At 47.9% G+C, this 144,179-nt stretch overlaps 1 protein-coding gene across 1 annotated transcript; it reads right to left on the reverse strand.

Annotated features, from left to right (window-relative positions):
- Positions 1 to 33,238: 33,238 nt before the first annotated feature.
- Positions 33,239 to 115,826, reverse strand: PTCH2 (patched 2). The gene is made up of 24 exons (XM_069642354.1): positions 115,172 to 115,826; positions 108,382 to 108,574; positions 80,567 to 80,756; positions 80,034 to 80,103; positions 78,917 to 79,008; positions 72,031 to 72,226; positions 71,602 to 71,723; positions 65,715 to 65,862; positions 63,398 to 63,529; positions 62,158 to 62,313; positions 61,962 to 62,054; positions 61,158 to 61,283; positions 60,607 to 60,725; positions 59,134 to 59,530; positions 57,924 to 58,236; positions 55,452 to 55,594; positions 53,715 to 53,895; positions 53,320 to 53,600; positions 52,934 to 53,071; positions 50,718 to 50,860; positions 40,766 to 40,865; positions 40,131 to 40,415; positions 38,769 to 39,323; positions 33,239 to 35,717 (listed from the first exon to the last, which is right to left on the reverse strand). Exons 1-23 carry the CDS (start codon positions 115,325 to 115,327, stop codon positions 38,769 to 38,771), a joined length of 4,329 nt encoding a protein of 1,442 aa, XP_069498455.1. The 5' UTR covers positions 115,328 to 115,826; the 3' UTR covers positions 33,239 to 35,717.
- Positions 115,827 to 144,179: the final 28,353 nt, after the last annotated feature.

Genomic DNA, 144,179 nt, shown 5'->3' on the forward strand with positions numbered 1-144,179 from the left:
AACGGACAGATTTCAATGCAAAAACATAGGGAAGTGCAACTGTGCACCCACATCAAGGATGTGGAAGAAGAGTTCCCTAATAACAAGCACATATGAGTATAGGAGATTGGTGAGACAGATAACTCAAGTTAGTGCTGCCCAAGGCTGCTATTCAGTCCGGGTGTGTTTTAAACAAAAACGGTGTATACAACACTATATAGCAACAGATAACAAAGTGTATTGTGTCACAAGTTATCGACACTGTAGTGTTTCAGCCACAATGGCTTGGTATGAGCTTGTAGTTGTGGTGGCCTTCATCAGGAGAGACTTGTTGGGTGAGTCTGTCCGTGGGTGTTATCTGTGGGGAGGAGGAGAGCTGTGAGGATCTCAATGGGTAAGTATTAATTTAGAAGTTATCAAATAACGGCTGATTAGTGCCTGAAGAATACACCCTTGGTGTATGGAAGAGCGCAGCTTACCGTCCAGCCGGAGTGAGGCGGTGTTGCTGTGCTGTCAACAATCCTAGGAGCTGCCCTAGGGATGGTGGTGTAGTAGATACACCGATGAGTGCAGATCTGCTGTGTCGGGGTCAACCGACTCAGGCGGCACTGGGCTTGTGATTAGCCATCGATCTACGGGAGGGAAGAAGGTATCCCTGTCAAGGCATAGTGGTAAGTGGAGACACTTTATGTGTGGTGGCGTGTCTCCGGTCACATCAAAATTGTGCTATGGCGTGAGAGAGCATGGCAAGGTGGAGGTGCCTCTGAACCCGGCTGTGGAGCTATGTGGCTACAAGGGACTGTAGTGCTACATTGCTAGTGCCGGAGGATTATTAGGGTAGGACTGGCTGCGTAAATCCAGGTGTTTTAAAACAAGGACCTGGTGGTGAGACCAGGGTGAAGGAGTGGTCTGTTGTGCCACAAGGGAGAGGCGTCCAATAGGTGGACCTCGTCATGAGTCCAGGAGGTGAATACGTGCAGCAGTCTAAATGCCGGTGATGCATGATGCAATATAAGTGTCAGTTGGGCATGAGGAGGACAATCATTTGATCCAGGCTATTGGAAAGTGCTGCGCGGAAGAACAGCGTCGCTATGCTGCGTGATAGTGACTGCTGGGCATGTGTCCAGGTGGCAGGTATTGGAGGTGTCCGGACCGTTGCCAAGGGGAGGTGATTAGATGGTGTAGCGATCACCGTGAGGAATCGTAGGTGCATCCACAAAATGGGCAAGCCGTGTCGGAGTTCAGAGATCTTGCTCCGAAAACAAGAGACATGAGGGTCTGGGGTGGGCGGGGACGAGTCTTACCGGCTTAGAATTCCCAGAGTTCTTGCTGTGTTCTCGGCGGCGCTGGAAATGGCTGCCAGCGGTGAATCAGCAAGAATGACTGGAATGGCGGACACGCCCCCTGGATTCTAAGCCAATCCCAGCGGGGGGGTGTGAGTGACATGTGATAGTGTCACCTCTACGTTGCCATGCTCTCTCACGTCATAGCACATTTTTGATGTTACCGGAGACACGCCTCCACACATGAAGTGTCTCCACTTACCACTATGCCTTGACATGGATACCTTCCTCCCTCCTGTAGATCGATGGCTAATCACAAGCCCAGTGCCGTCTGAGTCGGTTGACCCCGACACGGCAGATCTGCACTCATCGGTTTATCTACTACACCACCATCCGTAGGACTGCTCCTAGGATTGTTGACAGCACAGCAACACCGCCTCACTCCGGCTGGACGGTAAGCTGCGCTCTTCCATACACCAAGGGTGTATTCTTCAGGCACTAATCAGCCGTTATTTGATAACTTCTAAATTAATACTTACCCATTGAGATCCTCACAGCTCTCCTCCACCCCACAGATAACACCCACGGACAGACTCACCCAACAAGTCTCTCCTGATGAAGGCCACCACAACTACAAGCTCCTACCAAGCCATTGTGGTGAAACACTACAGTGTCGATTACTTGTGACATAACTGTGAAAATACTCTTTGTTGTATGTTTCTATATAGTGTTGTGTACACCGTTTTTGTTTAAAACACACCCGGACTGAATAGCAGCCTTGGGCAGCACTCACTTGAGTTATCTGTCTCACCAATCTCCTATACTCATATGTGCTTGTTATTAGGGAACTCTTCTTCCACATCCTTGACGTGGGTGCACAGTTGCACTTCCCTATGTTTTTGTATCGAAATCTGTCTGTTGTCTCTTTCGTGCTTAGCGAAAGCCGTGTAATAATTAAAGATACTGGTTTTTGAGATTGAAATAAAAATGGCCAGAAACTGTGGAATTTTTTGAGGATCTTGCATCCTGATTACTTTTGTTATTAATATATGTACCCCCCTGTGCATATCAGGACTCCGCGTGGCTCCCTTTATTTAGACCCCGAAGTAGGGAATCACCCTTGCCCTCCATGTGATCGGGCACATCTGGATCAATGTCTCCCGCTCCTCTGAGGAGAGGCCCACCCCCAGGGCCACTGATTTATTGAAGTTGATAGAAAAGCCAGTGACCTCCACGTAGTTAGTTATTTCAGCCAAGGCATGTTTTTGTGAGGAGTGGGCCTCCAAGATTGTGAGCAGCACGTCATCTGCGTACAGGGTGATTTTATGTTGGGATGGGTATATGGTCATTCAGTCGGATTTTCTGGGCGAAGGGCTCTATGATGAGTGCAAATAGCAGCAGGGACAACGGGTAGCCCTGTCTGGTACTGCTGGTCAGGGGAATTGGGGGCGGATAGCGAGCCATTGATCCTCAGGAAGGTTTTAGGTGATCTATAATTGGCCAGGATCATCGCTCGGAACGCCCGGCCAAACCCAAAGGCCTCCAGAGTGAGGCTCATGAAGCACCAATCCACCCTGTCGAATGCCTTGGTGGCATCTAGGGCCATTAACACCAGTCCCTTAGAGCCCCTGGAGGCGATGTCCACCAGATCCAGGGTTCTGCGGATATTATCTCCCAGCGATCTGTTCATAATAAAGCCTGCTTGCTCAGGGTGGATTACATCGGGTAATATGCGTGCCAGGCAGTTAGCGAGGATTTTGGAATACATGTTCGCATCAATGTTCAGCAAGGTTATTGGCCTGTAGGAGGCCGGATCTCTGGTCTTTCCCTGGCTTGGGTAGGAGAACTGAGGTCGATTCCTGCATTGAGGGAGTCACTGTACCTGTTTCCCTAAAGGAGTTGAAAAGCATTGCCAGGGGAGGGGGGGACCAATTAGGGTTTGAAGATTTTATAGAATCTGGAGGAGAATTCGTCCAGGCCCGGGATTTAAGGGATTTAATATTTAATGGAAAGATTATCAAAAAAGGAAGTAGATAAATATTGGGAAATCAAATCTCTAAAAAATTACATCACGAAGAAACAGATCCCTAGAGGATTGAGAATACTGATCTTCCCAGATATTACAAAAGACGAGGGATAAAGACCGAGCAGAATCTTGGGAACACAACTTGAACTAAAGTTCCAATACGATGTTAGAACTCCTAATAGAACATGCTTCCAGGGAGCATAAACGGATAACAAATCAAAATGAGGAGGTCAAAAAGGAAATACAGGAAGCAAAAGCACTAGATGTGACAAAAGAGAAAAACTATCAAAAAATGTTCGAGATCTTGAAGGAATACCAAGACGAAATTAAACTTAGAAAGATGAGAAAATTCTTCAGAGACAACAGGGATTATGAAGATGACAAGGTGTACACTTTCCAGGACAAATACAAACAATTAAGTAAACCCACTTCAAAGGAAAGCACACAAAATACTTCCCCAGGTAGTTCGGATGCAGATTCTGAATGAGACCAAGATAAAAACGCACCAAATACCAACGAGACCCAAGAAGGACAAGGTTTTTTAAATCAAATAAGAAGGGAAACAGCCTCACCTACCAAAATCAGAAACAAGTGCGTTTTTTATTGCCACAACAGGCAACCCAACAACAACCGCCCACAGGAGGAGGGGGAAACGTGGAAATAGTAGATACAGGAAATCCAGAGGTGTTAGAAGAGTACAGAAGACTAACCAGAGCAAGAGCCAGAGAGGCAGTGAAAAAGAGCAAGTGAAAGACCTGGTTCTGAACATATCCAATCACCAACCCAAACCTGAGGAAACATCACTATTAAATAAAAGATTTACCTTTGCACCAACCACAAACTTCAATAATACAGAAGTACATATAGATTTATTTAAATTTGTGAGGAAGCTGAAACTGAAGAAGTATTTTGACACCCAAATTAAGTTACACCATACCAAGGAACCACCGGTACAGGAAAGTGAGATAACTATTGAAGATTTGGCCAACATAAATGCACTTAGATCTTTACAAGAAACAGAAGAAAGACCAATCCATGAGACATTACATGAACTTCAAATACAACAAACCAGCCTTTGCGCTAAGGACTCCAAACCCAAATCTAAGTTTACGCCACAACTCATGCCAGACAATTTAGTTGACACCTTTTACAAAACAGTCACAAAGGATTTAAATGACTACAATGATGCTAAAACTGCAAACAGATTTAAATTGAAATACCAATATGACAACTTAACAAGGATGGAAAGAAAAGCACTTTTTCAACTAAAAAAAGATCACAATCTGGTAATCAAAGGAGCTGATAAAGGAGGAAAAATACTAGTAATGGACAGAGTGGATTATGTAGAGATAGCAATGACTCATTTGAATACACCAAATTGTTATGTCAAACTGAAAACGAATCCTAAATTGAAGATACTAATAGAACTGAAAGAAGCGATTACAACATGGCACAGACAAGGACTCATCACCGATGATGAAAAGTACTTTTTGGAAATAAAACAACCCATATTACCAACAGTATATTTTTTACCCAAAATTCACAAAGAATATACAAAGATTCCAGAAGGAAGACCCATTCTAAGTGGAACAGGCTGGGCAACCATGAACTTGGCACAGTACATAGATAACATCTTAAGACCCATTGCGATCAAAACCAAATCTTATTTGAGAGATACGACTGAGACAATCAACAAATTAGCAATGATAGAATGGCAGCAAGGCTACCGTTTGGTTACTTGGGACGTACGTTCCCTATATACATCAATCAGACATGACACCGCCATAGAAACTATAGACTATACATTTTCAAAGGAAACTGCATCTAATTACCAATCTGTAAGTATGTTGAAAGAAATGCTCTTATTGACATTACAAAACAATGTATTCATCTTCAATGGCCAATTTTTCAAGCAGACACAAGGAGTGGCTATGGGGATCAAGTATGCCCCAGCCCATGCCAATCTGACGATGGCAATGTACGAAGACAAATACATCTACACAGACAAAGAATATGATGCAAAGGTAATACTATGGACACGGTACATAGATGATGTACTTATCATTTGGAAAGGGGAGGAGGGACGCCTGGAGGATTTCAGACGGAGAGCAAATAAGAACATGATAGGGATAGAATTCACAGGAACTGCCAGCACCAACGAAATTAACTTCTTAGATCTGAACATTTATGTAGAAGACAACCATCTCAAAACTAAAACTTTCAGGAAAAGCACTGAGGCTAATTCCACCTTATTCTCCACAAGTTGTCATGTAAATTCTGTGATCAAGAACATACCAAAGGGAGAATTTATCAGAACTCGGAGGAACTGCTCTGAACAAAGAAGTTTTGAAGATGAATGCAAACTACTAACAAGGAGATTTAAAACAAGAGGCTATGGAAACAAAATAATGACACAAGCGAGGGATAAGGCCTCCAAAGTTGATAGGGCAAGTACCCTAAAGGCAACAAGATCCACACAAGATAAAAGACAAGAAATCAGCTTTATTACCAGTTACTGTGCAGATAACAAAGTATTGAGAAAGATTTTAAGGCGAAAGTACATATGAGACAATCCTACATTAATGGAAATGGGCATGAGCCGTGAGTGGGCCCGCTGCATTGATTATGAATGTTCTTAACTTGGGTCAGGATCAGTGAAGTTTCTTCGAGCTTGGGCTGGGGGGTCTATAAGGACACAGGGACAAAAGCCGCCGGCTGTGGTCCAGCCCCAGCCTACCTTCTTCTGTTGCATCTTGGCACCTTTGACCAGGAGGAACGTCTGGGTTTCGGGAGGGAGGCAGCTCTCACGTTCGGGGCATCCTCGGGGCTTGGCGAGGTAGATTCCTCTGGCGAAGATGGATGCATAATTTTGTTAGCATCTATGAGGTGGCTGATTTTGTGCAGGGTGCCATTATATGAGAACTGTAGGGCGGTCGGGAATAGCCATCTGTATCGGATTTGATGTTCCTGCAAGAAGAGGGTCAGAGGCCGGAGAGATTTCCTCTTCTGAAGTGTAAGCAGTGAGAGGTCCTGATAGATCTGGAGAGGCGAACCCTGGAAGGAGAGCTCATCTTGAGAGAGGCTGATTGCTGATATGGCCTCCTTTGTGGTGTAAAAATGTACTCTAGTTATGACGTCAGGGGGGGTGGGCACAATCTGTGGGTGCGGTCCAAGACGAGTTGGGATTTGTCCAGTAGTGGGAGGAGGGATTGGAAGAAGTCCCCAACATATTCTGCCAGGTTTTTGTCCGGGACAGAGGTTGGGATCCCCCGAATTCGGAGGTTGTTGCGCTTGTTTTCAAGATCCTCTTGTTTGAATTCGAGGATTTCGCACCTGTCCTGCAGGGTTCTAATCGAGTGTTGGACTTCCCCCAGTGTGGTAGCATGGTCAGGGGAGCGGTCGTCCACCTCTCCCAACCTCTGTTCCATCACAGTCACTCTTTGATCAGTCTGTTCCAGCTTGGTTGTGAGCTCTGTCATGCAAGATCTAAATTAAGATTTAATATCGGCCATAAAAGCCTGTATGTCCTCTTTGGTGGCAAGGGCTTCTCTCTCCTCTTGGGATTTCTGTGGGGTAAGCTTGGGAGGGTCGTGCTTCTTCCCCTTGTCAGTCGACATAAACATAGTGCCGATGTCAGAGTTTTTGATAGCTTTTAGTTGCTTTGCCATTGCGCTAAGTGGGGTTTTAGGGCAGGTGGGCCAGTAATCACTCGGGAAGGGAAAGTGGGGGACACTGTTAATTGAGGCCAGGGCATACAGGTTATTTAGGGGGGCTCTCACTTCCTTGATCAATCCCTGCGGGGGTTGAGGTTTCTGTAGTTTGAGGCCTCCCAGAGCGAAGTGCAGAGGGGTTTTGGCTCTCCCAGTGCAGCGTGAGATTGTAGTGTTGTCTCTGGCTTCCTAATGCTGGGTTAGGGGGAGGGGAATCGCAGATTGGGCCGGGGCACCCCAGGAAAGAAGTGGAGGAGGTCGAGCAAAGCCAAACAGTCACAGGTGCACTCCCATTCAGTGCGGCCTCAGGGCGGAGTGTGGGCGCCCAGTTCTAGGTGAGCGCTGGTTGCAGTAAGGATCCTTTACAAAGACCCCATCTTGTGGTAGCTTACATGTGAGGCTGGAGGCGCTGGAGGGGCTGGATGCCCTGTATGGGAGCTGGGGTCCGCTGCAGCAATGAGCCGGTGCTGGGTAGTTGTCGAGGTGGGGAAATGCTGGTTAAATCAGTTGTGAGGTTGCCAGGGGCTTTAGCCCCGTGTGTAGCACCCGGGCCCACACCAGCAGCCCTGGAGCGTCAGCAGCGGTCCGAGCCCAGGATGAGCCCCCTTCACATGGGCGGTGGGAATTAAGCGTTGCTGTATTAGTCCAGCGGCCCGTGGGGGGGGGGCGTGAGGGGAGCAGAATGCCACTGCTCCCCATGGCCCGTGGAGTGAGGCGGGTTGTTGGAGCATGAGGCGGGGGGCAACGGGGCCACACCACGCCGTCCCGGGGTTTTGACGTGCCCCCAGTGATCCACGTACCTGGGGTTACCGCAAGGGTCCCTCTCCGTTATGTGGCGTCGGCACCAGGGCTGGGGCTCTCCTCTCCGCCCTTGTCATGTGTTGCACTGGGTCCAGAGCTGGAGGGCCTGGGGTGGCTATTGTGTCCTGGGGCCGCCGGGGTTCCCAACAGGGGTTGCGGCTCCACCACAAGCTTGCAACGCTTCGGTATGGGTTCTGCTTGCTCAGTCCGCCATTTTGGAAGGAGGCGGCGGAGAGGCCGCGAAGTTCAGATTGTCGTTGTGCGGCTTCCCGGCGGTCGCCAGCCGCCGATTTTCATCTCTTTATGAGGCGCTGGGCTTCCGACCTCCCAGGCAGGATTTTGGCTGCATGCTAGGTGGTGGAACTTCACTAAACCGCTGAAGCAGCGGGCCCGTCACTGAGGCCTCTAAGAGAGCGTCCGCATTGCCGGAGCTCCAGGCAACGCCCCCTCCTGTTTCTCTTATTAGACCTATTCTTCCTGCTTTCGCCCAAACTTTGTCTCACCTCTTAAATCTTTCTTTATCCTTAGGCTACTTCCCACTCCCATTCTAATTTCCGCCATGTCTCTCACCCTCCCTATCTAGCCAAGCTGATCGAGCTACTCATCCATTCTCAGCTCTGTTCCTATCTTAATGTGTTTAATTTATCATCCAGGTCGAGTTCCGTCCTATGGAAAAGACCCTACTTTCTGTCAAAACTCAATGTTAAAAGCCTGTCATTTCAAGCAATCATCCATTCTTGTCTTTCTCGATCTCAGTGCTGCTTTTGACATTGTGGATCATCTCACTCTCCTTTCGTCACTTTCCTCTCTAAAATGTCATGACACTGCCCTCCAGCTGTTCTCTTCTTACCTATCTAACGTCCTTTTGCCATAGGATCTACTTCTCAGTTACATCTTCTTCCTGGGTCTCCCATGGTCCCCTACAGTCTCTTGCTGATCTCAATTCATCTGCTGTTGCCCCACTGTTTCCCTGCGGTCCGTTTGGGGTTCGGTGGGGTGGGTGTTCGGTTTTCCAGACAGCATGGGAAGCAGAAACACTAGTACAGTGCCATTTTGGCAACGCCTCAGTTCCTCCAGCTCTAGGCTGAGTTTTGTCACTTGCGCCCAGGTGCATTCTAGTCATGATAGTTTGTATTACACTTCAGCTGTTAATTCTTTCCTGGCCCCATGCTTATTGACAGGCTCATGAGGGCTCAGGTGCTTACTGCAGTTCACGTGCTGTGAAACAAAAGAAAAACAAAGCTGGCCCTGGGCACAGGCTGATAGGCATAAGGACGGGGACAGTGGTACCAATAGCCCTGCATGCGTTCAGGCACTCTGGGTAGCTAGGAATTGAGATCTCTCTCAACTCCCAGACACCACCCTTGGGTCCATGCACTCCCTGACATGCTGCGCGACTCACAATGGCTGCTCACTCTCACGCCCACCTAACACTCAAGCAGACTTCTGAAATCCATTTGACATATTTATCAAATGAAAGAAACGACTCAACCTAATCCAAGCAAGGAAGTAAAATTGGTGTTCATGGAAAATCATCAGAGTGTCTAAGCTACATTTGTCAGAGACTACCAGCCAAAGGGGACATTTACATTTGTCCTGTGTTCTACCATATGCTACAACGTGACCGTATCGTTTACCTATTTGTAATTCCATAGAAAGTGGCTGGCATTTGCAAATGAAACATATTGAAGGCAGAAGAAGAGCAAAACAACCTGAAATGTTTTCATGTGCATTATCATTTTGGAATCATTTCACGGTGGTACACTGGATTGGACAACCAGAACAGAGGGTGGCTCTGCAGTCCCATGGGTAGTTACAATCCGGGCACAATGGAAATGAGAACCGTACATTCGAGCTTCTGAGGAGACATAATCGCACATATTCTGCAAGATTTACTTTATGATATTCTAAACAGGAAATATATGATGCAGCAAAATCTTGTATATTTAGCTTGTAGAATTCTCGAATCTTGTCTCATCCAATACACATGTATTCCTTGTGCTGGACAAAAAGTCAAAGATCAGAACCAAAGAATATATTGACAGATCAATGAGCGCTGAACTTTCTAACAACGTCAGAAGCCCCAGGAGAATTGACGCTATAACTAAACATATACGGCAATTGGGAAACTCTTAACCCAACATCGCCCTGAGGGAAGGAACCTAGTCGGAAGGATTTGTAAACGACTTCTGTGAACAAACCAAAGGGAATGTCAATGGATATCCCAGGTAGCACCAAAAGTGAAGGTACAACAGCTCAGATTGGAAAATAAACGATCGTAAATCAGTGGATAATTCCTAACAATCCTTAGGTTGCCGCGAGGATAGCTCAGGGGCAACACGCTCACCTTGGAAACAAGACGACACAGAGCAACACAGCTTCGATCCCAGGGTCCGCATTCGATCCCAGGGTCCCGCTAAGAAACCTCTGGGTTCTCAGCGCGTTATAAATAACCAATTACAATTACAAAGCTCAAAAAGTAATTAAATGAACAGATCGAATATTGAAGTGTGGATACTGGTTCGGCAACCTTACACTGGCTACAGCTGGTTAGATGTCATTTCACCATCAATACAAGGCTGATCATGGTGGTTTAAAATAAGACGATCAACACACATCATGTGTTTGTCTTGGCTCATTTATTGGCAGCACTTTATCCAAGTGTTTTCGTTCTTCAATACTCCGCCAGAAGTACTGGGGGAAAAAAGCACATTTCCCAAAAATCATTTATACGAGCAATCTCATGAAGGCTCATGTCTGCGGGTACAATACTGATTTCCATTCTTCTTCATGTCTTGGGGAAAGAGCGCTGGAAGTCTTCAAAACACATATCCTTTTGATTGGTTGATTCAAGGAGCAACTTCAATTGGAAATTGTTCTAAAGATGGAGTTGGCTAACCGGTCTAGGGGGCATTCTGTTAACATCAGAAGGTGTCTGTCTTGTAAACTATTATAAATCAAATCGCTAGATGGAAGCATGTTTTATCTATGACGGGGTATAGTAGCACAAATATCAGTAAGGATAAGGATCATCAACCCCTGGAGTATTTCACATGTTACCCTTCCGTTGAAAGACTATTGTTGGAGCATTGGAATTTTCCGACTGATTCAATAGAATGACTTCATCCATCTGAAGAGCTTGTTGATGACTTTGCCCAAGGCCACCTGCCTGTGAGTGAAATTGCTGTCTTTTCTTTTTTTAACACAGGTCTTAGACTCCAATAAGGCTGTGTACGCCCCTCCTTCCCTGCTCCCCCCCGCCCCAGCTTCTCTGCTATCTCTGCCGTCTACTTGTCACCCCTGCGGGCGGGTCCCCTATGTCCAGCGCTCCAAGTCTTCCCAGCTCGGCGTGCGCTTTATAAATACCATACATACATATACACCCGATACATTTGTACAGAAATAAATGTATGTTCATTGTGGGAACACGTTTTCCTTTCAATAAATAAATATATGAATGAACATTTGGCAAAAAAAGAATGAGAAGGAGGTTTTCTGTTGCAGAAGGGATTGGGAACTGTCCCATATGAACAGCGGTGATAAACTTGCCCCGCTTCTATGATAACATGCAACCTCACGTTCCTAGTTCTTCATTTGTAGCAGGTTTTTTTTAGGTTTCATGTTTGCCTGTTGGCTGAAGCCAATGTAGGCCAAAGGACACATACGCAGAGGTTAAAACCAGTAAGCTTCTTCCCCTCCGGGGTTACTAGAGCAGACCTGCACGTTTAAACCCAGCTGGAACATCCAGACTAAACAGGAATAAACAATGGACAGTTGTCAGAAAGTGGAAATCGTCACAAGGGTGGAGGACTTGCATCCCTCGGTTTATGCGGCAGGGCTGGACGGACTCCACCAAAAATTCCCTTCCCTCTGTCGGGTCACACTCCACTGGAGTACGGTGGTAAACGTTACTTCCATTCATGAACATTTTAGTAGGACTTGTATTTCTAGACAGAGTTTTCACAAGCCTTCTGAGAACAGATGGGCATAGCGCTATAAAGGTAACGGGTCTCGAAGGCAGGTCAGGTTTGTTAGATGCTTTTTGTTATGGCTAGATGCTCCACTCTTCCTCTTGCAAGCCAATGAATAACTCACCTCTGTTTCCAATCAACCCAAATTCAAGGGTAAGCCTGGTTTTCTCTGACTGGTGACCGCGACTTGCATCAGTCGCGCAACGCGGATGCACCACCGAGCCTGTGGATGGCCTCCTCTCAAATGCCTCACGTAAATAAAGAGGAAAGGAATCCTAGTTGAAAGCTGCAAGGGGTAGCTAGGAGGAGGCCAGTCTTAATGCATGGGCCACTCAGGAAGCCTAGAGTTTACATGATAGCTAAATTAAATATTGATTTTTTCAGGGGTATGAAGCTGCCTTACCAATCTATTCACAGATTGCTGCTGGCAGATGCTGGCAGATGCTTTTTAAAGTCCAGTATTACATACTGTGTCATTTATTTCCATTCATGGGGGTCCCCTGAGCCGGCCCTCTAGCCAGTCCTTTCATCCTGATGAGAAGAGGCCGAGCCGCCCTGGGCTGCCCATTCTGCACGACTGCCAACGGCATCCTGTGGCTGTGGTCTTTCTTGAGGGAGTTGGAGTAGAAGTCTTTCTTGTAAAGCACAAGACGGTTATGGACTTCTTTGAAAGCAACTGGAACAATGTATTGGGTTCAACTCAGATGCCAAAAGAAGGAGTGCCCGAGTAGGGCGACAGTGACTGCACATAACTATATACAACCTTGCTTGTCCAGAGGAGCTAGTACAATATGTAATGTTTTATAGACATATGCTTGCACATACAATACATGATCTTTAGAAAGTACGGTGTGCATGAATTCAAGAACCTGCTCCCTATATAAGGACGACAAATAATATACGTAGCTCCTCAAGTTTTAAACAGGTGGGCACACAACTTCTACTCCAACTCCCTCAATTCCCCTCACTCGTGCTTTCATATTCCTCATAACGATCTCTCTTATTCGCTCCTAAATGCAACTGGCAAGGTACTTTCCGGTGTCATCATTTGGCTTTACTGCTTATTTAATGCAACTCTATTTTCATTATTGGTGGCAACGAGTAGACATGCCTTGAGTCTGGTTCTGCAAAATAAGTATTTAGCCATGTGATGATGTTTTTTTTTTAAAGAACAAAAGGAATGTTATCACTTTCTCAAGCGTTTACACAAAACATAACATGCAACAGACACATTAATCCTCCATAAGTATAATTTTCTGTAAAGTCGTGAATTGACGCTATTCACGGATGATGGTTTGAGGGCACTTTTTTGGAGGCGATAGGTGGGCCACTTTTCTGAGGCGAGGTGTGGGCCACTTTTTGTGGATGTCCTGGTCTATTTCTTGTCCCAGTCCAACCCTGTTTGCCTGGCCTATATTCATGACTCCGGACGTTGTATATTTGTTATGTTCTGATATAGACTTGGCGAAATAGTTCTAGGATAGTTAGGGCTGGTTGGTCTTCTGGTGTATTATAGGTTTAGGTATGGTAAATGTTTGTAGATCCCAAACTATTTCTGGTATTCTTGTATAATTAGTTATTGATAGCAAGGTAAATATCAAAGCAATTAGGTAATGGGAAAGATAATGCCCGATTAAATAGGGAAAGCTGGGGCAAGCACAGTATGAGTGAACTATAAACCCTTTCAGGACCACTCAGCGGAATCTCAGTAAGTTCCTCGCTCTTCTCAGGACCGCATATGAGTGAGCCAAAATGCGAGTGGTACAGGGGCGAGTGAAGCCGAGTGATTGGTACTAAAACGAGGAACAGACAATGGGCAAGGGCAAATTAAATGGGAGGAAGCCCCACCTAATTTCAAACCTGCTCACTTTATGTATGCCAGTTCTTCGAGGTTTGGCACCTGTTGGCACAAGATGACCGGCATACCCAGTTTCCAATAGAAGGTGTACTTTTAACCTGATACGCTGGTAGCTTTAATGCTGGCGTTAGAGATGCAAAAGCTAGTGAAAGTGGGGGGCATTTGCAATGGGACCTGCATACCTTGTCTTGGCCATTTCACCACATTTGCTGAAACAGCCGATTTGCTGCATTTTCTTAGGTGTTTTTAGGGCAGCAGGCTTTTTGGGTAGTGGGGGAGTGTGGAAGAGTATGGGGTTGGGAGAGGCTGTGGGAGCCTACACCTCATTAAAAAAATCCACGAAAAATGCAAAACGGTCAATCTGATAAAATGTCTTGGGGTATTGTGATTCTCTCCGGTACCCCAAAATTATAATTCAACGCAAGAAGAAAGAAACAGTATTTAAACAAAACTGTGTGCTAGAACCCTAGTCACTAGTCCACCCTGCCAAAGACCTCAACTGTCCCTTCTTCATGCCAACTCCCCCTAGTTTGCAGTAATGGACCACCTATCTAAGGAAAAGAAAGTGAGAGAAAACTGTCCCTGGTCCACGTTCTGGCACTGATGTATAGACAGGGGATGTCTAGAGTGTTACTTGAAATATATTAAAAAAGGGTATCAGGATGCATGCTCTGACTTTTTATTCTGCACATATCTGTTTGCCTATAGTAAAAAAAAGTGAAAATACCAAATTAAATCAATGGTCGATGCTCCCAGCATAAACCTTATGCCGAAACTAAAAGAGGATACTTACACCTGTATCCTCTAATTCGCTAACTTTACATAGCATGGGTATTATTTTCCCATGTCAGGCTAGTGTGTTGACCGATTTCAGCTGTATTGTATTGGATTCTGTGTTATGCTTTCTTTGTGAATCATTTACAATTATATACAAGAGTTAACAAAATCAAGCCTTTACAATGGGCTCAAGAAGCTGAAGAGGCTTTCCTTAAAATAAAATAAAAATTGGTTGAAGCACCTGCTTTGGGTTTACCTGATTATAAGACAAAGTTCACCTTATATTGTCACAAGAAGAGCGGGTTCGCTCTTGCTGTGCTAACACAGATAGATGGGTCTCATCAAAAATGATTGCATAATACAGCAAATAACTTGATCTAGTAGCTGCTGCCATGCCACCTTGCTTGCGATCAGTAGCAACAGCAACAATAACAGTACAACAATGTGAAATTATTGTTAGTCTCGCCTCTATGGGGTCTTTGTTATTGAAATCAAAAACACAACACATTTCTGTGTGCCGGGCAAACAAATATGAAGTTTTGTTATTGAACTCCTATAATATCACCCTGACCCGATGCCCATTGTTGAACCCATCATCTCTGCTCCCCACCACCCAGGATGGGGAACCACACAACACAATGATGCACAAATGGCTGGATTGGTTTGTCCAGTCTGCTGGAAGGACCTGTGTGGGAACCCCCACTGAATGCTACTGAAATTCGTCTGATTGTATATTGGTATTCGTGAATAAATCTTGACAAACTCGCTAGATCTCGATGGGTCAGAACTCCATAAAAATACATACTTTTCACCATTCAGATTTTCTAACATTAACTACCATATGAGGAGCACATCTGACAAATAATGGCTATCAAAGGTGAAACTGCTTGAGTGGACAGAAACTTGGGAATTTTTTCCATAAGAAAGGATACTTATATAAGGCCAAAGATTTAAAGAACCATGAATACAGGTACATTTATGAACAGTTTTTGTACTATAAACACTGAATAATGCATACAATGAATGTTTGATTTACTTCTAAACTATTATATTGATGGTTACTACATTATCATTTTCTACTTTTATTGTTTCATTAACAACAGTCCCTGAAGAAGGTCTTGAATAGACCGAAATGCATTGGACTATACAATTCTGGCAAAAAGCCTACTAGAAAGCACAATTAAAAAATAAACATACTTATATTGGAATCTATCGAGTTTGTCAAGATTTTTTCACGAATACTAATATACAATCAGACGAATTTAAGTAGCATTCAGTGGGGGTGCCCACACAGGCCCTCAGCAGACTGGACAAACCAATCCAGCCATTTGTGCATCATTATTTCTCACCACCCCTCGCAAACGGGGAGGCATCTGGCGACAGGACTAAATAACTTTGTCTTAGAACATTAGTATTTCAACACAAGACTAAAGAAAATTGGTTGTGCCCACTCATTCCCTCCTTTGGACGCAACCACACAAAACAACCCTTGCAACATTGTTGCTATTACTGATTCTCTTTTAACACACAGTGATTATTTCAGTGACACTCTTTTGCAGAATGCAGACCTCATTTCAATTGTGGGTGGGCTGTGTTATCGAGATCAAAATGGTAAATTGGTGGCAGGGCATGCGGTTTGTGCCCTGGGAAAGTTGGGTAAAGTGGGAAACTATCACTCGTTACTTAAGCGCAAGTGGAAGAGCTTTTAGCACTCAATAGTGCCTGCGCGTGCAAAATGGCAGCGCAGCAAACTGTAAACATATACACTGACTCCTGACATGCCTTCGCAGTGGCCAGTGTCTTTGGACAGTTATGGAAGTAACATGGATTTCAGTCCCCTTCAGGCTTGCCCATCAAAAATCATTGATATTTCAGAGACCTTTAGAGGCCATAATGCTCCCCAAACAGATAGCCATAATACAATGTGCAGCTCACTAGCCTCTAGTCACTGAGGTGAGTTGTGGTAATGTGTTTTCTGATTCCACTGCTCATCTAGCAGCTATAGCTTATCTCCCGTATGAATGTATGCTCCCTATGAGAAAAGTTCTGGTACCCCAAAATTATAATTCAACACAAAAAGAGAGAAACAGTATTCCAGAAAACTGTATGCTGGAAGCCTAGCCACTAGCTCACCCTGACAAAGAACTCAACTGTCCCTTCTTCATGAGAAAACTGTCCCTGATCCACTTTCTGGCACTGATGTATATAAAATGATATGATATGGCATTTATAACGCGCCTATACACAAGTGTTTCAAAGAGCATCTAGGCAAGGGAGGGGGAACAGAGGGAAGACAGAGACAACAATCTTACTAGGCCAGGTGACATTGAGATCGCGCAAGTGCAGGGTTGGGGGGAATGGGAAAGTGCGGGTTGGGGTAGGGGGCAGTGCAATACATAGGATCAACAGTAAAAAATAAATAGAATACATAAAAACAGTAGGTAAAAGTGCGGCCAGCTAGTGGCGAGTACTGCAGTAAGTGCAGACAACAAGTGTCAAAAGCTGGTGGGGACTGTAGGGATACAGAAAGAGCCCCCAAGTGCAGGGGTTGCCTGGGAGACAGTGCAGGTGTGCATCTGGCAGGTCAGGGCACCTGGGCCCGAGATCAGAGGGTAGCCAGGTGACCAGTGTAGTTTCATTCAGGGGTTCAGCAGGGGAGAAGATGAGAGAAAGCAGAAGCAAAGAGGAAGGTCTTGAGGTGCTTCCGTAACTGTAGATGGTTCTCCTCAAGTTTCAAGGAGGCAGGGAGGCTGTTCCAGAGGGAGGCCCCACCCAAAGAAAGAGATCTACCACCAACTCATTGCTTGGTAGAAGCGACTGACCCTAAGGGAGTTTGAGGCGGATGAGCGAAGAGCTTGAGAAGGAAGATATTTAGGAAGAGAGAGTTGGAGGTATTGAGGACCCAGGCTCCAGAAGGCCTTGCGGACAATGCTGAGGGTTTCGATCTTGATCCTTGCAGCCACTGGGAACCAGTGCAGAGATTTCAGTCCTGGAGAGATACGATCCCTGGGCTTGAGGCCAAGGACAAGTCTTGCAGTGCTGTTCTGGATGACACAGCATGTCTAGAGTATTACTTGAAATATATTAAAAAAAGGATACCAGGATGCGTGCTCTGACACTTTATTCTGCACACACTTGTGTGCTTACAGTTAAAAAAAGGAAAGAAAAGATTAAATGAATGGTCGATGCTCCCAGCATAAACCTCATGCCGAAACTTAAAGAGGATACGTGCACCTGTATCCTCCAATTCGCTAACTTTCCCCATAGCATGGGTATTATTTTCCAATAAGCCGCCTCCTTTTAAGATTCTTGAACAACTAGCCTGGATACAAGAACATGCTCCACCTAGTGAGAAAGACTATTGGGCACGTAAAGGGTGTAATCTCAATGACATTCCCTTTGGAGAGATGATCAGGGTTGTTTAGTGGCCCCGAAAATATGTCTTTCACACTTAGTCAGATTATACCACGGACATGCAAACGTAGGGAAGAGTGGAAAGAGCTCCACTTTGGGAAGATATTGATTTGCCATGGTGTTTGCGGCTTTGGCTCAAGACTTTTGTAAGAGTTGTGTCATGTGCCTACAAAATAATGTGGGAAAAATTGTCCCAGCCTCTCCAGACGTGCACCCTCCTCCCTGCGGCCCGTTTGTGCACCTCCATGTGGATTTTCTCAAGCTGCCCCTCTCCTGCAATTTTCGATAGGTATTAGTCATCCTTGATGTCTTCTCTGATTGGGTTGACTCATGCAGACAAGCAAATGCCTTTATTGTTGCAGAAATTCTCATCAAATGCTTTATACCGAGGTTTGGAGTCCTAGTTACCATAAACAGCAAACCATTTTGGATATCCAGATTTCCATAATTAAATATAGGGAATAGGTTGCTCAAACTATGTCAAGAGACTGGATTGAAATGGCAGAAAATGCTCTCTTTATTTTTGCTCACCAATTGTAGTACCCAAATCAAAGAACAGGGATGAGTCTGCACAAGGTTCCCTTTGAAAGACTGATTATACCTTTATCTCCCCTCATTTAATTTATGTTATGTTAAAAGATATTTATACCGTACACTATCACCACCATAGTGGTTCACTGGCGCTCTGGCAGATCTGAAAAGGAAAGAGGGTGGGATGGGTTAGTAAGGTTGAGAGGGATAAAGAGCGAGAGAGCTGTGATGTGCCGTTGGCAGCCCCAGTTCGGTTAACACTGTTCGCTGAGCTTAGGTGTGCTTTTCGTTCAGTAGCTGTCATGTGTTGTTGTGCAAGGCAATGTATGTTATGTTTTGTTGTTGCGATGTAGTGAAGTGCGTGGGGTTTGTAGTGTTTTGGAGGTGTGGTTGTGTATGTGTAGAGTGTGAGAGGTGTATGCAGAGGGGTGAGGATGTTTGGTGTGATTGGTTAGTGGCATCGCTATTTAGATGCGAAGCATGCTAATCTTCATAATCCTGTCCCGACGTGGCACAATGCTAATCTTTACAATTCTATCTAGATGCAACACAGGTTGACATTCACAGTTCTGTCTAGATGTGACGCAAGCTAATCTTTACAGTTATATCTGGATGTGACGAAAGCTGGTATTACAATTCTGTCTAGATGTGAAGCAATGCTGATTGTCACAATTCTGTATAGATGTGACACAAGCTAATATTACAATTCTGTCTAGATGTGAAGCAATGGGAGTCTTCACAGTTCTATCTGAATCTTCGCAATTTTGTCTAGACGTGTTGCAGTGCTAATTTTCACAATTCTGTTTTGATGCGACAAAATGTTAATCTTCACAATTGTGTCTAGATTCGATGCAATGCCAATCGTCACAATTCTGTCCAGATGTGACCCAATGCTAATCTTTACAATTCAGTCTAGATGCAATGTAATACTAGCCTTCAAAATTCTGTTTAGATGTGACGCAAACTAGTATTACAACTCATTCTAGATGTGATGTAGGTTAAACTTCATAATTCAGTCTGGGTATGGCGCAGGCTAGTATTACATTTCTGTCTAGATATGACGCAGTGCTAATCTTCACAGTTCTGTCTAGATGTGGTGCAAGCTGACATTCACAAATCAGTCTAGATGTGACACAAGCTAATCTTTACAGTCCTGTTCAGGTGTGGTGCAAGCTGACATTCACAATTCTGTCTGGGTGTGACGCAAGCAGACATTCACAGTTGTCTAGATATGACTAAAGCTAGTGTTACATCTCTGTCTATATATGACGCTGGCTAATATCACAATTCTGTCTGGATATGACGCAAGCTAGAGTGACAGTTAGGTCAAGATATGACACAAGCTAATCTTCACAATTTTGTCTAGATAGGACGCAAGCTAGTATTATTGTTCTTTCCAGATGTGATACAGGCTAATGCGTAAGAGTGTTCTGTCAGCATCATCTCCCTTTTTTCCCTCTCATGTCGGGTGTTAGTGTTTACAGCTCCTTCATCTCTAGCAACGGTCCCTGTCCCTGGATTAGCCTAGCAAGGGTGCTTGGCTTGGAGGTCCTGGATTCATTCCAGTTCTGTGGCAAACAGGCAGGTTTTGAGTAGTTTCCTGAATTTTAGGTGGTCCTTTGTATTTCAAATGTCTTTCGGGAGGGAGTTCCAAGTTTTTGCTGACAGGTGAGAGAAGGGGGATCCTCCTAGCTTTTTTATTGTGTAAGGTTTTGGTTCAAGGCGGATGTCGTTGCATGATCTGAGTGTTCCGGTCAGGCGGCAAATCATTATTTTCTTTTGTATGAATTCTGCTACTTGGCCGTGGATAGCTCTGTGCGTTATGCACATTGTTTTGAACGTGATTCGTTGTTTGATTGGAAGCCAATGTGACATTTTTAGCACTGCAGTAATGTGTTCTCTTCATGATAGCTTGAGTAGGAGTCTGGCCGCTGCGTTTTGGATATGTTGCAGTTTATTCAGTAGCTGATCTGGCATTCCGAGGTAGAGTAGTCAATTCTTGATATGATGAGGGCGATGATTGTCAGTGTCTTATGGGTGAAGGACAGGAATGATAGGATTCTTTTTACCATTTGTAGGAGCAAAAACATTTCTTGATTATTGAATTTACTTGTGGGAATAATGTTAGCGCGTTGTCCATTAGGATTCCCAGGTTTTTGACTATTTTCCATGGTAAGGGTGCTCTTCCTAGTTCTGTGGGCCATGGGACATAGGTGTTATCTTCCAGGTTTTTGAATACAATAATGCTTTCTTTCTTGCCTGGGTTGAGTTTTAGGCTATTTGTGTTCATCCACTCGTAGAGCTCTTTGAAACGTTCTCCCAGAATTGTGTTCTCTTCCTATATTTCTTCGATTTTATAGATGATTTGTGTGTCGTCTGCGTAGTTGTAGCACGTAAGGTTGTGTTTATTGATGATCTTGATAAGCAGTGTCATGTAGATGTTGAAGAATAGTGGGAATAGGGATGATCCTTGTGGTACTCCACAGTTGGTGTCCTGTGGAGCGGATTTGAAGGGTTTTATCCAGACAGTTTCTGTTCTATTTGCTAGGAATGATTGTACCCAGAGCAAGGTTCAGTCTGTTATTCCTATTTCTTCTAATCTTTTGATGAGGATGTCATGGTTGACTGTGTCGAAAGCTGCATATGCTGTTTGCATATAGTAACATTCACTTATCTGATGATGTCATGATTGACTATGTTAAGACCCTAATTCACTCCACCAGTTCCATCCATGCAAGTGAATGAGTCCCTTCCGAAGAAGCCTGCCATTCTCTGGAGCCTGGCGAACTTGACATGTTGAGAATTTACCAACAGAAATTGGCATTGGCACCAAGGTGGCTGGGACCTATCCAGGTATTCCTGACAACTAATACCACTCTTAAAGTCTGTGAGATTCCCACTTTAAGTTTAAGCATGCATTGGCACCACAGTAATAATGAACTTGAGGAAGAATTGCCCATTAACTGTGACTACCTGCTGTTGGTTTATTATGTCAAGCAGCTCCCTTTGCAAAGATTTGCAAACTGTACCAATGCAAACCAGCCATGGACAGAAATATAAACTGTCTCATGTAGTGACAACTGTCAAGGTTGAATCATGCTTGGTATCTTCTCAGATAAGACAAATATTACTTACCGGTAATCATTTTTCTGAAGATGGTATCTGCTTAGAGTCACATGCTTTGCATAGTCCGGCATCTAGTGGCTGGCTCAGAGTTTAATATTTGTTTTTTCAAAATTGTAAAAGGGGGTGTTGACGGCGGCATTCCTGTCACACTATCCCTATCCTACCTGTACAGGTATCCATGACCCTCAGGCGTCAATGTCCTCAGTTTGTTTCTTTTTCTGGCCTGTCACTTGTGAAGGTTGTGTCTGTAATTATTTGTTTATTGTTTTCTCTTTCCCTTCATCCTGCAGGGAGGCTGGGTAGGCGCATGTGATTCCAAGTAGATACAAGCAGAAAGATGATTCATGGTAAGTAATATTTGTCTTGTGGAGCTGGTGAATCTACTTAGATTCACATGCTTTGCATAGATTAGCAAGCAGTACCTGAAGCAGGAGGTGGGTGATTTGGGACAGTTGAAAATAGATATTTAAGTACTACTTGAGTGAGTCTGACCTCGCCAGTGTGTCTACACTGTAGTGTACATTTCCTCCAGTGGTACATTGACTATAAAATCGAGAGCAGCCCCTGTGCAGAGTGTGTAGAGTGTCTTTTGGGTTTAATGGGTAGTGTTTTATCTGCTAGTGAGTAGGAGAGTTCTATACACTTGATAATCCACCTGGAGATGGTGGCCTTTGAAACAGGGGTACCCTCCTATCAGTAGCAAAAGACACCAAGTATTATCTTGTTTTTGCGTAAGTCTTTTGTTGGAAGAACATGACAGGTCTGCTTACGTAGTGTGTGGACTGCTTTTCCCCCTCTAGTTTGTGGATTTGGCAAAACAGATGGAAGTTCGACAGATTGGTTAACATATTTTGAAATGTACATTGTTCAAAAATGTGAGTGCGTGCCAAGCACAGATTTCATTTTGTGTATAGTAACAAAAGGTTCTGTTACTATTGCATGTAGTTCGCTGACTGTTCATATAGAAGTAACCGCTATAAGGAAAGCCTCCTTGTAAGAGATCCCTAACGTGATTCTATGTATGGGCTCAAAAGGTGCACCCATGAGTCTCTGAAGCATGATGTTTAAATCCCAACCTGGGAGTGGATGAAGCACAGGAGGATGCAATCTTTTTACTCCTTCCATGAAGACCTTAACCACTTGCAATTTCCACCAGATTACCTTCTGTTGTGAAGTGGTATGAGCGGCTAGTGCTGCTAGGTGTACCTTTAGTGAATTATATCTACCCTGAGTCTAGTAAGTAAATTTGGCAAGTCACAATGTGTGTTGGCGTGCATTCAATGGGGTTAATATTGTCCTTCTTGCACCACACTACAAAACGTCTCCACATGTTGTAATAACAGTGTCTTGTTGGTTTTCATGCCTCCTTAAGTGTTTCCATACACCTTGGCGGTAATTGTAAATGACCGTACTTTATGACCTCTAGAGCCATGCTGCTAAATTCAATGTTTTAGGGCTAGGGTGAATTAGCTTGTTTTGTTGTATGAGTAGATTGTGTACTGAGTTTAGATTAAATGGAGGCTGCCTCACCATTCTTAGAAGGAGACGGTACCAGTTATGTCTTGCCCATATTGGCGCAATTAGTAGCACTGTTGCGCTCTCGTATAATAGTTTGTGAATCACCTTGCATAAGAGTGGGGTTGGGGAAAGCATAAGCAAATATCCTAACCAATTCATCAATAGGGCATTCCCCAGTGATCCCTCTTGCGGGTCCTTAGATGTGAAGCTTTGGTATTTTTTGCTTTGAACTGTTACAAACCAATCTACTGTTGGTTGGCCACACATCTTGAAAATCTGTGTCTGTGTGTTTACTTCCCACTCGTGGTTTTGCTGAGAAACTCTGCCTAGACTGTCCACCAGGTGGTTCTCTTCCCCTGTGGCATGTTGTGCTTGTATATGAATTCCATTGCTCATGCACCACTGCCATATCTCCTGTGCTTTAATTGAAAGTGTTTGAGAATGTGTCCTTCCTGTTTATGTATGCCATAGCTGTGGGGTTGTCTGTCCTGGTGAACCCACTCTTATTGAATAGACATGTCTGGCAAGATAACAGTGCCATCTTTATTGCCAGGAGCTCTAGGATATCTATGTGCTGTGTAGTTTGTGTGTCCATGTGGCTTGTTCCATACATTCTTTGTAACTTGCATTCCAACCTACCATTGAGGCCTCCGTTGTTATTGTTGGCATTTTGATGGGCCTGTCTTTTAAGAGGTTGTCTTTTATCCATCCTGTAGAGCATTTACGACCTCTTTGAAAACTACCACTAGTACGTCCCATTGGCCCGAAACCTGAGACCATTGTCTTGATAGCCATTGTTGTATTTTGCTCATGTTTAGTCGTGCATTTGTACTATTTAGGTGCATGATGCCATTGTACCGAGCACTTTCATGACCTTTCTTACCGTTACCTAGTATTCTGTTTTGAAGCAAGGGATTAAGAAAAGAAAGGCTTGTACCCTTTCTGGGGTTTGATAAGCGATAGCTTGCTTAAGTCTGAGTGCTCCCAGGAATTGTCTCTTCTGGGATGGTACCAGACTTGATTTAATTTCGTTTATGATGAATCCTAATTTGAAAAGCAAGTCTACTGTTTTCTGGGTGTTCTTTAGGCATTCTGCCTGACATTCGCTTGTTACTAGCTAGTCGTCCAGGTAAAGGTAGGCAGGGATGTTCTCCCCGCATAGGTGAGCTGCTATCACCGTAAGCACCTTTGTGACTACCCATAGTGCTGATGCTATTCTAAAAGGTAGTACCTTGAACTGATAGTGTATCTTTCCTACATTGAACGTCAGGAATGTTCTGTGACGGGGAACATGGAAATATGAATGTTTGCATCTTTCATGTCTAGTGTCGTCATAAATATTCCCTTTTTAGAAGAGGGGTGACTTCTTGTAAGCTTGTCATGCTGCGCTTTTGAGGCTTTACATATTTCTTTGCTGGACTCAAGTTCAATACTGGTCTCATTATTGTGTCTTTCTTTCCTGCTAGTCAACAAAGGGAATAAATGCCCTTGTTTATTTGTTCAGACTTGACTCTATCGATGGGTCCTTTCTGAAGAAGAGTCTCAACTTCCTTTTCTAGAAGGTCCTGCTGTTCCTGTGGCAGCTTTCTGTTGTGTGGTGACATATTTTGGGGACCCTGTGAGCGCCATGCAGTACCCCCTCTGTAATGTGTCTAGCACCCACAGATCGGATGTAATCCCTTCACATGTGTGGTCGAATGAAGTTACACAACTCCCCACGGGGGTTGCATGAAAGGGGAAATGGATGCTGGAATCATTTCTTTTAGGTGGAACACGTGCCTCTAAAGGCTTACTGTCTCCCCGGGTTTACCTCTACGTTGCTGTCTAGAGGTGGATGGGTGAGAATGTTGCTGTTCGTTTCCTGAAAAACAACTGGTAATCTGATTTTATGTTAACTGGCCTTGCGGCTGATAAAAAGTGTTGGGGCGAAAGCACCATTGGCTTGTTTGTCCCCCACTAGAGTGGAAAGACATGCCTGGTATTTGACGCAGTATTTCAAGTGAGTCATGGTCCTTCCTTCTTTGCTCTTTCTAAAGTCTTGTCTTGTTTACCATAATGACACGCCTCCTCTGTGGGCTTGCCTAGTAATGTAGCTTGAGTCTCTGGCTTGAAACCTGGGACACCAAGGCATGCATAGCATTTTAACACTGTCGCCTCTGCAATTTGTTGTCCCACTGTGTCCGCTGCATCAAGAGTGTTTTCCATTATAGCAGTTGTTGACTTCTTCTCTTCCTCGATAGTTTTCCTGAAAGTAGCCTGTCCGTCTGCAGGGACATGTTCAAGCAAGTCCTCCATGTCATCCCACAGTGCCTTGTTGTAATATCTGGACATCAGTCTTGCTGCGTTGACTATCATAAGGTTGTAAGCTGCATTTGTTGCTACCTTTCTTCCAAAATTATATATTTACCTGCTTGCTTTGTCTGGGGGATATTCTATATTTGTCATGGGCGTGTTTGTTCTGCTGTAGTGGTAGTTTAATTTTCTTTGTCTCATCTTTACGTCTCTTCATAATCTTGCTCCTCCCTTTCTCTCCTTTCTTTCTTGGTATTCCCCAGCTCTATCTCTCCTCTCACAGTCCATCAGTGCCCCACCCACCTGGTGCTCACTCACGTTTCTACTCTTTCTCTCTGTTGGCTCCTCTTCACTGGAGCATACTTCCCTTCTCTCTCTCTGCTATCTTTCCTCTTATTCTCTCTTTCGCTCTGGTCGTAAGGCCCATTTGCTTTGTCTATAATAGTTTTTTCGGATTGTTTTATCATTATTATTGTACAGCCTCTGATTTCATTGCTAGGCGCTTTTCTGCAAAGTGTTCTATGAATCAAAATAAAATACAAAAAGAATACAAATATGACCACTAAAGAGTCGTGTTCCAGTTGACCTTTGATGTACATGGGGTCTGAATAAAAGGGATTGTGTTTTTCTCCACCATTGGGTTAACGGTTTTATGGCGACAGGTTTAATTAGCAATGGGTTCACCCTCTTTTTAATGTAAGATAGTAGTGGAATGAAATTAAAGGAAAATTGAACATGAAAGTTTCCCTTCTAAAAAATCCTGTATGCAGTCCTTATCTTCATAGGACATGTCTGTGAAAATACCAAAAGTTCAGCAGCTCTTTGTAAGAGGTCTGAATATTCAAAATGATCCTCTGTTGGAGAGGTAGAAACTGGAGGTCTGCCTTGTAGGGGAATGCTTTAAATATTCCTCAGGATCTAAATCCTGAAACTCCTGATGAGAATCAGTATCTGCAATATCTTCAAATGTTTCCTGTTCTGTGAAATGTTCAGACTGAGTGTCCCCTATGGCATAACCCTTAGGGTTTTTTTGCGAGTGGTTCCACCGCTGACACAAGCAATTTTTTTCTTGTGTGTTTCCTGCCTTTCCTTGAAAACCATTATTTTACGCTTCATGTCTTACATTTCTTGCATGGGGCATTATTTTTGTTGTTTTGGTGGTGGTTCTGAGGCGGTAGAACTCTGGATCGCAGTTGATCCTAAAATGGCGGCATCAACATCACGGCCGTTGACCATATTTTCCTCTTGTACTTCCAACTTCTCTGAGATATCTCTGAGTGTTTCGCCTTTCAACATCTCTGCAAGCATTTTATCCACTGGCGTCGATTGAATGTGTGTAGTGGTTGGTGCCATCTGTTCTGATAAACTCTTTGGCTTGGGAAACTGTTGCATTCCACTTTTATCTTTAACGGTATGTGCTGTCTCCTTTGTTTTATGTGTCAATGTCAAAGACTCATTGCTTTTACTGTGCTTGTGGCCGTGTTTATGTCTGTGTGCCTTTGCGGTCACTAAATCGACAGGGGATTTCTCCATAACTTGCCCTGAGGCCGAGCCGTCGGAGCTGGGGATCTGCTGTGGTGCTTTCTGCTCTGTTTGGCTGCAGAGGGCCGAACTTGATACCTGGGGCTGAATCCCTGACCTAGAGTTCTGTTGCGTGAGTGCTGGACTCAGCCGTCTCCAAAACTGCTTGCATGCTGTAAAAGGCCCAGCTGGTTGAACAGTGGACCCGAAGAGTTTTCGCTTTAAATTGTTGGCAGTGGTTTTCGGCGTGATCCCTCAGGAGAAAGTCGTTACACACCCTGTGTGTGTCTCTCCATGGCAATTTGGAGTTACACCCTCAGCAGAAATTAAATGGTGTGTTCTCCATCAGAGCCTCGGGGGACGAACGCTAGGCTATGTCGTGTGAAGTAATGGGGCAAAGACATTCTCTAGGGCTCGATTTAAATCAAAGTATATATATATATGGAATGAGAATATTGCCATTTGGCTTCGATTTATCAATGATTTATTTTTAATTTGGCATGGAAGTATGAATGATCTGCAATCGTTCCACAGGTTTCTGAATGACAATGACCTGAATTTAAATGTTGTCATGTCTCTGAGTACTGCTAACATCGATTTTTTGGGATTTGAGGATTTTTATAAGTTATGGATTGATCTAAACCAAATGTTTCGGAAGCCTACTGTGGGTAATTCTATTCCTACAGGCAAAACCCTATCACCCCAAGCACCATCAACATTCCATATGCAGAATGTCTCATGGCTAAGAGGAATTGCTCCCTTAACTCTAACTTTGAGACTGTTTGCAGAGATAAGAGTACTAGGTTCCTTAATAAATGCTACTCTAAGGACATCAGTGTGCAATCAAAGAAAACGTCAACCTATGCACTGTGCAAGGTTTATTGAAATCTAAAAACGGGAATATTGTCTGAATTAGAGAACATCAGGCTAATTCCCTCCTATGGTCTCCAAGTCAAACATTTGCATTTGTTGTGCAAAGATGTTGATTTAGAATCATCACTCAATCAGAAGGTACAAGTTACCTATAGTCGGAGTAAAATTATTGGAGATATAATCACCAGTAGTCATCTAGCAACCCCCAAACAAGACAATTGGTTCGAGCAAATGGGATGTTTCCCATGTGAGTCTTGTAGTGTTTCTTTGCAGATAATTAAGGGCAATAGTGTCAATGTCAATGGTACTGATTGGCTCATTATGTAACTTCTCGCATTCACTGTTACCCAGACTATGTGGTTTCTGTCCTGAGGTGCCCATGTAAAAAAAGTATACATTGGAAGCACCAAGAAAAAAGTGAAAATACGGATTTTAGAGCATTTGAGGACCATCAGACTGAGTAATGATAACTATCCAGTGGCGACTCATTTCGCAGAATTTCATTATAGGGATAAATCCCTTCCGAGACGGACGGGACTAGCTGTGGTTAGACCTCATTGCCGCAGAGAATTAGCCACAATCATGTAAGGACTAAGCTGCACTGATGATCCCTAATAAGGGTAAAACCAGGTATGTAGTTGTCCTGACAGCCTAGTAAAATGTCTGTCTTGGGTTGATTAAGATATGTATAAATTAGCACTGCCCTCCCAGACAAAGACATTTTTTTGGATAAAAAGGTTTGCATTTGAGTTCATTTGCATACCCACAATGCCTTGCTGTTGTAGAGGTGAACTTCCAGCAATGGCTGCTAAGTGGCATTGTGGAATGTGTGACTTGGTTCAAATGAACTTTCCTACTTTCATATTTCATGTGAAAGTTTTTGTTTTTCAAACCCTTTAAAATCTTTTTAGCAACGCGTTTGTCTCGGAAGCAAGACAACGCAGCGCAGGTTTGAATCCCGATCCCACGCTTAGAAACCCGTCGTTGGTATTAAGCATGTTATAAATTAACAATTAATAATTATTAATTATTATTATTATATATGCCTGTGAATCGACTCTCTCTTCAGTTTGCCTACCATACGCCTTGACATGTGGCAGAAGAAAACTATCTGAGGACGTCGATGCGTATGGGATCATGGATAGCTGTACACGTAGGATAGGGATAGTGTAACAGGAACACCCCTGTCGACACTCCTCTTTTTAGAATTCGAAAAAACAAATGTTATACTCCGAGCCAACCACTAGATGGTGGACTATGCAAAGCATGTGAATCTAAGCAGATTCACAAGCTCCAGAAATCGTGTTATACGAGATGGTATTTGTGACCTCAACGGAAGCTGGGAGTGTGGTATCGATCTTTATTTAGGAAACAGACCTAAACCAGCCCAATTTCAACCTGGTTTTATCCCATGCTCATGTGAGGCACTCTCTAACTGGCTCTCGAATGAAAGCTATGCCTGAGTCCTAGGTGCAGACCACCATCCTTAACTGCAAGTCCAGTTGTGCAAAATGACACTGGACTTAATGATGTAAAGCCTACTGACGAAACTGTTGCTTTATCTGAGTTGACCCACATTTCTGATCTAATGCACTATTGTTTCTCTGTTTTACATTTTAGAAGAGGGGCACAGGAAATGCAGAGGACTGTCTAATTGTACGATCAGCAGTGAGGGAAACCGAACCGAGAGTAAGCTCTGAGCATGATAATTAAACAATTGACATAACAGTAGGTTTCCACATGGTGGCTTTACTGGGAAAGTGCAGTATAGATGGACATGAAAGTGAGCCAAGAGAAGGAATTAGGCTGTGCTCTATGATTCAATATATGGATGCACATGCTTTTGTGGTGACAGACCTTTTCAATCATACCAGGGTTGGCTCACAGTCCTTGTGGCACAAACTGTTAAAGAGATATGTCTGGGTTTTAATATGTCACTGTAAACGCTTCACTAGGTTCCATTATTTCTTCAATTACTTTATCTGCATTCCAGGCCACAAGGCAGATCTCCAATTGTACTGAGGGGGATGCAATCAGGTTGCAACAGCAGTCTGAGGAGAGATGTACTAGAAGGGATAAGAGGGAAGGGATGGAGCAGGTCTGAGGTGTTGCGAATACATTCCTTGCAGTTTGGGGAATCTACGAGGGGTAAAAGTTAAATGGCCTTTTGGTTCAATTAGAAAGTGCAACATGGCGTATCACTGGGGTGCAGCTGACCAACACAAAATACGGATATCAGGGAATTGCATTTGATCTGAACTCACAGGACAATAATTCGGGAAGTACTCATTCAACTGATTAAACGGGTCGTATCATGAGGGAGGATGATGGAATGGGGCGCTGCTTGTGAGGAAGTACAAGACTACTTAAACATCAGCTTCTGATCATCAAAGAAGATGTGTTGCACAATAGCTGGCCAGGAATCCTCGGTAATGACTCTGGAATTCCAGAAAACCTGTGGCCCTGGATGGACCGGTGGAAGTACAATGGATGCAGTTGTGACCTCATGGCATGCAAATTCAAGGCAAACAGCCCAATGAAAGGAGTTTGGGCACCTTCTAGCAAAAATTTCCCCGTTCCATGGAAAGTTGCATTTGGGACTGGGTCACCCACAGAGACGTGTGAGAAGTGCAACCTACTGCATTTCCTGCACAACCTTGGACTTATGGATAGGTATTGGTTATAGTTGTAAATTGTGGGCTGTACAACATTCGCAGCTGCAAGGTCTTAGTACGTTAGTAAGAGGAGGGGTTATTCTGGTGGAGAATAAAGTGAGCTGAGATGGGGTGACGACCATTATTACATTGCCTGGTAAGCTTTTATTTCGGAAAAAGAAATACTGTGTATAAACACTGTGTAGTTAGTATCTGTGCCCACTGTAGATGTCCAGAGTCTGTGCACAAGAATATCAATCTGCAAAATCACATGGAAATGCTCTGTAAAATGCTTATAATTTGTGAAGTAACCGTTTACTAAGAACTGATTGATGGCAAAATAACTGTGGCTAGTAAAACAGACTTTTGTCTTAATAACAAGTGCCTCGATTGTGTAAACTATTCATTCAAAATAGTGACTAGATAGAGTTTAACGACCGAACTGAGAAGTCCCCCATTATTGACACAAAACTACAGAACAGTCTCCTACAGTCCTGCTGTGTAGATCCTTTAGTGCCTTGATTGTGTAAACGCCTTAATTAAGCCTGAGACAGGGAGAAACATTTGCAGGTGCCACCATCAGGTCAATGTTGGCTCAGAAATAGGGTTCTAATAAGGCCTAACTGTTACATAAGACTAAAATACAATACCAAATGACTCTAGATGGACATTGAATAAGTCTATTTTTAGCAAATATCGTGTTTTGACCATCTATATTCCTGGCGCAGTGCTTCACTTCTCGACCTACCTAACTCACTATAGAGTGGCGCACAGGCACACTATTCTCTTCATCTTCCGAAACACTGTAGATATCCATTTGGTTTTGCAGACACAGTGTCGGCAGTTTGATGTTTCTGGCCCGCAGAGGAAAAGATGTTGCTAGGCTTGCACATTGAATATCCTTAGAGATGGTCTAAGGTTGTACCTAGAAGGAATGACAATGTGTTCCTTTTGTTACCAGAAGTAAGGAAGATAACAGATGTAAAAACGTTTTCAGGTGGAAGTGTTTCTCTAATTTAGAGAAACAGGCCTTTGAGATAGCCCATCGAATAGCCACCTTGTGTACACCATAAGATGTTATTTGTTTAATTGCTAATGAAATCTCTAAACAGCCTTAGCGCTGTGTGCCCGATACTATTCTTTGTATTTTTAATAGGGATAATCCTCTCTTGTCACCGATGCAGCTATAAAGAAAGTGGGGTTCTGATCTTGAATGGTCCTTCCAGGCCTGCACCAAAAATAAAACATGAGTATCCCAAGTATAATGCTGAAGCAGTTGTGGGGAGAGTCTATTCAATTGTAGATTGAGATGCAAAAATGAATTCCGATTCAAATAGAATAAATGTTTTAACTTAGATTGTAATTTAGAGAAGAGCTAAAGGCTGGTCTGCACTGACCCGGTTTCCACAAATGCTCCTTGTGTTACAAAACAAGCAAATTGAGTAAAAAAGATGATTGCACTGAAAGTGCATAAGGGTGGACTATGGGAACACGTTTTCTTTTTCAATAAACATATGAATGCAGATATGGGGAAAATGATGAGGGCGGCGGTTTTATATTGCAGGAGGGATTTCAAACTGTCCCATATGACCGGTTGCGATAAACGCACCCTTCTCTTATGATATCATGCCCCCTCATGTGCCTAGCTCGGTATGTTAGCAGTCTTTTATTAGGTTTCCTTTTCCTGTGTTTGCTAAAGCCAATGCAGGCTAAAGGACACATGCGCAAAGTCCGAAGACGCCAGCCAATCCTCGGGGGTTACTGGAGATAGCCGCAGCCCTGTGCCCAGCGGATCCGTCAAGTCTAAATTGGAATAAACAATGGAAAGATGTCACAAAGGAGGACTCATCACAGAGGTGGAGGGATGAGGCAGGGCCGGAAGGACTCCAGTGAAAGGGATCCCAGCCCTCCACTGGATGCACGGAGGTAAAATCCACTTCCGTGTATGAACATTGCAGTAGAGCCTCTATTTCATATGAATGGATCTAGTGTGTGGCTGAGGTGGCTTCAATGTGCCCTATGGCTTATGCAGAGGTTTCCTCAAACCTTCCGAGGTGAGGCGACCACAGGTCTATAAAGGTCATGGGTCTGGAATGCAGGTCAAGTTATTTAGATGGGTTTTGTTATGGGCAGGATGCTGTGCTCCTTGACTTGCAAGCCAATGAATACATTACCTCTGTTTTCCTTCAAGCTAAATGGAAGTGTGAGCCTGGTTTTCTCGGACATAATTAACTTCCATAGCACTCGTGTGTAGCAGGGGCATGACAGTTGGATTTTGAAAGACCGCTCTGAGCGGTCTCAGAGCGGTCTTTCTAAATCGGTCTATTTACTTGTCGTGAAAATGAAACAGATTATTTCACTTAGTACCCAGTGCCTCTGATCCGGGAACGCACCACCCAATGTCCCCATTCACTCACCCCTGTACTTTCCAACTTCTCGTCTAGAACCCATGTGCACCTGGGGAAGTGGTAACTATGGTGAAAACACAATACAGCATACTTCACACACACACACACTTTCCAGACAGATATCACTCACGGTAAAGGCATTAACACCCACTACAAAGACTGTTTTCTCTCTCTCTCTCTCTCTCTCTCTCTCTCTCTCTCTCTCTCTCTCTCTCTCTCTCTCTTACACACACACACACACAAATCTATGTGCAAACACAAGTCACTATCTCTTACAGTGTTTACTGTCATAAACACGGCAATGTACCTGGCAGTCCTCTGCATTCACACTACTATGCACGTACGGTATGCATGCATCACCAACCCCTGCTGCACATCAGATGAGGTCAGTTGTATCATAATAGGGTAAGCACACAGTTGACATGCATCTCAGCTCAAAGCGCCCATGTGTACATATACTTGAGAAAATGAAGAATAAACAATACGACAGCCGGTGTATAGGTATATATATAATATATATTTACTCTTTAAAAATAAAACTCCAGTCAAATGGCTAACGTCTGTACAACTACAAAAATAAAACTTTGTTCTTTTAATATAAATAATTTATATGCCATTACAACAATTTGTCTTAAGCTATAACCACTAAACAGACAGAGGATAACAATCTGTACCAATGACATGTGTGTTTAGTAGCCGTTGAAACATACATATCTATACATACAAAACATATAGATCTCTCATGTATAGCCCCATTTACTTTAGCAGTAGCAGTGATGTAACAGTTGTATCGTTTTCCCTTTAAAATACAGATTTCAGGATTGACTGAAGGGGTTTTGTGCATCTGTGTTTTAAACCAGAGTCTAGCTTAAAAATACTCTGCAAGACTTTAACAATGAGCTGCCATTTTAAGAAGCAAACACATAAAAGACAATAAAACATATGTTTAAAAAAAAGAAATGACTCAGACTTTTAACATTGCTACGGTTTTGTCCAAATGGCAGTGATGTGACCTGTGCTGAAGTATTTTCACCCATGGACGCAAAAAGAAATGGCGCCTGGGACCAATCCTGAGACTGCAGCGCAAATAGCTGGGCGCAGAGGCGAACAGAGAGGGAGGCTTCTGGTGGGTAAAGGAGTACAGGATTAGGGATAAACCAGCCCCACAGAACTGAGCACAATTGTCTAGGCTTGACTTGATTCCCGGTATAATGAATAGTGGAGATCCCAACCGCAGCAAGGATGCTTGCTATTTGCGGCCCTCGCCCCGAGGAAGATCAACATTAAGACTATGCCCCCTGCCCTGTGGTGGCTTTTCAGCTAAGAACCTACCTCCAAGGGCTGGTCTGTACCCCTAACTAGTTCTCCATTAGACACCCGACCAATGACAGTGGAAAAGGTGCTTAGCTTATTTCTGATTACACCCTACGCATTTTTAGGGTGGCGGGGCTAGCGGAAAGCCCAAGGGTATCAGTGGATTAGACTGATGGAATCTACACGAGCCTCTTACTACAGAGTGCGATCTAGATGTGCATTTACACTTGCCGGGTCACATTCCTGTTTTGTAACATCCCCGCACCCCACAGGACCCAGGAGAAGGATCTTTCTGGAGTGCTGCAGTGTCTGGCAATAGAATATGTGTAATAATCCTGTGGTTGGTAGGTGGTGAGGGGCAGAAATGTGCACCATGTATTAGAAATGCTTTCAAAAGAACACAATCAGAAATTATAGAAATACCATTACCAAAGCATGTTTTGCATAGATATGTAGGAATTCAGCATATTTTTGTTACAAAAACAAGCGTTGAAGGCGATGTTCCCTTGTAGGAGTAAGATGATGGCTGTCCAGAATCCCGCATAGAGGAGAAGACTGCTTCTTTTGAGTAAGACTGAGCACATTGAGTGCCAGGCTGTTACACAGCAGCCTCACTGAAGTAACCAGGCCTTGAGTCATGGATTTCAAGAGAGCACCAGACCTCCAGGGGGGACTAGACTGCCCATTGGTTTCCGCCTTTACACCCAATGTGCCAATGGTACGAGCAGACATGGCTTCTGTTCTGGCTGCCCACCTGCACGCCACCGCGTGAGTGCAGGTGGGGACGGGCCCGGTTTCTTTCCATAATTACATTTTGTTGATCTCTGGGCCGTGGCATTTCATATCCGAAAGCACATAATACATTGGAAGATTAACAATATTAATAATTGGCGTTCCCAGTCTTCATTACACCAAGCCACTTGTGGTCTGCTATGCTGTCAGTGCTTTACAGACACAGATGGAAAGGTTGCTTCTCTGTAGCAGTCGTTCCCCTGCTTGTGTGCCATTATCAGGGCCACTTGTGATCCGCCGCTGTCCTGAGTCCTACGATGGCAATCTACCGGACGGCTAGCGCTAGAGCTCAGCACCTGTCCACTGTAGGGTGGGGCAAGGATTCCTATGCTGGGGAAATTTGCTTCCACCGGTAGTTGCTTTAGCCTTCGTCTGCCATTGGTTTTGTAACAAAAATAATGCCAAACCTTTACAGAAGACTTCAAAAACGATACAAAAGGTGGATGTCAGACAGTCTCTTTTGTAATCGAAGGATAGCAGCACGAAATTGTAGAACATTGCCTTTCATCCTACATTCCTTTTTTCTGTCCATGTCGCAGCAACTCTGTCTTATACGAGAGGGCCCGGTGCCGCCCCCGCATACTGGCCAGGCGCTGCCACATGAAAACACACACGGAGTTATACAGTACACTTTTAAATAACTTTTAGTATTAAAATATATCTTAAAACATGGTCTCTAATACTTTATCGTGTTTTATTTATTATTACTAATAATATTAATATTATGTTCTCTCTGGCGAAGTTCGGGGTTTATTTACAAGGAGTGGAAGAGGGAGAAGTTCTTGCAGCGCCCAGCAGGAGAATTAGCTGAAGCTGGGAGGGAGCCGTGATGCTCTGATGTGCGGTGTTAACCATCCCTTCACAGGAACCTGTAGGACACAAAGAAAATGCAGTGTTATTGATAAGAAACAGAATGCATTCTATGTCCACAGCAGAGCAGAGATTACGCGTGATATTTATTTATTTATTTTAATTTTTATAATGCTCCAACATGCCCGCTGGCCTCAGGGCGTACACAGAACAAAACAAAGACGAAGACAAAGAAGCATAAGAGGCAGAAAGAGCAAAGAGTCACAGGGTTATTCGAGGTTGAAGAAGTGGGTCTTTATGGCACTTTTGAACACTGTATAGCTCTGGATCTGCCGTATCCTGGCTGGAAGTGTGTTCCAAAGAAGGGGAACCTGAGCATCAAGAGTAGTACCTCCAAATTTGGCTGTACTGAATTTAGGATGTTTGAGAGTGATCGCAGAGGAAGAGCAAAGGTTCCTCACATTAGGTTTGATGCTAATACGGGATGACAGATAGGTGGGACTGCTTAAACTGAGGCATTTGTGGGTCGTGGTGAGCATTTTATGTGTTATGCGGTTTTTGACGGGAAGCCAGTGGAGTTTTTTCCTAAAGGTAGGGAAGTGTGTACGACGGGACTGATTGAAAATGTTGTGCACGGCATTGTTCTGCGCCACTTGTAAAAGATTGGATATTAGAGGCAGTGGTGCCCGCCAGGAGGCTGTTACAATAGTCCAATCGTGAATTTATCAGTGCAGTGGACAAGAGAGCACAGTTCTCTTCAGATATGAATGGTCGAATATATCTTATTCTCTTGTTTATAAGACCGCAGCTAGATTTAATGCTGGAAACATGGGATTTCATGGAGAGTTCTTCATCAAGAACTACTCCTAAGGTCTTGACTTTCTTTTGAACGATAATGGTATTGTTGGCTATATAGAAACTGGCGTAGTTAGAATCAAGTTTCGCCCGAGTGTTTTTGGATGCTACGATAAGGAGTTTTTTTTTATCGTTCAGGGTAAGAGAATTGCAGACCATCCAATCTTATATGGCTTTATATATTTTGTTGATGGTTTCCGTGTCACTGCTATATGAGCCACTCAACTGTATAACAACCTGAGTGTCATCAGCGTAATTTGTGTATTGTACTACTAACTTGTTCAAGAAGTCAAGAAGGGGCCGGATGTAAAGATTGAAGAGCAGCGGCGATAGAGAGGAGCCCTGAGGAACTCTGCATGTCTGAGAGATTGGAGAAGATTGATTATCACCAACGCAGACCCTTACCATTCTAGGACCCAGAAAGGAAGCAATCCATTTGGATGCAATCACAGAGCAATTGGCGACCTCTCCGAGCCTTGACAATAGTAAGCTGTGATCAACTAGGTCAAAGGCTGCGGAGAGATCCAATAGCATGAGCAGAACAGCTTGGTTTTTGTCTGCTATGCTAGCTAGTGTTGATTTGAGATCCAGCATAGCTGTCTGAGTCCTGTGACGAGCTCTATATCCCGACTCAGGGATCCCGACTGACGGGTACCCAAGATGTTGTGTTTTTCAACATGGGCCTGTAGCTGTAAGTAGGCAAGTTTGTCAAGTATCTTGAGGACATAGGGCACGTTGGTTATGGGCCTGTAATTGTTGTTGTTGGCCGGATCAAGGTTTTCCTTTTTCAGTAGAGGAGTGATCCATGCCGACTTTAACAGGTCCGGCACCAGACCCTCATCCAAGGAGAGGTTAACCAGTTTGGTGATCCCTGGAACCAAGGTATCTAAGGACACCTTAAGAATGTCAGTGGGGCAGTCATCAGCAGGACAAGACGTAGATATAGTTGTATATAACCCAGCATTGCCTAGAAAGGGTCCCGTGGTCTGGTAATCACAATGCTACGGCTCTAAAGAGCTTCCACAGAGGGGGAACACTGCTCTGTAGGAGCGGTGCTTCACAGCCAATTACTTACTGGTGAATTCATGTCTGTGCCTGAGTAAGTCTTTCTGTTTGTGGAATGCAAAAAAGACAAATCTTCCTGTGGCTTTACCTCCAAATCTAAGACTTTCATTTACACATGCTACTCCTGGAACAGCAGCCTATGTAACCTCCATGCTGTCAACTCTGGGCTCCATTATATCAGAGGAAGGGTTCATGCAGTCCTGATGGTGCTTTGCAGGGCCATGAAATAAAGGACGCCAATTCTTTTTAAGACTGCCGTGCGTCAAGGATCTGCAAGAGCGCATCCCACAGCCACACACTACTTCTAGTAGAGCCTGTGTATCCCTCCAAAACTGCCCTTGTGTAAATATTTTCTCCTTCAGACAGCTTAGAATTGACCCTCCTAATTGCCTCAATCATGATCTACGATGTACTTTGGCTGGATGAAAATGCTTGCAAACTATCATCAACAGTATCCTATCATAACAGTACCTATCCCATTCTTGTTGGAACCCATCTTTTTATTTTCTCTGTACCCTCCTTCACCCACCATTTCATCTCCTCCCGTTTCCTTTCCTCCTCAGACTATGATCTGAATGCCCCCGGGGCAGCACACCAGGCCAATTTCCACAAGCGCCTCATTTGGCACTGTGTTACCGCTTCCTATGTCCCACAGTTGTTCGGACATACTTCCACTTTGCCCATCCTGTTCCCATGTCTTTTTCCATCCCCCTACTTACCCCTGGAATGTGGCACAACATACCCCACTACAGACAAGCTTCAGCACGGTACGGTCACGATGGTGGTGAATGGTGCAGTAACATGGCATAACATTGAAACACTGCCAGGTCATTCTCTTTGTCCTTGGTGCCAATGTTCATGAGTATGCAAAATATGCCAGCATGGACCAGGTGGGGCAAGGCACTTGCACCATAGATTGCACATGCGGGGGGAGGTGTATGTCAAAGCTACCAGTGCATGGTCTGAAAGGCATAGCTTTAAGAAGGTACATGTGTGATGATGCGCTGTACATGGCCTTATGTTGTTCTATGTCTTTTTCTCTACAGAACTTTGCAATAAACTGCAAAGAAAGTGTAAAAGAACAATAGCGTTGGCCAATCCTACATCGACTATTATCACAAACTACAAACAAACTTTCTTCAAAATGGCTGCATCCCTGAAAGGACAGGGAGAAGCGCAGGAATACTGACCTAGTGCCTTGTAGAAGCTTCTTCCCGTCTCCGGCTTTGCTCCAGGTCTTGCAGTTCTAACTCTTCGAGTTGCTGTTTCCCGTTCCTACGGTTCTTGCGCATTACGTCACAAGGGGGGGCAGAGTCTCTAAAACAGTCTGGCTCATTGTCCTCAAACCCCTCGTGTGCATAACCCAGGACAGACCCTGGCAATCCAGGATGCACAGCCACGGTCACTGAGGCGGTGGCCGTCACTGTGGTGTATCCACTGCTGGGGCCCTGCACCGTTGTGCTGTAGGCTGGCAGTGCAGTCCTAGGGTGGTGGTAAGAGGTGTGACTAGGTGGGGCATGCGGCTGAGTCCTCGGGTCCCCATTGATAGGCCTCCCCGGCCTGTGCAGTCTGTGGCTGGGGGGCTGCGGCCTCCTCTCGCCGAGCTCCAGCTGCTGAAAATGTTTCAAGTCCTGGCAGACGATCTGGGAAGCAAAGGTGTTCACAGTGGGCTGGGAGAGCTGCCTGCCGCATGTAGGATCCTTTTTGGGGGGCATGTCCTCATTTTCATTGCAAGATTTCACAACCTGGTGGGGAAACAAAGATACAGGTGTCATATAATGAGAAGCAAGCTTAACTTCTTCACACCTGCAGAAGAGCTGGGGAGTTATCAGAGCATTTATCTGTATGCAGACAGGCTCTCAAGTGCCTGCCTGTTCATTCATGCTTCCACCATTTTAAATCAAGGCGTAACATCAGGAGAGACATGAGGCTGATAGTCAAAGTGGCACATTCCTGTCTAAAGGACAGGATTAGGAAGAAATATGATGGGTCTAACAAGTCAGGCTTCTAAGGAGCAAACAACGTTAAATAACTGGAGACAAAAGAAAAATCTTTCAACCTCACGCTGCCCTGCCACATACAATCATCCACCAGCGGGGAAACAAGACTAGACTAAAGCTGCAGGCTGAATAGGAAAATAGGCCAAGTGGAGGGGGTGGCCATTCTTATAAGCCACCAAACTCAACATCTCAAGGAGGCCCGCCACAGGGACCTCAAGTGGATGTGGAGCAGTGGCGACTTACACATGAGAACCTAGCGTGTACTTCTTGTTTATCGCGAGTATAACAACGTCCTGTGTAGCTTGACATACGCCTATGCTGAGTTTGCACTGTGTCAGAGATGCACATTTTACAAACATGCAGACATATATGTTAAAAAAAACTCTGTTAGGAAGATGCATGCAACTGACACAGAAACATAATCCCAAATCCAGATATATATGCAGGTATACACATACCTTTACCAATGCACTACACACTTAGAGACACGTGACCGGTAGGTAGTAATATATACATAGAAGCACACTTTAACACATCCTGATGGGTACTTACCGTGATTTTGGGAAAGCTGGGGTCTTTGCTGTTCTCCAGCAGTATGTGGGAGGGAGGTGGCGGGATGATATATGGGCTGCGCTGCTCGTACAGGTGTAGGTCCTCATCTCCAAGGCCAGAGGTAGCTGTGGTGGTGGTCTCCGAGTAGTACTCGGAGTCAGAGTCCATGAAGGAGCTGTGCCTGGCCGGAGGCCGCTGCATATAGAGACCATGGTGGTTGATGGGAGGCGGGATGGGCTCTGGCGAAGGCGGTGGTAAGTGGGTGGCATGGTCTGCTGGGACCACCTGCAAAGGCATAAGAGGAACAAACAATGAGCTCCAGGGCACAACCTATTAACGGCGGACAAGACCAAAGGGACAGAATGATACAAACCTTGAGGCACACCTTGGATGTGGACTAGCAATGCAAGCAGTAGAGCGATGCTACATACAAACTCTAGGAATATACGGACACTGGCTTCCTTTTCAAGGGGGGTTGTGGGGATAGGTTTAGGGGAACATGCTGTATGGTAAGCTTAGCAACTCAGGCCAAGGGCAGTCATTGCTTGCAGAATGAATCAAAATGCACTTCTGTGCCGACTTCTCCGAAAAGGGCTTCAGAAATGAAATAACGCTTCTGGGACATGGCGGCTTACCTCTGCAGGAGGCCCGATGACAGAGAGAACCACTGGGAGGAGCACCAGGCCGTTCAGGAGCCCCAGGATAGTGAGGATAGTCAGAACAGCAAAGAAGTACCTGGAAAGAGAGAGCGCAACTGATGAGTCCTCTACCCTCCACAAGCCGACCCAACATAAGGACTTCAATGGGGCACACTCTCTCGAGGCCTTCACCCACACCACCTGTCCTCCTCACTCACTCCAGCTCTCAGGCTGGCTTTTAGACCAATAGACTTCCCATTAGCCAGTTAAATATTTGGCTTGACCCCAGGGATATTTCCCTAAAGGCATACAGGAACTCCATTACTCTGGTGAATCTACAGTGCCACTACCATGGCTGCGATGAGTGGCTCTGCCCAGGGCTTGCTGCCCAAGAGCGTGGGGTCTTCATCACCTCAGACCACTCTTCACAAAGGTGTCCTCCAACAGAGAAACTGTTTATGTTCATTAAAATGTGTATTGATTTTTCTTTGAATACATAACAATTCAGTATGCAACATAGTTCATAAAGCACACACACCTGCGTATCCCCCGTCCCCAATCTCCCATATAGAGTTTCTGATCGTTGAAACCTCAGTAGGGGAGCACCTATTTGGTACAGGCAGCCCCTCTATGGAATTCTCTTCTTCGAGACATCAAAGGGTATTGAAAGCAAAGAACACCACCTCTTCCAAGTAGTATAACCAGTTGGGTATCTTTCAGGCGTCTGGCGGTTACTTAGGGCTAGGAGGCCTTAGTAATACAGACAACTTAACAACACCCAAACCCCCCCGCCCCCAAGCCCCCCTGCCGGAAACAGCATCGAACAATGCCCACTCCACCTTCCTTAGAGAAGGCCCAGCTGTATCCTAGATTCCAGCAGCAGCAAGTACTGGCCTGTGAGCATGGCTTCGTGGTCATACTGGAACTCTAGGTTGAGTTTAAGGCACCTCAGAAGTCCTCCCGGGCCTTTCTACCTTTCTACTCGTGTGCTCAATTTTACATTCTACCTTAAAAGGGAACATTGTCGTCTTTTGCTGATTTCCCCTCATTTTTACTGGCCTTCCCATGCAAACATCAAGCATGTTAGTAAAATATTAGCCAGGTATCAACAGGGCAGCCTCACTGCCCCCTAGAAGAACCCCACCTCTCACCACATGTTCTTATTAATGCCTTTCACAGTGGGTGGCATTTACCCCTTTCCAATCCCAACACTCAAAAGTGAGTGAGAGGGAGGCCGTGTGTGGAGGGGTGTTTCTCCTAGTACTCTCTCAACACCCGCTTCTCCCATCCCCCCACATCCTCAAATGCACTCTTTAGCTTAAGAGATTTCTCAGTAAATGTGCAGGCAGCACCTCCCCACCCATCTATCACATCAGCGCTGCCACTTCCTGAAAATGGCTGTTTATGTTAGACTTTGCATTCTTGTCCTCAGAAAGAATTCAGACGCTTCTCAGCTGCTACGGGCTGGGTGGCGGTTGTGGGGGGGAGGAAGGAAGGGAAGGGAAGACTCACGGAGAAAAAGTAACAGTGAAAATAACACAAGGTGACGAGAAAGGGGTGTGAGAAAAGCGGGAAGAAGACCAAAAGCTGGAAGGTGGGAGACACAGGGTGGGGGGTGTTAGGGAAAATTCTCTGTTTAGGCTGAATTTCCCTACCTAGTGAGTCCCCCAGCAGCTTTGCTGGATTTCTGGGGTTTCTTTTTTTCTCCTGCCAAGAGTGAGACTCTTTTTACCCTCACTCTTGGACATGTTGAAGTGTGTTTTCTTGGTTAAACCTTGTGTTGAATGGGCTATGGGGTCTTTTACTCCATAGGGCCTCATGTAATTTTTGTGATGTGGGTTACACAGCACCCTCTGTGCCGTGACCCAGGGGTGTCCTAGGGACTCCCCAACATAGACTCCATACTCTGGGACTGACTACTGTCTCCCAGGGCATGTAAAGTCACCAAAGACTTTGCTAGTCTTGAATCCTGAACAGAACCAGTACAAACCATCATATTGTGGACATACTGGCTGGGGCAATTCGATTGCCCCAGGGTCTGTTAGTCGAGGGGGCACGTCTCCGTCCCCCCTGATCGAGTTTTGGCTGGTGGCAGTGGAAACTACTTTTTATATTCGACCGCGAATATTTCCCTATGGGATTTCCCATTGTTTTAGGCTAACACATTTAATTATTTATTTACGGTAGCCTTAAACATACCGCTGGTTTATATATTTATTATTATAACTCCGGTTGGGACTTTTTGCCAAAACTTGATTCTAAAATGGCGTTGGCGTTCGCCTCTGTAACTCTGACCCAAAGTGGAGCCCTTTGTTCCACTTTTGGCGGGCTTCTCCACAGAAGCCCTCCAAAGTGGTGCCACTCTGTCTGGGGTACTTAGGAGGGGTGGAGGGGGATTTAGGCACCCTGGACTGAGTTACCTAGGTAACTCAAGTCGCACTCCGTCCTGATTGGCCCAAGTGGTGAGCCGGCCGGCTCACCACTTAGCATGTTTGAGTGACAGCTAGGCTGGGTGAATGGGGGTTTGCTGCATAAAAGCAGGGCTTTGGGGACTGGAACTTCAGAAGTCGCCACAGGACCAAGAATCCGACGAGGGAAGAGCTGATCCGACCTGCTTCGACGACACCACCCGGTGGAGCCCTGCTGAACCGTCTCACCACTTTTCCCGACGACCGAGGAGAACTCTTAACGGAGTGGCTCCTTCCCTTGACTGGTGGGGACAACCAGTTTTCGGCTTCTTTCCGTTCTTCGAGGTATCCCGTGGCCGCCTTGCCAGTGCCAAGCACCCCGGCAACCGGAACCCCACCACTTTTACCCCAACCGCGAAAGTCGGTACCACCCTTTAACCGGAGGACTCCGCGGCTGGTTTCTTCCCGGGCAGTGCAATGACCTTCTTCTTCTGCTCTTCAGCGAGATCTTCTTCTCCCCTGACCGACGTCGAGCCTTGCTGCCACTGCCTGGAACAACTGCCACCGCTGGAGGATCCTTTCCGCTTAAGGTACCGTGTTCCGCCTGGCTTCCCTTGCCACCGACTGTACGAGGTAGTTTTAGCCCTCGGCTTTCGATCCTGGGATTGCCTGGGACACTTTGGCTAAACTTTCTGAGCCTCTCTAACTCTTTTCCGAACTCTTTTGCAAGACTCTGAATCCCTACCAACTGTGTGATCTTGGGCACGTTTTCGCTCTGTCTGCTCTAAGAGTGGGCCCTGCTTAGTGACTTTTGCTCACCTGTGACTTTGTGCTTCTTTGAGCTTACCAAAAGTGTTCTTGACCTTAGAGTGGTGTGTTTATCCTAATTCTGCTCTTTTTCCCTCCCTTCTTTAACCTACTAGAGTGTCATCTAACGTTAAGCGCTCACCTCTGTTTTAATTATGTGGTGTTAACCTAGAGTTGTCTAGATAGGAGTAAGGGTTGAAACTGCTTTCATTATAACTGTGGTTGAAGTGTTTTTACTATATTTTGCTAGAGTGATTTCAACTTATGTGTGTTTGATAAATAAATAACTATATACTTTTGAAACCAAGCTCTGGTCAGTGTTTGCTTGTGCTATTGTGCCTGAGTACATATTGTGTATACTTTGCATACTGCCTAACTCTTCTTGAGGGAAGTCTGACTGCTCAGCCACAGCTACCAGGTAAATCTGGGTGGTGCAGACTGCTACCAAGTGGGTTTACTGCTATACCTGTAGTCTTAAATCTTTTGCAGTGGTCCCCAAGGGAACTGCACAGGTTTCTGCCTAACAGGGGGCGAGCAGGGGCATCCGGGGCCATATTTTTGCCCTCCTGCAAACAATGTAGCAAATGAATATGGCAGCCGATTTCCTGCTGAGGTCATACAGAATGCGGCAAACAAGTTTAGCCCAATCTGTATGATCTAAACACGTTTTCACACGGGAAAGTGTGAAACAGTCGGTTTCGTTTCCTATATCTGCTGGGTAACAAGAAAAGAAATGTAATAAACAGATTTCTTTTTATGTCCTGTAGCAAACATAGCACAAAAAACGGTTGGATTTATGCCTTCCCGACTGCAAACGCTTACAGATAATACAGATTGTGACAAAGCCTGTCTGTTCCATTCCATAAAATCAGTGCATTTGCTCACCTTCTAACACTGATCATCTGGCCCCTAGTGCGAAAGAACCAACATAATGAGATGGATTGTTGGGGTGCAGGAAATGTACCATACTTGGATGGACTGTTGTGGTGGGAAGTGTATCGCACTTGGGTGGATTGTTGGGTTTGGTGGTGTATCGCACTTGGATGGATTGTTGGGGTGGGTAGTGTATCACACTTGGATGGACTGTTGTGGTGGGAGGTGTATTACACTTGGATGGTTTGTTGGGGTGGGTGGTGTATCGCACTTGGATGGACTGTTGTGGTGGGAGGTGTATCGCACTTGGATGGATTGTTGGGGTGGGTGGTGTATCGCACTTGGATGGATTGTTGGGGTGGGAGGTGCATTACACTTGAATGGATTGTTGGGGTGGGAAGTGTATCACACTTCGATTGTTGGGGTGGGAGGTGTATCTTACTTGTATGGATTGTTGGGGTGGGAAGTGTATCTCACTTGAATGGATTGTTCGGTTGGGAGGTGTATCGCACTTGGATGGATTGTTGGGGTGGGAAGTGTATTGCATTTGGGTGGATTGTTGGGGGTGGGAAATGTTTGTTTGTTTGTTTATTTATTTATAAAGCGCTCCGGACCCGGGAGTAAATGGGCGCTGGTACATATTACAAAGCACAATACATGGTAATTAACAGTGATATTTTTAGCAAAAAGTTATATACAGAGAGTACAGGCCATGGCCAATTAAGACATAACTGGTACATGTACAATATATACAGATAGTAAATGCATCGTACTTAGATTAATTCTTGGGGGTAGGAAATGTATTTCTACTAACTAACCGTACTAAAAACTCACCATTCTGCATACTCTCAAACTCTGAACTAAAGACAACCACACCTCTACTGAGCAACAAACCGCACCCACTTTACAACACCTAACATGAAACCAAAACATGCACAATCACACCTCAACACCACATGACGGCAACCCACGAAAACGCACCAATGCTCAATGACCGGTTTCTCCGAACAGAAGCTGCCAACAGCACATCAAAGCTCTCTTGCTCTTTCTTCCGCTCAATCCAACTAACCAACCCCACCTCCCTCCTTGCATTGCAGATCCGCCAGAGCGCCAAGAGGCCACGCAGGTGGCAACAGTGCGCGGTACTAGAACTGAAACATAACATAATGAAAAGGGAAGAGACTGATGGCAAAGGGAACAGGAGAGCGTAGGGCTTTGAACCAGAGGGGCAGGGTACTGGAGACCTTGGGCAGGAGACCATGCACACAGATTGAGAAAGAGGAGACCGCATACATATGAGTAATCCTCAAATCAGTAAAAACAGAAAATATGGCCTTTCACATCCAGTGTGTATCGACTAATACTTGCGCAAAATGATTGTTGTGTACCGAGGAGCTTGGTATAAACATATCTCGTTGCCACGGTGGCAGACAACTACCTCCAAACTATTGACTGCCCCACTGACACATGCCTCTACCCAAGCCCCAACCAGCTGCTCCGCAGCCTCTGGAAAAACCACTGGGATTCAAAAACTGGGAGAAGGAGAAGAGTCAAGCACAGACCCTACTGGAAACAGTGTACCCTCAACATGCCTCACAGTAGCCCAGATCTTTCAGTACAGGCATCCGTTCTCACTGCAGAGCTGGAATACGAGCAGACTTCAAAATATACGTCGAAAGCCTCCCTCCCCCAGGCCGAACGCATCTTTGTAATAACACGTTCCTGGCCGAACACATCTGCCATGGCGTCCAGGAGCCTTCAGGGAATGAGGCATGGGTCATGCAAGGTCAGAGGCTGAGCCCCTGTAAACAATACTTGCGCTTTTCTCGCCTTCTTCCACCCAACGCCCTGCAGCCCACCCCAGAGTAATGGGGTGTAGCAGGGAGCCATTGACTCCTCTGGTGAATGTGGGCCTATCCCATAGAGCGGGGCTGTGCTGCGGTTGTCTCCTATGCGGAATGGCCTGTCCTCTGCAGAGAGACCATGGTTATGTCGATTATGCGATGAGGGGCTCGGACTTGTAAAAAAAAGTCCTTACCCACAGGGTAGGTGATCAGTGGTGGCCTCGTGAAAAGGATTGAGCCCTCAGAAGATGGTGGTAGCATCCTGAAGGGCTTGCCTTCTCTGAGGAATGAGGCCACCTCCAGGGGGTGACTGCTGAGGAGCAGACGTCTCTGAGGAGTGGATGCCACTCAGAAGGTGAGGGTGGAGTGCTTGCCGACTCTATTGCTCAGCACTGAAAGGTGAACAGCATGTGCACACACTATCTTGCCACCAAATCTGGTACGCTGTCAGAAAGCTGAACACAGGTGTGGCTGCACGCACCGCAGACTGCCCAATGTCATCTACAATCTCTTCTCTTTTTTATTCATTTTTTTAATTCCCACCCTACAACACAAAAGCTATCTGAGTTGGGCGCGCAGCTTCCTGCTTGGGTTTCAGAGCAGGCGATCGAGTGGCCTGGAGGAATGCTGCGTGTTTATATACCAGAGGCCTTGTCATCTTTTCCACTCAGTGTTTAGCTTTGGGGGTGGGAGAGGAAGGGAGCTGCAAGAGGAGGGAAGGAGGGGAAGGCATCTCAAATGGCTGAGCTGCTTCAGCTGTTTATTCTATGCTCGGCTGAAGAGAAACATTGACATGAGCGATATTTATGCTGCTCCAGAGCCAGCCCGAGCTCCAAGCTTCCCCCTCCCCACCCACTGTCTAAACAAGACCTCCCAGGTTGAAAGACAGGCCAGGCTTGGAGCCGGTTCAGAGCCCAGGCCTAGCCCTCCGAGCACAGGCGCCATGTTTGTTTACTTCGGCAAGGCCAGAGATCCTCCAGCACCACCCCAGGGGCAAAACGGTGCCCCACCCCTCCCTAGAAGGGAAGGAAGGCTACTTAACTCTTAGTGTAATCACGCAATTCCTCAGCCTCTAAATATTTATACACCGCTGTCTATTGAAACCACATGACCATGGGTGCGCCGCAGTGCGGGTGGCATGGCTGCATCATGGTGGCAAGCCTTTTCCACTGGTTTACCTGATCCTTTCCCCTCGGGGAACATCCATTCACAAGGCTTTATAGCAACAGGCAAGTACATCAAAACACAAACCCGATAGTTGAATGGAAAACAGGGCAATCAGGCTGAGGCCCTCACTAGCCTCCAAAAGGATGTCGGTTTGCAACCCACATCTAAATCTACAAAGAGAAAGGTGTTACATACTGCCCGATACGACATGCGAGACATGAGTCAGAAGGCACATGGGAGCCACACCCAGGCCAAGATCACACAAGCGACCCCATCTAAAGGGACAACATGTAGAAACAACTCCCCACAGCATGCTGGCATGCGCCAGAAATGTACTTCTAATCCTCCCAGGAAATCTGGAGATGCTCTACCAGGGGACAAGAGAACAAGGGCATTGCAGCAAATCTGCATCGGGTCCCATTAACCTCCACAGCTGCACGGCAAAATGACTCGTGCCAGGCTTGGCCTCACAACAAACTGGGCCAATTTCTGCGACCTGCCAGCCCTCAGACATCAGAGACGCACTTCATACCAGCCAGTGGTTTCTAAGCACGGGGTTGGGATTCAAACCTGTGTTGCCCACTAAGTCTTGCTTCCAAGACAGACGCGTTGCCCCTGAGCTATCCTTCCTCCTTAGGATGGTTGGACGGCTACCCTCCCTTCACGGTCAAATTCAACAAGGGCTGCTTGACCTCTGAATTTGTACAGGCTTGCAAAACGGCTACATCAAGGCCAACCCCCATAGTTACTTTCCATGAGAGCATCTTATACTGCATGACGTCTGCTTTCAGAGGCCCTTTCCCACACTTTTCAGAGATCTCAGGATTGGTGCACCCCAATAACGAAGGCATCTCTCTAGAAACATCCTTACACATTCCTTAGATACATATTTTTTCAATTCCCCTCGAGTCTCAAAAACCAATGATGCTGAGCCATTTAAAGCTCCCCTCAACAGAGCTGTCACACATCTCACATCTACAGTAACGACAAGTATTGCCTCACAATAAACCTGGCCAATTTCTGAAGCTGCCACTATGGTGGCCTGTCCCCACAGTCTATTTTTAAAGGTCTCATCCAACTTGGACATTGTGTACATCCACACAATCCTGCACTTTCCGTCACCTGTCACATGCTCCTACGGCAGGAGTGACAGAGTCAGGTGAGAGGGTTTATTATCTCGCCACCCACCCCACAGGCAAACACACACACATATCAATCCATGGCCTCGGTGAGACGTGGAAGACAAGACTTCTAGGCAGAGAAGGACAACGAGTTGAGTATGGAAGGAACACAACGATCAGAGAAATAGAATTTCTGGTAGAGGGGGCAGCTACGGAAAGGGAGGAGAGAAAAGAAGAAGGGACAGCGAGGGAAAGGGAGAAGAGAAAAGGAGAAAGGACAGCGAGGGAAAGGAATAAAATGAAGGACAAGGGACAACAATGGAAAGGGAGTAGAGAAAGGTAAGGAGTCAGAGTTTGGAATGAAGCTGGCAGCTCACAGCAGGCCAAGCCATTTTTGATGAAGAGTAAAAAACTCAGACAAATCGTGAAGTTTGCTAAGAATGCGCAGCTACGAGCACAAGAAGAAAGACTAAAATGAGGGAACCCGGCAAGTGCACAAAAGGTTGAGTCTGAGAGCTTCATGTCTGCTGGACATTCCTCTTTCTAAGCCTTTTTTTGATGTGCGGTAAATGAACAGGTGCCCAGTCCCGACAGGGAAGCAGTGGGGGATTGACAGTGGAAGGAAAGGGGGTGAGGAATGCTATGTTATGTTAAAGGATATTTATACTATGCACTATCACCACCTGAGTAGCGCCCTGGCACTTTGGTGGATCTGAAAAGCAATTGGGTAGGCTAAGTTAGTAGGACTGAGCAGGAAAAGCGCAAGAGAGCTGTGATGTGCTGTTGGCAGCTTCAGTTTGGTTTACACCGCTTGCTGAGCGTAGGTCTAATTTTTCGGTCGCTAGTTGTCATGTGCTGTTATTCAAGGCTATGTGTGGTTTGTTTCGTTGTTGCGGTGTAGTGAAGTGCATGCGGTTTGTTGTGCAATATAGGCATCGTGTTTTCTTTAGCGTTTGAGAGGTGTAAGCAGAGGGAGGAGTTTTTTTAGTGAGTTGGATAGTGGTGGCGTTCCATCGTACCTCCTCTGCTTTGGCCACCTGTGGTACACGTCCCTGCCAGCATCGCGTATTGTGGTGTCCTGGCGGAGGGGTGTCCCTCCTATACTCTGCAGGGTTGTGGGTTGTCTGCAGGTCTATTTAGTGATGATGAATTCACCCCCGCCCCGTGTTCATTCTAATGGATGCTTTGGCCCCTGGCATATCCTGGTGTGCAGCCGCCATCGCCTTCCTGGGCCCCTTGAGGGGTTTGGGGGTGGGTGGGGCCTTGCTTTGTGCCCTTGTGCTACCTTGGCACCGTGGTTTATCTGTTGGGTCGCCACTCTTTCCCCTTCCACTCTTATGCCCTCTGTCTGCGATTCAACCTAGGATGCACCCATCTCTCTTGTTAGCCTCCGGTAGGGCCCTCCAATTGGAACCCAGGTCTCCCTTTCACTCTGAAGGCAATCTACCTCCCTGCGCTTGTTGTAGTATTTTCTAGTCCTACCATCTTTTGGTATATGCATTCTTTCAGAGAGGTATGGATGTTCCTCATTCGTTTTAGTCTGATTCTGAGTTGAACAGCCAGGTTCTTAGGAGTTTTCAGAATTTGAGATGGTCCTTCATCATGTTTTGATCGTGTGTAGGTGCAAGAAGCATACGAATGCATAAGAGAAAGCTGGCATGGAAGCTTTCAGAGTATTTGAAGCATAGAATGTGCATTCAGAATATATATAAATAAAACAGGTCCATACCTCAAGATGAAGTCAAACTCGGACCCAGCAAGCATGAGCACTCCAAGAAGGGTTGAAATAGCTCCGTCCATCACGGGTGCAAACATGTGCTCCAGCGCCAGCGCCGATCGCATGTTCCTGGTACCAATGGCCGTAAGAAAACCCTAAAGCATTAAAAAGAAAAGCTATAACACCCAAAAATCACTTGTTTTCCAGGCATTAACTTCTGCTGCTCTGCAATCTATTGCTTTGGAAAAAAAATGTTTTTAAATGCTACGGGACCTAACCAAATGTAATACATCACCAGACCACTAGGTGGCAAAGTTGCACTAGCCACTGTTTCAATCCTGCAGAGATCATACAAAAGGACATACCCCAATTGGCCACCTGAGGTCACTTTCCGGAACCTCAGCCATACACTGACCAACAACTGGGTGGCACTGTTGCATCAGGATCTGCCCGATTCCTGCTTTGTTGTACGGATGGGACCCATTGGCTAGGTGACTGAATAACAAGTAGATGTCTGTGCTGTAGCCTGTGTGCTAACCCTGCTGCATCAACCTCAACCTTTGCCTTCTCCCAACTGCATCAGCCTTTGCCTTCTCCCTGCTGCATCAACCTTAGCCTTTGCCTTCTCCCAGCTGAATCGACCTCAGCCTTTGCCTTCTCCCTGCTGCATCTTGCCTTCTCCCTGCTGAATCGACCTCAGCCTTTGCCTTCTCCCTGTTGCATCGACCTCATCCTTTTCCTTCTCCCTGCTGCATCGACCCCAGCCTTTGCCTTCTCCCTGCTGCATCGACCTCAGCCTTTGCCTTCTACCTGCTGCATCTTGCCTTTCCCTGCTGCTTCTACCTCATCCTTTGCCTTCTCCCTGCATCAACCTCAGCCTTTGCCTTCACCCTGCTGCATCAACCTCAGTCTTTGCCTTCTCCCAACTGCATCAGCCTTTGCCTTCTCCCTGCTGCATCGACCTCAAAGTTTGCCTTCTCCTTGCTGCATCGAATTCAGCTTTTGCCTTCTCCCTGCTGAATCGGCCTCAGCCTTTGCCTTCTCCCTGCTGCTTTGACCTCAGCAGTTGCCTTCTCCCTGCTGCCTCGACCTCAGCCTTTGCCTTCGCACTGCTGCTTCAACCTCAGCCTTTGCCTTCTCCCTGCTTAATCGACCTCAGCCTTTGCCTTCTCCCTGCTGCTTCTACCTCAGCCTTTGCCTTCTCCCTGCTGAGTCGACCGCAAACTTTGCCTTCTCCCTGCTGCTTCTAACTCAGCCGTTGCCTTCTGCCTGCTGCATCTTGCCTTCTCCCTGCTGCTTCTACCTCATCCTTTGCCTTCTTCCTGCTGCATCGACCTCAGCCTTTACCTTCCCTCTGCTGCATCGACCTCAGCCTTTGCCTTCTCCCTGCTGCTTCTACCTCAGCCTTTGCCTTCTCCCTGCTGCTTCTAATTCAGCCTTTCCCTTCTCCCTGCTGCATCGACTGCAAACTTTGCCTTCTCCCTGCTTCTTCTAAGTGAGCCTTTGCCTTCTCCTTGCTGCATTGGCCTCAGCAGTTGCCTTCTCCCTACTGCCTCGACCTCAGCCTTTGCCTTCTCCCTGCTGCTTCTACCTCAGCCTTTGCCTTCTCCCTGCTGCATCGACTGCAAACGTTGCCTTCTCCCTGCTACTTCTAACTCAGCCTTTGCCTTCTCCCGGCTATATCTTGCCTTCTCCCTGCTGTTTCTACCTCAGCCTTTGCCTTCTCCCTGCTGCATCTTGCCTTCTCCCTGCTGCTTCTACCTCAGCTTTTGCCTTCTCCCTGCCACATCGACCTCAGCCTTTGCCTTCTCCCTGCTGCATCTTGCCTTCTCCCTGCTGCTTCTACCTCATCCTTTGCCTTCTCCCGGCTGCATCGACCTCAGCCTTAGCCTTCTCCCTGCTGCATCGACCTCAGCCTTTGCCTTCTCCCTGCTGTTTAATCCTTAGCCTTTGCCTTCTCCCTGCTGCTTCGCGCTTAGCCTTTATCATTCTATGACTTGTCCTGAGGTGTCACTAGTGTCCAATACTAGAAAAGGACTAAAGGGTGAATGGCGGCACACGCCCCACTTTGAGTTGCTTGAAACCTCGCTCAGTGCATTAGCAGAAAGATATGGAAAACCGGGACTTTAGGGGGGGGTGGCAGGTGGGGGACCAATCTGTCAAGTGTACTAATGGGGCCCAAAGGAAGCATTAAGCCCTAGCGGGAAACCAAAAATCTTGACACTTACCAGGGCCACGTGGACGGTGAACTCCACTCCAATTCCCACGGAGGCGATGAGGATCACCACAGGGATAGCGCTAAGCTTGATGCCAATCAGTCCCATGATTCCAAAGAGCTCCACAGTCATCATTGCCAAGATGAAGACCTGACAGGAGAGAGGTATCAAAGTCATGAGGAATCAAACACTTCAAGGGCATCTCTCTCATTCTTCAGAACACCAACCTCATAGACTTCAAAGGAGTCTCAGCCATTCCTACCGCTCCACCCTCACACATAGATGGCGTCTTACCCACTCCCCAGAAGTGGCCTCACAGGCGCCCTTCATTGGCAAACACATCCGTTAATGGCTTCAACTAACATTGCTGCTGAGACACACTGTTGCGCCATACTCACAATGATTCCCGCCGTCCAGGGGTTGAGCAGCAGGATGGCGCAGACCAGGAAGGTGCACGCCAGCACAATGCTGATGGCCAGCAAGAACCAGTGGCGCAGCCCGATGTACTGCTCCCAAAAGAGAAAGGGGTAGCCGCTAGGGTAACTGATGACACCCCGGGCTACAAACTCCTCGCAGATGGCACGGACGCTCTCAATGGCCTCAATGAAGTCGGGAGTCTGGCGCAGGCCATTCAGGTAGAAGGGGAACTGTGCAAACTCCAAGGGTTCAGCGGCTGGAACTGCAGAGGCAAGAGAACAGAGAGGTTAATGAGGATATCAGTTTGCGTCGGCTCAGTGCAGTGTAGTGTCGCAAGGACTTAGGCAACCCTAGAATGAGCCCGCGGCGCGCTTACTTCTCAGGTTCTCGCCCGTAGTGTCGTACTTGTCATGGATCCACTCTGGTGGCTGCGGGTAGAAGTTGGCCTGGGAAGCGGCGTACCCCAGAGGGTCATTGCTCACCCACACCGTAAGGAAGATGTAAAAAGTGTTCTGGGGGACAAGTCCATTTTCATCCAGCAGGCGCCGGCTAGTGAGCTGTAGAGAAACAGATATGGGGTGCAGGTCGGTCAGTAGAGCTGGCAGCATGTCCAATGTTCCCCAACCTGCACTGGCGGTCAGGATAATCCCCCTTCTTTAGAATCCCAGCCCTCATAGTTTGTTTGGTATGTGTTCCCTGTGCCAGCCGTATGGTGCCCCTGTGGCTTCTACAATGTAGCCTATAGGCGCTAGTATGCAGGTATCCATGAGTGATGACTGCACACGTGCCTCTCTTATTCCATAGGTTGGACAGCTGTACCAGCCTCCTGGGGCCCCCACCTACTCCCTACATAAAGCGATGGTGATAACCCTGCAAGGGCCCCATGACCTCCCTACATTGCTGCAGACCAGCCTCCCTTGGCCCTCCTCCTGCCCCTACCAGCGAAGCTAAGAACCTTGGGGTCATCTTTGACTCCACACTTTCCTTCTCCGCACACATCTCTGATGTCTCCAAAAAGTCTAACTTTTTACTGCACCTCCTTAAAGGTACTCTTCCTTTCCTCTCCTTCCCTCAGAAGCTCCTTGTCTCCCAAGCTCTGATTCTCTCTAGGTTGGACCACTGTAACAGCCTTTTTCTAAATCTCCCTGCCTCCACTCTTCGCCCTTTACAACTAATCCATAACAGGACTGCAAGACTTGTCCTTGGCCTCAAGCCCTGGGATCGTATCTCTCCAACTCTGAAATCCCTTCATTGGCTCCCTGTGGGCTTCTAGGATTAAATTTAAAACCCTCTGCATTGTCCACAAGGCTTTCTGGGGCCTGGGTCCAAATTACCTTCAACTATCCCTCCGTAAATACCTCCCCTCTAGAGCCCTTCGCTCCTCTACCTCCAACTCCCTCAGGGTCAGTCGTTTTACAAAGAAACAAGCTGGTGGTAGATCTTTGTCTTCTGCGGGGGCCTCCCTCTGGAACTGCCTACCTGCCACCTTGAAACTTGAGGAGAACCACCTACGGTTCCAGAAGCTCCTCAAGACCTTCCTCTTCGCCTCTGCCTTTGCCTCTCCTCTCCCTTGCTGATCTGCTTTCTCTCTCAGCAATGCTGCACCTGGCCACCGTCTGCCTTTCGTGCCCTGGTCCCTGCTCATCCTGTCGCCCTCCTGCACTGCCCCCTGGCCACCCCTTGCACTGGGGCCTGTATCTGTACTCATACAGGCCCCCCCCACTCTTCGTCTGCACTGATCAGATACTCCCTATCTGACTTAACCTTGCACTTGGCCCGCACAGGCTTGCACTACCCATGTTTCTGATCACCGTATTTATTTATTTATTTACTTATTATTTATCTTGTCCTCTCTTATGCTTCTGCACATTCCAATTTCTCCCCCCTCCCATGCACTTTCCCCCTTTTTCCCTTCCCCATGCACTTGCACGTTCTCAATGTCACTGGGTCTAGTAAGATTGTTGTGTTGGTTCTCCACTGCTCCCCTCCCTTTGCCTGGTCGCGCTCTGACACACCTGTGTATGAGCGCGATATAAATAAAATATCATATCATATCATACTTGTTCCTTATGTGGTCTGGGGTCCCTACCTCTAGTCTGTGGTGGTGCCTCACCTGGTTGTAGTCAAAGGGGGCCTTTTTGTCGCCCGTCTGGATCAGCAGCTTGTAGGCCAAGGCCCCGTTTTCAGTACCGTTTCGGTAGCTGTCGCGGGTGATGCGTCCTGCTTCCCAGTCCTGATCGAACTTTGCTTGAAGACCTGGAGGAGGAGGGATAGAGGCCAACAGACAAGGCAGGAAGGTTAGTCTGGGCTGTCATGCGCCAATCTCCTCCCAACAAAACTACCATCAAACATTACCCATCACAGGAAAGCTTCAAACTGGTCTATGAATCCCAATGAGAGGCCAATTTTGGAAAGAGCAAATGCCTCGCAGCCCCCCATGCAGTAGAACACCACTGACCAGAGGTTTTCCCACATCACCTGATCTGAATAATGCCCAAGGGCGACTCCAGGGATGTACCTAAAATCCAGGATAAGATACCCACTTAGGCTACTGGCTCAATGCTTCCAGCGTGCACTCATGTTACCTGGACAGGACTCCCAGGCCCAGTCCACTCTCTCAAGGGATGTGTGCTGGAGTGGAGGCCACGCATGGCAGCCGGGCTGCGAACACACAGCCTTGGTCGTTGCCAGCGACAGTATAGTGCATCAAGGCTACTCAGAGCGAGAAAAGGGCGAGAATACAGCTTGGTGCAGGTTTTAAAAAGTGTCACCTCTCATTTCCCGTCCAGTCCCTGCGTGCCAAAATGCTGCTCGGATTCCAGAGTGAAGGCATCTGCTTTCTATAAGGAAACATGCTCACCATGCTTTCAGACTCGGCAAAGGGGCAAGCGGCTGGATGGGCAGGTAGTGTCTAGAAGCTGCGCTAAGAACTGTGAGGAGCCCCCAGTGCTCTCAGATTGGCATGCCTGCCGGGTAAGCTAGTAGGTGGGAGGCATTTCGAGAGGAGAGCTCCTCAGTGGAGGGCCCTGCCGTGGATACAAAATGCTATCCAATGTTGAGCAGAGCTGGTGGAGTCCCTTCAGTGGAGAGTGAAAGCTTGCCAGCGGTGAGATCCAGAGTGAAGTACCGTCTCGCGAGGAGAGAAGGGATGGTAGAGATCTGGAGTGGGGAGTGGCGGGGATTGACCTTTATGTAGGATCTGAGGCATTGAAAGTTGATATCTCAAATGGGGATTACCCCCGTCGGCATCTATAGCTGCCAGTGGTGAGATCCGGAGGGATGGAGTCTTCGTTGAGCTGCAGAAGCGGCTATTGCTGAGATCATGAGTGGTGGTCCCTTCCGTAGGCAGTGAAGGGTGCCACTGGTGAGGCCTGGATTGGGGCGCCTTTTATGCACAGCTAAGTCTGCCAGTGGGGAGACCCAGAGTAGGGGTTACTTCCAGCGCTTTGGAAGCTGCCAATGATGACATCTGGAGGGGTGACACCTCCTTGGGCAGCCAGAGGAGACTTGAGGCAGTCCTGGAAAGGATGATAGATGGCAGCTGGTAACCCAACCCGGGAAATGAGCAGAGCTGGCACTGGTGCAGAGAGCTGGGCACTGTGCCTTCCACTGGGGCAGGCTGTGGGTGGGCTTTGTGCAAGCCGAGCATTCAGCGAGGAGCATCCCAGGGAAATCTTCCACGGCCTCCCGACTAATCACTGCCTTCCTGGGTTGCCTTCCTGCGAGGCCTGCCTCAGGCAACCTCCTCTTCAGCCACTAACCCTCGATAAGGATGGCAAGGTTTGCTGTGCTAACACGGGCAGGGGTTGTGGGAGAGATGCCTCTGTAGACACAAGATTGCAACATGGAGCGGGGAGGGTGTTCTTCTCACCCCGGGTTGGCTCGTCTGGGAAGCTCTCCTACCGCCTGAGTTATTCTGAGCTCTGAGTGGCAGACCACCCTTCCAACTCTCTGTGCCAGGATCCGTATGTTTTGCGTTACTGTCAACTTTGTGGGACGTGGAACCATCTCTCACCCCTTGTGGAGGCCTGTGCTAATGTTAGCTCTACGTAGCAGAAAACCTTTCCATCCACTGTACCTGTGCTTATAGGCAGGAGTCTTTTTATCCCCCCTGTATCGCTATGGCTTGCGTTACGATCAGGTTTGTCTGGGTTTGGGGGGTGTCTCACACCTTGAGTGTGTATGCTTGTTTTAGTTTTAGCTCTAATTTATTGTATTTGTATTGTTTACAAAAATAAAATGCAAACATGGCTCAAAGGCAGTGGTGTATAATACATGCAAACAAATGCAAAGTTCTTAAAACATCTAAAATACATGCAATGAAAACTATCAAGATGGCCTGGTCAAGATCCCTTCCCACACCCTGTTCCTGGACCCATAACAGGGAGTCTTTCCCTTCTTGTGCCAGTATGCTCTGTAGGTCAGGGAGCCCCTTCTCACTCAGGGTCCATACTGATGTGTAGTACGCTCTACATGCACAGATCACATGATCATATGTAAGCCTCTGGCATGGCTGCAATGTCATGACAGTCCCCAAACTTTATGCATGCTCCGCTAATAACGCCCTTACAGCCCCACATCTCACCTTGCAGCCATTCCTGGAAGTAGTGCAGCCACATCTTGGGCATAGCCCGGTCTTCCCCACGCACCACAAACTTGACCGCGCCAAAGTTCTGGTGCAGGTCATGCAGGGCCTGCTGAGCTCGGGGGTAGTCGAAACCGCCCTTCGTGACAATGAACATGTTGTAGAAGGAGAAGTACTTGAACTGTGCCGAGATGAAGCTGTACTCCTTGGTGTCTCGCGGTACGATGTCCGTCAGGTACAGCCCGTCGTGGACCATGGTGGTGCCATACAGGCTGAGTCCCAGGAGAGCCATGAAGAGCACGACCACGATGCCCTGGGTTGGGGAAGGAAAGAAGGCATTAGTCCTCCACACTAGCAACTTATCTACACAGCTCTTCACATTGGAAGACACAGCCACTTTAACTGAGCCACTTGGAGACAAAGGGGCTCTAAGAAAGATGGAACTCAGTGCCAAGAAGGGAGCCTGGAGCAATGGACTGCTGATGCCAAGCTAAGATGCAGACCCAATTTATTTTCTTTAGTATGCTTATTCTTGCTTTATTTGTACTATTGCTCTTCTCTACTCTCAAACTCTTTCCCCTTTTGCACTACAGAAATTGCCTTGCTATTGCTTTGCTACTAGAAATTCAACTGTGTCGACCATATACATTTACAAAAATGCATTCCCTCTATATGCATACACATAACATTCCATGCCAACCTGGCACTGTAAATCCAGTTAATTTATGCCTGTTACTTTCGAATCAGTTTCCCTTCTTAGAGGAAATGTGTAAAGCCCCACCTCTTTAAGGAGTCTCTCCTCCTCTACACCTAGGCCTTCAAATCGCCCCCCAGGCCTCCTGGCTTGCTAGACACCATCCCCCTCTCTCCTCCACCCTGTACAACTGTACCCTTCCTCTGTGCTCCTCTGTATCCTACCACCTGCTGTATTCCTGTTCTGTTTTTGTCTGAATAGTGCTTTTGTTATATATCTGTATTGTTGTATACCTCTGTAAAGTGCTCCGTTGCTTCTCGAAGCTGGGTCCATGCTCAATAAATACCATAATAATAACAATAATATGAGTTTTGTCTATGCCTTCATTTTTGTCACGTGTGTTTATACTATATTGTTCTAACATGACCTCTATTCTCTGCAAGGTAAGATGGCTGCCATCAATTCTTTATACAGACCACATTTAGGCAATCAATTCTACTAGGGCGTATTACGTACTTTGGTCTGTGTCTTCAGCAACAGAGGAGCATACTTCTCCCGGGCAAAGTCTGACAGGTTCCACTTGACGAAGGGCAACGGCACGCATTCTCGGCCCCCTTTAGCCTCGTCCACCTGGGCGAGTAGGTCACGGGTTGAGCTGGATGGCGTGAAGACTTGGGAGCCGAGTGGGTCAACGATGACAGAGGGAGAGGTGTGGATCTGCGATGTGGGTGGCAGTATCGTGACGATGTGCTGGCCTGAGGGGTCACATTGTGTGAAGGCTTGCACGGTAGTGGTGATGTGGGTACTGGTGGTTATGGTCGGGCCTCCATAAGACGACGGGTGGTACGTGCAGTTGTCGTTGGCGTTAGAATACTCCTGTGGCTGGATCTGAATGACACGATTCGAGCAAGGGCTGAATAGAGCATGAGGAGATATGGAGAATATTAGTAGTACTCGGAATGACAACTTGGTAATCGACAGCGGTGCCTCACCAAGCGCGGTAGGCACCAATAACTCAGCGTACAAAAGCTACCATCCCCAGCACCACAAAAGCAGGGACCTGCCAACAAACAAGAGAAGCTGGCATACCAGGACATTTTAACAATCTTCATGCACTTAGTGTAGGCAGATCCACGCATACTGTAAACACTGGGCAGCCATTGTTATCGTGTACTTAAAGCAGGCAGACACTGAAACAGATGGTAATCCATTTACTATTTGTATCACAACCTAACTGTAATCAGATACACATACTGAAGGAAGTAGTGCTAAATCAGAGGGCTTCCTGTTACGCAAAATGTTGTCATTCAGGAGTTCCTGTCATGTGACCTATTGTCCTCTCCGTGCCCTTCTTATTAGTTTACCAGTAGAATGGCATTCCTAAAAGTGGCAAAAACATATAATAGCTGCTTTAAAAGAGAGTACTGCATACTTTCCTTAAGACATTAGTCCTTTACCCCTTTTCTATTCTGACTTTCTTTAGGCCAGTTTGCAACCTATAGGAGACTAAACTGTTGGCGTGTGCTATGGAAGCACATACCTGACATCGCACTTCACCTGTTGCTCACTCATGAGCACCCCAGCACCTATCCCATTCCCCCTCCCTTCTGCACTTGCACGTTCGGAACATTCAAAAGGCATAGTAGGTTCGCCCTCCCCCACCCACTGTATTTATTATTTCTTTATGTATTTTGATTGTTTTCACGTCCCCTTGTCCCTCCCCTGTTGCCCTGCAGGTGCTTTGAAACAGTATTTACTTCCTGTATAAGCACCTAACAAGTGAGCAATAAATAAATGCATATATTTCTAGTGCTCACACGTTCTCTATCATCGGGCAGACTTCCGAACCACTGCCGGCTTCCACAAGTACTATGCCTTTACTACATGTTACTACAATTTAGTTTCCAAACCAAAACAGGGAATGCAGACTTTGTGGCTTGTGGTAGCCTTATGCTCTGTCGAGGTGGCAGACAGCAGCGTGAAACTCACCTGTAGAAGCAGCACAGGATGTCCAGTCTCTTGTCCTCACGTCGTTGGAGGTCCAGGCTCAGGATGGCGGGAAAGATGAGCAGCACCATGGCAAAATTAAATACCACGACAATGGCCGCCTACCAAGGTGAAAGAAACAAGGTTGCTTTCAGCTCTCACGAGACAGCAGTAGCATTGGCCTGTCCACTTGGTGACAGTGAATTAGAGAGGTTTCTATTGGTGGCCATCAAGTTAGATAGGACTGGTGTGTTGGCCCTAGGGCCACAGTAAGAAGAATTCCCTAAGTGGGGCTGTCAAGGCCATCCTGGCCAAGTTTCTTTTTCCAAAGGGAAGGGAATATGTGGCATATTGTTATAAGGGTACACATGGCAACATATTGTTCTTCTTTTTGTACTAAGGGCACAACTGAGATCAGGTTGCTTATGGTGTATAGGGCAGAATTAAAACCAAATCCTTTTGTATGATATTCCCCGGCAACGTCCTGAGTCACCCAAGAGACCCAACCCCAGCCTAGCAACAAAAGTGTGGAGCAGTAAAAGGAAAGCACTTACCTGCAGCGAGAACGCCCGCAGCGCAGGGATGGGCACCAACGCTGCCATGAAGAAAGCAATCATGTTGTTGACAGAGGTCAGGGTGACACTGGTGCCTGTGCGTCTGAGACACTCGCCAGTCCTCTCCTGGGAAAGACAGCGCACCAAAGAAGTGGAGTTAGGAGGCATTCAAGGAAAGGGCACCCCAGTTTCCCGCTTTCTCCCACCAATGCAAAGTATTGGCACGCAATCGATAAGCGCTAAAGCGATGTGGGGAATGGCACGCTGTATAAGTATTACCCATATGGACAGCCAGAGGCGTCGCTAGGAGGGTGCTGGGGTGGCTATAGCCCTGGGTCATTTGGTTGTAGCCCCGGATAGAAGCTCAGGAGCTACAATCAAAAGGCTAGCTCGCCCCGAGTCCCCACAGTCCCAACATTAGTGTAGCTCTGGATTTTTTCCAGACCTAACACCCCCCTGTGGACAGCCATTTCCCTAATGCTCTCGCCACCACCTGATCACATAGTCATCCATCTTTTACTGATCTTGGCAGGAAAGGATGGGGCATCAGACTGGCATGCACTGCCAGGGACTTAGTGTAGTGTACCCTTCGGAGCCCAGCATATTTGTTCTTGAACGCCCTGGATAAGTGTCTGTTTTCCAGCATTGGCCATCTATGTTTCACCTTCAGCTTGCACAGCGCCCTGCATGTGTCTCTCCTCCCTAACAGTGCTCTGTATGTGCCTCTTTTTCCCTATTATCCAATCCTAAAGACGCTAAATAAGAGATGGCCCCCCTCGCATTCTTCTTGTGTCAAACCCTCACCTTGAAAGGGGTGCTCAGTCCAGTTTCCGTAAACGCGTGCGCCAGAAGAAACATGTCATCGACCCCGACTCCAAGCGCCAGAAAAGGGAGCACCTGCCAATGTGCAAAAGACACAATGTGTTGAAACAGTTCATGTATTTCTTGCACGGACTGCCATGCCTACACGCATTCCCAACCCTCTCGCTCTTCCACCTACCTGGGTGGTAGCCGCATTGAAGGAGATGCCCAGCAAAGAGCACAGTCCCAAGCCGGATGCCACTGACAGCGCCACGAGCAGCACGCCAGCTAGTCCCACTGCCCCCTGGGACTTGGAGCAGTCCCAACGCAGCATGGTCACGCAGGCGTAGGCGAGCTGCAAGAAGAGGTAGAAAAAGTATGTCAGGCACCTTGCAGTAGGGTGCACATCTTCAAGAAGTGGCAGAAGAGAAATCCAAGGCCATCTCGCCACCATGGGTAATGGGCACTATGTGTATGTATGACAAGCAAGCCAGCAGGTTATATAACATTATACTGTGCACTGAGGACAAAGGCATTGATAACAACTAGACAGATTGGAAAGGGGGAGCTCGTGAACAACAAAGGTGGACCCTATTCAGGATCCAAATGTCTGAAAAGCGTAGACCTAAGACAGCAGAGCTATCATGCCATGCTGGTGCCTTATGAAAGCCTGCATGACAGACAACATTAGATCTTGCAGGCTGAATGCACTGAGAGCAGGGCTATCCTTCAGGAAGGCAGAGGAGTTATCCATCAGTGGGAGCAGCTTTTGCATGTGAGCCGCTGACAGATGTGATGAGGACCTAGTTCCATTCTGCAGATGTGTTCCTTACAAGCCGAGTACTTTGACGGCAGAGCTTCCCTCTTGGTAAGTACAAGCTGTGAGAAAGCAACAGCTAGATCCTGTTGCCTGGCATCTTAAAAGGCAGAGTTGCCTTTCAGGAAGGCAATGCAAGCTGAAGACTGGGGCAGCAGAGCTAGCACTCTGGTTACAGATACATGGCAAGTTTACTTTTGAGCCATCTCACGTGCTCAGACAGAGTTATCAGTCAGGTTGCCGAGTCATGAACCTCTCTATGCAGACTTTTGTATTAAAAAAAAGTTTTTAATATCAGAAAACCCTTTCATGCTATACACTACCACATCACAACAAAAGAAAATAATTTGCACAAGCAGGGGGTATCAGAATGAAAAGGCTAGCACTGTTGTGACTGTGGCGGGAGGGGCGTAGAAGGGGAGGGAGTCTGGGCTGGAGAGTGGACTCGTGTGCCCTCTCAGGAGCCCACGCCCCAGCCCAGGTGCCTGGGGCCCTTTATGGGACTCCAGAACCAAACAGAGCCCCATGACTCATAGTATCCTCTCATGAAAGGAAATGCTGCTAATGCAAACACATGACATCAGCAGTGCACGTGCAGCGGTGGGAAGAGAGACATACACACCATCAGGAGGTACCCGCCAGCCACACGGATCACGCTGACATCAGAGAAGGACTTCATGATATCGTTGAGGGTCGTGGTGGAGAAGGCGTGGATGCTCTGGGAGGAGTTCTCTGGAGCGGACTCTTGAGCTAGCTGCAAGGGACCAGGAGAAGAAAAGAGAGTGGAGACAGAGCAGTTATTAGCCGGCATTAGATCACTGGAAAATCTCACAGGTAGGAGGATAAAGGGACATGGAAGACTAGGATGGTCGTCTCCGAAGGCATGGAGAGCAGTCCCTCGAAGGATTGCTTTCACCATCAAGATTTACCAGCACACAACATTCACTTCTAGACACTGACTTGTGATGCCAAACTCACAAGCGCCATAAAGAAGTCCCTTTTAGTCTTTTACTTGTAACATCAATAACTCTGCTTTGGCCTGATCATCTGGACTCCCCAGGCCTTTCCTTGTCCCCTCAGACCTCACAGAGAGGAGAAACGCACTTCAAAACTTTCCTCCACAACTCTGACGCACACACGTCCAGGAGACACTCCCTTCTATACCAGAAATTGCGCTCCATGCAACACAGGTCTCATAAGCTTCAAGAACAAGATATACACCTTTGAGCACTTACTAGTCGTTCACAATGACACACCCACTTGGGAGAACAGGCTTCCAGAGCTGGAAAGAAAAACCTGAGGAAATCCCAGACTTCTACCAACAACTAGTAAAAGAATATTGAACCGCAAGAGAACAGAGCACTCACAGGACTCGCAGCAGTAGGCTACTAGACACCAAAAGCATTTTGCATTCCGAGTCATTTCCAGGACGTTCAAGAAGTGTCTTGCCATGAGAAGTTTGTGAACATACGCGCGCGTGCGGACACACATCAACACACGTACACACAATGTTAATTGCTTCTTCGGGTTTTGTTCCCTGCTCTTTCTGGAATGATTTCTCCTTCCTACTCTTTTCTCCCCTCTCCTTTGAAATGCCCAAGGGAGGTTGAAAGGAGTCAAGCTGCTTGTGCAGTTTCATAGCGAGAAAAAATCTTGGCAAGTTTGACAACTGAGAATAATGGCTGCAGATGCTGGAGGTCAGGGGGCAAGGGTCGGTTCAGGTCATCCTGTCCCTAGTGCCCTGGCTAAGCCTGACTTTTATGGAATAGGGTTGGAAGGCACAGCTATCTCCTCTCTTTCAATTTCGAATAATATCGGAAATAATCAAAAGCAAAGCTCCCCCACCTCGTCCCCATAAAAGGAGACAGTATATCTGACCCTGCCAGAAGGCTTGGCTGGGGAGATATGAAACTAAGAGTTAGCAAATTGAATGAAGCATACCAACTCTCCAAGTTTGTTTTTTTTTTCAAACTACAAATACTCACATTTCAATTACATGTGCTCTTTACCTCCCCAAATAGTGTGCTTCATATTTAACCTTTTGAAGTGTTTAAAGTTTATTATAAACTTATTTCGTAAATTGGTTTTCTCGCACCCCAGGATGCATGCAGTTCTGAGTCGCAATACCTGACTTTTCCCATCCCACCTCTGTATATGTTTTATGAATAGGCACAGGGAAACCATAGAGGGAAGCCTTCAAGAATACTGCTGCTCCTGTGCATACGGGGATGTGTGCCTGCATGACCCCACCGTGGCTTGAAAATGCAAGTTGAATTGGAGGATGGCATACCTACTGACCAAACTCCACCAGATAAAAAGCAAAGCAGATTGGCCGTGGGTGGAGAATTTAAGCCAGGGGTTCATGTGAGCAAAAAGAATCTCAGTTCAGGCCGGCCTCCAGGCCTTTAGCCAGCTCCCCCTGTTCAGTGTTCCTGCTCAAAGGGCCTGCTATCTCAGAAAACAGGCTGTTCTCATCCCTCGACATGTGCCAGCGAGGTCGGTGCTGACCTTGTCCACATCCCCAGCCGAGGACAGATGGAATTCAGGGCAGCCGGCTGCTCCAAACTGCTTCATAAAAATTATAAAAAATGTACTTAAAAAAATATCCACCAGGATACAACCACCACTGCTGAGAATGAGAGCCGGTTCCAGGTGGTAGCGAAGAACACAACTCCAAAAACGACAGAAGGGAGATGCTCCAGCACACTTGCACATGGCCAGAAAGGCTCATCCAACCCAGACGTTTAATTATGTGCAAACAAGCAAAACTGAAAGGCCTGCAATGCGCAGAAACCACCCGTCCCCTCGTTTCAGGGATCACAAACGTACTCCAAACAGATCCCGCAAACAACCCCCACTCGCTTTCCATTCAGCATGCATGTCACAATAATCGGTCGAAGCCCCACTGCTAAGGAAACCTGTCGCACAGTGACCATTACCTCAACAAACTTCCTCTGCCAGGTTTCCAAAATGGCCGCTGCCTTCTCCTCATTCCAATTGATGTCGTGGATTTCATAGTTGTCTTTGAAATGCTCATAAAGTTGGCGGGAGCTCATGAGGAGGAACATAGTCTGCAGAGCTTCAGCACTGCAGTGAGAGGTAGAGAGAGAGAGAGAACCGTGTTGAGTTAAAGAGGATATAAAGAGCTTAGGTCAAGAAGCACGCTTTATCCAAGAGTTTCACAGTGCAGTTGGGGTTTTGAATGACCCACAGGGAGAAATATTATAGAAACACATGTGCTTAACTTAAAATGTATGGAACTGGAGACTCTGTGGGTACGTTTCCTTAGAGAGAAAATCGGTGATTAAAAAATAAAATAAAGCTACTACTTTCTATATGTCTGTGCAGTGAGAAACCATCAGGCTCCATTGCCAATTTCTCAGCGTGATGTGGGCAGACAGCATTAAAACTGATGTGAATACAATTATTCTTAGCTGAAGGGTGATGAGGTAATTTGCCAGTTCATTGCACCTTGGAATGGCTTGTTGAGTGAAAGAGATGTTGGAGGGTGAACTATTGAATTGCTTCACCTTGAAGTACATGAGATTTATGGAGATGTGTTCTTGGACTAATTTGGCCAGAAGTAAGATAACTTGGGTGGATGTCTTGCTCTCATTCCTGGGGGACATTTGGATGGAGATAGCTTCCTGTAGTTAAAACTCTTGCACTAGTAGGAATTTGCGCAGAATGAAGTTGGATACAAGTTTTGTTGTAAAGAAAGAAAAGGCTGGTTTCCCCATTTTAGACCTTGACAGCGGTAGCTACTAATGAAGCATTGCCTCTGCAACAGTGTAGTGCGATTTCAGTAGATCTATGTGCATAGCAAGCTATCCGTCTCGCCACCTTCAATGCCTAAGAGCTACTAATAACTCCCATAGCTAGCCCTCTTTCTGTCCCTCATCTAAACCCACACCTGGAATCTTTCTAGAATGACCAACAACTGAAGAAAGAGTGGACTGTGAATCAGAGTTGAGAGGAAGTGTGGACAGCATGGCCTCAGGACTCATAGCTGGAATTAGGTTTGGCAGGAGGCTTCAGGTCGTGTAGTCGTAATCATGACTGCCAGTAACTGCGGTCTCTTAGTAGGCCTCAAGATTGGCAGTAAGCCGCAGGGCCACTAGAAGGCCACGAGGCTGGTGGCAGGCCTCGGCGTTAGTAGAATCATGATTGCCTATAAGGCCACTCTGTTAGTGAGCCTGAGAGCTGGCAGTAGGCCACATGGTTGGTAGTAGTCAGGTAGTGGTAGTAGTCAGGTAGCAGTAGGTAGCTGGGCGCAGCTCTGATCTGGCAGTAGGCTTCAGGGCTGATAGACCTATGACTGCTAGCAAAGCACATCTCATAGTATACTTCCGGTCAGCAAGATACAACCTGATTGGTAAAAGTCCTCGGGGATGGTAGTTGGCCTCACAGTTAGTAGTAGGCCCATATCTAAGCACCGATAGAAGGCCTCGGGGCTGCCTACCGGCTACGGTTCTAAATACACAGCCAATATAGAGAGATAATGAGAAACAACAGACTAGAAGAGCCATAATGCGTGGGTGGCAGGCAAAGAAACTGAAAGAGTTTCAGGGATCACAATAAATTATATTGCAGAGCAATGTTCAAGGGATTTTTTCTGATTTAATGGCTTGTTGGGAGGGGATTGGATCACATCGTCCAAGATTCGCCAGGGTCAGGATTTGGGCACGGGACCAACTTCCTCACTTAGCTGTGTGTTCACAGTAGTTTTCGATTAAACCGAAACATTCTGCATAGCCCTGAATGAAAGGGGATGAGTGTCAATTTACTCAAGTCCGATTTTACGTGGCCTTGGCTTTTCAAGGAAAGGTCAAAGGCTGCCCTCGCCTTGACACCTTTCTGTTAGGAGACACTGGGAAACCTATACCTAGGGGAACCTCTCCCACAGTGCACATATGTTCCCCGTGCATTATCTCACCACATGCAGCCAAGTGATAGCATCATGTAACACACACGGATGTGACGAGGCCTGGTTGCGAGGGTTAAAACACACACCTATCAAAGCAGAGACAATGTGATCTCGGCAGATATGTGAATAAATATGTCCAAGAAGCGTCTGCAGGGTATAGGCCCTCACCCCAACCACACCCGCCAGTTTGAGACTCTCCATATTTTTATTGGAACAGTCTGTTCATGTGCAAAATAAATGCAATCGTTGTGTGCCCGCCACGAAAAATCCAAGAAAACCCTAGTTAAGGTGACCAGATGCCATCATGTCATGTCACGGCACACCACATTTGCAGTCCAAGTTATAGGGATGTTGCGCCCAATGTGTTCAATCGACTGCATCCAAATATACAGCTCCCATAAAGCATTTCTAATAAAAGAAAACACTGGATGGATAAGGGCGGCCCTGCGACATGGAGTCGTCTGGTGCGCCTCCAGTACCCTAAGTTTTTTCACAGCCCCATGCTTGCGAAGGCGTCTGGGGCTCCTGCCAGTCCTGTGCTCCAGAGACTGAGAGCGCCCTGCTTCCCGGTTGCGTTGCCGAGTGCAGGGAGCCCTTCTGATGCCCTGAGCTATTGTTGTTCCCGCTCCGCGCCTCCGTGGCTTCATTTTGGCTCCATCAGGCCTTTGGCCCGAGGCCTAAAAAAGGCAGCTGTTCCACTTGTGTGGGCCCAGGGTTGTTAACAGTCAGGGGATAACCATCTGCAGCAGTGACAGAGAGGGGCATAAACCCGTTGCAGATCCCCATCAGTGGGGCAATAAAGAGATCAGGCCGCCTGCAACAGCCCCCTCCCTAGCACCTCCCTCCAGACTGCCCGGCCTAACACCATTGTGTAAAACCTGCCCAGAAGTTACCATCAACAGAACAATAAAGGGATAAGGCTTTGACATCACCATCGGCAAAGGGCAACACGGCTCTCCAATCGCCATCGATAGGGCAACGAGGCTCTATAATCATCATGAGAGGGTAACACGGCTCTCCAATCGCCATCGACAGGGCAACGAGGCTCTCTAATCGTCATGAGAGGGCAACACGGCTCTCCAATCGCCATCGACAGGGCAACAAGGCTCTCTGATCACAATTGATCACCATTGACAGGGGGACACGTCTTTCTGATCCCCTAGGACAGGGCTACAGTGTTTTCTAATTATCAACAGGCAGCAAGGCTTGCTGCTCCCCATGACAGGGTAATGATGCTCTCTAATCAAAATTAACAGGGCACACAGCTCTGTAATCACCATGAGAGTACAACAACTCTCCCTGATCCCCTCAACTCGGCAGTAAAGCATAATGATTACCAGACACGGCTATACAGCGCTCTGGTCACCATCACCAAGGCAATGAGTCTTTCTAATCACCATTAACAGGGAAACAAGGCACTGTAATCAGCATGATGGGGCAATGAAGCTCTCTAATCGCCATGAGAGGGCAACAGTATCTCTAATTATCACCAGACCGGGTTATAAGGCTCTCTAATCACCACCAACAAGGCAACAAGACTCTCTAATCACCACTGACAGGGCCAAAGGACTCTCTGATCACCAACGACAGGGCCACATGGTTCTCTAATTGCCATTGACTGGGCAACAAGGTTCTCAGATCACTATTGACAGGGCAACAAGGCCTTCTGATCACCAGGCAGGTCAATATGGCTCTCTAATCAACATGAATAGGGCAACAAAGTAGAATGATCATCAACAGTGCAAAAAGGCGTACTGATTGCCAAACAAAAGGGTAATAAAGGGATCAGATTAAGCCTATGGGTTTCTTAAGGTCATCTCCTCTATGGTCCCAAGAACCAGCTAAGCATGGCTAGGGTGTCTGACTGTGCAAATCATTATGCGTTTCTATAGGATCATGTCATCTGTAGTTCTGAGTCTAGTACAGCCACATACAAAAAAACATAGGAAAACTGTGATCACAAAGATAGTCATTCCTCCTACTCAACACAACAGAGTTGACTGTACTTAGCTTGTAGATCAACTTTCCACGTTGCACAGTCTTGATGTGTGTGTCAACATGTCTACTCTTACAGTGGTGCCTATCAGGCACAGTGGCATTTAAGCATGTGCATGTCCAGCTCCATTGTAACTAGATCTGTACTTGTTTATCCCCTTGGTATCAAGATAAGTGCTCGTCCGCTTCTATGGCATCTGCACAAGTCCCCCTCTATGCTATGCAGATCTGTGCTTGTCTCTCTAGAGCATGGGACTGTAACCTCTGGCTCTCTAGTTCTGTGCCTGCCTATAGAGTATCTAGATCTGAGTGTGCCCGTCTCTAGGGTATCTAGACATGTGGCTTACTTATTTTTAGGGTATATAGATCTGTATCTGCCTGTCTCTCTCGCTAGTGTATCTAGATCTGTGCTTGTCTGTCTAGGGATTCTAGATTTGTACCTGTCTATCTCTAGGATATCTAGATCTGTGGCCGTCTAGCTCTAGAGTATCTAGATCTGTGCCTGCCTATCTCTATGGTATCTAGATCTGTGGTTGTCTGTCTCTTGAGTACCTAGATTTGTGGTTTGTCTGTCTCTATGGTATCTATATCTGTGTTTTTCTATCTCTAGGGTATCTATATCTTTGCTTCCCTTCCTCTAGGGTATCTAGATATTGGTTGTGTGTCTCTAGGATATCTAGATATGGACATGTCTATCTTTAGGGTATTTAGATCTGTGCTTCCATATATCTAGGGTATCTATTTCTGTGTATCCCTAGCTCTATGGTATCTAGATCTGTACCCGTCTATCTCTAGGGTATCTAGTTCTTGGCTGTGTGCCTCTAGGATATAAATATCTGGACTTGTATATCTCTAGAGTATCTAGATCTGTGGCCATCTATATCTAGAGTATCAAGATCTGTGGGTGTCTTATCTCTGGGGTATCGATATCTGTGGAGGCCTATCTCTAGGGTATCTAGATCTGGACATGTCTATCTCTAGGGTATCTAGATCTTGGCTCTGTGTCTCTAGGATATCTACATCTGGGCCTGTCTGTCTCTAGGGTATCTAGTTCTGTGAATGCCTATCTCTAGGGTATCTATATCTTTGCCTGTCTACCTCTCTGGAATGTAGAAATGTGCTTGCCAGTTTTTGCAATATCTACATCTGTGCTCCCTTTCTCTGCCATATCTTTATTTTTGTGTCTGTCTCTGACTAAAGCATCGAGATCTGTGCCTGTCTCTGACTGCGGTATCTAGATTTGTGTCCTGTCTACAGCATCTAGACATGGACATATGAATCTCCAAACAGTTTCCATATGAATCTCTACAGTGCCCATCAAGCTCTAGAGCTGGGATCCAAACGTTTGACTCTATCAAGATATTGGACTACAACTCCAATCAACTTTAGTCAGTATGGTAAGTAGTGTGGGTGTACAGTGCTAGTCCAAGACTTCTGGAGTGAAGCATGTTGCAGACCCTTGCTCTACAGCATCCATTTTCTCTTTTTATCTCTGAAATTCACAAACATTTTGGCACACTGACACAACAGCTTTGTTTGGCTATTAGAACTCCACAAAGGGACACGTCCAGATATGCAGTGCTCTATGATTAATTACATCCATTTTCATCAATACTATGGCAATGCCACATATTAATATTAAATCTCCAAGCCCTTTCCTTTCCTGCTGAAGCATATTTGGGGGCCAATCATTTGACCTAATTGGCTTGTGTCCAGGAAGGCTCTCCTCCCGCAGTATTCATGCTCCCATCCATTTGAAAAGTGATATGACCACACCTGCTCGGTTCCTCAACTGTCGAGGAATCAGCTCCTCTTCTCTAGGCCAGTGGGTCTGAATTTCATAGGCAGCCATGACTCTCCACTCTCCCTCCAAATCCCACCTGCCTCTCCGTCCTCCTGCTTACCTCTGAAGCCTTCCCTGGGAGTCCTTCTTAGTACCGCCCAAGATCAGCTCCTCCTGCCAGTGCATGAACTTTTTGGAGAAACCGTAGCAGCCCCCGGCCAGCTCCAAGGGGATATTGGGAACCTGGGAGGGAAGGAAGAGAAAGGATCCATGAGAAGTGTGGCAGTGCGTCCAACATGGTGGCAGACATGGGTATGCATCAATATCATCCCTGCAAATGAGAATGCATCATTATTCGTAGAAAAATCAACCCTCAAAATCAGCACGCTGACGGCTTTGCAGTAGAAGATTCTCCACATGAAGACAGAAAAGAACAAGTCATAAATCAACCCTCCTCGTGAGGGGCACTAAAATGGGCCCGTAAATAAGAAAAGAATTGCTAATGCCGAAATAACCTGTCCAATGGGGCAGTGCTACATAGAAAACTCACCCGTCTTTTTGCCTTGTTGGGGGCACTTTCTGGACATTGGGGGTCCATGGGATCGAGGCAGGGCCGCTCCATGTACGCCTGCCCCACGTCAGCCTTGTCCAGCATCTCCTTGAAGCCATCTATGGAAGTGAACTGACCCAGCTCTTCCATTAGCTGGATCGGATTCAGGTTTTTCCACTGGATTTCGGGTCTACCTCTGTTGGAGAAATTGAAAAAAGAGATTTGTGTAAAAATGTACACATTGAATCCACGTATACACCAATTAAAGAGGTACATTCCTCCTCCTCTCTGGCACCCAACCCATCACACGTATGAACCATATTAACTTCCAAAAACATCAACCCTTCAGCTGACTGAATTGGATCCAATTTCCTGAATGGTGGCTCTGTAACTACTAACAAAAGAATCCAGCTGTGGAAGTTGGGCATAATCAAGGTGCTAAGCCGGGGAGAAACGAGGTACTCTATGGCAACAAAAGCTAAGCCAGGGTCAGCTATAAAGTTAGGCTATGCATGAAGAGGCTAGTCAAGAATAGCTGAGCAATTCTGCAGTACAGATATTCAGATGTGGCACAGGGAAGAAAGGCCACATGAGGCAAGCTATGCCTAGATGACGAAGATCATGTCAGGGCAGGGGAATTGGGCACTTGAGAGGTAAGTGAGAAGAGGATACAGTGATCTATCTTCTGGTCAGAAAGTTAAGAGTAGCACTATAGTGAAACTTGGTGAAGGAGGTCCTGACAAGGCATTGGAATCTAGTGAGATTACGGAAAGACAGCAAAGCTGCAGCACCCTACCTCTAATAAAGAGCGGAAAGGTTCAAATAAAACAGGAAACTCCACTGCTATTAGCAGTTAAGGAAGCTGGAGTGCAGCAAGGGTAGTTAAACCATAGCCCGGGGGTTTAAGACTGTTTGATAGACATTTAGCCCTCATGCAAGAAATCTAGGAGAGTCTGGGAGAAGGTACACTAAACCTTAGCAGCAGGAGCTCCGGAAAGCTTGATCACACACAGTAAGGCAGAGGACAACCTCTCATCAGGGTTCATCCATTTCCCAGCTTAGGTTAAGGTAACACCCCCACCCCATCTTTGCCCTCGCCTTTGCTATCTCCCCCCTTCACTTCTCAAGCACCCCCAAAGAGAAACGTTCCAGGCAAATGCAGAAAAAAAACAGCGTGCATTATCCTGTTACGCAGACAAAAAAGTGAGAAAAGTAGCCACAGGACGCCTCACTGGCTGCCATTCGCTGACACTGTGCTGCGCGTCAGGACAATTACTGGCAGACCTGGTAACATCTTGATACTGAGCAATGCAGAGAGGAGCTGCAATCCAGGGGTGGCAGGGAGGCACATCGAGGCAGGGTTCCCCAGGGCACCAGTAATGGCCATTGGCAGCCTAAGTGTCAAATGGCTGCCAGAAGTCATGCACTTGACATTAAGCGCATTTCTTGTCAGTTGTACAAAGCAGTTTCGTTTTAGGCCCGTGTCTCCAAAGACATAGTGGAATGGGGCCATCAGGGCGGCCAATTCCTGTTTGTTTGTTTTATTTATATAGCGCTTCTCACACAAAGGTATCTGAGCGCACGTTTTACATCTTACAATTAAAGTGCAGGTCGTACCATTACCATTACAATTGACAATAACATAGTTTCCATTACAACTAAAAAGTTACAACTAAAAAGTACATACAGAGAGAAGTGGCAGGCTACGGTAGTACAATTACTTACAAGGCACTATACCGAAGTAGTGTGAATTACAATGATGGACACAGAAATACAGTGGTCCAAATGACATTGCCAGAAGATGAGGTGAATGGTACATAAACATAGAGCAGGACCAGTGCTAAGGTACATTAGATCCCCTCAAGTGATAAGCATCTGTCCTGTGAAGAAGCCCTTCTTATTCTTGTTCTCAGAACACTATCCTTGACTTCTTAACACATATAAAGGAAGGGAGAGTCTTTTATTGGTGTCGCCTATTTTTGCTGGCTTGAGGGTAAAGGCGAGGACACTTCTCCAGAGCAGTGGAGGTTCAGGGCAGTAAAATCCAGCCTTAGAGCAACAGCCTCCCATCCCTAAACGCTATAACCTCACATAGCAGGTTACTGGGTCAGAAGCCCCTACCCTGCTACCCAAATGCAAATACTTTCTACTGAATCCAATTGTGTCATGAGCTTTGCACATTGGGCGGTATAGTCCCAGCAGAAAGATGTACTATATAAGAACATTGAACTTGTTAAATTAAACTGTAAACTGAAGCCCACAGAGACCATTAGTCACCAATCATTAGTTCTCAGATCCAACTGGAATCTACTAAAATATCCTCCCTGGTAGTTCAGTTGATTTTCAAAAAACCACTGGACCCAAGTGAAAGTTACATTAGGACCTATATGGTTTCCAGATTTACACCTTGTAGTGCAATGTATGTCCTAATATCATCCAACTCTGTCATTCACATTTTATTCACAAGTAGCAAACTCAAGTTTTCAGGTCAATATCTGCTCAGTGATCATACCAGGAGATACAGACTCACGCTTTCATGGCTACACGTGTCTCTTGATTCACTTCTTGACATACTTCAGTTCTACAGATGGCCACAGAAGGGGCACATGTGCTAGTTGAGATGATTGCACGGGATATTTCATTTCTAATGAACCCTGGAAGGGATGCTCAGTTTCATTTTCTGAACAGCGCTTCATATTTCAAATGATCAGGTTCAATGATATGGGATGATTCAACCTCTCCAATTAATACCTCAGCCAACTTGCACCCTTTTTTAAAAAAGACAATGGGCCTCATTACGACTTCGGCGGTAGCCATGCCGCTATTGCCGAAATCGGGTCCGGGTTCCCAGAATGGGGAATTACCAGGCCATTCTGAGTTTGGAGGGCCCGGTAATTCCTCCCTCCAGGAACCCGGGCCCAGACCTTCCCCATTCCCATCTGAGCCCCCATAGGGCTCAATGGGAATGGGAGAGGGTGCAAACAACAGGCCGATTACGAGCGGCCCGTTGTTTGCTCCCTCTTCCCCTCGCAGCTTGTAATGAGGCGGAACGGGTTTAACGGGTCTGCCTCCTTTAGCGGAGCCCGTTAACCCGTTCCGCCTCACTCGTAATGAGGCCTAGTGTTTTTGACGCACCGGGGCTACCTAGGACCTCCCCCATAAATTGAAAGATTTTGTTCGGAATGCGCCAGGCAGAATTTTGTGTACGAGTATATGTATGTATTAAGATTCGGGTTGAGAAGGCCTCGGTTTTGTCCGGTTCACCCCTGTGCCCTCCACCAGCAGGGAAGGATGGGTGCCATCCAAGTGCTGCAGTGATTCATGCGAGCGGGGCTGCCCTGGACCTTGCATGTTCCACATACCAAGCGGGCTGCTCCGGCTTCCAGAGAGCCCCCTTTATCTGTCTTGTCCTGCTTCACTGAGCCAACTGTGTTGCCTTTTGTTTTACAACCAGATTGCGGTCTTTTGTTGTTCAAGTTGTCTCTACCCTTTTGCTCTCTCTCTCTCCGCTCAATCTCTCTCCTACCCCCTCTTTCTTGGGCTGTGTCAAAAAGGGGGGAGCAAGTTCTTTGGCATAAGTGGCATAGACGATAGGCAGTCAGAGCCCCCTTTCCCAAAGGTTCTCCAATACAAGTATTGTTCATAATGGGAAAATGGAAGTGCAGATGTCTGCTTTGGGCTGACTACTGCCAGTGCTGTATTGCTTAATATGGAAAGTGCAAGCACTACCACTTCTAAATTAGTGGTGCCCTTTTGAGAAGATTCAGTAGCATCACAAGGCAAAAGTGCAAGAATTGTCTCATTAAAAGTACCTGGGCTGTTCTGAAGTGCAAGTACAGTCTCCTCAAAATGTTATGATTATTTCTGGGAAGTGACAGCACTGGCAATTCATGGTATCAGAGTTTTTCAAATAAGGGCCTGGATTAAAAGTATTGTGCTTGAGTTTGCCATCTGCTTCTCAACGTGGGTAAGACTATCAAGAGCCTAGATTTGAACACAAGTCTGGCTCTCCTCGATGCCATCAGCGGGAGAGGCACGTCCAACAGAGTCTGCAATAGGATAGCACCCTGGCAGAGTCCAGTTTACCCAGACCCTTTCCGAAGTGAAGGCCCAAACTCAAGAAGCCGAGAAACAATGCATACCTCCAGAAAGTCTACACAACTGGAGATGATTTTTAGAGCTTGAGAACATGTTGGACACACTCTCTATTGGCCGAAACTGTATGTTGAACCCGAGGCAGTAGAAAGGGGTCATCAAGTCCATCTTTGGGTTTAGGATTTTTTCCGCTTTCACTGGTTTGCCTTTATGGTCTGGATCCTGGGAGTTCCAAGTGGAATTCACAGAAAGAGAAGTGTGTTTCCATAGTCTTATTTGAGGAACTGTGGGGTCTCTATCTCCATTTCTCCCTCTCTCTCCCTGTCTTTTCCTCAGTTTCTTGCTCCCATCATGCCTCTCTCTTATTCTCCTTGCATTCATGCTCCATATTGCCTACTCTCTCACTCCCCCTTACCCAGCCCCTCCTCCTAGCCATTACACGCCTATCTTTGTGCATTCTCCCTCTCTCCCTCTGCTGCTCTCTCTTGCACCGGTCTTCCACTCTATATCACACTCTTGGCACCCCACTCTCTACTCTCTGTCTCTACTGTTCCCTGAACTCGATCGTCATCTCTTTGTGCGTTCTCTCTCTCTCTCTCTCTCTCTCTCTCTCTCTCTCTCTCTCTCTCTCTCTCTCTCTCTCTCTCTCTGTCACTCTCCCTCTGCTGCTCTTTCTGCCACCGGTCGGCCTCTCTTTATCAAACTTCTGTCTTTGTACTCTGTCTCTGCTGTGCCCTGGCCTCGATCTTCCGCTCGTCCCCCCTCTTTTGCAGCCTTCCTCTGCATTGCACCTCTTTCCGCCTCTCTCTCTCTCTCACACTGGTTCTCTCTTTTCTGTGATCTTCTCACTCAAGTACCCTTTCTCTGTCCCCTATATCTCCCTCTTCCCACCGTTTCCCCCTCATCCTTTCTCTCCTTGGCATGCCTCTCTGGTTGTCTCTTTTTCCCACGCTCTCTCCCGCTTGTTCCTCTCCTTCTCTGCTTGCTTCGCCCTCCTCCCACCTGCCCTCTCCCCTTTCCTCGCCCTCTTCTCGCTGCACCCTCCTTCTTCACCTCCCTTCTCTCTCTCTCTCTCTCTCTCTCTCTCCCTCTCTCTCCCCCTCGGCCTCGCTTCCTCTGGTGTTATCCCTCCCCAAGCTTTGCCAGGGACCTGAATGAGCCCTGCCTTCAGACATGTGGAAGGCTCGGTAGCTCTTCTCGGCTCATTAGCATGAGAAAGAGGGCTGTTACCATTTGCTGACAGAGCACAGCCCTCCTGGGCCCCTCGGGGACAAACACACTTGTAAACAGAAATAATACCCCCCATTGTTCTGCGCCATCCAAAGGCTGCAGCCTCCCTCCTTCTCGCGGCCATGCCCTCTCCTCTCCCGCCTCCCAGGATCCTACACTCTGCTCCCTTGAGGCCAGGAGTCCCTCGTTTGCGTCCTAATAGAAATCTAATGAGAAAGGGGGCTGAAACGGAGGGGAGCGGGCGATGCAGCACGCGGACCCTCAGTGCACCTGCCGCCTCTCCCCACGCACCACCTGCAAGATAGGGGTGTCCGCAAAGCATTCTTATATTATCAGCAACCCAGTACCTCTCACTTCCGGCTACCAGTGCCTACAGGGACACTTGTGCAGGTTGCTCAGCACCCCACCGTTGAATGACAAGAACACCGGAACTGGCTGCCCTTCCCTGGTATGGGCACTCACAAGTGCCCACAGTGCCACCCGTACAGGCAGCGGCACTCCCCGCCAGTGTCGCAGACAGAGGCGATTCGTGGCCCTAGCCGATCATGCCACTGCCCCCGGCAACTCGCCAACAGTGCCTCTAGCACAGTCAGCTCACTCGAAGTACAAGGTCAAGCTCCCAGAAGCAGGCCCAGCAGCTTGCTGTGAGCAGAGCAAGAGCCACGGTACCCCCTCCTCCCCCCTGCAAGGGTGGGTTCTGGCATGGATGCACCAGGCACATTCCTCATGCACGTTTTCTGGAGTGTTTTCAGGCGATGTTGGTGTGTGCTTTCTATCGACTTTATCGCAGTGTACAGACTTCAGTTAGTTCTATGGACTTTATCTAGAGTCCAATGATGTTCAAGGTTTGTATAGATTTTCTAGAGTTCGCTGGGCTTTCCCAAGTTCTGTAGCTCTTCCCCAGCAAGCCCTGTATTTTACCCAGTGCTTCAGTTAAGCCCTTTCTAGGAGCTTTAAGGGCCGATAAAGCCACATTTACTTCCTTACTGTGAGCCAGGCAGGAAGTCAAAGCCTTCTATGGAGGGCAGTGAAGCTGCAACTTCCCGTTGCAGATGCTCAGAAGGAAGGAGAATTCTACTGGTTCCCTACCTAACCACTGACTTCCATCATATGCTTTGCTTATCTTATTTTTAAGCAGGATATTCTATCTTGATTTCATTTCACAAAAAAGTAAGTAGAGCTCTGTGTATAACCAAAGTACAAGCTATTCCCCCAGACGATTGGCGTTCTTGTGTAAAGCAACGGAAAGTGAGCCATGTAACTCCATGTATCTCAATTCAGCATCACAATAGCTGTGTTGTCCTCTTAAACATGCCTTCTGTGGGTGAAATGGGGATAATTAAGTACACAGTACCAGAGTGGGGAAAGCAAAGGGAAGGCAGGTTCTCGATTACCAATCAGCCTATGTTATTTACATTATATTAGTATAGAATGCCGCCATTCACAAGAAAAACATGTCTCAACTCCTAAGCCTGCTCCCACTCATCTTCTCCTACTAACTTGCCGGAAAACACAGGTAAAAAATAGAGCAAGGGAAATAGGTGACGCAAGTGGTACTCACGGAAGATAGGCGGAACCCCCCTGCAGCAGGGAGCCTTCCCAGAAACAGTCCAGTGGAGTCACGATGAGGCACGGAAAGAGCTTTTCAATCATCTATTGGAGACATCAGGAAGGTGCATTAGAACAAGCAGAAGAATTCAAAGCCTACTCCTCTGGCAGCATGCCTCAATCATAACCAACGGCACTGGGTGCTGTCCCATTACTGGAACCTATCATGTGAACTACCGTGCTGCCAGCATGCCTCACTTATGACCAACGGCAATGGGTGCTGTCCCATTACTGGAACCTATCATGTGAACTACCGTGCTGCCAGCATGCCTCAATCGTGACCAACAGCACTGGGTGCTGTCCCATTACTGGAACCTATCATGTGAACTACCGTGCTGCCAGCATGCCTCACTTATGACCAACGGCAATGGGTGCTGTCCCATTACTGGAACCTATCATGTGAACTACCGTGCTGCCAGCATGCCTCAATCGTGACCAACAGCACTGGGTGCTGTCCCATTACTGGAACCTATCATGTGAACTACCGTGCTGCCAGCATGCCTCAATCGTGACCAACGGCAATGGGTGCTGTCCCATTACTGGAACCTATCATGTGAGCTACCGTGCTGCCAGCATGCCTCACTTATGACCAACGGCAATGGGTGCTGTCCCATTACTGGAACCTATCATGTGAACTACCGTGCTGCCAGCATGCCTCAATCATGACCAACAGCACTGGGTGCTGTCCTATTACTGGAACCTATCATGTGAACTACCGTGCTGCCAGCATGCCTCAGTCAAGACCAACGGCACCCGGTGCTGTTCTATTACTGGAACCTATCATGTGAACTACCGTGCTGCCAGTACGCCTCAATCAAGACCAACGGCACGCAGTATTGTTCCATTACTGGAAACAATCAGGTGAACTTCCACCACCAAGATCCGATATGTTAGCCATATCCTACCAGCCTAAGCTAAATTCCTGTAAGTGGACTCATTAAACATCTTTGCCAATGCCCCTCAACCCAGGCTGCACCCATGCACCACTATTATTCCTTTTCCGAGATCCATTGATCAGATCGGCCTAATTATTGCATAGCTCGTTCAAGCTCTTCAACAGAGACACTCACCCGCTCCACCATTGTGTTCTCGAGGATGGGAACACCAGACTTATAGCAGAGTTTGTTCAGATCCCAGGACCTGGGGAGAGAAAGAAAAGCGCTTGAAATGATAGGCAGCAACAAATCCTAGGTAGGAATGGAAAGGGGCCATTCAGTGAGAAGCAAGCATCCTAGTTATCTTTGCCCATACGTGCACCATCAACATTCACCAACCACAGGGTTTCTAGAATGTTCCTCTAAGGATGTTCGGTTGAGAATTGTGGCATCATTCAATAGATTTGTAATCCGGGAACTGAAAAGCTCAAAGTATAAAGGGGCGACTTGGCGATAACTGCTAAAAGTGAAAGCACCATCATTGCAGGCCTCTGCCATTAAATGCAGATGTGCAGCAGAGCAGGCGCTGTCACACACACCAAGACCTGAGTAACCCCCTTCACACCCAGAGCAGGCAGAGCATATCAGCCCTCCTCATAAACTGCACATACACAACAGGCTTCCTTTGCACATACTCTCTTGCTGGGTCTGCAGTTTCTGTAACTTACTTTCCATAGAGTGACACCTGCACCTTGCTGGCAGCCAGGGCCGCCTTGAGGTGCAGAAGAAAGGCGCCTTGAGTCAAGACGTTGTCACCGGTGCTTCGGGGTGTCTGGATCAGCATCTGCGATGTGTAGACTGCCTCCTCGCCCAGCTTCTCCTTCGTGTATTGCAACTCGTGGCTAACGCGGCTGCCCGCTGCATGGGATTAGAAAGGAGATGGCAAGCAGTGAGAAAAGGGAATTTGTCGTACAATTAGTGTCCAGGTCGGACCTGAGACCAAGCATCGAGAAAGCAAAATATATGGTGGACATGATCTTTCAAAATTCTGCACAATGTCTTAGGGTTGCTTGGGATTTAAGAAAGATTGTCACCTTCTGGAATGTTTTATGTGAGAGTTTCAGCTGAGAGATTTGCTCTGTTTTCTATATGGAAACCTCCAGAGATCACTGAATAGACATGGGGAGGGAAACCTGGCCAAGGAAAGGGAAGAAAGAGAGTTAAACAGGGAAAGAGAGGTAGGATACCAGGGGATCCGGAAGCACTGAAAAGGCAGAGGAAGGGAAACCAGGCCCATGAGAGGGAAGAGAGCTAAACAGGAAAAGAGAGGTAGGATTCCGAGGGATCCATTTCCAGGAAGCACTCAACAGGCAGAAGAAAGGAAACCAGGCCCAGGAACGGGAAGAGAGCTAACCGGGGAAAGAGAGGTAGGATACCAGGGGATCCGGAAGCACTGAAAAGGCAGAGGAAGGGAAACCAGGCCCATGAGAGGGAAGAGCGCTAAACAGGAAAAGAGAGGTAGGATTCCGGGGATCCATTTCCAGGAAGCACTCAACAGGCAGAAGAAAGGAAACCAGGCCCAGGAACGGGAAGAGAGCTAACCGGGGAAAGAGAGGTAGGATACCAGGGGATCCGGAAGCACTGAAAAGGCAGAGGAAGGGAAACCAGGCCCATGAGAGGGAAGAGAGCTAAACAGGAAAAGAGAGGTAGGATTCCGGGGGATCCATTTCCAGGAAGCACTCAACAGGCAGAAGAAAGGAAACCAGGCCCAGGAACGGGAAGAGAGCTAACCGGGGAAAGAGAGGTAGGATACCAGTGGATCCGGAAGCACTGAAAAGGCAGAGGAAGGGAAACCAGGCCCATGAGATGGAAGAGAACTAAACGGGGAAAGAGAGATAGTAGGATACCAGGGGATCCATTTCCAGGAAGCATTGAACAGGCAGAGGAAGGGAAACCAGGCCCATGAGATGGAAGAGAACTAAACGGGGAAAGAGAGATAGTAGGATACCAGGGGATCCATTTCCAGGAAGCATTGAAAAGGCAGAGGAAGGGAAACCAGGCCCATGAGATGGAAGAGAACTAAACGGGGAAAGAGAGATAGTAGGATACCAGGGGATCCATTTCCAGGAAGCATTGAACAGGCAGAGGGAGGGAAACCAGGCCCGTGAGATGGAAGAGAACTAAATGGGGAAAGAGAGATAGTAGGATACCAGGGGATCCATTTCCAGGAAGCACTGAACAGGCAGAGGAAAAGAAACCGGGCCCATGAGACAGAAGATAGCTAAACGGGGAAAGAGAGGTCGTTTTCTATGGGATCCATTTCAAGGAAGCACTGAAAAGGCAGAGGAAGGGAAACCAAGCCCATGAGATGGAAGAGAGCTAAACGGGGAAAGAGAAGTAGTAGGATACAGGGGGGTCCAATTCCAGGAAGCACCGAAAAGGCAGAGGAAGGGAAACCAGGCTCAGGAAAGGGAAGAGAGCTAAACGGGGAGAGAAAGTGGGAGTGCAAAGAGAATACAAGGCAGAGGAGGAGAAATGGATACATGACTACCAGAAAGAAAAGATGTAGACAGGAGAGAAATTGAAAATAGAGTCAAGAAGGGCTTGGTGTATGAACAGAGAAAGAGCACCATAAGTCCCGTCCTTTGAAGGGAGCGTGGCATTCCCTTTTAGATGGGGGTACGCAATGCCAGTGGAGTAGCAGCAAACGCCCTTCAGAGGGCACCGACAAACGAAGTACCCACAGAGAGGCGATAGTGTGCAAACATAAAAAGAGAAAGTGCAGTGTTCACTGTAATTAGTGTCAGGAGTGACATGGAACCACGCTTTGAGTTGCGCTTTCTTAAGGCTGGCTTTACACGTGCAGGCCAGAGGAGAATAGGGGACTCTTAAGACAGGGGTGGTTCAGGCAGTGGACTATTCATACAGTTTCACAAACACACATACTCTTCATATAAGATCTGACATGCCATTAAGCCTGCGTGAAGATCCCCTCGGGCACTGTGTTAGCACAAACACTGCATCCTACTGGTGCATCTATCATTTATGCCACCCAGGGTGGCCTCACTACAGCTGCTTCCCCCAGGCTTGCTCGTGCTGGGGCTTTTCGCTACATGTATTCTTCTCTATTCAGTCCTATCTGCTTACCTTCTCATCTATTCATCCCCAGGCTTTTCAGCCCCTACCTGTCCCTTCATCCTCTAGCCGCACCTCCTTCGCGTGTAAGTAGGTGGGTGGCTAAATAGATCCAAGACAGAATTCGCTTTGAAAGGCAAGGCGTCCGCATAATAGCAAATATCGCTCACAGAAAGAAGGATCACACTTCGGTTGGCACACATTCCTGAGCCTAGTAGAACCTAATTAGCAGCAAATGGTATCAAAGCTTCGGAGCCACCGCTGTCCCCTGCAAACCTTTATAGTGAAAGGTCAGTCAAACATTTAGTAGAGATCGACCAATATTTTAACAAAGCTCATAACGTGTATTGTTTATATTCTTCAAGACAGTTGTTTATGATATTTCCAGAAATATCAAACTTCAATCATCGCAAGTTGTTTCATAATGTAGTTTTATTTCAAAATGAAAATTCTCAACGCGTTTTGGTAAACTTCGTTCCCTTCATCATGAGAAATTCTTAACAACCTGTTAATTCCAAACGCATAAAAGTAATGTCATACATTTTGTTAAGTTTAATTAAACCACAAGATCATGTAGTGTCACCGATTAGTTTCTATAAAACCTCAAAAGGATCTATTAAAGCAGTTAAGCTCACAAGAAAAGGTATATCAACATATAATACAAATCAGAGCCATTCCAAAATACCTGTTCCCATTCCCTCCTGTTGCAGATGCTAGTTAATCTAGTGCACAGCCAGAATTAGAGGCATGGAATAAATCAAAATCTTAAGCCGAGCCTAGGATCAGTATGTATATGTCTTACTATGAGAACTAAAAGGCTAAATAATGTAACCTTCCTTGCAAAGTGGAAAGAGTCAATTAGAATGGTTAAATAGTGCAACCCGGTTCACCACTACCAAGTTCCTACTGAAGAATATAACCAAAACGCTTTAGGAATTTTATTAAAATATTGGTCGATCTGTACTAATTGTTTGACTGACCTTTCACAATAAAGGTGTGCAGGGGACAGCGGTATCCAAACGTTTTAGATACCATTTGCTACTTTTTTGTTGTTTCTACCTATGTGTCAAGGCAGGGTTTGCAAAATCTACTAGCCCACTCACATTAGCGGGGAGATTTTACAATGGGCGAGCCCCATTTGCATGGTACTCGACCTTGCTGGCGAGAATGGGGATGTCTGAAACTCTTATTTGAAGTTTACTGCACACAAACTTTGTAAATTGCAAAGAAAGGTTGGTAGCATTGCACCAAATATGCAGTGACAATATTAACAAGTACTGGTAAATCTTTTGTCACCCGCCACCATGGGGCAAGTGCATTTGTCCTAGGTCGAGTATGTATATGTGGGAACTCGCCCTGCAGATCTAGTGAGATTTTGAAGAATTTGCAAGGCCTCTTTCAAGGTACATTTACCTCCCCGGAACCCAAGTTTCATACAATTGTTGATTGAGTTTTTTCTTTCTTTAATTCAAACATACGGTGTGCATTGGAACATTTCACATCAGCCTAGCGGACCCTTCAATAGGCATTTGCAACCTTTGGTTCTATAGATGTTTTGGACCCCTACTACCATAAGTCCTAGCCAGAATAGTCAATGGATTGACCATGGTGTGGGGGAGTTCAAAAGGTATGTACTTCTCGAGAGCAGTTCTAGACAAACGTAGGATGAAGATTGTAAGCGTCCAGACCCGTGTCTCCCCACATCCCTACCAGATCATTTCCAGCCAGCATGCCAGACCCGCCCCCCACAGGACATCTCCGCCTATGGGGACTGAGTCCGCACCAAGGAGCATTTTCAATTGTGTTAAAAACACTACAGCCCAAACCTACTATGATTCTTCTGTGCCAAGGATCAGCTTTGACAAAGTTATCCGAACCCCACTTCAACACTGAACTCGTAACCATCCCACCTCTGCCAATCCTGCACAGTTCTGAACATTGCAAAGCCTCATATTGGGCTTATGACACAGCAACACAACACAGTGCTGCCTGAAAATGGCTGTGTAACAAGCTATTAAATTCACAGGCCCTGTGCCCGTATTTCAGCAAGTGCCAGTCCACTAGATAGAGATTCACAGATGGTTCCAGGATCTGAATAGCTACCTTCTGCAATAGCTGGGTCTTGAAAGGAAATGGTCCTCTACATTCTGCGAGTGTCTGAGATCTAGAGCTATAGCTCTATGCACACATCTGGAGGAGATGGATGCCGCCCAGGGACACGTCTGTTAGCTCGGTCTCAAGTAGTGAGCGGCCTGTACATAGGATGTAAGATCTGGAGAGAGGCCTCTGCAGTCTATCAAGACATTAGAGATAATCATGCTTTCTTTGGAGCATGAGTGCTGCTTCTAGAGGGATATCGTTGCCCTTCTAGGTTTCTACCGGTATTACCTGAAGGGATCTGCAAGTTCTGTGTCTGTAAGATTTAAGGTTTCAATCTTTGAGCTTTAATGGTCGTTTGTGGGCTGCGATTGAGTCCCCTCCAGCCCTTCTGACATTGCAGCTTCCTAAATGTATTGAACTTGTGAGAAAGTCATTTGAAATAAGGGACAATACTCATAATCTTTAATAAAAACTTAGCAGACAGTTCTATTCCATTCTCATGGGTTCTTATTCCGATAAGGTATCAAAACGGTGCAAAAAGGCTTCACAGTCGTGGGGCCTGCTACGAGACGTTGGCAGCCTATGAGTAGGAAGAAGTGAAGGAGGGGTGCAAGCTTTCAGAAAAGTAAGAAAAAAATGAAAACTGACAGTGAAATTTCCTCGCCAGTCCTCCGTTGGAGAGCCACCATGCCCATCACGCACCCCCGCTGGAGCCGTACGGCTGGCGCGCTGAGGGGCCACCTTACAGATTGGTCTCGTCTCGGATTAGCCGGATTAGGGAGCCAGTCAAAGGACCCATGCTGCTCTGAAGGAAGTCTTGTCTGTCGAAATCTGGAAGAACACTACCTATTCCAGACACTGGCTATTGGCCGGTAAAAAGATTTTGGCACTTTTGGCATTTAAGGTGAGGAGCAAGGGTAGCCAAATGCACTCCATGTTCGGGAACATGGGGGAATGTTTAACATGTTAAGAGCAGTTCCTTGAAAGAATCGATTTTAAGGGCTGAGTGCAGACTGTGCCGCAATCCTTTTTTTCATACTGGTTCATTGTGCAACTTTATTTTATACTCTTTTACTATGAAATTAAGATAAATATAACAGCTATCCATCACTTGCAGAGCATTATTTGTGGACTCTAACATTTGTGGATTTCCCATTGAGCTAACAAAAGCATCATTTAACATGTATTGGAAATAAAATATGTTAAACCGGTGGCAAGACCTCACTCCTTGTGCTGCATACCACCAGATGTGTACAAGAGGAACAGATATAGTAAACAATTAGGTTTTTAGGTAGTGCTGCATTGTGGGAGTCATTCTGCTTCTGCACGCTTTCAATTTTGTCAAATTCGTTCACTTATTCATTCATTTTGTCATTGGTTATAGTGCCTTTCACCATAATTATGGTCCCAACGCGCTTTTGGTTGAACGCCCTCAGAGGGAGCGAGCCCCAGTATCCGGGAGCTAAGGCATTGGCATATAAAGTGATTTGCCCAGGAACACAAAAATCGATGTCCTTTATTAATTTGGCTGTGCTGGTTGCACCAACTTTGACAGCTTGATCAGGGACCCACGTATTCAATCCTTTGTTATTTTATTGAAGAATTCAGAGGGAGAGGACATGTGGTCCTCACCCATGACTGCTGGAAACTTAGCAAAAATAATGTAAAAATAAAATCACAAGCTTCTTGGAATTTGGGATATCACAAGTAACTATGACCGAAAAATTGTGATGAATGATGAACAAATTAGGTGAGTTGGTAAAGTCTGAAATGCATGTGTCCTCAGTTGGATATCCTGAAAATCCTCACTTGGTTTAAGCACTAACCCTGGAAGGGGCCTCGCAGCGAGGCAGCAGCAGGCAATTCATGTACTCCAGATTAAGGCATACAAACTGCATATCGCAGTGAGCACCGGAGCTGCGGGAATAGACCCAAGGCAATGAGAAAGGCCCCCGTGTCTGCAGGTCAATTGTTGGGTTGGGGCGTTATCTTGGGTAGAGACTGCCAGTATCTCAGAAAGGGGAGGTCAGAAGGTCCTGTGTGAAGGGTTTATGCCTTAGATCAGGATCTCACAGCTTCTGTGAAGTTGGGTGTGTCTTGGGGGGAGGTTACACATCTTATGGAGTCATCCATGTTTTGAATGTGGGCTGGCCATGACTTGGGCATGTCTTGTTTAGATAATGTGGGGGTCGAGGGTTGGGAATGTCTTAGGAGGGTGGGGCGGGTTATGTCCTATGGGGTCCACGTCTTGGGGTTGAGTCCATGTATTGGATGGAGAGGAGCCATGTGTTAATCTTGGGGTATTAAGAATTGGGAGGGTTTATGTCTTGGATGGTAGGTATGGTCTTGCATGGGGCGTGGCATTGCAGGGCTCACATTAGATGTTACTTCCAATGTGGATGAATACATATAATTAAAATGTCTTTCAATCCCACTCTGAGCCCCATCCCTCCTCCCCACGCCACACAGTGAAGCAGATGGGTGCTCCTAAGATCTGGAAGGCCCGTCCACCTCAGGCCGAATACAGGCCTTTTGTCAGCCCTGAAGAATGTCTACCAGAGTGTGTTCTCCAACAAACACCATGCAAAAGAGGAGGGGGGTTGGAAAAACGCCTCACAAAGGCAGATCCCCCCACCGCCTGACATAAACAAGGCAATGTGGACTGACTTTTTTCTCTTTTACAGACGGAGAATGAGCGAGAGAGTGAGGGAGAGAGAGAGAGGCCCAGGCGACTGTGTGTGAAAGAGAGGGCCTCACCAAGGCTGAGCCCCGCCATACTCCCAAGGCCTACCCCCGCCACCATACTCCTGAGGCCTGGCTGGCGGCTTTTGTTTAGGGTGCAGGCTCCCATAAAACGTCTCAATTGCGAGGAATCCCCCTTTTTGCTCAGCCCCCACTCCAACTTCCCAATGGAGCTTCTTGTCCCTTCTGCCCCCAAAAGCCCCACCTGTCCTGCTTTTTTGGCAACGAGGTTCCATCTTCTGCCTGCGGCCCTCATGAATCGTTTCTTTGACAGTGGCGCCTTTTAGAGCTGGTACCTCAAAAAATCTGCATTAGACCCAAAATTGTCCCACAGAATTTCCTTTGAAAAGGCGCCAAATCCATTAGCCGACCTCTCCAACACCAGCCTCCTCAAAATGTCTGCTTTTAACACAGGAAGGCCTCTGAAAAGCTCCCCCACAAGAAATATTAAAGATAGTGGGGTGAAGCTATGACCGGGGTGAAGCTATGACCGGTTAGCATGCACCCACCCGTACTTCCACTGCCCCCCAAAATAAGAGGGGTGTGTAAAAATTCCGTTAGGAGTGCCCATTCAGAGTTAAGACTCTTGACAGCAGTGACATAAATCTGTACTGGTGTTGACATTTAAGCGCTTGCTATTTCCATATGTATGGCGCGGCCCAGCCTAATTATGGTAATCACCCGCTCTGTTGGCTGCACTGGGAAATAGACACATTAGGCACTCCACTGCCCGCTAATGTGTCTTAATATGTGAGTGAAACATGCATTCAGGCTGCCCTGAATGCACCAATCCTTCCACATTACTGCCTTCATTCAGGCACCAAATGATTTTTTTTGGGCGGCTCGGGATACGCTGTTCGAGGCCAAGAAAAGTAAAACTCTTTTTTTTCTCTTTAAAGTAAATGGAGATTTTGTACTTCGTCTCTTTTTCTATCGGTTGTATTTATTTATTTGTTTTTTGATTTTTTTTCCCCTTCCGCTTCAGAGCCCCCACCTTCACACAGTGCCTTCTAGAAGCCTTGATGAATCGCTTGCAAGCGTCGGTGATGGGCCCACAAGTCCTCACAGTGCTGTGCACGATGGGAGCCCTGCCCTTTCTAAGGAGTAGCACCAACTCGAAAGGGGCACAGCCAACGAATGGGAAACCCCTTACTTTCCCCCCAAAGACCGTGACGGGAGTGATCAGAAGAGGCAGGATTGATCAGAAAGAGCCTCAGCATGAGACAGGAAGGTATTCCCAAATACTTAGGAATCCAGGGAAGGCCCCTGGAGGTCTTAAGGCCAAATTGAAGAAAAATATAGCCCAGACATTCAGATACGGCAATGAAACTGAAGCAGATGTGGACCTATAAGGACCAACCCAGAAAACCCAATGGTTGTGGACGAGGACCAGGAAGAAGCTGACTGATTGAGCAAATAGATCCTAAAATATTTACCATGGAAACCACTCACATATATCTGTAGGTGGAGAAAAGGTAGATAGATGGGATGGATACAAACCTATTTCTAGCAAAACAGAGGGAGGGTGCAACTAGCACAACTACATGTGGATAGGACCATTTAGGGGGTACTACAGTGCCAACAACACCCTGGTAGAGGTAGTCTAGGGGGTACTTCAGCAGGAGGTAAGAAGCAAATAGAAGTAATCCACAGCACAGAGAAGACTGGCTGTTTTAGGCCTGTGCCCCCAGCCTTAATGCTGATGAAGTGAATACAAACATTTTCTAAAAGACAAAAGGCCAGGATGGTATGTTGTTACCAGAGGAAGGCCATAATAGACAAATCAAATAAATGATTCTTTGGTTTAGTTGAACACGCAAGACACCTCGAAACACCCAGAACAGTGTGTGTAGGTGTTAGGGCAGTTAACTGTTAGAAAGCAGACACCAACATGGGACAAAAGGAGCTGGTAAATAAGAGTTACCGTTAGAGTGCAAAAATTGCCTGTTCTCGGCCCCTTCCCTTTTTATGCGTTTATGAGCTACTGGCAGAGAATACATGCTTGTTTGCTGGTGTCACTAAGACCTGCAGTAAACTTGGTACCACAGAAGAAGCGGAAACACGGGGAAGTTTGAAAGAAAACGAAGTTATGAATCTGAGGAGGTAAACCCTGTGCTGCAAAAGGGATCTTGCTTTATCTTGTGCACTGCCCTCAACACATGACCAGAACAAAAAACAAAGGAATATGAGAGCTCATGAGGTACCCAGAAAAAAATAAAATCATGTGACATTAGTATACACTATAGAGATACATCAGAGAACCGCACCACCCAACCTGACTAACATAGTCAGTGGTTAGAGTTCATGGGGTTTTTAGGCCGAAACAACTGGAGGAGGACAGTTTGGCTACCAATGCCCTAGAGTATTTTAGGTCTTACCGTGTAAGCCACATTTTTGAATGGATAATTGGTTCAAAGACCACACCAGCAAATATTTGCAGAGAGATGCACGGACTGAAATCTGTTTAGTTCAGAAGAGAGATGTGAGATATTTAAACAACCCTCATCAGCTTTTGCCACTAAATTAATGGAGAGGGTCAGGTGAGACATGGTTTAAACCCGGAGTCCCAGGTCTAAAGCAAGGGGTCATCATATGAGAATTGCTATAGGAAGGCTGAATAGTCAAGAAAGTTCTTTACTGAAAACGTTAAGCTGGCAAGTGCTTGAGACCGCCTTTAAACAAAGGTTTTGAATGAAAAAGCAGTAATTGATTGTGTAATTCCCGTGGCATATCCAGGGGTAAATCCAGTTTAACAGTTTAGTTAAAGCTTGATAAGAGTGGAGAGTCCTTTTTTTTGTAGAAGATTAGAAAAAAGTAAACCGTTCTGGCGATCCTCATGTATCGATTCTAATGGGAAGCGTCTGCCATGGCTCATTCTAAAGTTAAGTACAGCACCTATTGGGAAAAGCTGTGATGTCATCAGAAAAGGGGAGACTGTAGACATGCACCAGCCTAAGCCTGGAGATATGGCAGTCATGGAGAAAGGCTGCAGCCTGTAGCGACTATTACAGGCCTCTAAAGACTTCTGAGATACTACAGTGCCCTCATGTGTTGCGTGACCTCGCCTTGCATCCTTTTTTCGCCACCAGAATGAATTTTTTAGAAGGCCGTCAGTAAAATCTGTCTTCCCTTACCATTCCCAGGCTGGTATCAACAACTCGTGCTAATTAGCCATGAATGTCCGTACAGACAAAATATTTCACACTGTGTATTTTAATATCAATGCCAGTTTCACTGCAGAGTAGAGGGCAGACAGGCATACATGAAGCAAACTAACGAAGACATGCAGCCTCCTAATTGCGAATATTAAAGCGAGGCAAAGCTGAGGTTTAAAGGTGGACTGCCTGTAAGCTTAGCATTCGGATCTATTTGCGACAGGAACAACATTTCTAGGGGTGCGCCGGAACCCAGTCTGTCTGTCCTACCTCTTAAGCCTTACTGTTGCTGATGAGGTCTGTAACATCCTCTGCAGGGACAAGCATGGTGTACCCCAATGACATCATGCCTTTCTTTGTTGAACTGTACGAGAACCCAATTGCTAAAGTACATTTCCCACTCCCTCATGGTAAAATCATATTTTAACGTCTTTTTAAAGCTGTGAAGAGGTTGTTTTTGCTAACCTTGCTGGCCTTTGCAGCCTAATGAAAACAGCCAATCAGCTTTCAGCTTGCATTGAAGGTGTCTCCTGTCCATTTTTGGTTGTTGGGTCCACGCTCAGGATGAGGCGAGGTCCGTGGTTGATACTTGAGCCCCGCTCCATAGGCTCTACTACAATGCCCACTGCTGACAGGTTGCTGACAGGTTGCTGGAACTGAGCTGCCCGGGCTGGACCCTAAAGTCATTAGCGAGATGTAATGGAGTGATGTCATGGACCTCGTGCTAGATGGGGTGCATTCGCTCCGGGTTAGCAAGGATGCGGTTTAAGAAGCACCCCAGACACTTTAGCAAGCGGGCAAGCAAAGCGCCAGTGAGTCTGATAGAATGGTGAGAACTGGACTCACTGCTACGATGAGCTGCGATCAACCCTTCCGCTCCTGCCTTTGCGTTGAGCAGTTCTTCATTCAGGTCCCCTTTGTCTGGGACATCCACAAAACGTTTAATGCGTGTGCTTATTCATCTCGTGTCTGTCTTTGATGCCCTGGTCCATCTACTACTCTTCAGTCTTTAAAGTCCTTTGTATTTCCTTGACCGTGCTCAGAATAAGGATCTGCCGTCCAGTACACCCATAGAAGACAAAGACACTGGAGATAAATGAAGGCAAAGGGGTTTAAGAGCCTCCTCCTCAAGGATCATCTTCTTCAGGCATCCCAGACGACCTGATCCCACCTCACCCCCAATTATTTAATGAATGCTTCTGTGGCTCAGTTGTATGTGCCTTGTACCCCTTTCCCGGTATTCCTATTAGCCCATTGTTGCACAGTGCTCAGCTGCTTCTCATGGATAGTTATGTGCTCGATAAATACTCTAAAGAAATAGATAACAACTAGTGTGACTCTGTAGTAACATAAATTACACATCTTAGGCTCATGGAGAGGCCGAAGACTGGACCATGCACAGCTGGAGTGGGTGAGAATTAGTGAGCCAACCGGTGAAATGAATGAGCACTTTGATGCGGTAATACGTGAGTGGTCAGCAGATGGTTCAGCAATGCAGGGCCCCACAGGCAGATATGCAGGTATGGTAGGCTATCAGTGAGTACTGGGAGACATCATGAGGGGCCAGGATCCCAGGGGGCATACAGCATGGGTGAGGAATGGATTCAAGGTACTGCTTAGGGTTAGGGCTATTTAGGGGTTGTAATAATCCATGCATCAGCCCACGTGGATGGGGGAGAGGAGCTGGTGCTACAGCATTGAGTTTTGGAAGAGGTCTTTGCAGCAGCGAATAGTCTAGTCTTTATTGGAAAGAAAGAAACTACCCTAAGTGCAACAGTCTGCAGCTTCCTTGGAACTCCTGATGAATGTGTTATGTTGTATCCACATAAACTGCAGGCTGTGGCCCATTTAACACATCTATTCTTGCCTTATTGATTGTTTCCTTGTTAGGCACTTATGCAGGAAGGAAGTACATTCTGTTTCAGAGCGCCCAATCCACTCAGACAGTGGCGGCCGGCTTGGAGCTCTGCTTTAGACACACCGTCTAGTTCTGTATGCTGGCAGGCTCTATTTTGCAAAATTGGTCTTATGAAAAAAATCGACTGGACACATTTGGCATTGAACTCGGATGTTACTGCATCATAGATTTAACCCCTATTAAAAAAAAGCGAATCCCCTGGCACCGTGCCTAGTTGTATAGAAAATGTCCACAGGCACAGACAGACTAGAAGCTCCTCCTCGCTTCCCCATTGCCTTAACATGACTATGGTCAAATACTTTAAAAAATTCAAGTAATTGGATTGGTCAGACCAGGCCATGGGACCACTTGCTTTGCCATGATTGGTCCATCGCGAAGTGTATCAATGGGATGGACGCACCATCCCCAGCTCATGCTTAACAGTTGAGTAAGGAGCTGGCAAGGTCTTAGAACCAGCTGCTGATATTCTTCATGAAATTGTGAATATGGAAAGATGCTTTGGTGGGCCTGGGAACTGGAAGTACCGTTTGCAAGCATGCCGTCATTTTATATGGGCTAATGTCACAATGTAGGGACACTGCACAGAGCAGAAGAAATAGGAAGAATTGCCACTTCCATGGTTTTTCATATCTCATTTTGGCAGTATCTATAATTCTACAGAAACGATCTAGGATTTTGCATTGTGTCTGTATCAAAGCTCTCCCTTCAAATGTCCACAGCCTTTCTGCTGGACCAAGTGTCAGTGAGAGGTCCAGACACATGGCCGGCAGAGCGTTGACAGGCAGCATCCTGTGTATCGGGTGCAGTGGTTGCGCAGAAACTCCTCTGATGACTGAGTCCAGCTCTGGACTGTTGTGTCGAGTTCTGTGGCCTCATTTGTATAGTGTGCCCATTTCGCGGACCATCAGTGCCCATTGCATTCTGAAGGCAACTGCCCCAGTTCTCGTGCCTCATCGGAAGTATTGGGTCCATTTGTGGAGGTCTCATTATGCGTATTGTGTCCAGTTACAGAGGTATAGTCTAGAATATGATGCTATGTTCAGGGGAGGAGGGTTAGGGAGAATATTGTGTTCAGAATTGGGGATCACATTTATAGAAGGATAAATGGCCAGATAGTCCTGAGCCGGATAGGAACGATAGTGCTAATTTTAAAGAAAAGTCTGCGGTGGTTGGAGGCTGGAGTGTCACTACAGCCCCAACAACACCAGTGGTGCGAGGGCCCCCACAGCTCCATGAAAGTAATTTACACTAGCATTGCTGGCATATATATAGTGGACAGACCTTCATGAATGCTTTAAAGTATGTTGCTGCCATATATTGTAGGATAGACATAGATTCATGAAAGCGTTTACCCTAGCATTGCTGGCAAACATTGTGGGTGCCGCTTCATGAAATTGATTTACAGTGGCAAAGCTGACAAATATGGTGAGCCGGGGTCCATGAAAGTGAACTACAGTGGCAGTATATCAAAAAATGTGTACAATTCACCTGTGTACTTTTGGTGACCTGACACCGATTGGGGATTTGTGTATGTGCCAACTAGGGAACAGATTGCAAATTGTATGGCTTTCATGTCTCAAAAATGTTTTTGTAAAATGCACAATTTCAACTCATTATTGGATTTTTTTTCTCTGCGGTTGGCCCCATTCCAAGAAACTCTACATTAAATTGGGCTCCCTTGCTAATGTGGGGAGATATGTATGCCTCTCCACTAAAAATATTCGCCTGCCACAACTGACTTTGATCCTTTGGGATGCTGGGCCCTCTTCATTTCTAGCTCAGTTTGATTGTGAAAAACAGTTTTTTTTTTAAATTTAAAAGGATTAACAACACAAACGATGCTGGTCACTTTAATAGCATTCGTTTTTGTGGTTTTAGTATCTGTTTGTAAAACAAGCATTCCAAATATAAGGAGGCACTTCAATTTCGACAGTATTTAAAATGTGCAAAGTTTTATCAAGGCACCCCGCTGTGTCTATACTGGTCGGTAAATAAAGGCATGCACATTGAGGGGGCTGAGTTATTCACTGTGGCCTTTCCAGGGTCTCCATACAGTATATAACTCATGGAAATATGATACAGACGCGCCCCTCCCAACAAAAGTAGAGCAGAGAAGTAAGTGAATGAAAACATGCCAGGGGGGCACTCATAGTCGTTGCGTTCCTGAGTAAACACGTTTAAAGCTGGAGACCATGTAGCGTCGAGTGCAGGCAGGAACAGAAACTGGTCGAAAACTGTGAAGGTATCTTCCCTTTAGGAACACAGAAATATGGACACAGTTATCTGTGCTGGTCAGTGAAACTCCGAGTGCGGAATTCCACAAGACCCAGTTCTGCCGGGCACACACGGGGCGTGCGGAGCACACACGGGGCGTGCGGCCAAAAGCTTTAGCACACGCCCTGGATTTCGCACAGCACCTCTTGCTCTGTCATCGGGGCTTCGAGAACTGCAATTGCCTTCTTTTGAAACGTCCTCCCCCACCCAGGACACCCGCATCCCAACCACAGACACACAAACACAGCTGCTTTCAATCTCATCCCCTCCACCTAAACCCCTTTGTAGCGGGCCAGTAGCCCAAAGACCACCCACTAGCATAGTCCTGGCCACCCACGAGGCTTTAACCACCATGGCCTGACCGCCCCCCCTCGCACGCCCCAATCCAACACCCCCCTCTCCAGGCCACTTCCGGACCCTGAGCCCCAGCTGCCCTGCCCATCCAAATACGTGCGTTTAGTCTGGTTGAGGTACATATCCAGCCCCCAACCTCACTCTGTTTTCCCACCCAGCGGCAACCACACAGATGGTTTGCTCACACAAGGCCCCGGATAGTGCCACACTCCCTTCTGCATATTTATAAAGTGCCGTCCATGCCTGTGATAGCCAACCCCTCCCCTAGTACAGTACTGCCCTGCCCAGAGCATGTATGCTTCTAAAGCCGCGCCTCTACCTGAGTACAGACCACCTTACCCATAGAAAATATACGGTTATAGTCCCATGCCCTCTCTGAGCACAGTACAACTCACTCCCAGAATCTGTATGCTTATAGAGCCCCATCCCCTCCCTGAGCACAGTACACATAACTCCCAGAATCTGTATGCTTATAGAGCCTCATCCCCTCCCTGAGCACAGTACACCTCACTCCCATAATATGCATGCTTATAAGCCCCATCCCCTCCCTGTCCACAGTACACCTCACTCCCAGAATCTGTATGCTTGATCGAGTCATATCACCTCCCCAAGTACAGGACATCTCACTATTTATTTTATGTTTTATTTTATTTATTTGCATTTGTATAGCGCACTTGCAGCCCATGGACATCGAGGCGCTGTTAAAAGTAAATGTTGGATTCTTAATTCAGCGGTTATGCAGGTGACCAGAGGTCTTATGGATGTACAAATACAGGCATAGTTACAGGTGAAGCATGATATTCATAGTACAGTTACAGAATGCAGTCAGGTACGTTTCATACAAAGGGCTTGGTTTTAATAGCTTTGCGGAAGGCTTGGTGGGATTCAATCATTCTTATGTGCGGTGGCAGTGCGTTCCAGTGGGTGGCGGCCCGTGTGGGAAAGCTGGCACCACCGGCGCGCACCTTGCGTGTTTTGGGCTTGACAGTCGTGTTGGAGTAGCACATTCTTAATGGTCTGGTGGCAGAATGCTTGGTGATTCTTTGGGTCAAGTAGGGTGGAGCAAATTCATGGAGGCATTTGGGGGTGAGGGCGAGTGTTTTGAAAACAATCCTCTCTTTCACCGGGAGCCAGTGTGCCTGTCTTCTGACTTCGGAGATGTGGTCTTTTCTCGCGGTACCTGTGGCCGCCCTCAGTGCATTATTTTGAACTAGCTGAAGCTTGGCCAGGTTTTTATTGGAAGTCCCAACGAGCAGGGCATTACAGTAGTCTAGCCTGGATCCAATTATTGCCCTGGCAACGGTGAGGCAATTCTGGCGTGACAGGAAAGGTCTGGCAGCGTTGAGGACTTTAGAGTAGTAGGCTGAGGAGGAGGCAATGGCATTGACCTCTCTATCCATTGACAGGTCGGAGTCTAGGTAGACTCCGAGTGTCTTCACGTGATTGGAGACCTTGATGGGAATGTTGTCAATGGTGAAGGAAGCGTACTGTTCACCGAGGTTCCCCAGGGTGGAGGGTGCCCCTATGAGGAGGAGTTCGGTTTTTTCACTATTGAGGCATAGCCAGTTATCTGCCATCCATGATTGGATAGTGGATTAGATGGTGGTTAGTGTTTTTGTATCCGTCAGTTAGTCGCCCGTGAGTGGGATGAGAACCTGTGTGTCATCCGCATAGTTCGTATACGAGATGCCCAGGGAATCAAGGATGCTGAACAGGGGCCTCGTGAAGAGGTTGTATAGCATGGGCGCAATACACGAGCCCTGAGGCACACCGCAAGTGATGTGGCTAGGGATGGCACAAGCTGAGTCAGAGAAGACTTTCATGGCCCTTTCTTGGAGGAAGGAGGTAATCCATTCACAGGCTTTGGGGGAGATGTTAGCTTGGGTGGCTAGATGGTGGCACAGGGTGTTGTGGTCAACCAAGTCAAAGGCGGCGGATAGATCCAGGAGCAGAAGGAGAGCAGGTTTCACTGGGTCTCTTAGATCGTCCATTTGGTTCTTTAAGTCCAGGAAAGCCGTTTCGGTACCGTGTCGTGGGCGGAAGCCAGATTGCCGCAGGCCGAGGAGACGGTTTTCTTCAAGGAACTTTTCACTCCCAGAATCTGCATGCTTATAGAGCCCCATCCCTTCCCTGAGCACAGTGCACATCACTCCCATACTGTGTATGCTTATAGAGCCCCACCCTCCCTCTCAGCACAGTACATCTCACTCCCAGAATCGGTGTGCTTGATCGAGTCATATCACTTACCTAAGTACAGTACACCTCACTCCCATAATATGCATGCTTATAGAGCCCCATCCCCTCCCTGAGCACAGTACACATAACTCTCAGAATCTGTATGCTTATAGAGCCCCATCCCCTCCCTGAGCACAGTCAGTGCACCTCACTCCCAGAATCGGTATGCTTGATCGAGTCATATCACTTCCCTAAGTGCAGTACATCTCACTCCCATAATATGCATGCTTATAGAGCCCCATCCCCTCGCTGAGCACAGTACAACTCACTCCCAGGATCTGTATGCTTATAGAGCCCCATCCCCTTCCTGAGCACAGTGCACATAACTCCCAGAATTTGTATGCTTATAGAGCCCCATCCCCTCCCTGAGCACAGTCAGTACACCTCACTCCCAGAATCGGTATGCTTGATTGAGTCATATCACTTCCCTAAGTGCAGTACACCTCACTCCCATTCTATGCATGCTCATAGAGCCCCATCCCCTCCCTGAGCACAGTACACCTCACTCCCATAATGTGCATGCTTATAGAGCCCCATCCCCTCCCTGAGCACAGTACAACTCACTCCCAGAATCTGTATGCTTATAGAGCCCCATCCCCTCCCTGAGCACAGTGCACATAACTCCCAGAATCTGTATGCTTATAGAGCCCCATCCCCTCCCTGAGCACAGTCAGTGCACCTCAATCCCAGAATCAGTATGCTTGATCGAGTCATATCACTTCCCTAAGTGCAGTAGATCTCACTCCCATAATATGCATGCTTATAGAGCCCCATCCCCTCCCGGAGCACAATATACCTCACTCCCAGAATCTGTATGCTTGATCGAGTCATATCACCTCCCTAAATTGCCATGCCCAGTATGAAGCAAATGAACGTGTTTGTGGTTGCAGTTGGTATTCTTGTTCAGAGGATGATTGCCTACCATTTCAGCATAGGACCGCTTGAATGGGCAGGACCAGACTTATATGCAAAGGCATATTTCTTCTCTCGCCTGCACAATGTGGTAACATGTGATTGGAGACCCTCCTAGGCAGGCCTCATCCCAAAGAACTGACCAATAGTTTTTTCACATATTTGGCAAATGCTGAAATACTTGGGTTTCATTCAAACTAGTAACGTCATCCAGACTTGGACCTCATGCTCATCCATCAATATTCTGTTTTGCTTAAGTCACCCCAAACGAGAGGACCATGCCCAGACGTGGTCCCGTAATGTGCACATCAAGAGACCCAAGCTACAACTTCTTGTCAATGCCCAGTGAGTCTAAACCATTTTTGGGGTTGCTTGTGACATCCAACAGAAGGCATCTTAGCAGGTCGATCAGGGTGGGATCAAGCTTGATTTGTATATAATCATTCACTTTCTCCAATTGCATAGCGGATGAAAATTGATGGTATGCGCGGTTACCCAGAGCAATGCCAGATGTTGAGTCATTCAAAACTTTCTAGCCATAACTCTTCTGTTTTACTTAAATCACCCCTCCCTCCCACCAGTGGTATAGGTATGCCCAGACATGGGTCCCGGGATTGCATTGCCTACAGAGCCAAGCTACATATCACTGGCCATGCAGAATGCTCTGAAACATGCCTGGGGTTGCTTCTGCTCTTGTGCAGAAGGGATGCTCTCTAGTAGCTTGAGCAGGCCTGCCTACAGACCCAGGCTACATCTCACTGGCAATGCAGAATGCTCTGAAACACACCTGGGGTTGCTTGTCCTCTTGTGCAGAAGGGGTGCTCTCTAGCAGCTTGAGCTGGCCTGCATACAGACCCAGGCTACATCTCACTGGCAATGCAGAATGCTCTGAAACACGCCTGGGATTGCTTGTGCTCTTGTACAGAAGAGATGCTCTCTAGCAGATTGGCAGGCCTGCCTAGAGACCCAGGCTACATCTCACTGGCAATGCAGAATACTCTGATACACGCCTGGGGTTGCTTGTGCTCTTGTACAGAAGGGAGGCTCTCTAGCAGCTTGAGCAGGCCTGCCTACAGACCCAGGCTACATCTCACTGGCGATGCAGAATGCTCTGAAACACGCCTGGGGTTGCTTGTGCTCTTGTGCAGTAGGGATGCTCTCTAGCAGCTTGAGCAGGCCTGCCTACAGACCCAGGCTACATCTCACTGGCGATGCAGAATGCTCTGAAACACGCCTGGGGTTGCTTGTGCTCTTGTGCAGAAGGGATGCTCTCTAGCAGCTTGAGCAGGCCTGCCTACAGACCCAGGCTACATCTCACTGGCCATGCAGAATGCTCTGAAACACTCCTGGGGTTGCTTCTGCTCTTGTGCAGAAGGGATGCTCTCTAGCAGCTTGAGCAGGCCTGCCTACAGACTCAGGTTACATCTCACTGACAATGCAGAATGCTCTGAAACATGCCAGGGGTTGCTTGTGCTCTTGTACAGAAGGGATGCTCTCTAGCAGATTGAGCAGGCCTGCCTACAGACCCAGGCTACATCTCACTGGCAATGCAGAATGCTCTGAAACACGCCTGGGGTTGCTTCTGCTCTTGTGCAGAAGGGATGCTCTCTAGCAGCTTGAGCAGGCCTGCCTACAGACCCAGGCTACATCTCACTGGCAATGCATAATGCTCTGAAACACGCCTGGGGTTGCTTCTGCACTTGTGCAGAAGGCATGCTCTCTAGCAGCTTGAGCAGGCCTGCCTACAGACCCAGGCTACATCTCACTGGCAATGCAGAATGCTCTGAAACACGCCAGGGGTTGCTTCTGCTCTTGTGCAGAAGGGATGCTCTCTAGCAGCTTGAGCAGGCCTGCCTACAGACCCAGGCTACATCTCACTGGCAATGCAGAATGCTCTGAAACACGCCTGGGGTTGCTTGTGCTCTTGTGCAGAAGGGATGCTCTCTATCAGCTTGAGCAAGCCTGCCTACAGACCAAGGCTACATATCACTGGCAATGCAGAATTCTCTGAAACACGCCTGGGGTTGATTGTGCTCTTGTGCAGAAGGGGTGCTCTCTAGCAGCTTGAGCAGGCCTGCCTACAGACCCAGGCTACATCTCACTGGCAATGCAGAATGCTCTGAAACACGTCTGGGGTTGCTTGTGCTCTTGTGCAGAATGGATGTTCTCTAGCAGCTTGGCAGGCCTGCCTACAGACCCAGGCTACATCTCACTTGCAATGCAGAATGCTCTGAAACACGCCTGGGATTGCTTCTGCTCTTGTGCAGAAGGGATGTTCTCTAGCAGCTTGAGCAGGCTTGCTCTTTTTGGATGGGAGCAGGCCTGATTTGCCAATGCTCTTTCACCTTTCGTTTTCAAGGCAGGCTGAAAGGGGATGGTTAAGAAGGATGGCCAGAGAAATGCCAGAGGTGAAGAGTCATTCAAAACCCTCCAGCCATGACTTTTCGGTTCTGCTAAAGTCATCTCTTGCTCTCTTGTGTTTAGAGAGCTGCACCACCACAGCCACACCCCCTCACGTGTAACACCCAACAAAGCAGTCACACATGTCTGGATTTGCACGTCTGCTGTTCAGAGGAAAATTGCCCAGCATTTTGGAGCTGGGCTGAGCTTTGGGTGGGACCAAACTGATATGCAAATGGTTATTCTACTCGTGTGGCCTAGGCCTTGATTGAGGGACCTATTGCACAGAAAAGGTTATTGGGCCTTGTTCGTTCTCCGATCGTGCCATAGATTGCTTGCTTGTTTTGCTCCTCAGTATGTTGCACTTCCCACCAGTGTGACCTGGTCGGCGCTTTCTCTTTGTCCGTCGTCTATTTCACTCCTTTGACCTCATCGTGTTCTGTTTCTATCACTGCAATCCTGTAGTCCCTTCGTATTCGCCATCGCTGTCTCTCACAACACCCTTCGTGAGCTTTGACTGTCTCTTTGATTCTTTCGTTCAAGCCTTCTCCCACACTCTCTCTTCGCCTCTAATCCGCCCCCTCCTCACTCTTACCTTCCCCCACCCCAGTCGTTTCCCGGGTCCCACAGAAGACTTTTTACGAGGCCTGGGGTCTGAAAGCGGCCCTCGGAGAACGGAGCCCTTTTATAGGGGGGAAAGAATGTCCCCCCTCTCCCGGAGCTCCGGCGGCGGCGCACCTCTCTGAAAGGCCAGGGCAGGCTCGATTGTTTGTGTTAAAAATTAAACCACCCTCGCCACTATAAATCAGTCAACTGGCCTGCCCGGAATAGATTTTACTTTCATAGAAATTCTGCCTGGATTCCTGGGCCCCCTTTTATGTGCCCCCACCCAATTAGAGCAGCCAAGGCCTACAGCCAGGTGGTCAAGGATGTGCAGAGGCCTCAATGCCTCAGCCAGAGGCTTATGCTGCCCCGTAGTTTCGGCTCGCGAAGTAGGCCAACGGGGAGAAGTGACGCAGAACTGTGTCCCCAGAGCCTCCTGAGCCTGGGGACACGAGGCAGGCATGGTGTTGTGTTGGGACCCTGGCCCCGACCAGTGTGGAACTGATTGCCAGACCCCAGGGTCAGCAGGAAGCAGGGGACTCTGGGAGATGTAGTCATCGGGGATGTCACTGAGGCCCCCTTCTGCTCCTGCTCGGACTGCAGGTCACAGTGGAGATTCCAGAGGACTTTAAATGTCCGCCCACCCACAGGGACCAGAACCTGCCTCACGCCATCCAATCTAGTACGGTGATAGAAATGTTTAATGATAAAGACAATCAATGGACTCTTTTTATGTAATGTTTAATGATAAAGACAATCAATGGACTCTTTTTATGTAATGTTTAATGATAAAGACAATCAATGGACTCTTTTTTATGTAATATCCATGTGCAGATTTTGAGGCAATTTTGTAACCTTTTCTATTTTCAACTCTAGTCCCATTTCTTGGCCTATTAAAACGACAGGTTTGTAGATTCACGCACCCCTTTCTCTCCGGTCTAGTGACAGAAATCCGGGTGTGCAGACCGGATTTACCCCCAGTAAATCGAGAAGGGTGGATCTGCTTGTTCCCCAATTTTGGAGGCCAAGCGGGGACAGGCATTTGGGCTATTTGGCCTTGCTTCTGCTAGAATTTGTATAACGAATGGAGCAAACCATTTGTTTCATTCGACACCGCAATTATTTTTTGCACAAAAACAGAATTCTTTGTTTATGTGCTTCTCCTTGGAGTGTTTGTTTCCTTAAAACAGTAATAAAAATATTGGCCAATTTATGTGCCCGAATTAGAGAATGGGTGGTGGGTACTGTGTTCCTATGAAAAGGCTGTCATTCAGACTCTACGCAGTCTATATCTGCTCGATAGTTCATTCGCCACCAAGACCGGAACCAAACGAAGAAAAACTACATTTGGTCCGATGGCACGTGCTGCAGGAAACTGAGAATCTGTGGGGATTGCTCATGCAAGCGGGTGCCAGAGTCTGCCATCTGATACAGGAACATGGCAATGAGTGGTGCTGGCCAAGGTATCCTTCGCTAGCTGCGTGTGGGGGTATAGCAGGCTCTTGGGGGATGACACAGCTCTTCTGGCACCAATTCCATGGCACCAAACGAACCTTTTTTGTATGTTGCTGAAGTCCCAGCCAGGCCAACCTTAATCAGCTCTGTTATGTATCTGTATTGTTGGATAGCTCTGTAAAGCACTGCATTTCTTCTCGAAGGTAGGTCCATGCTCAATAAATACCAAAATAATAATAATAATAATAATAATAATAATAATAATAATAATAATAATAATAATAATAATAATAATAAAGGAAAGCAAGCCCAAGTCTAGAGAGAACAAAACAAGACACACCCATAGCAGCACAGCCATCTGCCGTTCCTGGCAGGCCAACACACTGGATTCCCAGACTCCTGCCTGACAGCCAACGACCCCAGTGAGTGGCCTTGGCTCCTGTCTGCCACAGAGGTGTAGCCAGGATTTTCTAACAAGTGGAGTGTCAAGCTGATGTACTTGGGCCCACCGCAGCGTTATTAACATCTGTAAATGCCCACACAGAGCTGCTGAGTGGGCATTACAGATTTTGGGTGAACCTTGCCTGCTCAGGCCCTACCCTGTCTGCGCCTCTGGTCTGGCATGGACGCGGCCAGCAGGGTTGAGGCAGAACGTGGAGCACTGCACACAGTATATATATGGACTCACCTTTCACGTGTCATATGTTCACACAGCACTATAGTGTTCTGGCATTACCTCCCGTCACATTCCTTTCCAGCTATTCCCTGAGCAACGCACCCTCACGCTGCACTGTTACCTCCTCGCCGCTCTGTCGCTCTACATTGCGTACTTGAAATTCAGTGGTATGAAAACTCTTTTATACTGCATCCCCCACCCCTGGTGAATGGCATAGTGTTTCCAGGCCCCCACTCACAAGCTGTAACTGCTTTTATTTTCTGTTAAAACCAGTAACCATACTCCCTTTTTAAAGTGGTTCGCACCACACCTGGACCGCCTTGGGATCCCCTCTATGGGGGCCAGCCCCACAGTTTGAATACCACTGGGCCTCAGTGAAGTTTGAGTCTCATGTCATCCCTTCACATATTATGTAGAATAAACCAGTCTTTCGCCCCCAGAGATCATCTGAAAAATTCACACTTTTCATGTTTCAAACTGAGGATGGGGAACACAAAAGTAAAACATTTTGCTGAATGGAAACCAGATTAATTCATGTCTCCCCTGTGATTGGTTCATTAAATCATGTAACCTTTGTTTAACCTATTGGGATTTAACTTCCAGCCTGAAGATAGACCCCGTTTACCTCCTGGCCCCCATGCCACTGTGTTAATGGTAGCAAACAGCACAGTGCACGAACCAGTGATTGCAGAGAATTGCATATTCAACCATGACATCCCCAAAGCATAATCCAACGAAGATAGAGATTGGACAATGTGACGTTACAATGCATTGACTGATGACAACAGATCTTTGACAAGCAGATAACGAACGGCAGCAACATAGCTCATGCCAAGAGAAGGCAGGGCACTGCTTTACAATGCAGTTACTTACAAGGGTTTAGCAATGAATTATGAACGTCCCAATGTGGTAACAAATCACAAAGTCTCACAAAACAATTATGGCCAAAGAGAACAGAGCGAGTCGCAACATCATAATGCCTTGGCCACTAGCAGGGTTTTAACAATGACTCTGTACACTACAATCCTTTAACTAATGACACAACAGAGTTTCAGCCATGTGCCATAAAAGCACAGGGCGCTCACATCTGAAACATTATACACTGGGGCAAGAAGAACAAGTGGGCATGCGTGCAATTAGAAGTGCTAGAGATACAATCATACCACCGTACTGAGGGGTGATACACCATTTCTATGTATCCCCACCCGTAGCCAATGCTTTGCGGACCAACACAACCCGGTGCGCGCAGATACACCCTGACATGGGCTCAAATGCCCCTACATGGTATAGCTACATCCCCCCATGGCAATACAAGTCCACTGGTGGAGGCCAGCAGGCGATTCAAGCACATGCATGCCATCAATCCTCATGTGACACACACATCCCCCTTCCAGGGACTCAGCAGACAGAGGAAGCAGCTCTGAGGAACATCTGAGGAGGGAAGGGAAGGGAAGGGAAGGGAAGGGAAGGGAAGGGAAGGAAGGAAGGAAGGAAGGAAGGAAGGAAGGAAGGAAGGAAGGAAGGAAGGAAGGAAGGAAGGAAGGAAGGAAGGAAGGAAGGAAGGAAGGAAGGAAGGAAGGAAGGAAGGAAGGAAGGAAGGAAGGAAGGAAGGAAGGAAGGAAGGAAGGAAGGAAGGAAGGAAGGAAGGAAGGAAAGAAGGAAGGAAAGAAGGAAGGAAGGAGAGAGAGATGCACAGTGACATGGTCCATGGGGGCAAGGTGAAGAGAAGCCCCACCCAGGAGAAATAGATGCACATCAATGTATGCCTTGGAAGAGCGTCACGCTCCTTTCTGCAGCACGGGCCTCAAAAGCAGGAAGTAACAGGGCAATAGGGGCAGTTGGATGGAGAAATGGGACAGTAAATCCCAGGTGCGCAAGAGCATCCAAGAGAAAGACCATGGGCCTGGTTCATCCCTCATGGTTCCAGATGGACATGTTCTATAGTATGTTAATGAGGCATATGTACTTTAGTTTAAAAGCGCATTATTTGATTAGTGGATCTTTATTTCCTTGTTAAAACCTAACCCAAATAATTCAATAAAAAATAAATCGGGTGGAGGCGCGGTAGACCAGCGAGCGAAAGAGAGCAAGTGGCAGTGAAAGAGGCGTATGTCACGTGGAAGGGAGAAGACAGACGTAGCAACAGAAAATCACAAGCAGGGGCAGGGCAATAATATGGCGTGTGTTTGGGGATATGGGGTGACAGGGAAGAGGAGATGGTAGAAAAGAAGGTAGGGTGAACTACACATGTAACTTAAAAGCAACAGCCAGAGGGGGACATGAAAACAGTGACAGGCATGGGAAAACACATGTATGTACTGTGAACGGAGGACCGGGAAACCGAGGAATCAAGAATATATACACTGGAGGGGAGGCGACTACAAACAATTGGCACGCTACGATTAAGGCAAGGAAACTCGGTCTACACTTGGAACCGTTCTCCAATACAAAGTCGAGCACACTACAAGAACCCTGCGCTCACACTACTACTAGCTCAGCTGCCACATATGTAAAGCGAGTGCTCAGAAGCGGTGCTCTATGAGCTAGGGTTTAATGAGTGGGCGCGATGAACTTTGTGTTTGTTTTTAACTTCGTGTGAACTAAGTAACAGTGGCTTTGCCAACCTGTGCATACTTCGCTTTATTACAAATAACCTTCATTTTATTTGTTATGCCATACACATTTCAGAAAGAGAGGTGTAGGAAAGAGAGCGAGCCCCCGTCTGTCTCCCTGCTGCTTGCTGATAGTCTATCAGCGGTGATTATTGGAGGCCGTAACTGCATCCTCTCAGGCGTGGATCAGGATGCTTCCTGGTCCGTGTGGACTTGTCGCAGGGGGGCTGGTTGCACAGGGGCTTCGCCGTGATGGGCGCGAGAGTGAGCCGGAATGCAACCGTTCTTTATAGTCCCCCGCAGCTGCCATGTGACAGCCTCGCTCCTGCTCACAACATGAGTTGGGAGGGGTCAGGGCTTGTGGCCTCACATGAGAGGGGGTGGGGGGTCTCAGAAGCATGTTTTTATTTTGCTGTTCAGCTGCTTTGACTCCTTTACTGTGTGAAACAGGTGGGTAAACTTTACTGCAGTCATGTGTGTGGGGGGTGGGGGTCTTTTTCCGGGTTTTTTTTTCCCTTGGGCGGGGCTAAGTCCCCTCTTTTGTTGAAGGAAATCCAAGAGCAGTTTGGGAAATTGGGACCACACAGGCAGGGGAAGAGGGCGGTGGGCCGAGGGGGATGGGACGCAGAACACATCTGCTGCTAAAAAGCCTAGGCCTGCTCTGGGGGAGGGGAAAAGAGGAATGCATGAAGGGTGTGAAAATTAAAAACAACCCTGCACCCCCTGTACGGCCCTAGAAAATAACGCCGACGTTGGAGGGGAGCACCCTGGGCGCATTTTGTGCAAGCACACGACGGGGAGAAGAGAGAAGAAAACCTGAAAAGCCCAACTGTTAAATAGTTCCCACATGAGAGGTCGACAGGCGGGGGGGGGCGGGAGTGAACACGCTGGATCTATTAATAACAGAGAAATCATGTTTCTCACATGTTTCCACGAGGAAACGGCAATGTGCTCCCGTCTGCTTGCCCGATTGTTATGGTAAGGGCCAGTAATGAGAGGTAGCGACTGACTCTGTCCCAGCCTTCCCACACTGGCCGAGTGTGCCCATGCTCACCTAACTGGGCTTGAGTAGTGTAGACCATGGGAAGCATTTTGCAGCCAGGGCAGCCTCTCATTTGACAGGAGACAGTATGTCTGCATGCGGCACTCACGGGGCCATGGCATAACTTTGCCTGAGCCCCCAAGTGATCGGTCTGTCTCTGCTCTGATTACCCCAGCTTTGTTCAGAGTCGAGGTGCGGAGAGGGCAGTGCTTAGGGGTGCATGGCCTATGAAGGAGGGGATCAAGGGCAAGAGAAGTTGCCAGAGGGCACCCCAGTCTCTGTGGTCATAGTACCCGATGAGTTCAGTGGTAGCTGGCAGCCGGAGGCATGAGCTCATGGCCTCCTGTTTTGACTGGGGGTCTGGGAGCCCAACCGCCGACGCTCACAGGCATCAGATACTTAGATACAGGGACATGGACGGGTGGGCACGGGGTCTATCCCCAACCGACCCCCCGCCCCCAGAGGGGTTGGGGTAGTAGCCCCACGCCATGGTATTAGGTCACATGGTTCCACCAGCTGGAGCCGGGTCGAAAGGAGAAGGCCTCCCACCCCCAACCCCAGACTTATACACACTAGGAACTGTGAAATGGTTTTAAGTGGGCTATGTGTAAAATAAGACGTGTTATTGTTTAATTAAACTATGGTCGAAAGGTTTGCAAATGAAGATGGGTTTCAAGTGTCTGCTTTCTGGTATTTCTCGGTGGGCACTGGTCCTTTAGATTTAATGAAAATGTGTCCAAACATGGCATTGCCAATATAATTGTTTAGAGCAGTTGGTATGCATTTCGTAGATGAAAGGGCTCGCTAAGAGTTGCAGGTGAGAACAGTGAAGGAAACGCAAGAAGGCGAGTAGGAGATGCGAAGACAGCAGGGTCAAGCTGGAGACCCTGCATAGCCCAAACATATATACATTCAAGGGAGGCGACTTACCTTCCACCCAGAGCTGCTCGATGTCCGTTTCGATGGACGCCACCCGCAGTCCGACTGCCATGGCGCCGAAGACTAGCAGGCCAATGAAGAGTACCTTGCCGCAGTGCCGCTGAATCCGGCAGCCCAGCGAGAAGAGTAGCGCCTGGAAGCGAGCCCGGAGCCAGAGAGGGGCTTTCTGACCCGCTGCTTTTCCCTTTGGAAGGAAAGGTGAGGGGGGGAAACAAGAGCAGTTACATCACAGAACACCCAGAAGACGCTGCAAAAAACACAGATCTACTTCTAACCACTACCTTGGCAAAGGCATGTGTCTATGAGGTGTTCAGAGAGAAAAGGCGGCTTTCAGCAGCAGTCCTGGGGACCCCCGGGTCTGGGAAGACAGGGTACTATGCTAGGACTGGGGCACGGCCAAGAGGTAATAAACCCAGCAAACCCAGCCAGCCATGATGGAGACCTGCGCACACTGCGATTGCACCATTTGTAGGTATTTAGGCGATGACGTGTGCGGGGGGTGCCATTTTACAATGAAACGTAACAACAATATCACATGCAGGTCATCTGGCATATGAAGTGCCCCATAACACACCTGCGGCAAAACCAAAAGCGCATGCCACATCTGCCCGAACTACATCTCTTGGCACACCTGTAAGCAAAGGAAAACCAAAGCTACACCTGGCACAAACTACATGTCTTGCCAGAAAAATCCAGCTCTTATATACCTGTCCCAAAACTACACCACCTGCCACAAAACTACTTCCCAAACCAAACACTCCAGCAGAAAACTATGGCTTCATCTCATGGCACACCTCTAAGAACAGTAAACTCAAAGCTACACCGGACACAAATTACAACTCGTGCGAGAAAACTAAAGCTTCTACACCTGTCACAAAACGACACCACAACCCACAAAACTACTTCCCAAACCAAGCACCCTGGCAGAAAACGATGGCTACATCTCATGGCACACCTGTAAGAACAGTAAACACAAAGCCACACCTAGTACAAACTAAATCTCTTGCCGGAAAACTACTGGTATTATACACCTCTCACAAAACAACGCCCCCTCCCACAAAACTACTTCCCAAATCAAGCAACCTGGCAGAAAACGATGGCTACATCTCATGGCACACCTCTAAGAACAGTTAACTCAAAGCTACACCAGGCATAAAGAACAACTTGTGCGAGAAAACTAGACCATCTCTTGCGAGAAGACTACATCTCTTCTATACCTGTCACAAAACGAAACCACCTCCCACTAAACTACTTCCCAAACCAAGCACCCTGCCAGAAAACTATGGCTTTATCTCATGGCACGCCTGTAAAACAGTAAACACAAAGCCACACCTGGCACAAACTACATGTCTTGCCAGAAAAATCCAGCTCTTATGTACCTGTCACAAAACTACACCACCTCCCACAAAACTACTTCCCAAACCAAGCACCCTGGCAGAAATCTATGGCCACACATCACGGCACACCTGTAAAGGAAAGTAAACCGAAAGCTACACCTGGCACAACATGTCTTGCCAGAAAACTACTGCTCTTCTATCCCTGTCACAAAACTACACCACCTCCCACAAAACTACTTCCCAAACCAATCACCCTGCCAGAAAACGATGTCTACATCTCATGACACACCTGTAAGAACAGTAAACTCAAGGCTACACATGGCATAAACTACAACTGTAGTGGAGTTACACAAAGAATCATAGTTACAGGTTTTTAAATAAACTCTTACACTCAAGGTTTCTTGCATAAACAATTATTAATTTATTTATCAGTCAGTTATAAAGCTTTCATCAGAAGGGAGCAATAGAATAGTAACACACAAATATACTTCAATGCTGTAAACTTTGAGTTTCTCAATCAGACAAGACCATTTTGGGATAGCCCACAGGCACAACCTACACTCACAGGTGACTTAGTAACAAGGGTGCTGGGGACATTAATATCTTACTGTTGGCATGCAGAACACTCTTAAAGTTGGTAAAAGGCAAAGGTTATTAGAACACAAAAGATCACACATTTCTTAAACAGTGCAGATACTTTTAGAGTTCAATAGAAGGGTTATTCGATTCAATAGGCTAAGCCAAAGTCAATGGGCAAAAGTCTTGAATAGGATAAAGCACTTCTGGTAAGTAAATGGAAAAGTCTTTGCACTACGGATGGACGGTATGGATGGAACGCACAGAGTGGATGGAGCGAATGGAACGGATGGAGTAGATGAAATGTAGTGGATAGAGTTACGGAGCGGATCGAATTGGATGAATGGAAATGGATGACATGGATGGAACTGGACGATTGAAGGGAATGAGGTGGTACTGGATGGAACTGGATGAAACAAATGGAACGGACCGTAATGGATGGAACTAGACAGAATGAATGGAACTGGACAGAGTGGATGGAACTGGACAGAGTGGGTGGAATTGGAGCCATATATCTGTATCCCCTATAAACACTATATATATATATATATTATATATATATATATATATATATGTATCCCCGTATATATCTGTATCCCCATATATACCTGTATCGACCCCTGTCACTGTTTATCCGTATGTCACTATGTATGTCCCCACTGTCCTGTCCACGTGCCTTGTCTCAGGCCCTTCTACAGATAACCACCATATCACACTGCTACGCTTACTCTCTACTATACACCATCATTCAACTAGAGCACAGCTATACCCCTGATAATTCGGCCTAGCTGTTTACTTACGAATACGACCCCACAAATACCTCATCACCCTAATAAAACGCAGCTAGCTGAGCACATTCCAGCCTAGCTGTTCACATAGGCGTTGCTCAGGCCTGACGCAGCCAGAACCCAGTATGAGTGTCCACCCACCAGACTGCACACATCCACTGATTTCCTCAGCACCAGACTTATCGCTAGAAAGCAGCTTTCATCCAACTACACCAGCTGCACACATATCCGGTGCACCCATGCACCATATGACACTATTGAACTACGGTTCCCGACGGGCAAGCTACCAGCGCTTTGAGATCATACCAATGATATATAAGGCGCTATATAAATGCCAAGTAAAATAACATAACAACTCGTGCAAGAAAGATTCAGCTCTTCCATACCTGTCACAAGACTACACCACCTCCCAGAAAACTACTTCCCAAACCAAGCACCGTGCCAGAAAACGATGGCTACATCTCATGACACACCTTTAAGAAGAGTAAACTAAAAGCTACACCGGGCACATACTACATCTCATGCCGGAAAACTACAGTTCTTCAGTACCCGTCAAAAAACGACACCTCCTGCCACAAAACTACTCCCCAATCCACCACGAACCCTGCCAGAAACCGTTGACTCATGTTGTACTCATTAGCAATCTACATCACATGAAACACCTGCCAACAGCCACACCTCCTACTTGAAAACGACACCATATGCCACCACTGCTGCTACAAAACTACACTCCTTTCCATACCTATTAATTGTATTGTGGGTGTTGATTGCACGCACACCTACTTCGGGAAACAGCAGAGTGATGTACATCTGGCATAGACTACATAGCATCTCACACCCTGCCAACACTTCACGCCGAGCCACACCTGTTTAAAAACTAAGCATCATGCAACACCTAGCACACAGTACACGGGCTTGCAACAAAAGTAAAACAATACATGACTTCAAGCACAACGCCTGCCACACTACATGCCATGGAAACAAAACTAGTGTGTTCACATCACCTTCACACATGGAACACCAATACCACAGCTCCTTCCACAATTCATATTACAAAATTACATCTGACCACACTTCTGACACAAAACTATGCAATGCTACACCACAGATCATTAAAAAAACTGCGAGCCATGACATATCCCTTGCCAGGTCAATCCCGATCGCTCCTTCCACGAACAACACCTACCGGAAAATGAGCACACCGTCTACCTTGCCACACCAGGCCCAAACTACCCCACAACCAACACTTTAGGCCACATACAACCATACAATCAGTCAACAGAAACCATACGCCCTTTAGTGATCCAAAGCTCAATCACCCAGACAACTCTTGCTCCAAGACTACAACCAGCTACACAACTATAAGCCTGACACAACAGTTCGAGGTTATCGGGAGTATAAGAACACGAAATACAGCATTTACCGTGAGCCTCAGCAATATCACACAGTCCTTGCTCAGCATACATTCAGAAGCCAGAGGCGGGGGTGTACGCGGGGAGCTGGGGGACCCCACTTTAGATTCCAAGCTATAGCTCAGAAATGTTTGCTATATAAGAGCAGCGCCCATCATGTGCATTACTCGACAACTCCCCCAAGAAGAGATGCAAATAACTACACCCGAAAGTCATCATGTGTCCATTTAATTGGTACATGTTCTTTGTGGTTATCCTGTAGCACGGGATGGATTCAAGTGTGCGGTGGATCAGGCAGTCCAACCGTAGCAGCCAATGGAAGCCCTCCCAGAGGTCCTACCAGGAAGCATTCCACGGGAGGGAGCGCTGGGGTAAAATAGGGACAGAGGGCAGGCGACGCGTCACGGGACGCACATGGCATGTGGCGGGCCAGGCTTCCAGGCACGCTACCAGCGCTGGACGTGCTACTGGCCGGGCTTTACACAGCGTAGGTAGCGCGCTGCCTCCCGAAAGGGCTCGCGAGGCACTGGCCGGCGATGGAAGCGCAGTAGGAGTGTTATATTGTGTTCAGTAGGAAGCGAATGAATATTATGAGGAGGCAGTTCGGCTGCGGAAAGAGGTGTGCGGTTGGGGGATCGGAGATGTGTCTCTCTGTGGCAGGGGGACACAACACACTGAGCGTCAATAAACCCCCTGCTAAAATCCAGATATGGATCACCGAGAGATTCGCGCAGTGGAGACCACCCCGATCATAGGGGCGGACACGGCTCATTTCACGAGAGCCACCTGGCGAGTATAGCCTGTGTATACCATTCCATTTACCATGCTGCCACAGTGCCACAGCAACACTATCTTTAACTCCTGCGACATGGTGGCACGGGAAAGCACCGGGCTCGCCGCATGATAGCCCCAGCTTGGCCTTTACTCACTCGGTAATCTTTCTCCGTTGAGCTTTGCCCTATGTGCACTTAACTAGGCGAACAGTAACCTCCCCAAGCGCCTTGAAAGAGAGTATTTTCAGTTAACACTAATCAAAATACTTGACGGTCCTTTGATGCAAACCGCCGCAAATTTTGCAAAAGTCGCTCGGATGCTTCCAGAAGAGCTTTGTCGACTGGAGCATATACGGTACCCACGGAAGCCTTGGGGAGAGGTGGCATCGTAGACACCCTAACTGAAAACATGACATGGCATGTTGCCTTATTTTCATGGGCCGCTTGCGAGTCTTTGAGACCCGTGTTCATGTTGCCGCTTGAGTGCTACCCTTCAGGGCGCTAGTTGATAGCACCCCTTGGGAATTCGCGTGATGAGTGTGTGTTAGGAGGAGGGTGATGGCTGGGAACAGCTAATCTGATACCGGACTTCTTCAAACAGGAAGGGTGACATGGGGTACACAGTGCCCGCACAGTATCTTCTCCCCACCATTTCCCCAGACCCTGCTCGGCTAGCTAGCACTCCCGCCCCCCATCTGCCCTCCTCCGCTTTGCAATCCACTGATTGCCCTGCGCCTTGCAGAGGAAAAAAAACACTAATCACTTGAATTCCTGAGAAAACGGACCTACCGCCTACTCTAAACAAAACATGCAGCAGGATGGTGGGAGCCCCCCGCCCCGCCCCCAGACATCAGCTGTGGGGCACACATCAGATCTCCCAAGAAGGGGAACATCTGCTGCCTGCTCCCCCAGCCCCAAACCCCGATGCTGGTTAAGTGAGGTTCTTTAAGCCGCCATAAAAGGTCTACATTTAAAATACAAGTATTAACATAAGCAGTCTTCTCGGGCCCCAAGTGGCGGGCAGGCTAATCGAGGCATCTGCAGCATCGAGACAGGGGGGCTGGAGGGTGTTGTGCACCCCGTGACCTCCATATGCACGGACTTCAAAGTCTGCCTGATATGTCAGCACCCCGGGGCACAGGCACTTTATCTCCCAGAAGCCTTTGCCCTCACGTTGACTTCAGTTCAGAGTAAGCTCTGGCTGTTTTCTTTCCCAGAGGGTGCTGTCTGGCCCACCTCCTCCTGTCCCGTTCCGCAGACAACAAAAAGGTGTCTTCGTGTGACTGCGCAAGGGGCCGGGAGACCCCCTGGCTGCTGCATAATGGGGAGCAAGAGTGACGGCTGGTTCCTTCTGTCCACGTGATAAACAGTTACCTATCTTCTTCCATTCTAAGTCCCAGCCGGGAGATCCCTCCCCCCAACTCTTGAATTGATGGCACCTCCTTTTGCTGGTACATGACATGGCACATGGGTAACTCTTTAGGAGAGAGGAGGTGCACTGTCCACCGGCCCCGAGGTTTTATTTTGCAGAGCTTTAAGTCCCAATTTTCTTGGCCTTTAAAAATGTATCCAGCACTTTGTGTTTGGAGGAAAGAGATGAGAACCCTCCACCCGCCCCCCCCCGCACAGAGAACGGTTAGTTCTAATGTGCTTTTGCCAGCCTGGCAGTGACCCCCAAATCTTCATTCATATTCTGCACCTTGGATTTCGAAAAGACAAATCTTTTGCACTTACACTTCTGCAGTAATTGTGCCATATGTTGAACCCGCACTGGGCCAGATCCCACTGGTTCCCAAAGCGCACATCCCTCTTTTTAGCAAATGGATGGGGCGTCCTCCTCCCCCCGCAGTTCCTCTGTAAGTGACCCCCCAGCATGAGCCTGATGGTTTTCTTACCTTGCAGATCTGCTTCAGGGCATAGGCTGCGTGGCAGTAACTGGGTCTCCTCTGCAGATCCGGGTTGACAGCCGTAGGAGCAGAGGCGCTGTACCCGGGGGGCTGCCCCCCAAACCCTCCTAGGGGCGTAGGGGGAGCCCGAAGATCCGATGCCATAGGGGATCCAAACACAAGGGGGGAAAAGTGGTGGCGGAGGTGGAGAGTAAACCACAATCCTCAGCAGCAAGAAAAAATGAACCAAAAATCACCCAAAACAGAAACCACGAGCGAAGTCACCGGAAGGCGATCATGGGAGGTAATCCATTGAGGGCAGGGGGGCTCATGGAGGCGACCCCTCCGAGATCCAAATCTCCCGCATCCCAGCTCCTCGGGGAGGCTGCCGTGACCCTTTCTCCCTCTGCTTCGATGCAGACTTTGAATGAAAAAAATCCCCGGCGAAGGAGGCGAAAATCACGCCTTGCAAAAAGATGGAAACATCACAAATTGTACACACTCCAAGAGGGACCAGCTGCAAAGACCCGAAACACGCGGAAGAGTGGAGGCGAGGAGCAGAAGGGTTGCTGCGGGGGTCTCGGAGCTCCGCTTCCCAGGCAGTCCCACCGACATTTGGTGAGAAGCAACCTCCAAACAGATCCTGAAAAGAAGGCTGGGGGGAGGGAGGGAGGGGGCCGGCTGGGTGGGTGGGAGGTTTAGGATGGAAAAGGGCCCTGCCTCCCCCCATTGGCTGAGGAAGAGGCAAATTACCCCACAAGCATCTCCTATTATTAGCTGCTAAGCAACCGAAGGGAGCGAGGGAGACCACCCAGGCAGCCCCCAGGCCCTCCCGCCCTGCCTGCCTGCCAGGGCTCTGCTGCCTCTCTCCTCTGTCCTCAGATCAATAGAGGGAGGGGGTGCTGTGGTGTGTGTGTGGGGCGAAGGGGGCGGGAGGGTTATCGAGGGCTGGGTGTCCTAGGGCGTGGGGGTTCTGTTGTTGTGAGGGGGGTGCTTTAAAATCTCCAGCAGATCTGCATCACAGTTTTCAAATGCATTTCCCCTTCATATCACACCTCCCAGTAGCCTTCTCCACCCAAAACACTGCACTGGCACCACACGCGCAAACACACAGTGTACTACGCATACATATCACACCATCATATCCCCAGACATGCATCACACCCCAGGCCTTCCCAACACAAAACACTGCACTGGCACCAGACACACAGTGTACTACGTAACTATATCACACCATCATATCCCCAGACACGCATTACACTCCAGGCCTTCCCCACACAAAACACTGCACTGGCACCACAAACGCGCATACACACAGTGTACTACGTAACTATATCACACCATCATATCCCCAGACACGCATCACACCCAGACCTTCCCCACACAAAACACTGCACTGGCACCACACGCGCACAAACACACAGTGTGCTAAGCAACCATATCACACCATCATATCCCCAGGAACACAGCACACCCCAGGCCTTCCCCACACAAAACACTGTACTTGCACCACACATGCGCATACACACAGTGTACTACACACCCATATCACACCATCATATCCCCAGACACGCATCACTCTCCGGGCCTTCCCCACACAAAACACTGCACTGGCACCACACGCGCACAAACACACAGGGTGCTACGCAACCATACCACACCATCATATCGCCAGACACGCATCACACCCCAGGCCTTCACCACACAAAACACTGTACTTACACCACACACGCGCATACACAGTGTACTACTCACCCATATCACACCATCATATCCCTAGACACGCATCACACCCAGACCTTCCCCACACAAAACACTGCATTGGAACCACATGCGCACAAACACACAGTGTACTACGTAACTATATCACACCATCATATCCCCAGACACGCATCACACCCAGACCTTCCCCACACAAAAAACTGCACTGGCACCACACGCGCACAAACACACAGTGTACTACGCAACCATATCACACCATCATATCCCCAGACACGCAGCACACCCCAGGCCTTCCCCACACAAAACACTGTACTTGCACCACACACGCGCATACACACAGTGTACTACACACCCATATCATGCCATCATATCCCCAGACACGCATCACTCTCCGGGCCTTCCCCACACAAAACACTGCACTGGCACCACACGCGCTCAAACACACAATGTGCTACGCAACCATATCACACCATCATATCCCCAGACACGCATCACACCCCAGGCCTTCCCCACACAAAACACTGTACTTGCACCACACACGCGCATAAACACAGTGTACTACACACCCATATCAAACCATCATATCCCCAGACACGCATCACACCCAGACCTTCCCCACACAAAACACTGCACTGGCACCACATGCGCACAAACACACAGTGTGCTAAGCAACCATATCACACCATCATATCCCCAGACACGCATCACACCCCAGGCCTTCCCCACACAAAACACTGTACTTGCACCAGACACGCGCATACACAAAGTGTACTACACACCCATATCACACCATCATATCCCCAGACACGCATCACACCCAGACCTTCCCCACACAAAACACTGCACTGGCACCACACACGCACAAACACACAGTGTGCTAAGCAACCATATCACACCATCATATCCCCAGGCACACAGCACACCCAAGGCCTTCCCCACACAAAACACTGTACTTGCACCACACACGGGCATACACACAGTGTACTACACACCCATATCATGCCATCATATCCCCAGACACGCATCACTCTCCGGGCCTTCCCCACACAAAACACTGCACTGGCACCACACGCGCTCAAACACACAGTGTGCTACGCAACCATATCACACCATCATATCCCCAGACATGCATCACACCCCAGGCCTTCCCCACACAAAACACTGTACTTGCACCACACACGCGCATAAACACAGTGTACTACACACCCATATCAAACCATCATATCCCCAGACACGCATCACACCCAGACCTTCCCCACACAAAACACTGCACTGGTACCACATGCGCACAAACACACAGTGTACTACGTAACTATATCACACCATCATATCCCCAGACACGCATCACACCCCAGGCCTTCCCCACACAAAACACTGTACTTGCACCACACACGCGCATACACACAGTGTACTACACACCCATACCACACCATCATATCCCCAGACACTCATCACACCCAGACCTTCCCCACACAAAACACTGCACTGGCACCACACGCGCACAAACACACAGTGTACTACGCAACAATATCACACCATCATATCCCCAGACACGCATCACACCCCAGGCCTTCCCCACACAAAACACTGTACTTGCACCACACACGCGCATACACACAGTATACTACACACCCATATCACACCATCATATCCCCAGACACGCATCACACCCAGACCTTCCCCACACAAAACACTGCACTGGCACCACACGCGCACCAACAAACAGTGTACTACGCAACCATATCACACCATCATATCCCCAGACACGCATCACACCCCAGGCCTTCTCCAGACAAAACACTTCTACTTGTACCACACACGCGCATACACACAGTGTACTACACACCCATATCACACCATGATATCCCCAGACACGCATCACACCCAGGCCTTCCCCACACAAAACACTGCACTCGCACCACATGCGCACAAACACACAGTGTACTACGTAACTATATCACATCATCATATACCCAGACACACATCACACCCAGACCTTCCCCACACAAAACACTGCACTGGCACCACACACGCACAATCACACAGTGTACTACGCAACCATATCACACCATCATATCCCCAGACACGCATCACACCCCAGGCTTTCCCCACACAAAACACTGTACTTGCACCACAAACGCGCATACACACAGTGTAGTACACACCCATATCACACCATCATATCCCCAGACACGCATCACACCCAGACCTTCCCCACACAAAACACTGCACTGGCACCACACACGCACAAACACACAGTGTACTACGCAACCATATCACACCATCATATCCCCAGACACGCATCACACCCCAGGCCTTCCCCACACAAAACACTGTACTTGCACCACACACGCGCATACACACAGTGTAATACACACCCATATCACACCATCATATCCTTAGACACGCATCACACCCAGACCTTCCCCACACAAAACACTGCACTGGCACCACACATGCACAAACACACAGTGTACTACGCAACCATATCACACCATCATATCCCCAGACACGCAGAACACCCCAGGCCTTCCCCACACAAAACACTGTACTTGCACCACACACGCGCATACACACAGTGCACTACACCCCCATATCGCACGATCATATCCCCAGACACACATCACACCCAGACCTTCCCCACACAAAACACTGCACTGGCACCACATGCGCACAAACGCACAGTGTACTACGTAACTATATCACACCATCATATCCCCAGACACGCATCACACCCCAGGCCTTCCCCACACAAAACACTGTACTTGCACCACACACAGTGTACTACACACCCATAGCACACCATCATATCCCCAGACACGCTTCACACCCAGACCTTCCCCACACAAAACACTGCACTGGCACCACACACACACAAACACACAGTGTACTACGCAACAATATCACACCATCATATCCCCAGACACGCATCACTCTCCGGGCCTTCCCCACACAAAACACTGCACTTGCACCACACACGCGCATAAACATAGTGTACTACACACCCATATCAAACCATCATATCCCCAGACACGCATCACACCCAGACCTTCCCCACACAAAACACTGCACTGGCACCACACGCGCACAAACACACAGTGTACTACGTAACTATATCACACCATGATATCCCCAGACACGCATTACACCCAGACCTTCCCCACACAAAACACTGCACTGGCACGACACGCGCACAAACACACAGTGTACTACGCAACGATATCACACCATCATATCCCCAGACACGCATCACACCCCAGGCCTTCCCCACACAAAACACTTTACTTGCACCACACACGCGCATACACACAGTATACTACACACCCATATCACACCATCATATCCCCAGACACGCATCACACCCAGACCTTCCCCACACAAAACACTGCAATGGCACCACACGCGCACAAACACACAGTGTACTACGCAACCATATCACACCATCATATCCCCAGACACGCATCACACCCCAGGCCTTCTCCACACAAAACACTTCTACTTGTACCACAAACGCGCATACACACAGTGTACTACACACCCATATCACACCATGATATCCCCAGACACGCATCACACCCAGACCTTCCCCACACAAAACACTGCACTGGCACCACACACGCACAAACACACAGTGTACTACGCAAACATATCACACCATCATATCCCCAGACACGCATCACACCCCAGGCCTTCCCCACACAAAACACTGTACTTGCACCACACACGCACATACACACAGTGTAATAACCACCCATATCACACCATCATATCCATATCACACCATCATATCCTTAGACACGCATCACACCCAGACCTTCCCCACACAAAACACTGCACTGGCACCACACGTGCACAAACACACAGTGTACTACGCAACCATATCACACCATCATATCGCCAGACACGCATCACACCCCAGGCCTTCCCCACACAAAACATTGTACTTGCACCACACACGCGCATACACACAGTGTAATACACACCCATATCACACCATCATATCCATATCACACCATCATATCCTTAGACACGCATCACACCCAGACCTTCCCCACACAAAACACTGCACTGGCACCACATGGGCACAAACACACAGTGTACTACGTAACTATATCACACCATCATATACCCAGACACACATCACACCCAGACCTTCCCCACACAAAACACTGCACTGGCACCACACGCGCACAAACACACAGTGTACTACGCAACCATATCACACCATCATATCCCCAGACACGCATCACACCCCAGGCTTTCCCCACACAAAACACTGTACTTGCACCACAAACGCGCATACACACAGTGTACTACACACCCATATCACACCATCATATCCCCAGACACGCATCACACCCAGACCTTCCCCACACAAAACACTGCACTGGCACCACACACGCACAAACACACAGTGTACTACGCAACCATATCACACCATCATATCCCCAGACACGCATCACACCCCAGGCCTTCCCCACACAAAACACTGTACTTGCACCACACACGCGTATACACACAGTGTAATACACACCCATATCACACCATCATATCCATATCACACCATCATATCCTTAGACACGCATCACACCCAGACCTTCCCCACACAAAACACTGCACTGGCACCACACGTGCACAAACACACAGTGTACTACGCAACCATATCACACCATCATATCCCCAGACACTCAGAACATCCCAGGCCTTCCCCACACAAAACACTGTACTTGCACCACATACGCGCATACACAGTGTACCACACACCCATATCACGCCATCATATCCCCAGACACGCATCACTCTCCGGGCCTTCCCCACACAAAACACTGCACTGGCACCACATGCGCTCAAACACACAGTGTGCCAAGCAACCATATCACACCATCATATCCCCAGACACGCATCACACCCCAGTCCTTCCCCACACAAAACACTGTACTTGCACCGCACACGCGCATACACACAGTACACTACACCCCCATATCACACCAACATTTACCCAGACATCACACCCAGACCTTCCCCACACAAAACACTGCACTGGCACCACATGCGCACAAACACACAGTATACTATGTAACTATATCACACCATCATATCCCCAGACATGCATCACACCCCAGGCCTTCCCCACACAAAACACTGTACTTGCACCACACACAGTGTACTACACATCCATATCACACCATCATATCCCCAGACAGGCATCACACCCAGACCTTCCCCACACAAAACACTGCACTGGCACCACACACGCACAAACACACAGTGTACTACGCAACAATATCACACCATCATATCCCCAGACACGCATCACACCCCAGGCCTTCCCCACACAAAACACTGTACTTGAACCACACACGCGCATACACACAGTGTACTACATACCCATATCACATCATCACATCCCCAGACGCGCATCACACCCAGACCTTCCCCACACAAAACACTGCACTGGCACCGCACGCGCACAAACACAGTGTACTACGCAACCATATCACACCATCATATCCCCAGACACGCATCACACCCCAGGCCTTCCCCACACAAAACATTGTACTTGCACCACACACGCACATACACACAGTGTACTACACACCCATATCACACCATCATATCCCCAGACACGCATCACTCTCGGGGCCTTCCCCACACAAAACACTGCACTGGCACCGCACACGCACAAACACACAGTGTACTACGCAACCATATCACACCATCATATCCCCAGACACGCATCACACCCCAGGCATTCACCACACAAAACACTGTACTTGCACCACACACACGCATACACACAGTGTACTACACACCCATATCACACCATCATATCCCCAGACACGCATCACACCCCAGGACCTCGCCAAACAAAAAACTTTCCTTGCACCACACATGCACAAACACACAGTGTGCTACACACCCATATCACACTATCATATCCCCAGACATGCATCTCACCCCATGCTTTCCCCACACAAAACACTGCACTGGCACCACAAACATATACACAGTGTACCACACACCCATACCACACCATCATATTCCAAAACACGTATCACACCACATGTCGTTCCCCCACACAAAACAGTGTACTGGTGCCATACACGTACAAACACACCCATATCACACCACCGTATCCCTAGACACACATCACACCCGAGAACTCCCCCACAAACCACTGCACTGGCACCACACACATCACACCCCAGGCCTTCCCCACACAAAATACTGCACTGGCTCCACACATGCACACACAGGGTACTCCGCCCCCATATCACACCATCATATCCCCATACATGCATCACATCTCCTGCCTCACCCACACAAAACAATGCACTTGCACCACAGATACACAAACCCACAGTGTACTACACACCGTCATATTCCCACACACTCATCACACCCCAGGCCTTCCCCCACACAAAACACTGCACTAGCACCACACCTGCACACATAGTGTACTACACACCCATATCACACCATAATATTCACAGACACACATCACACCCCAGAACTCCCCCACAAACCACTGCACTGGCACCACACAAACACAGTGTACTACACACCCATATCACAGCATCACCCAGACACACATTACAATCCCAGGCCTTCACCCACACAAACCACTGCACTGGCACCACACACGCACAAATACACAGTGTACTACACACCCACATCACACCATCATATTACCAGACATGCATCAAACCCCAGGCCTTCCCCACACAAAACAACGTACTGCCCCCCACACACACACTGCACTACAAACCCATATCCCCAGACACATCACACCCCAGGTCCTCCCCCCACAAAACACTGCACTTGCACCACACATGCACACACAGTGTACTACACACCCATATCACACCATCATATCCCCAGGAACGCATCACACCCCAGCCCTCCCCTTCAGAAAACACTGTACTGGTACCGTAGATGCACAAACACACAGTGTACTATACACCCATATCAGGCCACCGCACCCCCAGGCACGCATCACACCACCAGCCTTCTCCCACACGAAATACTGTACTGGCACCACACATGCACACACAGTGTACTACACGCCCATATCACACCATCATATCCCCAGACACGCATCACTCTCCGGGCCTTCCCCACACAAAACACTGCACTGGCACCACACGCGCACAAACACACAGGGTGCTACGCAACCATACCACACCATCATATTGCCAGACACGCATCACACCCCAGGCCTTCACCACACAAAACACTGTACTTGCACCACACATGCGCATACACAGTGTACTACACACCCATATCACACCATCATATCCCCAGACACGCATCACACCCAGACCTTCCCCACACAAAACACTGCATTGGCACCACATGCGCACAAACACACAGTGTACTACATAACTATATCACACCATCATATCCCCAGACACGTATCACACCCAGACCTTCCCCACACAAAAAACTGCACTGGCACCACACGCGCACAAACACACAGTGTACTACGCAACCATATCACACCATCATATCCCCAGACACGCAGCACACCCCAGGCCTTCCCCACACAAAACACTGTACTTGCACCACACACGCGCATACACACAGTGTACTACACACCCATATCACACCATCATATCCCCAGACACGCATCACACCCAGACCTTCCCCACACAAAACACGGCACTGGCACCACACACGCACAAACACACAGTGTACTACGCAACAATATCACACCATCATATCCCCAGACACGCATCACTCTCCGGGCCTTCCCCACACAAAACACTGCACTTGCACCACACACGCGCATAAACACAGTGTACTACACACCCATATCAAACCATCATATACCCAGACACGCATCACACCCAGACCTTCCCCACACAAAACACTGCACTGGCACCACATGCGTACAAACACACAGTGTACTACGTAACTATATCACACCATCATATCCCCAGACACGCATCACACCTCAGGCCTTCCCCATAAAAAACACTGTACTTGCACCACACACGCGCATGCACACAGTGTACTACACACCCATACCACACCATCATATCCCCAGACACGCATCACACCCAGACCTTCACCACACAAAACACTGCACTGGCACCACACGCGCACAAACACACAGTTTACTACGCAACGATATCACACCATCATATCCCCAGACACGCATCACACCCCAGGCCTTCCCCACACAAAACACTGTACTTGCACCACACACGCGCATACACACAGTATACTACACACCCATATCACACCATCATATCCCCAGACACGCATCACACCCAGACCTTCCCCACACAAAACACTGCACTGGCACCACACGCGCACAAACACACAGTGTACTACGCAACCATATCACACCATCATATCCCCAGACACGCATCACACCCCAGGCCTTCTCCACACAAAACACTTATACTTGTACCACACACGCGCATACACACAGTGTACTACACACCCATATCACACCATGATATCCCCAGACACGCATCACACCCAGACCTTCCCCACACAAAACACTGCACTGGCACCACATGCGCACAAACACACAGTGTACTACGTAACTATATCACACCATCATATACCCAGACACACATCACACCCAGACCTTCCCCACACAAAATACTGCACTGACACCACACGCGCACAAACACACAGTGTACTACGCAACCATATCACACCATCATATCCCCAGACACGCATCACACCCCAGGCTTTCCCCACACAAAACACTGTACTTGCACCACAAACGCGCATACACACAGTGTAATACACACCCATATCACACCATCATATCCTTAGACATGCATCACACCCAGACCTTCCCCACACAAAACACTGCACTGGCACCACACGTGCACAAACACACAGTGTACTACGCAACCATATCACACCATCATATCCCCAGACACGCAGAACACCCCAGGCCTTCCCCACACAAAACACTGTACTTGCACCACATACGCGCATACACACAGTGTACCACACACCCATATCACACCATCATATCCCCAGACACGCATCACTCTCAGGGCCTTCCCCACACAAAACACTGCACTGGCACCATATGCGCTCAAACACACAGTGTGCCACGCAACCATATCACACCATCATATCCCCAGACACGCATCACACCCCAGGCCTTCCCCACACAAAACACTGTACTTGCACCACACACGCGCATACACACAGTGCACTACACCCCCATATCACACCATCATATCCCCAGACACGCATCACACCAAGACCTTCCCCACACAAAACACTGCACTGGCACCATATGCGCACAAACACACAGTGTACTATGTAACTGTATCACACCATCATATCCCCAGACACGCATCACACCCCAGGCCTTCCCCACACAAAACACTGTACTTGCACCACACACAGTGTACTACACACCCATATCACACCATCATATCCCCAGACACACATCACACCCAGACCTTCCCCACACAAAACACGGCACTGGCACCACACACGCACAAACACACAGTGTACTACGCAACAATATCACACCATCATATCCCCAGACACGCATCACTCTCCGGGCCTTCCCCACACAAAACACTGCACTTGCACCACACACGCGCATAAACACAGTGTACTACACACCCATATCAAACCATCATATACCCAGACACGCATCACACCCAGACCTTCCCCACACAAAACACTGCACTGGCACCACATGCGCACAAACACACAGTGAACTACGTAACTATATCACACCATCATATCCCCAGACACGCATCACACCCCAGGCCTTCCCCACACAAAACACTGTACTTGCACCACACACACACATACACACAGTGTACTACACACCCATACCACACCATCATATCCCCAGACACGCATCACACCCAGACCTTCCCCCAAAACACTGTGTACTACACACCCATATCACACCATCATATCCCCAGACACGCATCACACCCAGACTTTCCCCACACAAAACACAGCACTGGCACCACACACGCACAAACACACAGTGTACTACGCAACAATATCACACCATCATATCCCCAGACACGCATCACTCTCCGGGCCTTCACCACACAAAACACTGCACTTGCACCACACACGCACATACACACAGTGTAATACACACCCATATCACACCATCATAACCCTAGACACGCATCACACCCAGACCTTCCCCACACAAAACACTGCACTGGCACCACACGTGCACAAACACACAGTGTACTACGCAACCATATGACACCATCATATCCCCAGACACGCAGAACACCCCAGGCCTTCCCCACACAAAACACTGTACTTGCACCACACACACGCATACACACAGTGTACCACACACCCATATCACACCATCATATCCCCAGACACGCATCACTCTCCGGGTCTTCCCCACACAAAACACTGCACTGGCACCACATGCGCTCAAACACACAGTGTGCCACGCAACCATATCACACCATCATATCCCCAGACACGCATCACACCCCAGGCATTCCCCACACAAAACACTGTACTTGCACTACACACAGTGTACTACACACCCATATCAAACCATCATATCCCCAGACACGCATCACACCCAGACCTTCCCCACACAAAACACTGCACTGGCACCACACACGCACAAGCACACAGTGTACTACGCAACAATATCACACCATCATATCCCCAGACACGCATCACACCCCAGGCCTTCCCAACACAAAACACTGTACTCGCACCACACACGCGCATACACACAGTGCACTAAACCCCCATATCACACCATCATATCCCCAGACACGCATCACACCAAGACCTTCCCCACACAAAACACTGCACTGGCACCATATGCGCACAAACACACAGTGTACTATGTAACTATATCACACCATCATATCCCCAGACACGCATCACACCCCAGGCCTTCCCCACACAAAACACTGTACTTGCACCACACACAGAGTACTACAAACCCATATCACACCATCATATCCCCAGACACGCATCACACCCAGACCTTCCCCACACAAAACACTGCACTGGCACCACACACGCACAAACACACAGTGTACTACGCAACAATATCACACCATCATATCCCCAGACACGCATCACTCTCCGGGCCTTCCCCACACAAAACACTGCACTTGCACCACACACGCGCATACACACAGTGTACTACACACCCATATCAAACCATCATATACCCAGACACGCATCACACCCAGACCTTCCCCACACAAAACACTGCACTGGCACCACACACGCACAAACACACAGTGTACTACGCAACCATATCACACCATCATATCCCCAGACACGCATCACACCCCAGGCCTTCCCCACACAAAACACTGTACTTGCACCACATACGCGCATACACAGTGTACCACACACCCATATCACACCATCATATCCCCAGACACGCATCACTCTCCGGGCCTTCCCCACACAAAACACTGCACTGGCACCATATGCGCTCAAACACACAGTGTACTACGCAACCATATCACACCATCATATCCCCAGACACGCATCACACCCCAGGCCTTCCCCACACAAAACACTGTACTTGCACCACACACGCGCATACACACAGTGCACTACACCCCCAAATCACACCATCATATCCCCAGACACGCATCACACCAAGACCTTCCCCACACAAAACACTGCACTGGCACCACACACGCACAAACACACAGTGTACTACGCAACAATATCACACCATCATATCCCCAGACACGCATCACTCTCCGGGCCTTCCCCACACAAAACACTGCACTTGCACCACACACGCGCATAAACACAGTGTACTACACACCCATATCAAACCATCATATACCCAGACACGCATCACACCCAGACCTTCCCCACACAAAACACTGCACTGGCACCACATGCGCACAAACACACAGTATACTACGTAACTATATCACACCATCATATCCCCAGACACGCATCACACCCCAGGCCTTCCCCACACAAAACACTGTACTTGCACCACACACACATATACACACAGTGTACTACACACCCATACCACACCATCATATCCCCAGACACGCATCACACCCAGACCTTCCCCCAAAACACTGTGTACTACACACCCATATCACACCATCATATCCCCAGACACGCATCACACCCAGACCTTCCCCACACAAAACACGGCACTGGCACCACACACGCACAAACACACAGTGTACTACGCAACAATATCACACCATCATATCCCCAGACACGCATCACTCTCCGGGCCTTCACCACACAAAACACTGCACTTGCACCACACACGCGCATACACACAGTGTAATACACACCCATATCACACCATCATATCCTTAGACACGCATCAGACCCAGACCTTCCCCACACAAAACACTGCACTGGCACCAAACGTGCACAAACACACAGTGTACTACACAACCATATGACACCATCATATCCCCAGACACGCAGAACACCCCAGGCCTTCCCCACACAAAACACTGTACTTACACCACACACACGCATACACACAGTGTACCACACACCCATATCACACCATCATATCCCCAGACACGCATCACTCTCCGGGTCTTCCCCACACAAAACACTGCACTGGCACCACATGCGCTCAAACACACAGTGTGCCACGCAACCATATCACACCATCATATCCCCAGACACGCATCACACCCCAGGCCTTCCCCACCCAAAACACTGTACTTGCACTACACACAGTGTACTACACACCCATATCAAACCATCATATCCCCAGACACGCATCACACCCAGACCTTCCCCACACAAAACACTGCACTGGCACCACACACACACAAGCACACAGTGTACTACGCAACAATATCACACCATCATATCCCCAGACACGCATCACACCCCAGGCCTTCCCAACACAAAACACTGTACTCGCACCACACACGCGCATACACACAGTGCACTACACCCCCATATCACACCATCATATCCCCAGACACGCATCACACCAAGACCTTCCCCACACAAAACACTGCACTGGCACCATATGCGCACAAACACACAGTGTACTATGTAACTATATAACACCATCATATCCCCAGACACGCATCACACCCCAGGCCTTCCCCACACAAAACACTGTATTTGCACCACACACAGAGTACTACACACCCATATCAAACCATCATATCCCCAGACACGCATCACACCCAGACCTTCCCCACACAAAACACTGCACTGGCACCACACACGCACAAACACACAGTGTACTACGCAACAATATCATACCATCATATCCCCAGACACGCATCACTCTCCGGGCCTTCCCCACACAAAACACTGCACTTGCACCACACACGCGCATAAACACAGTGTACTACACACCCATATCAAACCATCATATACCCAGACACGCATCACACCCAGACCTTCCCCACACAAAACACTGCACTGGCACCACACGCGCACAAACACACAGTGTACTACGCAACCATATCACACCATCATATCCCCAGACACGCATCACACCCCAGGCTTTCCCCATACAAAACACTGTACTTGCACCACAAACGCGCATACACACAGTGTACTACACACCCATATCACAGCATCATATCCCCAGACACGCATCACACCCAGACCTTCCCCACACACAACACTGCACTGGCACCACACGTGCACAAACACACAGTGTACTCCGCAACCATATGACACCATAATATCCCCAGACACGCATCACACCCCAGGCCTTCTCCACACAAAACACTTCTACTTGTACCACACACGCGCATATACACAGTGTACTACACACCCATATCACACCATGATATCCCCAGACACGCATCATTCTCCGGGCCTTCCCCACACAAAACACTGCACTGGCACCACATGCGCTCAAACACACAGTGTACTATGTAACTATATCACACCATCATATCCCCAGACACGCATCACACCCCAGGCCTTCCCCACACAAAACACTGTACTTGCACCACACACAGTGTACTACACACCCATATCAAACCATCATATCCCCAGACACGCATCACACCCAGACCTTCCCCACACAAAACACTGCACTGGCACCACACATGCACAAACACACAGTGTACTACGCAACAATATCACACCATCATATCCCCAGACACGCATCACACCCCAGGCCTTCCCCACACAAAACACTGTACTCGCACCACACACGCGCATACACAGAGTGTACTACACCCCCATATCACACCATCATATCCCCAGACACGCATCACTCTCGGGGCTTTCCCCACACAAAACACTGCACTGGCACCGCATGCGCACAAACACACAGTGTACTACGCAACCATATCACACCATCATATCCCCAGACACGCATCACACCCCAGGCCTTCACCACACAAAACACTGTACTTGCACCACACACACGCATACACACAGTGTACTACACACCCATATCACACCATCATATCCCCAGACACGCATCACACCCCAGGACCTCGCCAAACAAAAAACTTTCCTTGCACCACACATGCACAAACACACAGTGTGCTATACACCCATATCACACTATCATATCCCAGACATGCATCTCACCCCATGCTTTCCCCACACAAAACACTGCACTGGCACCACAAACATATACACAGTGTACCACACACCCATACCACACCATCATATTCCAAAACACGCATCACACCACATGTCTTTCCCCCACACAAAACAGTGTACTGGTTCCATACACGTACAAACACACCCATATCACACCACCATATCCCTAGACACACATCACACCCAAGAATTCCCCCACAAACCACTGCACTGGCACCACACTCATCACACCCCAGGCCTTCCCCACACAAAATACTGCACTGGCTCCACACATGCACACACAGTGTACTCCGCCCCCATATCACACCATCATATCCCCAGACATGCATCACATCTCCTGCCTCACCCACACAAAACAATGCACTTGCACCACAGATACACAAACCCACAGTGTACTACACGCTGTCATATTCCCACACACTCATCACACCCCAGGCCTTCCCCGACACAAAACACTGCACTAGCACCACACCTGCACACATAGTGTACTACACACCCATATCACACCATCATATCCACATACACACATCACACCCCAGAACTACCCCACAAACCACTGCACTGGCACCACACAAACACACAGTGTACTACATACCCATATCATAGCATCACCCAGACACACATTACAATCCCAGGCCTTCACCCACACAAACCACTGCACTGGCACCATACACGCACAAATACACAGGGCCTCATTACGACCCAGGCGGTAAGTTACCGCCTGGGCCGTGACTTTACCACCATGGCGTAAACTACGTTTACGCCATGGTGGTTGGCGGACTTACCGCCCCATTCCGACCTTGGCGGGGCGGTAAGTCCCCAATCCCCATTTACCCTTCCCCATTCCCATTTTTTGACCCATAGGGCATAATGGGAGTGGGGAAGGCATTAATTACGCCACCGTAAATTACGGTGGCGTAATTAACTCCATGGTCCCTTAGCGCCATGGATTTTAACACCTGCTAAAAGCAGGTGTTAAATCCGCCATGGCGCTAAGGGACCTCGTACTCAGGCGGTAAGGGCCGGCGCTGTTTACGCTGCCGTAAACCCCTTACCGCCTGGGTCGTAATGAGGCCCACAGTGTACTACACACCCACATCACACCATCATATTACCAGACATGCATCAAACCCCAGGCCTTCCCCACACAAAGCACTGTACTGCCCCCCCACACACACACACTGCACTACAAACCCATATCCCCAGACACATCACACCCCAGGTCCTCCCCCCACAAAAACCTGCACTTGCACCACACATGCACACACAGTGTACTACACACCCATATCACACCATCATATCCCCAGGAACGCATCACACCCCAGCCCTCCCCTTCAGAAAACACTGCACTGGTACCGTAGATGCACAAACACACAGTGTACTATACACCCATATCAGGCCACCGCACCCCCAGGCATGCATCACACCACCAGCCTTCTCCCACACGAAACACTGTACTGGCACCACACATGCACACACAGTGTACTACACGCCCATATCACACCATCATATCCCCAGACACGCATCACTCTCCGAGCCTTCCCCACACAAAACACTGCACTGGCACCACACGCGCACAAACACACAGGGTGCAACGCAACCATACCACACTATCATATCGCCAGACACGCATCACACCCCAGGCCTTCACCACACAAAACACTGTACTTGCACCACACACGCGCATACACAGTGTACTACACACCCATATCACACCATCATATCCCCAGACACGCATCACACCCAGACCTTCCCCACACAAAACACTGCATTGGCACCACATGCACACAAACACACAGTGTACTACGTAACTATATCACACCATCATATCCCCAGACACGCATCACACCCAGACCTTCCCAACTGCACTGGCACCACACGCGCACAAACACACAGTGTACTACGCAACCATATCACACCATCATATCCCCAGACACGCAGCACACCCCAGGCCTTCCCCACACAAAACACTGTACTTGCACCACACATGCGCATACACACAGTGTACTACACACCCATATCATACCATCATATCCCCAGAAACGCATGACTCTCCGGGCCTTCCCCACACAAAACACTGCACTGGCACCACACGTGCTCAAACACACAGTGTGCTACGCAACCATATCACGCCATCATATCCCCAGAGACGCATTACACCCCAGGCCTTCCCCACACAAAACACTGTACTTGCACCACACACGCGCATAAACACAGTGTACTACACACCCATATCAAACCATCATATCCCCAGACACGCATCACACCCAGACCTTCCCCACACAAAACACTGTACTTGCACTACACACAGTGTACGACACACCCATATCAAACCATCATATCCCCAGACACGCATCACACCCAGACCTTCCCCACACAAAACACTGCACTGGCACCACACACGCACAAGCACACAGTGTTCTACGCAACAATATCACACCATCATATCCCCAGACACGCATCACACCCCAGGCCTTCCCAAGACAAAACACTGTACTCGCACCACACACGCGCATACACACAGTGCACTACACCCCCATATCACACCATCATATCCCCAGAAACGCATCACACCAAGACCTTCCCCACACAAAACACTGCACTGGCACCATATGCGCACAAACACACAGTGTACTATGTAACTATATCACACCATCATATCCCCAGACACGCATCACACCCCAGGCCTTCCCCACACAAAACACTGTATTTGCACCACACACAGAGTACTACACACCCATATCACACCATCATATCCCCAGACACGCATCACACCCAGACCTTCCCCACACAAAACACTGCACTGGCACCACACACGCACAAACACACAGTGTACTACGCAACAATATCACACCATTATATCCCCAGACACGCATCACTCTCCGGGCCTTCCCCACAGAAAACACTGCACTTGCACCACACACGCGCATAAACACAGTGTACTACACACCCATATCAAACCATCATATACCCAGACACGCATCACACCCAGACCTTCCCCCCACAAAACACTGCACTGGCACCACATGCGCACAAACACACAGTGTACTAGGTAACTATATCACACCATCATATCCCCAGACACGCATCACACCCCAGGCCTTCCCCACACAAAACACTTTACTTGCACCACACACACGCATACACACAGTGTACTACACACCCATACCACACCATCATATCCCCAGACACGCATCACACCCAGATCTTCCCCACACAAAACACTGCACTGGCACCACACGCGCACAAACATACAGTGTACTACGCAACGATATCACACCATCATATCCCCAGACACACATCACACCCCAGGCCTTCCCCACACAAAACACTGTACTTGCACCACACACGCGCATACTCACAGTATACTACACACCCATATCATACCATCATATCCCCAGACACGCATCACACCTAGACCTTCCCCACACAAAACACTGCACTGGCACCACACGCGCACAAGCACACAGTGTACTATGCAACCATATCACACCATCATATCCCCACACACGCATCACACCCCAGGCCTTCTCCACACAAAACACTTCTACTTGTACCACACACGCGCATATACACAGTGTACTACACACCCATATCACACCATGATATCCCCAGACACGCATCACACCCAGACCTTCCCCACACAAAACACTGCACTGGCACCACATGCGCACAAACACACAGTGTACTACGTAACTATATCACACCATCATATACCCAGACACACATCACACCCAGACCTTCCCCACACAAAACACTGCACTGGCACCACACGCGCACAAACACACAGTGTACTACGCAACCATATCACACCATCATATCCCCAGACACGCATCACACCCCAGGCTTTCCCCATACAAAACACTGTACTTGCACCACAAACGCGCATACACACAGTGTACTACACACCCATATCACACCATCATATCCCCAGACACGCATCACACCCAGACCTTCCCCACACACAACACTGCACTGGCACCACACGTGCACAAACACACAGTGTACTACGCAACCATATGACACCATAATATCCCCAGACACGCAGAACACCCCAGGCCTTCCCCACACAAAACACTGTACTTGCACCACACACACGCATACACACAGTGTACCACACACCCATATCACACCATCATATCCCCAGACACGCATCATTCTCCGGGCCTTCCCCACACAAAACACTGCACTGGCACCACATGCGCTCAAACACACAGTGTACTATGTAACTATATCACACCATCATATCCCCAGACACGCATCACACCCCAGGCCTTCCCCACACAAAACACTGTACTTGCACCACACACAGTGTACTACACACCCATATCAAACCATCATATCCCCAGACACGCATCACACCCAGACCTTCCCCACTCAAAACACTGCACTGGCACCACACACGCACAAACACACAGTGTACTACGCAACAATATCACACCATCATATCCCCAGACACGCATCACACCCCAGGCCTTCCCCACACAAAACACTGTACTCGCACCACACACGCGCATACACACAGTGTACTACACACCCATATCACACCATCATATCCCCAGACATGCATCACACCCAGACCTTCCCCACACACAACACTGCACTGGCACCACACGTGCACACACACACAGTGTACTACACAACCATATGACACCATAATATCCCCAGACACGCAGAACACCCCAGGCCTTCCCCACACAAAACACTGTACTTGCACCACACACACGCATACACACAGTGTACCACACACCCATATCACACCATCATATCCCCAGACACGCATCATTCTCCGGGCCTTCCCCACACAAAACACTGCACTGGCACCACATGCGCTCAAACACACAGTGTACTATGTAACTATATCACACCATCATATCCCCAGACACGCATCACACCCCAGGCCTTCCCCACACAAAACACTGTACTCGCACCACACACGCGCATACACACAGTGTACTACACCCCCATATCACACCATCATATCCCCAGACACGCATCACTCTCGGGGCTTTCCCCACACAAAACACCACTGGCACCGCATGCGCACAAACACACAGTGTACTACGCAACCATATCACACCATCATATCCCCAGACACGCATCACACCCCAGGCCTTCACCACACAAAACACTGTACTTGCACCACACACACGCATACACACAGTGTACTACACACCCATATCACACCATCATATCCCCAGACACGCATCACACCCCAGGACCTCACCAAACAAAAAACCTTCCTTGCACCACACATGCACAAACACACAGTGTGCTATACACCCATATCACACTATCATATCCCAGACATGCATCTCACCCCATGCTTTCCCCACACAAAACACTGCACTGGCACCACAAACATATACACAGTGTACCACACACCCATACCACACCATCATATTCCAAAACACGCATCACACCACATGTCTTTCCCCCACACAAAACAGTGTACTGGTTCCATACACGTACAAACACACCCATATTACACCACCATATCCCTAGACACACATCACACCCAAGAATTCCCCCACAAACCACTGCACTGGCACCACACACATCACACCCCAGGCCTTCCCCACACAAAATACTGCACTGGCTCCACACATGCACACACAGTGTACTCCGCCCCCATATCACACCATCATATCCCCAGACATGCATCGCATCTCCTGCCTCACCCACACAAAACAATGCACTTGCACCACAGATACACAAACCCACAGTGTACTACACGCCGTCATATTCCCACACACTCATCACACCCCAGGCCTTCCCCGACACAAAACACTGCACTAGCACCACACCTGCACACATAGTGTACTACACACCCATATCACACCATCATATCCACATACACACATCACACCCCAGAACTACCCCACAAACCACTGCACTGGCACCACACAAACACACAGTGTACTACATACCCATATCATAGCATCACCCAGACACACATTACAATCCCAGGCCTTCACCCACACAAACCACTGCACTGGCACCATACACGCACAAATACACAGTGTACTACAGACCCACATCACACCATCATATTACCAGACATGCATCAAACCCCAGGCCTTCCCCACACAAAGCACTGTACTGCCCCCCCCCACACACACACACTGCACTACAAACCCATATCCCCAGACACATCACACCGCAGGTCCTCCCACCACAAAAACCTGCACTTGCACCACACATGCACACACAGTGTACTACACACCCATATCACACCATCATATCCCCAGGAACGCATCACACCCCAGCCCTCCCCTTCAGAAAACACTGTACTGGTACCGTAGATGCACAAACACACAGTGTACTATACACCCATATCAGGCCACCGCACCCCCAGGCATGCATCACACCACCAGCCTTCTCCCACACGAAACACTGTACTGGCACCACACATGCACACACAGTGTACTACACGCCCATATCCCACCATCATATCCCCAGACACGCATCACTCTCCGAGCCTTCCCCACACAAAACACTGCACTGGCACCACACGCGCACAAACACACAGGGTGCAACGCAACCATACCACACTATCATATCGCCAGACACGCATCACACCCCAGGCCTTCACCACACAAAACACTGTACTTGCACCACACACGCGCATACACAGTGTACTACACACCCATATCACACCATCATATCCCCAGACACGCATCACACCCAGACCTTCCCCACACAAAACACTGCATTGGCACCACATGCGCACAAACACACAGTGTACTACGTAACTATATCACACCATCATATCCCCAGACACGCATCACACCCAGACCTTCCCAACTGCACTGGCACCACACGCGCACAAACACACAGTGTACTACGCAACCATATCACACCATCATATCCCCAGACACGCAGCACACCCCAGGCCTTCCCCACACAAAACACTGTACTTGCACCACTCACGCGCATACACACAGTGTAACAGTGTACTACACACCCATATCATACCATCATATCCCCAGACACGCATGACTCTCCGGGCCTTCCCCACACAAAACACTGCACTGGCACCACACGCGCTCAAACACACAGTGTGCTACACAACCATATCACACCATCATATCCCCAGAGACGCATTACACCCCAGGCCTTCCCCACACAAAACACTGTACTTGCACCACACACTCACATAAACACAGTGTACTACACACCCATATCAAACCATCATATCCCCAGACACGCATCACACCCAGACCTTCCCCACACAAAACACTGCACTGGCAGCACATGCGCACAAACACACAGTGTACTACGTAACTATATCACACCATCATATCCCCAGACACGCATCACACCCCAGGCCTTCCCCACACAAAACACTGTACTTGCACCACACACGCGCATACACACAGTGTACTACACACCCATACCACACCATCATATCCCCAGACACGCATCACACCCAGACCTTCCCCACACAAAACACTGCACTGGCACCACACGCGCACAAACACACAGTGTACTACGCAACGATATCACACCATCATATCCCCCGACACGCATCACACCCCAGGCCTTCCCCACACAAAACACTGTACTTGCACCACACACGCACATACACACAGTATACTACCCACCCATATCACACCATCATATCCCCAAACACGCATCACACCCAGACCTTCCCCACACAAAACACTGCACTGGCACCACACGGGCACAAACACACAGTGTACTACGCAACCATATCACACCATCATATCCCCAGACACGCATCACACCCCAGGCCTTCTCCACACAAAACACTTCTACTTGTACCACACACGCGCATACACACAGTGTAATACACACCCATATCACACCATCATATCCTGAGACACGCATCACGCCCAGACCTTCCCCACACAAAACACTGCACTGGCACCACACGTGCACAAACACACAGTGTACTACACAACCATATCACACCATCATATCCCCAGACACGCAGAACAGCCCAGGCCTTCCCCACACAAAACACTGTGCTTGCACCAAACACGCGCCTACACACAGTGCACCACACACCCATATCACACCATCATATCCCCAGACATGCATCACTCTCCGGGCCTTCCCCACACAAAACACTGCACTGGCACCACATGCGCTCAAACACACAGTGTGCCACGCAACCATATCATACCATCATATCCCCAGACACGCATCACACCCCAGGCCTTCCCCACACAAGACACTCTACTTGTACCACACACGCGCATACACAGTGTACTACACACCCATATCACACCATGATATCCCCAGACACGCATTACACCCAGACCTTCCCCACACAAAACCCTGCACTGGCACCACATGCGCACAAACACACAGTGTACTACGTAACTATATCACACCATCATATCCCCAGACACGCATCACACCCAGAGCTTCTCCACCCAAAACACTGCACTGGCACCACATGCGCACAAACACACAGTGTACTACGTAACTATATCACACCATCATATCCCCAGACACGCATCACACCCCAGGCCTTCCCCACACAAAACACTGTACTTGCACCACACACAGTGTACTACACACCCATATCACACCATTATATCCCCAGACACGCATCACACCCAGACCTTCCCCACACAAAACACTGCACTGGCACCACACACGCACAAACACACAGTGTACTACGCAACAATATCACACCATCATATCCCCAGACACGCATCACTCTCCGGGCCTTCCCCACACAAAACACTGAACTTGCACCACACACGAGCATAAACACAGTGTACTACACACCCATATCAAACCATCATATCCCCAGACACGCATCACACCCAGACCTTCCCCACACAAAACACTGCACTGGCACCACATGCGCACAAACACACAGTGTACTACGTAACTATATCACACCATCATATCCCCAGACGCGCATCACACCCCAGGCCTTCCCCACACAAAACACTGTACTTGCACCACACACGCGCATACACATAGTGTACTACACACCCATACCACGCCATCATATCCCCAGACACGCATCACACCCAGACCTTCCCCACACAAAACACTGCACTGGCACCACACGTGCACAAACACACAGTGTACTAGCAACGATATCACACCATCATATCCCCAGACACGCATCACACCCCAGGCCTTCCCCACACAAAACACTGTACCTGCACCACACACGCGCATACACACAGTATACTACACACCCATATCACACCATCATATCCCCAGAAATGCATCACACCCCGACCTTCCCCACACAAAACACTGCACTGGCACCACACGCGCACAAACACACAGTGTACTACGCAAGCATATCACACCATCATATCCCCAGACACGCATCACACCCCAGGCCTTCTCCACACAAAACACTTCTACTTGTACCACACACGCGCATACACACAGTGTACTACACACCCATATCACACCATGATATCCCCAGACACGCATCACACCCAGACCTTCCCCACACAAAACACTGCACTGGCACCACATGCGCACAAACACACAGTGTACTACGTAACTATATCACACCATCATATACCCAGACACACATCACACCCAGACCTTCCCCAAACAAAACACTGCACTGGCACCACACGCGCACAAACACACAGTGTACTACGCAACCATATCACACCATCATATCCCCAGACACGCATCACACCCCAGGATTTCCCCACACAAAACACTGTACTTGCACCACAAACGCGCATACACACAGTGTACTACATAACCATATCACACCATCATATCCCCAGACACGCATCACACCCAGACCTTCCCCACACAAAACACTGCACTGGCACCACACACACACAAACACACAGTGTACTACGCAACCATATCACACCATCATATCCCCAGACACGCATCACACCCCAGGCCTTCCCCACACAAAACACTGTACTTGCACCACACACGCGCATACACACAGTGTAATACACACCCATATCACACCATCATATGCTTAGACACGCATCACACCCAGACCTTCCCCACACAAAACACTGCACTGGAACCACACGTGCACAAACACACAGTGTACTACGCAACCATATCACACCATCATATCCCCAGACACGCAGAACACCCCAGGCCTTCCCCACACAAAACACTGCACTGGCACCACACACAGTGTACTACACACCCATATCACAGCATCATATCCCCAGACACGCATCACACCCAGACCTTCCCCACACAAAACACTGCACTGGCACCACACACAGTGTACTACACACCCATATCACACCATCATATTGTAACGCTCACCTGATTCCCGTAGAGGCGCCGGTCTTGACTGGGCGTATACCGTATCTTCAAAGGTGATGTGTAACACACGGCTGGCTCTTTGGGCTGGACCTCTGTGCACTGTATGTCTGACTCGAAGGGTAAGATGTCTTAGGTAAGTGAACGCCGTGCTCTCCATCTGCCTCGGGGCAGGGTGCTGTAACCAGTTTCTTCACTGGATAAGGGGAGCAGGCCTCTTGACTTCAGAGGACTGCTGTCCGTCGTTTACTGCACGAACGGTAAGTTTCGAGTAATTCTAATGTCTTTAAAAGTCTTTAGTAATGATGTCTCTTGTTTTGCAGGGTTCCGGCGATGGCGGATGACGGGCTGAAGTGAGTTGAAGATGGAGCCCGTGTGATGAATAGAAGCGCCTGGAAGCACGTAAGTAAGCGCATGTTGCCTGCTTCACGATGCGCTCTAACTGTCTTTTTATTTTGCAGGTACAAGTTCGGAGCGGCTGCAGGGTGCCGGAATACCCACTGGGTTAGATGTGGATAGGAGTAATGGCACATGAGTATTAAAGTTCCCCAATGTCTTTAAACGCACCTTGTTTTGTCTTTCAGATGCGGGATGCAGCGCCGAAGGCCTCCGGAGCGTGCGAAGAGTTGGTAAGCTTTTGTCTTTCAGATGCCGGAATGCAGTGCGAAGACCTCCGGAGCGCACGAAGAGTAGGTAAGCCTTTGTCTTTCAGATGCCGGAATGCAGCGCGAGGCGTTGATGACAGCCGATGGACCAGGTAAGTGAAGCGCTGTCACTGAAGACCGTAATGCTAACCTGTTCTTTCTTGTCTTTATAGGTGTTGCTGAAGACTGGATTCAGGATGGTAAGCCTTTTTCCTTAGGCCCAGGATCAGATGCAGAAGACACGATGAGCGTTCTGCTGCAGAGGATGCAGAATAACGCAAAGCAAGATTCATCCATCGGGTGTGGTTTAAATAGCCCCCTGTAGTGCTTAGGTGTCTCCTTCCACAGCCACGCCTAGGTAAGAAAAGAGTTCCTGCTTTCCAGAAGAGTTCCAGTGTTCTGAACCTAGGGAGTGGCTCCTGCCCCACCCAACAGGAAAAGTAGTTCCAAACAGAAGAGGATCAGAGGCTCAACTGGCAGGCAAGTAAGCAGCATGGTCTGCTGCAGGTAAGTCCACCCAAGCATTATGAGCCCGGCGCTTCCAGCGCTGGGACTGGGCATATTTATGAGCCTGGTGCCACTGGCGCCAGGACTGGGTCCAAAAGGTCCCAATTGGGACTGGTTGGCCCTCGGAACCTGGGTTATGGATCTGCTTCCAAGGGAGTTGGGAAAACCCTGACCTTTTGGAAGCAGAGATCATGACAGTACCCCCCCCTCAAGGCCCCTCCCAAACCGGGCTTCTCGGGGGGTTTTGGCTTGTCAGGAAATGGTCGGTGAAATCTTTTGATTAGGCGAGGAGCGTGGACATATTCAGCAGGTTCCCAGGATCTCTCTTGGGGGCCGTAGCCTTTCCAGTCAATTAGGTAAAATAGTTTAGATTTGGAGATCTTGGAGTCCAGAATGCTTTTGACTTCAAACTCGAGTTCTCCATCAACTAGGATGGGTTTTGGAGATTTAGTTAGTCGGGTTTGAGGTTGCACGGGTTTTAATAGAGAGACGTGGAAGACCGGATGAATCTTCATGTGCGGGGGCAAGTCCAACTTGACCGCTACTGGGTTTACTATGGTAGTGATGGAATAGGGACCAAGGTATCTTGGGTTGAATGTGCGTGGCCCTTTTAGAGGTAGATATTTGGTGGATAACCAGACTTGATCCCCTACTTGATATTGAGGGGCTTCCTTCCGATGTTGATCTGCTCCTTTCTTGTATTGTTCTTTAGCCCTTTGAAGGTGAGAAACAGCTTCCTTAAAGGCTTGAGTGATTGTAGAATGCAGGTAGTCTACTGCTGGTGTTTCAAGATCTTGGAGGGGATCCAACTCCGAGGTTTGAGGGTGACTGCCGTATAAAAGAAAAAACGGGGTTTTCCCAGTTCCCGAATGGACAGAGTTGTTGTAGGCATATTCGGCTATCCAAAGGATGTCTTTCCAAGTTTTTTCAGTTTGTTGCAGCATGCAGCGTAAATACTGTTCCAGAGTTTGATTGGTCCTCTCGATTTGTCCGTCGGTCTGAGGGTGGTGACTGGTCGATAGTCTCACATCAATTTGAGCTGACCGACAGCAACTTCGCCAAAAATGAGAAATAAATTGACTACCTCGATCCGAAATTAGAACCGAAGGAAAACCGTGCAGTCGGATGATGTTTTCGAGAAATTCTCGGGCCAGAGTTGCTGCTGTTGGCAAGCCTTTGAGCGGAATGAAATGCACCATCTTGGAGAATAAGTCCACGATTACTAGAATCGTATTGTATCCGGAGCATGGAGGTAGATCGGTAATGAAGTCCATAGAAAGCATATGCCAAGGGCGAGGTGGGATGTCAATAGGGCGTAAGAGGCCTGCTGGTCTTTC

This window comes from Ambystoma mexicanum, chromosome 1q, assembly GCF_040938575.1.
Source record: "Ambystoma mexicanum isolate Mex_15411 chromosome 1q, UKY_AmexF1_1, whole genome shotgun sequence".
NCBI classification, from domain to species: Eukaryota; Metazoa; Chordata; class Amphibia; order Caudata; family Ambystomatidae; genus Ambystoma; species Ambystoma mexicanum.

Excerpts from the sequence above, each read along its gene's own strand:
- PTCH2 (XM_069642354.1), bottom strand. The coding sequence starts at position 115,327 with ATGGCATCGGATCTTCGGGCTCCCCCTACGCCCCTAGGAGGGTTTGGG. Across the intron at positions 80,757-108,381 it reads CGAGCAGCTCTGGGTGGAAG|CGGGCAGCCGCGTTAGCCAC; the intron begins GTAAGTCGCCTC and ends AATCCCATGCAG. Across the intron at positions 53,072-53,319 it reads CCTGGACGGCGGGAATCATT|GTCTTCATCTTGGCAATGAT; the intron begins GTGAGTATGGCG and ends CTCTCCTGTCAG.